The 139,631-nt window shown below is 40.2% G+C and overlaps 2 protein-coding genes across 6 annotated transcripts; both read right to left on the bottom strand.

Moving 5' to 3' along the window:
- Positions 1 to 9,799: 9,799 nt before the first annotated feature.
- On the bottom strand, positions 9,800 to 18,916 carry MMAA (metabolism of cobalamin associated A). 2 transcript variants are annotated; one of them, XM_086747711.1, is made up of 7 exons: positions 17,687 to 18,318; positions 17,002 to 17,124; positions 15,197 to 15,367; positions 14,800 to 14,885; positions 14,063 to 14,212; positions 12,383 to 12,470; positions 9,800 to 10,161 (listed from the first exon to the last, which is right to left on the bottom strand). In XM_086747711.1, exons 1-7 carry the CDS (start codon positions 18,105 to 18,107, stop codon positions 10,094 to 10,096), a joined length of 1,107 nt encoding a protein of 368 aa, XP_086603837.1. In that variant the 5' UTR covers positions 18,108 to 18,318; the 3' UTR covers positions 9,800 to 10,093. The 2 variants fall into 2 exon arrangements, with proteins under 2 accessions (XP_086603837.1, XP_086603836.1); XM_086747710.1 differs by lacking the exon at positions 9,800 to 10,161 and adding an exon at positions 18,780 to 18,916 and having other exon boundaries at positions 12,115 to 12,470; positions 17,687 to 18,163.
- A 21,653-nt stretch (positions 18,917 to 40,569) lies between these two features.
- Positions 40,570 to 98,408, bottom strand: SMAD1 (SMAD family member 1). 4 transcript variants are annotated; one of them, XM_086747153.1, is made up of 8 exons: positions 98,323 to 98,408; positions 91,098 to 91,216; positions 66,744 to 67,367; positions 53,409 to 53,666; positions 50,563 to 50,679; positions 46,455 to 46,676; positions 43,875 to 44,131; positions 40,570 to 41,988 (listed from the first exon to the last, which is right to left on the bottom strand). In XM_086747153.1, exons 3-8 carry the CDS (start codon positions 67,141 to 67,143, stop codon positions 41,845 to 41,847), a joined length of 1,398 nt encoding a protein of 465 aa, XP_086603279.1. In that variant the 5' UTR covers positions 67,144 to 67,367; positions 91,098 to 91,216; positions 98,323 to 98,408; the 3' UTR covers positions 40,570 to 41,844. The 4 variants fall into 4 exon arrangements, with proteins under 4 accessions (XP_086603279.1, XP_086603281.1, XP_086603280.1 ...); XM_086747155.1 differs by lacking the exons at positions 91,098 to 91,216; positions 98,323 to 98,408 and adding an exon at positions 89,335 to 89,401; XM_086747154.1 differs by lacking the exons at positions 91,098 to 91,216; positions 98,323 to 98,408 and adding an exon at positions 89,168 to 89,314.
- Between the last annotated feature and the right edge of the window lie 41,223 nt (positions 98,409 to 139,631).

The following is a 139,631-nucleotide window of genomic DNA, read 5'->3' as shown; positions in this document are numbered from 1 at the left end:
ACAGCATTTACCATGAATCATTTGGCATCAATCACAACAGATTATTTTTATTTCTCTCTTGCTGAAAGTACACTGTTTTTCCTACGTGGGACTGTGTGAGTATGTCTGGCTGACTTGATTACCAGGAAGAATGAAAGCAGGATGCCTGATCAGGTACCAAAACATCACTCAAAACCAGTAACATTTACAGTTCAATCTCTGATCAGTTATTTAAACAACCTCAGTCGTGAAAACTCAACTGTAGTTAAAAAAAAAAAAAAAACAAACCAAAACTCAAAAAATCTGAATTCACTTGAAAATAGTTAAAGAGATGAATTAGTAAAAAGAAAAAAAAAAAAAACAAAACCAAAAAACCACATCACAATTCAGTACAAACAACAAACTAGATAGAGGCAGGGAACATCTATATTGTTTTTTCAAAGCAGTAACTATTGTGACTGGTACCTCTGAGAATTAAACAGAGCAAGCTCTCCAGTGTTTTGACCTCCAGAAGGTCATGTTCACAAGTCAGTGACCGTAAGAGCCAAGCTGGCATTCCCAGTGCCCACAACAATAGATCCAATTACTTCAACCAAGAAGCATTAAAAAGCAAATGCAGCACATAAAGCTCCTATTGCTTTGTTAATTCAAATACACATATCTGTAGATATAAAGATGAGAGAACAGCACCCTTGCCATTTCTGTATGCTATACATGCTGTGGTTTCTTAGCTTTCCTTACACATTTTGTTTTCCACTTCTTTTTCCAGTAGTGTTTGTCTGTTTGGAAACACTTCACCCAAACGCTAACCAAACAGGGCTGAGTAAATTGATTCGAACACTATTTGTTTTGTGCATGCCGGTCTTTCCACCATTATTCACTGCAATTTCTCAGACTTGGCTAAGGGAAAATACCACTTTGTTCTTCTTTCAATTGCAGATGCACAGATCTATGTGCTCAGTCAAAAATTAAACTCAGGCTTCATACTTACAACTCAGTGACTATTTCGAATTTGCTAAGTAACCCAGCAGTTCAAATAATCCATTTAGAGGAAAAATAAGAAACAGAAACCTTCAGTAAGTGCACTGCTGAAGCCAGTACGTTCAATAGCATTTCATAAAAGGTAAATTAAAAAAAAATAATCTACAAGATCCAGCAATACCTACCCGAAATCCCAGCCCCAAGGACATCTGAGGAATGGCTGGGACCAAATCTCAATGAAAACCCCTTCACAAGTATTTAGCACCCTCTCCCATGTCCCACAGGGTGGGGATGGTGTTTGCCTTCCTCCCTGGAAGGCGTGAACACCATCATCAAATCTGGCACCTCTGTGGGCTCCCATGCTTGCATCTCAGCTCCTGTGCTGCCCAGGTATGCTAGCGCTGGCTTTGCTTCACACAGCACAGGGAAACTGCCACCAAAATCCTTTACCACCTCTACATTCTCCCCAGGCAAGCAGAGCTCTGCTCAACGGCTTCAAAGCAGCAGAGGAAAGTGTTTCGGCTACTGCCTGCCAGCCCACAAACACGGACTGATTGCAGTAGAGGAGCTGTACTGATCTGAAAGGCGAGTTGAATGTGCAGTTTAATGTGACTGTTAACAGGGAGGATATTTATGCCTACTTTGTAGATGTCCCTATTCACTTTATTTAAAGTTGTGTTAGAAAATATCTATCAAGCTGTGTTACAAAAATACCTATCAAGAGAATAGTAGACAAAAGCAACTGTGGAAGTGATACTGCCCTGGAAAAATGCCATGTAGCCAATTTTTCAAGGTTGCTAATTATGTATTATTAAGGACATCATACAGTGACCTATTAATACATCTAGAGCCCTTTGTTGCCCTATTATCAATAACAAACGGGAACCTTCTGTACTATTTTGGGAAATGACCTTTCTCCACAGCATAGTGTAGCACGAGCCAGGAACCTCCCAAGCTGTAATTCCAGCTCCACCATTGACTTGCTGTGTGATGAGGAAGAGTCGCTTTAACCTCTCAGGGACCGTTTCTTTTTCTGTGAAGTTGCAGTGACACTCGCCTACCTCTCAGCTCGGTGGAGTGCTTTCACTCAGTTCAAATATTTAAGCAGAGCTTTGAGGATGCAAAATGCCAGATCCGTGTGACACAATGCTGCAGCTGCTTAAGGAAGCAGAAATTCAGCTGCAGCTGGAAGAACACATTGTGCAGAGCTACAAGATTTCCTCTTTACAGGTGAGAACTTATAGCCACTAGCTTTACACTGCAAGTCACCACCTAGTAACATCTAACTTGTCAGTGATTTCAGCTACAGAGTTTCTCAACACAGAAGAAAGAAAGGCTCAGTACTTGTTCCCCCCTGCATGCCAGCAGAATTGAGGGTAATGTTAACAACTCACATAATGGCAAAGCATACACCTAAAATAACAGCATGCAGAGACCATAGGATGAAAATTACTGGGACGAGCAGAACGCACAGTGGATACTCAAGTTTATGCAGTCTGGTACATTTCAAAGGTCAAAAAAAATAGTTGGGTTATAGGAAGTTACAGAGATTAAAAAAATAGAGCAGAGACTGTAACAACACCAGCTCTTTCACTCTCTCTTTCTAAATAAATAAAAGTCATGACTAAATGAAGTCATTCTGAAAACATGAATTATTTAATTTGCTTTGGCGGAATATTCCCAGGCTTAACCCCTTCAAATTGTGGTAAAAGCCAGGAAACAATCTGATCCATTTACAAATTACATGCATAAGCACACAATAAAACTATAGGAAGGCTATACTCCCAATTTTTACCAAAAAAACCAATCACTTAGCTCTTTTCCAAGGGGCAGAGATCAATTTATTTTCAACACCTCGCTTCTTTCCTGCCTCACTACAAAAGAAAAGGCTAGATGCTGATACAGTGTTTGAGAGTTGTCTAATAACTCCCTTTCATAATTTCACCAACAGCTTCCAAATAAAACTTACTTTGTGGCTTGAGATCCATCCCACTGGAGGAAATTCCATTTTAATTCCTTTGTAACGGACAGCACAGCTCAGGTTCCTGAATCTGCATCCCCAATTCTTCAAAGTGAGTTTCACAGCACGGAAGATTTAACCTGAAAGCCACAACACCACATCCACATTTATGTGAGGAAGTTCCCAGGGTAAACACTGTTCTTCCATCACGATGATCCTCAAATGCCCTCAAAAACTCTAGCTATTATTTAAAAGCACTTTGTTTTACAGATAGACAGTAATATATTTGACACAGATGTTTAATCATGACACGATTCAAGCTTTATAATAATTAAATTATAGCAGGTATTAAATCCATGCTTGAATTTATTATTTAATATGTCTCTACTGACAGATTGTTTTTACTGATCTTAATTAACAGTGTCCAGAGACAGCTTATCCATCTTCTCCAGATTGGAATATGGCAAAATTTTAGACCTGGGCTATGGATCCATAGATATACAGAAAACAAAGGACAGGAATATGCATTACTTAGCAAGTGCTTGGGTACAACCGTTAGGAAACAAAGCGGAGCGCTTCCTCTCCAGGGCAGAAAGCTTTGACTTGTGTGGAACACCCTGATGTGAACACACCGGCTCTGATGGTCCCTTTTGCTTCTACAACTTATTCCTGTGAAATTTTGGAATTCATTTTCTTTTACCCAACAACTTCACGACAAAAGTTTAAATTTCCTCAGTAGCCCAGGATCAGTGGGTGAAGACATCAGGCAGCTGCCAAGGAAGCCTTTTACCAGTTTATTAAAGCATACCCTCAGCTGGGACAAACGTATCCCTACTGCAGTTTGACCGGGTGGAGGAGGATGGACCTGGGATGCTGACGGGAGAACCGAAGGGCTGAGCGCTGCTATACAGCACCATCTAAGGGCTCTCTACCGGTACTACAACCGGGTATGGACTGCAGCTGCTACCTGCAAGCCTTCAGGTTCCCGGGCGCTGCCTTTCCAGCAGTGTCGTCGGAAGAAAACCTTCTAAGCAATTGTTTTCTATGTGAATCACTGTCATTGTTTCATCAAGAATCACCTAGAAAATGAAGTTACTGCCATGTTGGCTGAGGAATTATTTTCAGAATAAAAAGATTTACCTTTGTCATTTGCAGCAATTTGTTTCCCCTCCGTTCCAATTTCTTGGTATGCAGACGAGGTGGTTTACTACAAACACTCTAGATCAAACGCAGGAGGAGAGAAAACGTTAAGGCTTTTAGACTCAGAAACGAAAAAGCAAGAGTAGCCTTAATTCTATCCAGCTCATGAAATATTTAAATCTCTATTTCAGCTTTTCAATACAAAGTTATTTTTCTTCATAAGTTATGCAAGTTCTTGTTTGTAAAAGTCTTTTTCTTTTGGAGTGATTTTGTGATGCCATCTATATGAGGAAATGCTGCACTAACCTGAAGATCCACTTAATCCAGCCTTAATCTCAAGCAAGAGCCAATAAAGAAAAAAAAAAAATTATGAAATCAAAACCATTCAAACTGTCCCAAAGAAATGTCCTTGCACTTTAGGTACTCACTAAGGGATACACGTTCAGAATGTTAGATGAGAGCTATCAGGACTAGATTCATTTATCGGATCTGTGCATGCTTCCAGAGCAATGTTTTCTAAGATGAAAGAGTTGGCAGTGGACCAAACAAGATTATTGTAATTATTCTCGTTTCCCTCTGAAATTTCCTGTCTCATTGCATACAAAATTTACTACACCAAAAATGGAAAACTGACTCACCCAATGGGACAAAACTCAGGCTGTCTATATTCTAGGACCACTATTCAATCACAATTAGGCACATGCTCAAATCTTGTCCTTTCCCGATATCAGAGTATGGAGAAACAGCAACATTTCTAATTTGAGCAAGTGTACAGCAAGGAATTGTGTGTGGTGGGAAGGGCTGTGTGGAGCTGTGCCTACAAGTTAAACTGAAAGCCACGTGCATCCTGTAAGACATGAAAGTGGGACTTCCCTATTCAACACATCATAATTGAGAATAACTGATTAATCTTGGTACAGAAATAAAACATCCAGTGGCTTTCAGTTGTGCTAGTGCTGTACAGTGGGCACAGTCTACCTGGTTGTTGCAGATGGGGAAACAATAGTACTAAAGAGTCTCACAGTAAAGACACTTTTTCACTTATAAGAGAATGCCACATTCTAATGGATATCTAAAAGGAAAAGTGAAAGATAATAATATTTTAATTATCTAAAGTTTGAAACATTAATTTTCAAATCTACTGAGGTTCTGTTGCCACTGCACACAGAAAGAATCAGTCAGGTATTCTGCAACACATTGCTTATAAACAACAAAAACATTTTTTGCTTTTACTGAATCTGTTTTTTAAAACTTACTGATTCTGACCTACATTCCCTCCTTCTCCTGTAAATCAGAAGTTAGGAACGTGACTTCAGCTATTTGTTTTGACTCCTGCAGATATCACATATTAGCAGCAGTTGTTCACTGCAGGCAGACAAACCACATTCACAGCTAAAAAAAAAAAAAAAAAAAAAAAAAAAAATCCTGTTTTGGTGAAAAAAATTTGCTCTGTTCAGCAAGTAAGGGAATGGAAAGTCATTCCTCTTTAATCTCAGACAGCAGTCAGGATTTCCAGATAGATCACTTTGTTAAGACTTGTGCAATTAAAAAAAAAAAAAGAAAATAAAATAACCACAGTATTTGCAATGCAGTTTGCTGTTTATTTTACTTGACCTACCTCTGCCAGATACCATACATTTGCTATGCTTTCGACATGACACATATAACAAAAACTGGTTTCCTGTGTGGGCTGCCTTTTTGGGAATGAGTATCTCAGTTGTGCGACTACAGCAATATTAGTCCTTTCCATTAATTTTATGAGACTGGGACAACTGAACAGCAGAGTTTCTCTCTGAACTTCAGAAGAGAAGGGACACCAGAGCACAAGAGGCTTGTGAAACACATGCTGACCTTAATATGTTGACCTGTACTGCTGTTAACAGCTATCAACCACCCCTGAAGTGCATATAGAGGGGAGAAGTCAGTAGTGGAGGTGAGAGGGGGGGAAAGGAGAAAACCAGCAGACTGACAAAGCATTATTTTCCACATAACATCCACAAGCTGGATGTCTCAGGACCATAACATTTTTGGCACAAAAAGTATACAAATATTTAGCTGTTTCTTACTTAGATCTAGAATTTAAAAAGCACCTGGGTAACAGTCTAAGCTCTGACATCATAAAGCACATTGTTGCAATTTGTGATGTCACTAAAGATCCTTTGTGCAGTTAGACGAACAGCTTACAGTTTAGAAGTAAGGTAAAAGAAGCAACTTTTTGCACCTATTTTATAGGCTTTGCCAGATTTGATCAGATTAAAAAAATAAACAAAACCAAACTTGTCTTTATGTCTACATTCAGTGCAGATCCCTAATAATTTTCAAACACATTCAATATCCCTTCTAGCTGTTTGCGAAATCCCTCCTGAAAGATATAAACCAGGAAATTCTTAGTACCCTAGTATCCCTTTCTTCTATGGATCATTTTGCCTACTCCAAAATACTGGGAAAGCTTCTCTAAATAAGAATAATCTTTACTGTGATGGCTGAAGTCTATTTCTCCTGCCATGAAAGGAGACAGCCTGGGAACCAGCTCAGCTCCTTTTCCCCGTAAGCAGCAGGATATATCTTAGCACAGTTAGCTTGTCTCTAGATTTCCCATCCTCCACACTTTCCTAGGATGGCGCCTGTTTTCTTCTAAGACTTGATGAGAGAGAGAAAGAAGACTAAAGGGCAAAGGTAACAAAGGGGTCAAGAGGAGACAGTTTCCCTCAGATGCTGCTAACAGACACTGAACAACAGTTTTGCACGACTTCAGAAATACTTGTCTTCTGCTGGTGAGCTCTGTCCAAGCCTGGGTTCACCAAGGTTACAGGAAAAGAAAAGGTTGTACTTTTGTTGATCAACGCTGCTAAGCAACAAGTCATAAAAACTAACATTACTCTTGTCTTCCGCTGCTTGCAATTAGAAAACTACAAACAGGATCTTTGTGTCATAGATTCAGGGCTGACAGAAACCTTTAACAGCGTGACTTTGTAATGCTACGAGCTACACAGTCAATGAGTTTCTCATTATACGTAACATTACACATCCCCAGCCACTGCAGTCAGCCAGAGAGCAGGTCAGCTCAGTCATCCAAAGTCATAACAGTCTTTGGGTTGTAACAGGTTATAATCTTTAGGTTATAACAGCCACTTTCAATAGAAGAAACAAGGCAAAAACATTGTTAATCTCTGATTAACTTACATTTCAGGATGTTTAAAAGGTGTGTAACTAACCTAAATCTTTTTTACGACACTCTACCAGAAAAAGACATCTAAACATAAGAGAAAATGAAGATATAGTAACTAACATACAGTTTTTAAGGAAAAATACAGGAATCTCATAATGCATTCTGAGAAGCGAGGCTTTTGACTTCCTCATTACAAGTGAACAATCATTTACTCAAAATACAAGGACTTCTAGCTTTTCCCCACTTAAAGTGCAATTACAAACAAAACCACCTAGTTCCAAAGGACAAGTGTCTGCATTAGACTAGTTCCACGCAACATACAAATCCAGAAGACAGAAAAGGGAATTTAGCATTTTTTTGTAAACCTCACACAGCAGACATTGTGGATCACATCAGCTTCTGCAGCTTGCCAGTGAACTAAGATAATTCTTATGCTCTCATGGGAGAAAAAAAAAGAAAAACAGACATTCTTCTTGCTGCTCCAGAATGTACCTTCTCCATAGACTACACCATGAATGTCAGCTCCTCTTTTCCTTGTTTGTTCACCAGCTGAACCATACCTTGGTATGCAGCAGGGAACAGAGTATGTCTATCATACTTCCATTGTAAATATGTACTGTAATCGCTTATGAGTTTTTAGTTTTGAAATTTTCATTCTCAAGCCACAAATTTTGTTAATGTTCTAACATGAGGTGGGCAAGTTATTTTTAATAAACTGTAAGGAATATGACCATGGAGTATCTGAACTAGTTTTTGGAAGAGGAACCCTGTTGCCAGTCAGCCTGTGCACTGTTGATTATCCAAATCGTAAATTGTAGGGGAACACTCTGATTTTTCTTTAAATACATGTTTTATCAACTTCTCTTCAATGATTCTTCAAATGCTGTATGTTTCAGAATAGTGCAGCAGAAATAGTTAGAGAAGCACAAAGCTCTGTAAAAATGTTTCTCACTTTAACTCATGGATGATGTTACTACTTGATTGTGTATCTAAGGGGGGAGCAATAGAGCACTCTGAGTTAGGAAAAGTAAAGAGGAAATAAGTATGTTTACAACAGTAAAAACCAAGTCAATAATAGAATCTTGCCACATTAAGAAAGAAAACTTTAGAAAGGCAATTCCATAAGGCTAAAAAAAAATTTGTATTCTTTAGCTTTGCTCAATCCCCATCCCCAAAAATTTCAGGACCCACAAACTGACAGCCAACACACTGCAGATTTCACAAGTAAAGAAACAATATCTGTGAGGAGATCAGAAAGACTGAACAAGCATGTATAACAGGAAGTAATGCATTTACGAAAGGGCAGATTAGATATCAAGGAAAAGTTTTCTATTACTTAAAGCAGGACATTACAACAGAACAGTAGTCAAGAAGGGGTCACTGGGTCCTGTCACTGAAAACAGAGAGATTTAATATGAAAGGAATAAGTCACAGTAAGAGCACGAACTTGCTAAGAGCATTTTTTCAACCTTAAGTAACATGGCCGTAAATATACACAGGGCTCAGAGTAAAGACTACTGAACTGTAACCCTTATACTCTACTGACCTGTTTCAGAGTCCTGGGTAAACCACTTGATCTCACCACCCTTGTTTCTCCAGCTGCGAAACACCAGCAACATCTATGACACAGGGACCCGGGGAAAAGTTTCACACTTGCACACAACTGCAAGACTTCGTAGGACATGAGTTTGTGTATCTGAAGAGTTTGTTCCTTACCTCTTACATCAATTTGTGTAACAGTTTACCATACCTCTAGCTATAAACTTAATCTTGCTATTATTTTCTCATACTGTTCTGCAGTAGCTGTGGTTTTAAATGTTAACATGAGAGCAACTTAACAACTGTAGAAACTAATATTATGTCAGCCTCCTCCTCAACAAATTTGTTTACCATCTTTTTTCAGAAGCCTGTTTATTTGAATGTTTTATTGCATTTTACCCCACTTAATCCCACAGAGCTAGAAATGATGAGTTGGAAATGCTCTTCCCTATCTTGGGAAATACTCAATTGTTTACTAAATTGTAGCCTACCAGCTAAAGCTATGCAGTCCTTCTGAAGACAATGCATTTCCCCAGTCCACGAGGATATAAAGAAAACTGCACAATTAATTGAACAGTAGTTCACTCTAAAACATGTCACAACAAAATATTACAAGCTATAAAACAAATGATTCTCACATGTGAGATTAAATTCATAGTTTGCATAATACAGTTTTTCAGTTTGGTAGGAGAACCACTGGAAAACAAAGTAGGGGCACTTATCTATCGTGCCATTTCCAAAGACCCTTTTCAGTATGACAGTATGTCTCTGTCTACTGAAGCATGAGGTACAAATGAACGCATAAAGAAAGCAAATCTAACTTTAATTCAACGCTCTACTTTAAGAGGAAAATGCAGTTGAATGAAAAGCAGAACTTGCTTAAGCCGTTGTACTGTCTTCTGCTAAGAGTTCATTAGTAAATTAATGAGACTTTAAAAGAAGCAACAAAACAAGAAAATGATGGCCCATGGCTCGAGCAGATCAACAGATCTGCATCCAGAAAACAAACACCGAAGAAGCGGTAAAACATATTCTACTTGAGCAGCCATTTTACTTCTATTTTCTATTAATTTCTATTTTACTTGCTTGACAGCTCACATACAACAGACAAGGAAAACAGCAGTCCCTGAGGGAAGTAATGACAATAATAAGGGTTTGATCTAACAGATAAGCACAAATTAGATCACCTCAAAAACTGTCACCTGAAACAAATGGACTATCAAAAAGTTGAGAACTCCCCAGTTAAAATGCTGCTGCTCTCATTAATTCATTTTCCATCTGACACTCATTTCTTCTACTAGGCACCACAAAAATACAGTTAATATTTAAAGCTGAAAGGATGTAAGGCTTTGCTTTTGGTGTGGGGCACTTTCTGTCACGTTCAATAGAGACTCTTTAAACAGAAAAGAAACTGTAAGATCTACATTATTTTCACAACTACTCAGAATGGTTATAAAGCCACTGTGCTTCTGCCCCCCTCTACATTCCTTCAGCTACTTCTACGTAACTGATTGCAGCAATCCCAAAGTTTAATGCACTGGAAAGTTTAAGAAACAGGAATAGGGGAATCAGAGCACTGAAGTTCTCACAGTTTATGTGGTGGAAACCAGTAATACTACAGCAGTGCAAAACTTCTTAACAAAGAAATGCCTCATATGTATGTCTCACAAAAACCACAATGCTCTTTGCTAGTATTTCACTGCAAATATACATGGGCATCATTGCTTTTAATTACAAAGTATTTTTACTATGTCTTGCAGTTTGCTTTTTCCTTTCTGGTCATATGTAGTATTTTTAGAATAAAAATATATGGAAAATTATACAGACACCATCATACAATGGAAAAAATAACTGAAATGCTTGCATTGAGGACAGAGGTTTCTTCTGCATTGTTTAATATGTTCCACATTGAGAAACTAAAGGAAACAAGATCCTCAGCATTTTCAACAATCATTTGTCTTTTCTGATAGTTGCCAAATTATACCTATGCAGTAATCAAAATTCTGAAGCACAGAGGTCTAGCAGGAAAAAGTAAACCTTGTTGGGAATACAGTATAAGTGGGATGAGGGGAAGGAAGAGAGAAGAAAAAAAATTACTCTGTTGGGGGAAAAAATATTTTTTAAAAGGGAAAAAAGAAAGAGGATCTAAGTAAACCAATTCATTGCTACCCGGTAAGTCTCTCAAAAATTCAGACTCAGGTTAACAGAACTCAAACACTGTGTAGAACACATACTTCTTAGGAAGCCAAACAGGTGAAACTGAGCTAAAATAAAAATTATAGAAACTGTACCGTTTTTGTATTTGTCCAGAAAATCAAAACTATAAAAATCACAACTTACAATTTTTTTTTTAAGTTAATTCATGTAGGCAACAATAGATTCATGAAATCTCACGTTTTACTGGTTTTGTCAGGTCTCAAAAAAAAAAAAATCAGCATTTTTCCACTTTATTGTTCATATTTAGTAGGTAACAGATGAGCTTTACTTTCTAGATCATGGCTTAGGAAAACACTTCCTCCAGATTTGTTCTCAAGTAAAATTAAAAAAAAAAAAATACTTTTTGTTGTAAGCAGTCATGTCTTCTACAAGAAAAAAAAAAAACAAAACAAACACAACTGTGCATTTTGTTTGAATCCACAAAACTTAGATTAGAAAACGTCAAACCATTACTACTAGAGATCAATTATTCCAGTATGAAGATATTTGCTATTAAAACATCATGGGTGACATTCGTTCTATCTGATGTCTGCATTTAAAAAAAGTCTAACTAAATTTTGCTTTTGTATTAAAACATCTATTTAGAAACTGAGATGGTTAGAATTCCCTTCTCCTGGTGCACAGTGTATAACTAACTATAGCTTCCAAACAGGGACCTAACACCGCTATACTCTATTTATATGGATACAATTTATTTAAAACTAAGGCTGCAGTCAGGTGCTGCCAGGGGGGTCCAATGTTCTTGCTGTCACTCAAGGTGAGGAAAGAAAAAGCAACCCACACTGGCAACAGCTGATGCTATATTAGAATGAAAAGCTGCAGCGTCAACTGTGCTAAGATGGTCCCATAATTGGAATAAAACTGCACCATCACAAACCTTTCTGTCCCACCCTCCCAAAACCAGTCACATTTTGACACGAGCATAAATTTTTGATCCACAGATCTATGGCATGTACAAATACAAGACTTAGAAATGCACTTTTTTCCAATATAGTCTGTAGTAATCTCTGAGTGAGTGTTTGGATTTGTCACGATCTTCGCATATACAGAATTCTATAGTATTTTTTTGCAGAGTACTGGATAGGTATTCCATTAATGTCTGATGTTGTAAAACATTCGAATCCACACATAGAAAAACTGTATTTAATGTTCATGTTTACATAAAGCACTTAACAAGAACAGAGTAGAATATAACACTTAGAGCCCATCCTTGAAGGCTTTCAGTAGTAGGTCAGCTGCCAGCCCAGGAGACAAGACACCACTAAGAACTTTTTCTTCTAGAAGTGGAATCTTATCCTTGACTGCCAAGTGACTCCGGAAATGTTCCAACATATTTTCTTGGATGAGATTCCACATCCACACTTTCTGCTGTTTCCGTCGTTTGGCAATCAACTCACCGCTTGTGAGCATGAGGTCACGAAATTCTGACATTTTATCCCACATATCTGAGATACCTTCTCCAGTTTTGGCAGAGATGCGCATTACCTGTTGGATTCAGAAGAATTTTTAAAGCCAAGTAACTACAGGGCTTGAGGGTTCAATTACTTCACCAGGTAGCTTGCACAAAAATTAACAAATGCATAAGGCAAGCTTACTTCAATGCACTCACTTCATGAAGCTCTCAATGGTTTTGTGTTGCTCGCTTTTTTTTTCTTTTTGCAGAAAACCAGATCTAAACATTGACATTCCACCAACTATAAGTGGGCCCTGAGATCCATAGTATTTGGGATAAACAGGCCTTGTCAACTTGTATAATGAGTAAGAATAATTTTTAATTAGTCCTTTAGCTAAAAGGTACAGTGTTGCCATTTTACTTAAATGCAGAGTTAATTACCTATTATGGTAGATATACTCTGGTAGCTACCCTTTTGCACTTAAAATATTCCAGAAAGGAGGTATTTTGACTATTTTTTGCATTTGCTTTCCAGACTAGGAATTAATTTTGCCAAAAATATTTCAGACATCCAACACGATCTTTTAAATGGAACAGGTTTTGGAGATTTGGGGGGTTTTTTTGTTTATTTTTTTTTAAAAGTCTCTCTCCCTTTCCCCAGTCTAATGGCTAGGATACAGCCCCTACACATCAGTATTTCCTTTCTTCCACTTGTCAGACACTGCCATCACTGAAAGAGAGACAGGTTTCTGATAAACTGCTTAATTCAATTGTCTCAAAACAGTTCTTTGGGTCACGTTTATCAGAGGTGACCTCTCATCACATCAAGAAACAAAAATTAAAACATGATGGCTAAGCTTCAAGCAGCCTAGTTGATATAAACTTAATTAAATGGCTCAATTTTAATAGCAAGGTAGAGCACATTCTCTTTATATATGAGAGTGTGTGTGTGCTTATTTTATATGCGCATATTAAAATTAGTACTGAATCTTTTCCTTAATAAAGTACCATAACTTTTTAATAGACTGAATACTGCATTAAAACTAACAGGCGCACAGAATAAGAATTCCAATCATCTAGACATTGCGTACACAAGTAGATGAGGTTCTTGCCCAAGAACTTTTATTATGTCAGAAATAAAAAAAATAATAATAATAATAAGGCAATAAAGGAAACGCATGAACAAGTTAAAGAACAAAGATAATCATAGGCTTCAGTAATAAAAGAGGGAAAAATAACTTTTGGGGCATTTTAAGATAAGCACAGTTTCCAAAAAGCAAGACAAGTTTGTACCACTACTGACGTTAGTAATAGGTCTGCTAGTGCTGAGACCGTAGCTCAGGACAGAAACCACAGAGAGTAGGACTGGCTTTGCACAGTGTTTCATGTGGTATACCTTCAGATCAGAGGTGAAACAGAAACAGCAGCAATCACCTCTCTAGCACAGTGTAAAACTTATAAAAATCTCAATTCTATTGTTTAAAGAGCCCAGGGAGACCAGTATGGCTAGATGAGACAATAACAATCCTAACTCATTCAGCACTTTTTCTGGGGGGAAAAAAAAAAAACTAAAAAAAAAACTAAACTAAAAAAACACCCCAGAAAACCCAAACACAGCAACAAAAATGAAACAAAACAAAGCCACATCCAAACCTCCCCACAAGCCATAGTGAAGTACACAAACCTTTGGTCTCCAAACCTTTGAACGTTTGCGAAGCAGCTTCATAGCACTAACATATTCAGCTTGTATTCTCCGTGCAGGAACAACTAAATCACCATCAGCTTTATTAATAGCAACTAGGTCTGCCATCTCAATTATACCCCGTTTGATACCCTAAAAGAAACATGGAGAGAAATTAGGAATACTCAGAAGGACTGTGACACGCTGATTTATCACAAAAAGCAGGTCAAAATACTTTGTTTCTGGTGACTCTTACTGACTTTTTTTGTGTATGCACGTGCTAGACATGCAAGAGTAGTACCAATGGCCTCTGTCATTACTAGTTATAACTCTGCTTTGACACAAGAACACTAAATACGGATATCAGAGTTTACATGACAACCTATTTCATGTGTATAGACTTAAGTTTAACCAAAACATGACTAAGTTTGAAAGCCTATTTAGACTGATTTCTGTTTTCCTATAATACAAAGCCACTCCCCAAAATCATACATAACTAGTAAATAGGCTAAAGTAAGTCAGAAAGCATAAAAATTCTACATCCTTATACTTCCAAAATCAATGGGGAATAGCAGATCCTAACTGAGCAATAAATTGATAAGACACTGAAGAGACTTCAATAGTAGCAGTGTAATGTACAAAGCACTACAGATATGGACTTTCTGCACAGATACTGCATCTAGATTTAAGTTTCTCTTTCTAGCCCTAGATAATACCTAGTAAGAGAAACTGAAAAATACCTGTAATTCATCTCCACCCGCAGGTGGTAGCAGTAATATAAACATATCAACCATATCAGCCACAGCAAATTCTGACTGTCCCACACCTGAAAAATTAAATCCAGAGTTCACCATTGATTGCAAACTTTCATTAATGACAGTAATTATGACAGATTCCAGTTTGCACCATGAACAAATCCCACTAACAAACAAAGGTAACAGAAAACACAGTAGTTTCTACAAAACAGTGTTGTTACAAAATGTACAGGACTAGAAAATTGACAGAAGGGGCATTCATTTTCAATCAGTGACCACATAGGAAAGCATGATCAAAATCAAGGATGAAAGTATGCAATTAGTAACACACCTTATTTCGATATAACAAAAGGACAATTAAAAGACAACCCTAAGCACATACCTACTGTTTCCACAAGAACAACATTGTAGCCTCCTCCTTCACACAGCAGAATGGCCTCATTTGTAGTCCTTGTTACCCCTCCCAGTGTTCCTCTGGTTGGAGATGGTCTAATGTATGCATTCATGTCTCTTGACAACTCAGTCATCCGTGTTTTATCACCCAACAGAGAACCTTAAACATTTTATATTAAATTATTTCAAAAATGCAAAACAGCCAAACTTCCCACTCTCCTCCTGCTCGCAATAAATGAGTGAGAAAAGACAAGATCTCTTGGATGAATTCAGTCAAGTAAAACATCCCAGTAACAGTTGCTCAAGATTTTGCTGAGGACTAGGAAGTTACTGCCTAGTTATTCCACCTATCAGAAGCTAGAAAGGCCTGATAAGCAGGCCTTATTGCTACTGAATATGAAGAAATTAGGAAAAAATTTTTTACAATGCGAGTTGTAGAACACTGGAACCGGTTGCCCAGAAAGGTGGTGGAGGCCCCATCCCTGGAAACATTCAAGGCCAGGCTGGATGAGGCTCTGAGCAACCTGATCTAGTTGGGGATGTCCCTGCTCCTTGCAGGGGGGTTGGACTAGATGACCTTTGAAGGTCCCTTCCAACCCTAACCATTCTATGATTCTATGATTCTAACTTGTACTAAGTCAGAATGAATTCTGTAATTCCCAAATGGCTTTTTGAGGGCTATACACAGCAGGCCACACAATTAAACCTTTGCTGTTTCTGTCCAAATGGACAAATGTCTGCCTTATGATTCTGGTATGTCTTGATGGTGGATTTTCCGTTTTTAAGAAAGCTGACATGGACCCCTTCCTTCCTCCTATTCATACAAACTTTAAATCACATTGAGTGAGATCTACGTGCAGGATGCACATGCCAAAAGATGAGAGATGGTCAGCTCTTAACTGGTGCCGTCTTGCTATCATATTTTGCTATTGTATTGCTGCATTTTGAATGTATGCATTCAAGAATATAGTCTGGTTTAGCATCAGGTCATTGCAACGCTGAAGTTTTTTTTCTTTTTAAATAGTTACACATTGCAGCATGTTCTCTAACAGGATAGAAGCTGGAAAAAGGAAGGATGGTCCCTGGCAGCTGCTCATTAGAAAAAGATCAAAACCAAGGTACTATTACTTATGTCAGAGATACCATTAATCAAGCATAGTCAGCCTAGAATTTTCCTACAATTTTTAATCTGAGAGTGACAGATTACAGCCACATAATTTTGAAGAGTTTCAATTTTAGGAAAAAAAAAAAAAAAAAAATCATGCAACAAGTCAGACAAGTAGTCGATGACACTGGATCAGGAGACCTTGAAACTGGTATAGTCAACAGAAATCCAAAATCTCCTATTGAGAAGAACTACTGAATGTTCTAAAATGCAACCTGATCTACAGGTTCAGACTGCAGCATCCTCTAAGTAGTTTTAAATGAGTATATGCTTCCTGCCCAGTGATCAGCATTACCACTGTTGAAATTTAAGCAGAAATGAATGTCCTTCTACCCCTTCATTCACAGGGAAATAAATAAAACTAGAGAGAGAAAACCGCAGCCATCTAAAGCTTCAGATAAAAATGTTGTAAGACAACATTCAAACACTGGAAAAGAGGAAAATAAGGATACTGATACATGTTTCCTGATTTCATACCACATAGGGGAAAAAAACCAAAATTTGATACAACAATCATTTTTAATATTTTATTTTTATAGGCCCCAAATTTTCCTCTATTTGGCCTAAGGAGATACTCCTACAGTTGACAAGGCATCAAAAACCTGACTCAAACTTTAATGCATACTCACCACCACTTGTACTAGAGGAAGGGTCCACAGCCAACACAGACACTTTGTATTTTCTTTCTGTCAGCATCTTCCCAAAGCATTCTATGAAAGTCGATTTCCCGGCACCAGGAGGACCAGACAACCCTAAATAATCATATTAGGAAGGAAAAAACATTTTGTTAATCAAATAAATAATAAATCACATGAACACCATGGACATCTAAGTTGATAACAATTTACACTTTAACACAATATCAAAACAAAGGCAAATGAAAACTATACCACAACTGATACACCCAACTAAGCAGTGGTAATTGACTTGAAATAGACTACTTTGGTTCACCCAACACAGCAGTGTTTGCTTCACCACCCCTCAATCTACCTATACCAACATAACATTGGGTGACATGACAGCTAGGTATGATGTGTAGATAAAAGCTGTATCAATCTGCAAACTACCTAACATTTTAGCTTATAACAGTTATAAAATAACCCCAAATAACACCACTCTAAGAAGGGACAATAATTTCTAGAGCTTAAGCCATAATTCTACTGGATAACAGAAGTGATCTAGATTGGTTACAAACCACAAGAAACTGATGATCCCAGACTATGGACCATGATGTTTAAAGAACAATACCGATAATGAAAGGTGAGGACTGTAATTCTGTCAAAGTAACTACTGGACAGACATAAAAGGACTAACCCACTCTAAAGGCAAGTGGTTTTCCTTGATTTAACTTTTCTTGTTCCCTGTGGTAGGATAATACCTTCTGAAGGAGCACTTGGGCTATTTTCTTCTTCCTACTCTGAGTTGATTCTACAAGCGTAATGGCTTCAGCTAAACAGGCTCTATGACCCTGGATTAGTCCACCGTAAAGTCTGTCTACCAGTCTTTGTTCTCTGCCAGAAAGTCCCTCTATTTGCTGGTCAAGCGCCACTTGTTGACACAGCCGTCTCCTCAAACCATTCGATGAACATAACTGTTTTGTGTGATAGTGGTGCACTGGCGCAAGAGATTCAATGCAGAGGAAATGTGCTCTGGAAGTGAAGCGCAAGTTTGTGAAGTAAGTTGTTCTAGAGAAATAACAGTGAGGGAACCTCAGCAGCAAAGAAGTGATCTTCATCTTGTTTGGAACTAAAAACTACCAGAGGTATTGGTTTACTTCTGTTTGCAGATACCCTAAAGGGAAAGAAAAGCATTTTTACTTCTTTCGAAGCACTTGTAAAACTCTCATTTTATTATCAGACATAATAAACGAAAATATTATTTTTATAAGAAAGTAGATAAATAAAAAGCACTGAGACAGCCTCTAAGAGCACACAGTACCCTAAAAATCCAGGAACAAGCCAACCAAACCAACCCTTATGCTTACTGAAATTGCTGTATATTTTACTTTCACGGCTCCAGGGTTTTTTAAGACTACTACAGGATGAGCTTTTTGAACCTCAATTCCAGACTGGGGGGACGGGGAGAAAGCCGTCAAGGCACAACACCGGGAGCTGAAACCTCACGGAGGGCTGCCCCAAAGCAGCAGCAGGATCACGCACAACCACCAATCTCCCCGGGCCTGCTCCGAACCACCTCAGCACCGCCCAAAGCTTGAAAGACCGACCCATGCCGAGGTCCTCCGAGAGCCCGGCTCCTTTCGGAAGCCCCGGCCAGCCCCAGCCCCGCACCCGCCTCGATCTCCTCAGCCCGGCGGCGACCGTTGGGTGAGGAGGGGGGGAAATCACCGTCACGCCAGTTTCGCGTGGATCGCCCACGGGTGTCGCTCCCCGCCCGCCCCAGCACCTACCGGTTGCTGCCCCCGCCCCGGGGAAGTGACGCCCTCACGCTGAGCCGGAACCCGCTCGGCCATCGGGCCCGGGGCCCACCCCGCCGCGGGCCTCGCCCTCACGGTTAGCGGGAGGCCTGCGCCGAGGCGCCGCCAAGGCCCGCCCACCACCCCTCCCTTCGCGGTGGGGCCTGTTGAGGGAGCAGGGGGCAAGGAGGACGGCGGTGGCGCCGATCGAGTCCGTTTGGACTCGATCGGCGCCACCGCCATCCTCCTTGCCCTTGGCCAGGCATCCCGCCCCTTCTCGCCGCTGGCAGCGGCCCTCGAGTGGCGGCCATAGGCCTGGGGTGGTACCGTGGCAGAATTCCTGACATAAACTGCACCCCGAGAGGGCTGCTGGCCTCGATCTGCACAGGGAGACAAGGCCCAGCATCCACCACCCTGCAAACACGCCCTAAGTATGAGGTTGAAATCTCATGCTGGTTTTCAGAAACGAACTTAAGAAACGAGTCAGTGCAAAAATAAACTCTCTCTGAAGGAATGGTAAAGATTAAGGAAATATACTGTAGGTCCTAGGTCCACAACACAATGGGTGGTCCACAAAGATTGGGTGGCAACCCCATCTCTCTTCAAGTCCTCGCTTTGGAGATAGGATCAAGACTCATTTCTGGTCATCTTAGGAGTACACAAATGTCCACGTTGATGTAATAACTGTTTCTTCACTCTGTCCTTATAAGGAAGGATGTTGCAAATCATATTTTCTCTCATTGAATTTGTGCATGACAATTTACTATGCCCTGATTTCATTTCAGGTATCAGGAAGGGAGAAGTCCTACTAGATTGGCAGTGCAACTGCTGGAGTGTATAAAATAACAAAATTTTTGTTCTTAACTGTTGAACGCACAACTTAATCTCATTCCTATTATTCCAGTCCACAAGATTATCATAGACAAAGAACTGAACAATACACTCTTCAGATTTGAGAAAACATGCAATTTTGTGTCCCTAACAGCATGTGATGAAACCACAGCAGAAAGAGACAAGAATTCCCTTTTCAAAAATAGCCTTGTGTAGTCTTTCTGTTTAATCAGATCTTTACTCCTCAGAGTTAGCAGGTAGCACTATCATCTCTTCCTTAAACAAGTTTTCTAAGGTGCTCTGTTTCCAGTGCTATGCTTAAACCTAGGTAGCACATCCCCACTATTATTTTTACTAACAGCGGCAACAACAAACAAGTAATTCTGCTATGGTTTCATCATAGATCATTGATCCTGCATTTTAGTCCACTTTGTGTGCTTTAATCTTGAATACATTTGTCATTGACCTTGCTGCAAGAACTAGATGAATGGGTACACAAAATTGCATGTTTTGTCAACGCTGGAGAGGAGATTGGATTGTTCGGTTCTCTATGACAATCTTGTGGACCTGAATAATAGGAATGAGATTAAATTGTGCACTCAGCAGTTAAGAACAAAACTTCTCCTGTTTTATACAGCTCATGAGTTGCACTGCCAATCTGATATGACTATGAAAAAGCACGTATGTGTTTTACAGTAGTCTTCCTACAAGAACCATTTTCAAGACCTCGCACACCGGTGAGGCGTGGAAATCCAAATTGTTCAAGTCACCTCGTTTTTTCCCCTTTGACCTCAACTCAGTTATTCAACAGGTTAGCTTTTCTCCAGTCAGAGACTATAGTCCCTGAATGTCAGACATGACAGGAAGACATCCTATTGCATTGTCAATTATACATTCAGTATTCTGGAATAGAGATTACGCAGGTCTCTTAGAACTGTGTGCTCGTCTATGATCTCTGATTTTATGTTACTCTAACCTCATCCAAAATAGGTAAAATATTTCCGTAGAAGCTGGACCATATCTAGAGTCTCCCTAACCTACATTCTTTCTTATTACACAGTGCTCTCACATTTCCCCTATGGTCTTCTAATGTATGTGACCAAAAAAAAAATGGGGTTTTTTTTTGGGTCTTTATCACACATAGCCCAGTGAATTTTGCTCAGACTCACTGATTTTGTGCTTTCTAATCTCCAACATACAGAGTTCTCTTGGCTCATGTGTTACTTTACCCAGTCATTATTAATTCACTTAACATCCTAGCTGAGGTATTCAGGAGGGTACTTTTCACATCAGCCTCTTTGCTTCTCCCTCGGTTTTTTTTTTTTTTTCCTTTTTTCTCTTTTTAATTTTTTTTTTTTTGTGGGAGGGTTGTTTGTGGGTTTTTTTACATTTCAAATTTAAGTTATCTTCCCTTTTGTGTTCTCTCTGCTTCTTTTCCCCAGGGGTGTCAGCAGAATAAAAGTTTGCATCCTATAGTTATTCCGCCACAGTCTGCAAACTTGTCCAGGATTTAAGGAAAATTATCTGTCTCCTTGCTGCAAATCTACCCCAGATGTTAAAGAAAACTGTACTGCTGGTTACTCATGAAATGGCAGTCTGAGCCAATACTAAATCAAACATCCTGTGAAGTGTTACAAAGTATTGTGCCATGGTGTAAGGGTGCAGGGGGGCACAAATCTTCAGACAAAATGTGCAACTGAATCCCAATCATTATAAAATAATATAAAGAGCCTTCTGCAACTTCTCACAGCAGAAACAGTATTACTATTAGTATCTTTGCCAAATTCCACCATGCAAATTTACATTCCGTCTAACTGGCTTCCCCTTGCAGTTTTAGTTGGATTCATTTGTTCCTCCTTTCTCTGGCAGCACTCTCATTTCCTTGCTCTGTTCACCTTCTCTTAAAGAAGTTCCAAAGTAATCTCTGTGCATATTATTATCACATGATATTAAATATGTTCACAGACTTAGCTATAAGCAATGTGCTGCAAAGGCAAATAGAAAAACCAACAATGTCTATGATCTAAATCAAATTACAACAGGACAAATAATTGATGAAGTTAAAAAGCATCCGCTTGAAACCCACCAGCACCTCCCTGAACATACAAAGATGTACTTCTGTTAGGAACTCTCTATTGGTCCCTCCCTCTGTACATTGAAAGGTCTGGCATGCCTACAATCACTACTGGTTAGGGTTACAGAATTTTTAACTTTGCACCACTTACAAGAAGAAATTATGATTTCTTAGAGATGAAATTTTATTTCATCAGTTCTTTCTCCACCCTGTGAGGATGGGAAGGGTGTTTAAGAAGGCTCTGCCACGCTCCCAAATTCCATTCTCCGCTATGCTTTATTGCAAAATTAACTTCTCATTCAGGTATACAAATTCAGTGGTAATTCCTATGCTGACTGCTCACATTGCACTTGTCATGTAGCACCTGCTTGTTTTCACTCCCTCTCTTCCTTCAGCATTTCTCCATTCTGCATAATCTTGTAATAGTCCACCCTGCTCTCTTGCAAATGCATGTTCTTGGCTAGTATAATTGCAACTAGACTAGTTGTTTTATTGCTATTACAATCAGTCCAAGAAAAAAAACAAAACCCCAAGATATTCCTTAAACTACATTAGAAATTCTGACTGACATAGCATAGATCCAAGTCCAGCATCCAAAAACTCTATCAGGGCCCATCCTGCAAACACTATCTGCCTGTCCCACAGCCCCCAGAAACTGGCACTGCAGTGCTTCCCCTTTGTGGCCGTGAACCAGACCCACTGGCTCCCAACGCACCAGAGAAATGAGTGGTCTCCTTCACTGCAACCGACAGCAGCTGACCGGAGCAACAAGCAAGTGGCAATTTGTGGTGAGGGTTAAATCCTACCTGCGTATCTGGTTTAACCAAGTTACAGAATAACTACAGTCCCTGCCACAGTACAAACTGAAACTACAGCGGCAACTGATTGACCGTTTGTCTTTTATTTCAGAGGATGTCCCTCAATTCATTTCAGTTTTCACACAAGCAGAGAAGACTGAACCAATTTCCTCGTTGCAGCACAACACTAAGCAAGGTAACTGTCGATTACGGCCTTATTTTCAGTAAAGAGCACTAGCCTTTTAAGAACAGACTTAGCACTTCAGACAAAATATTCTTTCTGCCTTATCTTAGAAGATAATTGGACACTTGAAATAAAAACAGTAAGAAGCATATTCACAGCTGAAAGTTTGCCCATTTAAATGCAACTTGAGCCCAGGCCTCAGGTTTTGCTTTTGTGACTCAGGCAAGGAAACAGCACAAAAGAAGCAAATCTCCTCAAAGCCTCATTAACAGGTCTACAAACAGGTGTTTGCTGCATACGGGCATTCGAAGGTTTTCCTGCAAAGGCCAGGACTCAGCTCCCTAGCTAGGTCTGGAGACAAAAGCCTTACCACAGCTTTCCAGCTTCAGCAACCTATAAAGAGGGGATGACTCCAACAGCTGAGCAGATTCACTGTACTCGTGCTGGTGAGGAGCTGTAAGGTTGTCAGAGCTGTTAGAGCTGCCTGAGAACCTGGAAAAAGAAATTTGCTCTTTGAACTTTGGCTGAGACCTACAAGAATCTAAAGAAACAAAGAGGAAACTTCATCTTAAACAACTATGGTTTATATTTGTGGAACACTTTTATAAACAAGGGAGCTTAAGTTTCTTCACAAAACCTTGTAGCAGGGACTTCAACATTTTCTTGTTGGTATGGACTATGCTATAATTCCACATTAATGAGAAATTACATGAACCATTACAGGAAAGTTCTACTGTTTATGCACAAGTTTTTTCATTGTTCATGATTAACTGCCTGATATAAGATGACATATAAAGAGGACAGATAAAAAAAAAAATTTCTTATAAACGCAATTATCTTTTCTGTAATTGTTCACATTTCTTAGAAAATAAAAATAAAATTATTATATGGGCAAAAATCCCCAAACTTTATTCATACAGTCTACTGGTTGTAAAAACAAGTTAAATAACGTTCTGCAAGACTGATTCATTGTTAAAATTATAAACCTGGCAGGGCAAGTCACTTGCCAGTAAAATACTAATTTTTTTTCTTTCATTTAAGAAAGAATTTAAAAGCTTGGCTTAAAGAGTATGTTTTTCTCCATGGCCACCAATGACTCACGATATCAAAATATTTCTCATGTAGTTCATTATTGCACAGCTGAAAAGGAAGTCATTAATTGCTGCCTCCTGATTATTTTCAATACAGCAATGAAACCATGGCAAGTATGTTAGTAAACATGAGAAGTATAATACAATCTGACGCTTGACTTTCACAAGGCATCCTCATTCCCAGCTCCTTTTTCTTAAGGAAAGGCTTGATCAGCTGCAATTTCTAAGTTCTGTAGGAGTTGATAAATATGGGAGCAGAGGACTGACACTTTCAAGTGACAAAATACAATCCTCCTTCTCCCCACCCTGGTGTGCTGAAGATTTATTCAGTTAGTATGAAATGAGCACACCAAAAAGAAAATACCTTAGTTCACAAAGAAAAGCATAGACTGGGGCAAGGAATGAATGATGAATGTGTAACTCAGTTTACCATTGCAGACAACTCGAACATTAAGAGTAAAGACATAATCTTTCATTCATTCAAGTTTTTTTCCCTGCATCTCCAACAGCATTGGTACTCAGAGGTTTTTGTCTCAACATCCCTATGCTGAGTGCTTCACAAGCAAGTGAAAGCCACAATTGGTGGAAGTGAGATAGTGGGTAAAGTTGTCCACAGGAACATAACATTGCTGCAAAACATATCAAGACACATTTGTCATTCGAGAATAACACTTACGACCAAGATGAAGAGGACGACCAAGCTCATGATAAACCTGATCATGGGATTCAGGACTGAGGTATAAGAAAACCTAAGTATTTCCAATTCGGACCAAACCTGTGGTATGAACAGGGAAGCCCATTTCCTGCAGTTCACCCTAAACTCTAGACTTAAACATGAGGTTAACGTTTATCATGGAGGAAGTTTATGTTTGTCTGGTATGCATGTATGTGCATGCATGTTGTGTTTGCATGCTTACTCTCCAACATGCCCATAAAAGCAAGACTTGGGCAGTCTTACAACATAAAATTGTTTAGTGATTTAGATGTCCCATTTCTCCAGGCAGCTGCAGCAGATCAGAGTGAAAATGACAGAGGAAAGATTCTGCTAAGATTCAATGTTATATGATCAACTCATCCAGAAGTGTAATCACACAACATCGTAAAAGGCTGGCAAAATAACTCAGGCTTGTTAAAAAAGCATGTTGTATCATACTGTGTATTGTTGCTTTACACCACAAAATAAACACCTTTATGCTACTACACCCTACATTTACAAAGCTTATGCTAATACTACAAAATATTGTGCCATAGAATTAAAATGAAAGAAAAATTTTTAAATAAGACAAAAAGGCAAGCAAAAATCCCCCAAACGCCAAACAACAACAACAACAAAAAAAGTGACAATCATAACTGATGCTGCTGCATGTGGAAAATTAGCATACAGAATATGAAAAGCAGTAAAATATTTGTTTCTAGCACCAGCTAATAGGAGTCTAGAAGGGACATTGGAAATCCTCTGTCCAGAAGTTGGTACTTTTATGTAATTGCTTTCCAAATTAGGCCCATATTTAGAAAATAATTCTATGTTCCAACAACCCCATCTCAATACATCATTATATTATGTTGCCAGAAGCAAAGATGTTTCACCAGCACTGCCCCCCCAACACACACAGTGGCAGTTAAACATTAAACACTAGTTTTCAGAGAACAAGTTATCTGGCACATAGAAATAAAATTGATAAATAATTAATGTTGTCTCTTGCCTTCAGGATCACTTACTTCTTTTAGCCAGAAGGGGAAGCTAGTGCTATGTATTTTTGTCATGCAGCTTGGATGTATTCTGAACACAGAGGAATTCAGTATTACTTCATCATCACAATCATAAATCTACCCTGTTCAGCCATGGCAGGCTTTTAACAACCTGAGGAACTTAAACACATTGAACACATTCAGAGTGCATTCAGTCAGCTTCAGAATGTAAAATATTACTGTCACACCTCTGCCAGCATTAATTCCATCTCAGTTCTGTTTTGAAGATTTACTCACAGAAGATTAGCAGCAAGTGGCTATAACCCTATTTAGGAGTCCTTTACAGTGAGTTTCTGACTTTGCAGCAGAATTTTGCTGTTGCAGCAGTAAGTCAGGATCTCTGTGTAACACAGGGCTTATGTATGAACGTCCTCTTATTTCCCACCTAAACTAGAAACAAAATACAAAGCATAAGTTTCAACCAGCAGTTCTGTTTCTGTGTTGAGACACCTATTCAGGGTATCAGTGTGGGGAACAAACTTAAACTTCATATGAACGGTATGAAGAATTGCCTTGTTGCACAAATCAGTGTTAATGGACTTTATGTTTTACTGTTGAGAATGGAGAAATTTGTAGTATACACCTCAGACGACTCACAGTCATCGCCATCCTTCATCTTTTTCAGACCAGATTCAGCTATATTTATTTGATGTTTTACAATTTTAGGAGAGAAGGAGACAGACTGAGCAACTGAGGCTTTTCTTTCTGATCAACTATTCTATTTCAGGTTCTCAGCATTAAACAAACAGCTGTTTATTTGATTAAAGCTGATCTGTGAGCCATGTTAGATGGCTTTTCTCACAGTGCTGTGGAAAGAAACACCAGCAGTCAGATGTCAAAAGCTGTATGTAGTTCTTTCCAAATGTCCTAGTTTTGTATCTACCTGTGTGTCCCTAATCTGGCCTAGGCTCAGACTTTCTGCCCATTTCTGCTAGCAGCTAGACCAACTTCCAGGAGCGCTCCAGCTCTCAACTCTCTGTTTAGTAGGAGGCAGCCTATTCAAATCATCAATGGATAAACACTACAAAATGAACAGAGGAACACTCAAATACAAGGTTGTGCTACACACATATATACACACGCTCACGCCATTCCTTGTCCTTGTTTGCCACTTGTTCCAGGAGAATATATTCCTAGTGCTATTTCCTTCTCACGTAACAAGACTGATACTAGAACATGATAAACAGATGCTGAGTACTTCAAAGAGGATGTCAGTCACCAATAGCAGAGGTCTGACAGAAGTCCTTACATGCCCATTAGATCTTAAAAATGACCTAAAATGATGAGATAAGCAGAAATTGACTGTGTTGCATTAAAAGTATTCAAGACAGCCTCTGTTGAAGTGTCTTTTCCCCACCACCATTCCTTTCTGCTGCTGGCTTCTTGTGCTTCCTTATTCTAAAAAAAAAAAAAAAAAAAAAAAAAAAAAAAAAAATTGAAATAAGCAGAAACTCAAAGGATTAGAACAGCAGAGTTACTTGAGGAATGAGAAGTTTCTTGAAGGGAAAGGCTCTTGATTTTGTCTCTAAAACATCTTCTCATATTTTATACCAAACACTAGGCTATAAAGATCTTTTTGTTAAACAGCAACATATTTAACAAAAAAAAACCCCAAGAAAATCAGAGCTGAAGTCAGAGCTCTCAGCTCTTAAGCCACATTTCAAAATCACATCAATGATATTTCACCTTTTCTATGCTATTGTTCAACTGAAGGAAAAGTAAGCAGGCATTGAAATCCTCACTTTAGCTGGTGTTCTGGAAAAACAGCATTTCATGAGTTAGTCTCATGATCTGTCCATCTAATTGTGGAAAGCATAAAAATTCTGATGTCATCTCCTTAGAGTGAATCCATTCTTATAACTAAGCCTATGACAAGAATAAAAATGGCATCAACAATCTGTTCTAATGACACTGTTTGTATCACTTCCAATTACAAAAGTAATTGTTCTCTAATGACATTAGTGCCCTGCCATTATAGCTGTCACTGCTTCTCCAGCGTTGCTGCTCTGAGAGCGAAGACTCTGGGTAGGTTCTTGTTAGGAATATTGATATGCTTCATGAAAAAAAATCTTTTCCAGATAGTCTCACATGAGGCATTCACACTCCAGCCGTACCCAGCGAAGGTTTAATGTTATTAGTAGAGCACTCTCTCTCTAGCAGAAAGTGAGGTTTGTCACTAGGATAGCTGTGCAATCACTATTTTTTTAGCTGTAACTTATCTTCACTTTAACTACATAGGCATATGGAACAAGAACGGCGAAAATAGTCTTGCCTGTTTTACATTAAGTCAGTATGTCTCAGTAGGCATGAAAATATGCTCAAGTGACAAAGGGATTGATCCTCAACGTCAGCATCTCTGACAGAATTCAATTCTTAAATGTTCAAAGCAAGCCCTAAACACTCAATCACAGCACAGAGCAGGAAAGCATCCAAGAAGGCAAAGACACCTGTGCAATTCCCAATAGGCATTTTTCTAACCGGTCATTGACAATCTCCAATGACCAATTCTCCAAAACCTATCCAGATAGCTTGTTACAGTATTTTACTTTCTTTAGTGATAGGAATTTCTCCGCCGTGCCCCTAGTACTGAACTAAATTTTATTCTCTGCAAATTAAGCCTGCTATTTCTTGTCCTATTCCCCATGAAATAGAGAAAAGTGATTGAACTCTTCCTCCTCAGAGTAGCTGTCTAAGCACCTTTCAAGAACTTCAGGCTTGTTGCAAAAATGTGAGTACAAGCCAAACAGGTTAACTAGAACCACTAAGGATGCTCCTTCCTATCTAGTCCCTCTAGTCACCCAGTTGTTTATTCTAGTTGCAGAGTCGGATATCACATTTGTCCCTATTAAATAGCTATCTATTTTTTCAGCTACAAAGCTACCTATCTTGGTACCTCAAGGGCTTCAGGAGTCAATGCAAGTAGAAGGAAAGTTGGCCTTCTTAGTTTCTCACTTTTCGGGTCTTTGCTACAATTAATTATAAAAAACAAACAAACAACCCCCCCCCCCCCCCCAAAAAAAAACCAAAAAAGCAAACACAAAATTCTCCCTTCTCCTCCTCCCCAAATTTCTACTTACTTTTAACATCAGAAATTGTCCGTATTTTTGTCCTAGAAATCTGTGTAGCATATGTTTTATCATCTTCAGATTACTGAAGCTAGAGAAACCTGCAGAAGTTCACTAGTCAAAGCCCTTGTTCTACAGGATAGGGACATTCCAGTAGTATATGTAAAATTACTAGATAACTGCACATTTGAAAACCAGTTAACTCTGGTTTGGTTTTGTTAACATCGTATCAAATGTCAAGACAGGTGGTAGAAAGAGCTCCTTTATCTCCTTTTATAGCTTAACTATAAAATACAAAATCCTCCATCAGTTAAGAACAAAGACAGAGGCCACTGACCAGAACTTCAAAGACTTCCAACTAAACAAGTACAACTCTGATCTTTAGCAAGCAGAGGAGAACTGTATCGGGGGCAGGGTCAAACCTCATTTATATGTCAAAAATCCATTCCTCGGACCTTTTCACTCAATTTTAAATCATATTTATTTACCATTATATTTTAGAACAAAACTTTTCATAAATACTGGTAGGAATACAGTGAGCACAGTAAGCTTTGATAGGCAGTTTTCTCACTTCATTCACCCACCATGCACTCAAACACTCTTGGATTACTTAACGACAGACTGCAGTGTCTCAGAAGCTCAGGGCAGCATGAATTTTAGAGAAGGTTATTTCGGAAAAGCTTATGGTTGGCCTTTCTGGAAGAAGACTACAAGTACAGACCTAATGCTAGTTATCTAACCACATACTTTCTTAATTCTTACATTGTAAATGACAAGGACAACATTTTAAAGTATGACCTGTAAAAGAAAACTCTTTGTTCCGTGTGACAGTATGTGTATTTTTTTCCACTGAAATAAGAGCAAAAGGAGAAAAAAAAAAAAAAAAAAAAAAATCTTTTGCCTCCCTTCTTCACTTACATGCAACTGTTGAAGGATCCCTTGCCCCCCCCTTTTTTTTTTTGCTTTGTTTTTTTTTTTTTTGAACAGTGACTCTCAGATGCTTTTTGAATAAATATCACAACACTCACTTAAGAAAGAACAGTAAATACTTACCAAAAAAAGCCCTACCCAAATCCTTTTATTTTAAGACTTCTAAATTTTAAAAGATATCAGAGAAACACAGTCAAAAAAGAAAAGGCAAGAACAACAACAAAATATTTATCCAAGGGAACTATCTTTGCTGATGAGCTTACTCTTTTCTGAATACTAATCTGGACATTCCCCATGATCAATTTCCAGGGGATACAACATTTAAGACTGTGGCTCAATTATGCGTGTAAGAGTCCTGGAATTAGGCCAACTTCTTCCTTTTCTCATTGCTCATCCTCACAAGAGCCTTATGAAAGCCATGATAAGATGATGAATGCATCAGGATTCCCAGGAAAATATGATGGAACTCCACTGTATTTCTAGTGGGGTGACAATCACTAAAGGCAAGTGCAAGAGACAACATTTTGCATAAAATAAATACATGCATACATAACTATAAAACCAAACCACTTGGCTAGGCACTCATCCTACCAAAAAGGCTTGGAAACCACAGACTGGAAGTGCTGTTGTAAAATGCAATTCTGAAATGTATGGAGACAAGTGTTGCAAGACAGAAATGAAGACATTATTTCACTTTACTGAGCTCTCCACTCAATAACTCTGAAGTACTGATGGGGCCTCAAGTAGGCTACAGTGCTCAGTTTCAGGCACCTTACTACAAGAGATGCAAGCAAACCTGGAAAACAAAAGATTTTTTTTTTTAAATTAGGTTTTTGACAAGAGGAGAAGTGGAAAAGTGGGGAAAGGAGTGGGAACATACCTTCCTTCAAGGCATAAGGTGTTATGAAAATGACAGTGAATGGTTTGCTGCATCACCATCAAAAGCAGACCTTTTGCCTATGAGTTTCATTTGTAGAAATGCAAATTTAAGCCAACTCATAGAAGAAACATTCTGACTACAAAGGTGATTACGAATTGGAACAGAGTACATAGGGAAACTGCAAAATACCTTCCACTTGAGTTTTACCTAATCCCTGTACATAGTCCTTCTGTCCATACAGAAGGACATACATACATACATAGCACCTGAAAGCATGGATGATGCAGCCAGCCCATCACCTGACTGACACATACTGCACTTCTGCATATACATAGTACGTACAAGGCTCAAATACACTTCAGATGCAGCCTTCCTAAAAGAATTTCTCTCAAATATTTAAGCACTCAAAGTGTTTTGGGTTTTTTTGTTTGTTTGGGTTTTTTTTTTTTTTTTTTTGTGAGTTGGGGTTTTTTTTTTTTTGTTTTGTTTGTTTGTTTGGTTTGGGTTGGGTTTTTTGTTTGTTTGGTTGGTTGATTTTTTTTGTTTGGGTTTGTTGGGGTTTTTTTTTTGGTTTTTGGGGTTTTTTTTTTTGTTTGTTTGTTTTTGTTTGTTTTTTTTTTTTTTTTGTACTTTCCCTCCCTTCATAGCCCTCAGGCTTTCAGACCTCTCTTTTTAGAGACCAAAATTCATACTTCCTCTGAAGAACACAGCATCTGTTGCACTGTGAGATCTCCTCCTGCTGCTGGGTCAGCTTTAGCCAGAGGGAAACCACATGGAGCAAGTCCCTCCAGATTTTTCCCCTTCCTCCTGTAAGACCTACAGAAGCAGATTTCGTTTGGGGGAGGTGGCAGGGAAGGAAGTGAAGTACATGCCTGTACTCCCCCTCTCCAAATATAGGAACTATCTCACCTCTGTTCAACCAGCCTTCCAGGAAAAACAAACAAAACAAAACAACAAAAAACAAACACAAAACCACCCCAAAACCCACAAGAGATCATCACTTAAGCACATTCGATAAGACAAAATAAAGTGATGCACCCAAGCTCGGTCCTGTCATTAACACTGTGTATTTCCAAATTGTTGTACCACGTGAATATTAGTTCAAACCTAGCCTGGTTTGATTCTACACACTACACATTTCATTTTATCAGTTTCTCAACTTTACTTTCTTAACACTTAATTGTTACCACTTTGAGAGGTGCCACAGTGCATCTAAAAAGTATAAGCACCTATGGAGCAAAAGAACTCCAGAAGACCTGGGCCCCGTACAACTGCTGTGCCAGTTAGCAGCTACTGGGTACTGTAAAAATGGGACTGAGCTCCATTTTTCAGGTACCCTACTATTTTGATAGTCAGAGAAAAAACATACATAGCTCACAAAAAATGCTGCTAGAGAAGAGCAACAAGCAGAGTCAGACTCATTTGTTGTCTGTTATCCTCAGAGCTGCACTCCTTTGAAAAGTGACAGGGTGCAACTGCCATACACAATAAATCCATATTGAGCAAAGGAAATCACTATTTTCTATTCTCCCCTATGCCTTAAAAAAAATAGTCTTATGGGATTTGCCTTCTCTAAAAAAGGGAATTTTAAATTTAATTAGAATCACAGAATTTGTAACTTAGCAGTGAAAGAGCAATGCCAGGTTAACCATGTCAGACTTGCAGTCTGAAAGCTACACTGCCAACAATCCACAAACAATAAACAGGATACTTTACAAAAATTAACATAGGTTGTTTTTCCAGGTATACACCAAACATGTTCTCATGGTACCACATTAACTTGTACTGTACTTTCTTTCATTAGCCAACCCCTTCACTATGCTCTAAAAAAAAAAAAAAAAAAAAAAAAAAAAAAAAAATCTGTAAGAGCTCAGAGGACGAAAGGTTTTGGAAAGAGGGAGGAAACTACAAGGAATGAGAGGTAGGAACTTCACAATGAGTGTTCTGGTTCTGCATTTGAAAAACCAAACCAGACACAGACTATAATCCCTAGATTGTACATGTGAAGATATGGAAATTGAGAGTGTCTAATTATTATATCCTCTTTAGGCATATATAATCAGTCTGTTGTTATATTACGTGGGGTTTGGTTTTTTTTTTGTTTGGTTGGTTGGGGTTTTTTTTTGAGAAAATTAAGCCACCTTTTACTGACACTTAAGCCAGAACTTAAAAGTACATTGTAATCCATCTCTCACAACTATGTCTTTAATAATGTATACTACCTCTCTGGTTTTTGCTACTTGTTGTCATCAGAAACCTCAGATGATCAGAGAAACCCCAACCTTGCTCCTAGTGCTGTAGGTCCAGCCCAGTTCCTGTGTAAATAACAACCTTCACTCATGCAGGCTTTCACTCACAACTGCTGTACGTGAAATTTTTGTGTCTCAGACTGATTTTAGAAAAAGATTTAAATGTGTACGGCAACATCTGGTATGTATGCACTCATCCAGCATGTGGAAGCCAGTTACAACCACGTTTTCCAAACTTGCGTGGCACTGCAAGGTTACCATATGGAGATGACTAACAGTCTCATTTGGATTAGCTGAAAGCTACAGTCAGACCTCTAACAAGGGCCGTTTCCTATTATGGGACAGGCATGTCACATTTTTCCAGGCATGCCATATACAGTTGTGGAGATAATGAATTTTGACTGGGCTTCTTGTATACACCACCTGTGTGAGGCCACGGTGATTTCCAGTGCAAGGAGACACAGCAGTTTTTTACAAAACACATGGAGTTTTCTCACATAGTATGGAGAAAAACAAAGGGAAGGCCACATACTCTGCTTATGCTTTTATCCACCTTACCACGGAAGGAGAAACAGTTCAAGAGCACCCAGACAACTCTGAAACAACAGTGAAAATAAACACCACACACAATGAGATCACTCACGCCACAATCAGGCGACCCTTTCCCCCTCTCTAGTCCAACGCGATGCTCACATGCAAGACAGCCTCCATGCGTGTGCAGCTGTGAAGTCCCAAGGTCTGGCCAATGTGTTTGGGATTGTTCCGTGTAATGGCACAGCCATACCCCAGTCACCCACCCACAGCTGCTAGCACAGAAAGCAGCATTCCCTCTACTTTCTGAAGTGACAGTAAGAAAACCTGGCGCAAACACACTCCCTTGGTACTTCCTCAGCCTTCCTGTACCTGCTCTTCACCAGCTCAGCTTCCCAGCTACAACAGTGTCACCACTGCTGCTCCTCTCGCTCCTCCCTGATGAGGTTAGTTGCCAACGCAGTGCTGGCTTGAGTTTGTTTCTTAGGGTGACGGGGGCAGAGAAGGGAAAGAAATTAGACTAAGAACAGCCTTCTGTTCTCTTCTTCTCCCTAACCAGTTTTGCTCATTATAAAAGCAACACCATATGCATGTGCAACTGAGGAAGGGGTGGAGGGAGCAGGGAATATCAGAGGCCACTGCGCTGTATCTGCCTCTGAAAGACTATCAGAAAATCAACTGCTGTTGCGCAGCCCCAACATCCCAGCTTACGTTAAAAAAAAAAAATTAAATTCACCAAGTTAAATGAACCCTCCCTCGTTACTGTACACACACCTTTTTTGCTTTACTTCTGTTGATAACTCACAATATGGATTAATCTGGGTTTGTATGGTGCTAATAGATGCCATGAGCCAGAACAAGTGGCCTCTTACTGAAAATATGCTCTGGTGGATCAGGCTCCTCAAACTAGAGGTTCCTACCTCAAGGTAACTGCTTAAATTGCCACATATGCCCATGCTCACATTAAGACACCACAGTGCTTTTCTAGAAACTATTTTGAAGGCGATCAATTCCTAGAAGTTTTAATGTTTTAATATTTTAAGAATGCAAATAGCTGCTTTCTTTCAATGTATGCTCATCAAATTCAAAGTAAGTCCTATTGCTGTATGTCGTAGTTCAGCCCCGATCGGGACCAGACTACGCAGTCTGTCTCTCGCTCCCCCCACCCTCCGAGAGAATAGGAGGAGATGATATAAGAAAAACAGCTCAAGGTTTGAGATAAGGACAGGGAGAAATCCTTAAAGTTACCGTCACGGGCAAAACAGACTCGACTTGGGGAAAACTATTCATTTATTTCTAAAATTAGCAGGAGAATGAGACAGGGAACAAGATAACCTCCCCCCACCCCTCCCTCTTCCCGGCTTAACATTATCTCTACTACCTTCCCCTCCCGAGCGGCATGGGGGGGGAAAAGGGAATGGGGGTCGCGGTCAGTTCATCATGCGTTGTTTTACGGCGCTGTATCATCGTCAGGGGAAGAACAACTCGCATTCCTCCTCTGCTCCAGCGTGGGGTCCCTCCCACGGGCCACAGTCCTTCATGAAACTGCTCCGGCGTGGGTCATCTCTTCCACGGGGTGCAGTCTCTCCAGAACAGCTGCCCCAGCGGGCCCTCCATGGGCCACAGCCTCCTTCAGGCATCCACCTGCTCCAGCGTGGGGTCCTCCACGGGCTGCAGGTGGATCTCTGCCCCTCCGTGGACCTCCATGGGCTGCAGGGGGACAACCCGCTCCACCATGGTCTTCACCACGAGTTGCAGAGGAATCTTGGCCAGGAGCCATGTTACTCCTCCCCCTCCTTCTTCACTGACCTTGGCGTCTGCAGCCGTTCCTCACAACAGGCTGGCAGATGCCTCTCAGGATCCTTTTTACATCTTATTCACTTCTCATCTCCTCTCCACTTCTTGCAGCCAGGCCGGGCGAGTTGGGCCCAGTCGGCTGCCCGGCGGGAGGCCAGAGGGTGAGGCCTCCAAGGCCCATGAGGCTCACGCCTCCCCCTCTCTGCCCCCCGCTCAGCTTCTTCACATCTTCTCTTCCCCCTTTTTTTTTTTTTATTTTCCTGTTTTCCCCTTCTTAAATACGTTATTGCAGAGGCGTTATCACGGGACATTCTGCTACCAATTGGCTTGGCCTTGGCCAGCAGCGGGTCCGCCCTAGGCCCAGCCGAGTCCACTGAACAAAGGGGAGCAACTTCTAGCAGTTTCCTACAGAAGCTACCACCTTAGGCCCCCCCTCACTAACAAAACCAGAACACTGTATCTGTTCAAATTTGCTCCTGTGACTTGAGGAAAAGCCAGGAACACTTAGGGCAATGACATGATTCCTGAAAGAACAAGAGCAATACAGCGGGTCAGAAAACAGACTGGCCACAACGTTCAGAATGCATTCCGAATTAGTGCCAAATCAATCGTTACCAGTAGGGGCACAAAGAAACCCCACACCCAAATTAAAACCTACCCCATGAAAGAGTATTTACAAAGCTACTCTCCTGGCACAAGATAAAAATCCAGCTCCTGGAACCATAAGTCTTCAGAGCATGCACATCAAGGTAGCTTCTTTCTGTACTGCTTTAGAAAACAGCATGGCTCAAATCCAACAGACACAGGTATCAAGCCGTGTTTGAGAGGTTTGTAAAGTTTGTTTGTAGTCAAACCATTGCCCGAGTCATGTTGAAAATGAAGCCATGCTTGGATCTAGTTTTTAAACAGTGCTGTTGCCAGCACTATGGCCTATGGTGATTTTGACTTGAGGAGACTGGTCCACAAGCCTGAAGAAATATCTGATGGGACAGCAGCCATCTCCCAGTCTCCACATATATATCTGAAAACACTCAGGATTACCAATCCCAAAAGCATCAACAGAAGGCAGAAGTGAAGGGCTCAGAGACGAGACAGACCCTGCTCTCTTGCCAAGAACCAAATGCTCTGGGAAAACACCAAATCTTACTGCAGCACTACACACACCGAGTCTCATTCTTCTGCTTGTACTAAGCTGGACTCAGTAATCTGAAGGAACAGAAAACCAAGAACTTCAAAGTCATCACAGAAGGAAGGGTAAGGGAACTGGAAGTTAGGGACACCATTTTTACATGTTTTTACATGTTACAGGGATACTGAGGAAAGAAAAAAGTTGCAGTAGAAAAATTACAATATTCTTTACAAAGGCAAACTGTGCTGTTCCCACCACTTCTAAGCAAGTGACCTGTCCACTTAAACCAAACTCTCTGAGCAAGGAAAGCCTGTTTGGCATGTGCAGTCCCCTCTCTGATATAATTATAGCTCATTCTACATTTAGTACTTAGTTGTAAGTGGCAGGTTTTTATTACTGCTATGAGAGATCTTAAGTTCTGTCTACAAACTGAAGCACATGAAGGTGCTTACTTCTTCAAAATTTGCCTATGGCGGCTTCCTATGAGCTTTATGATGTCTCTGATGAGCTGGCAGGAGATCATGAAGAGATGATATAGATCTTTCAATTCATACCTTAGCAGCAGGATGAAAAGGGGAAATCACAAACCAATTCCTATGACAAAACTAGGAACCTGCACCCATCAGAATAAAAATTCTTAACATTCCTGAAAGATGACTGAATCAAATTCCAGACTTTTGGACTCTTTGTAAAAAAGTTGGCTGTCTCTCCATTGCAACTGTTTCATGAAAACCAATTCACCATACACCCTATCAGACATAGCTGTTGCAGCTGAAGAGATCATCATCTCCCACAGCTGGACAAATGAAATAGGAGCCACCTTGTCAGCCACCTCCACCAAACCAAACACAAGTGGGAAATCAGAGCCCTCTGCCTCAGCAGCTCACAGCACATGAACTTACACAAACAAACTGGTGACAGTTTGCCACACCACACAGATGTGTGACCCGCAGTGGTACAGGAACAGGCACAGCACCTCATGAGGATGGAAGCCCCTGAGAGCAAGGACCACTTTGGCCAGCCCACACATATCAGCGGCCCCTTCAAATGAGAGCCAGGTCCCAGCTACACAGCTTTGTTGTCCCGCAGAGGCTTCCCCTCCGAGCAAGTCACCAAGGTAAGTGCAGAGTACAAGAGCTTCATTCTACAAACCACACAAGTTATTTATTCTGGAGCCTGCTGGGGGAGAGAGAGACAGATGATGAGAACAAATGCAAGGCTTACTTGTGAAGCTGAATGCAGCAGTCAGAGGATAAAACTGTTAAATACAAAGCCCGAGCACCCTGGCTGGCAATTTCTGTCATTTCAGCCAGATGCAAACCAAGTGACATACTACTGTAGAGAGAAGAGAATCTCAATAACTGTAAAAACCTTTAAAACAATAATTCCAAAAGTGAAATCCAATAGTGTGAACCTGTCTTACTTCACCTTCCTCGTCCAAAAAGCATTTGAGACAGCAGGGATTGATAAAGTGGTGCCAGTGAAACACATGTATCTTTATGGGCGACTTCCAGTGCCTATAGCAACCTGTAATTCCTTACCTGCCTTTCACAAGCATACTGTAGAGGGGTTTTTGTCTGACTGAAACATACAGTGTCCAGCAGATAAGAGAAAAGAGTCAGACAAAAAGCTATTTTTGCAAAGAGTTCACAAAAATAAGGCAAGTCGTCAAGAACACAGGAGTCAAGGAGAGGGGCTTAGGAAACAGAGAGGACAGAGCATTCCCTAAAAGAATAACATGACAAGGGTGTCTCTTCATGGAGCTGTTTAAGTCAAGGACAGAAGGGGATAGAGTAAAATAAGAGCCATTTTCACTTCTCTCATACACAGAATTACAAATGTATTTGAAGAAAATGAACTGTGAGATGATGCATGTAAAAATATATTGCTCTACCATGACTGGTGATGGCAGAGTTATGTTTTATATTTAGGCATGCATCCAGAAAAAGGTGACTGCCAGTTCACGGTTATGAATCATGAATCTCAAGAGCAGAATGAGGCTTCAGTGTGCTGAACAGAACAAACCAGCAACAATTAATAGAGACCAACATAACACAGCTAACTTCCAAGGTGTCGATCAAAGGTTTCAAGTGTGGCAAGACAAAAGAAAAATCAAGGAGGTAGGCACACCAAGAAAGGGCCATATAAATTTCAGACATCTCTGCACTGATTTATTGTCTTCAAATGACAGTAGTCACAGAACTGCATTCTTTGAGGCTACAAAAGACAACTGCAGTTGTGAAAACATAACTATAGTAGCAACAGATGTGATTTAGTAAGGGAATGGCTTTATCAAACTAGATAGCAATACCAGGTTAGTGAGCATTAGATGATCAGGCTCATGATTCTGATACAGGGTGTGTTAAAACACAAATTACTTCTCTCCATCCCCTCCTAAAACCACATAAGTAAACCATAACTACCTCTCTTGACTTTCATCAATTTTAAAGATTCACCAGAGCCTTTTAAATGGTTAAAAAGTCATCTCCACCTGGGGAAAATTATTTTCTTTCCAGCACTTAAAAGCCAAAGCATAGATTTAAAAATACATTCAGCTCCACTGAAGTATTTGTCTCTGTATCTACTGTTCACTGCTCTTCCTCAATTATTTTTCTAGAATAGTTATCCATACCTTTGCAGTTTCTCCTAACAGGGACTGTCTTGGCTTTTCACCTTGAAGTAGTGTCTTCTGTGTTTAACTCTGGTGTTTAGAAGACTAGACTCAAGAAACTATACGGAAATAAAAACAAATAGGCAGCAGGGACTCACCTGGTTACAGAATTGACACTGTAGGCTCTCTCTGAGTTTCTAGCTTTCATCATTCTCTGTTTTGTAAGCAGTCAGTAAGAAACTATTTTCCTTCTGTCTTCTCCTTTGCCTTTTCCAGCTTTCTGACTCCAGCTATCCAAAGTGGGGTAAATCAGTATGAAAGCTTCTCAAAAATGCTCCAAAAAATCTTCACAAGAACCTCAGGCTAGCAGTTGCCTCCTCCAAGGTAACTTCTGTCCCACCTCCTATTTTTCTGGCTATTAGTCTCAGGTGCTACTCCAATACACTCAGCTTATTTAATAAAGTGCAGCTGGGATACTCTGTGCCATCACACAAAGGTACACTTTTTCCTTACACCTAATGGTCTCCTCACCACAAACAAAAAGCTGGATAACAAATAGATAAAATATTATGTACATTACACTTCAACAGTATCAACAGCACAGTAAAATTCACAACAGAAGGAATTTACAAAAACTGGGACACTGCAGAAGTATTACCACTGAAAGTTTGAGACAGTGCAGAGGTAGTATTTTCTGATTTTAATCTCTGTTTAGGAAAAACAGAGAGGCATTACAGCACAAAATGTACAAGACACTAACATTCAAAACCAGTCACAACACAAAAACTGTCTTTTCTTACTCCAAAGGTATTTCAAAGTTTACCAAAACTTTGCATCATCCAAATATGAAAACATCCAAATAGAAACACTCTTAAGACTCGCATGATAGATGGTTACAGCACTGAAAAATAAGTAAAATTTAAAGATTACCAAAAAGAATGCTGTTTGCTGTTCAGTCACTGTCTCTCTTTTTTTTTTCCATCTTCAGCCTCTGCTATGTTAACTGCCAGCTGTTCCAAATCAGTTTCTTTCCTTCTGTTGAAATACAGCATTGTGACTTTTTTTTTTTAAAGACCAACATTCTATGTCAAGCTATGACTGCTTCTTCATGAAAAAACGTGTATTAAACTGGATTTAAAAAAAAAATATTTTTGGAACTTACGAATACAGATAAGTCACTAACCAAGTTCTCCTAAACAGGGAACTTGAATATTGTGGATTTTTATCCTCCTTAGAAGAGGGAGAAGGTTAGTTTTAAATACATATACTGAACCAAGGAATGGAATTAACAAAAAAAAAAAAAAAAGAAAAAAAGGGATTGCACTCTCCAAAAAGGGCTGTTACTTATTACTGTGACATACACATGCATACATCTGGCTGAACACACATTCATCTTTGTTGCGCAGCTTTCCCTCACACTCCTGTTATCACTCCATGGTTCATTATAGCCAGGCACAGGCACTGGTGAGAGAATCCTTCTCTCACCTCTCCCCAGAGAAGAGGTGTGGGGAAAGGAGCATAAGGCTCTTCACCACAACCACGGCAAGGAGCAGCAAGAGCCCACTGATGGTGCAATCTCAGCAAAATTTCTTCTCATACAGACATTGTATGTTGAAATCTCACAGAAATTTAGCTAAGTGGCTAGGATACTTCAGTGTTACTGCATCCATTCTAATCTTGCCTGGTTAAGAACTCTTTCTCTCTAGAGTACTTATTTATCTCATATACTGAGTTTAGTAGGGTTACTAACCTGTACTAACCACAAATGTCTAAGCTCAGTGTATCTTCATTTCTAGTTCTTCCTCCTCCAAGACTGTATCTTTATCTGGTTTGTTAAGAGTCTACTAAGAAGTGGACAAGACAAGGTTTTAATCAAATGTAAGCAGTAACAACAGGTTTTATTTAAAACTTCCAGTAAAGAGGACCTACTAGTTTTGGAATAAAGGTACTTAAAGTATTACAGCTTATGTGAATATAAAAGATCAAAGAGAAGAAAATAAACCAAGCAGTAAAAAAAAAAAAAAAAGTAAAAATTAAAAATATATATATTTTTAAGTTTGAAATAGACCCACACAGGGATTTTTAAGTCCTCCAAACAATTAACAGTTACTAAGTATGGCAAAACAAGATTCTCTTACAAAATTAAAAGTCTACTTCTGTTACATAAAATGTATAAAACTGCTCAATAGCTAAAGAGCACTCTGTACAATTTTATCTTGAAATACATAGAGCTGCAGCCTTCAAACTGCAGGAATTAATCGTTTTGTCCTCTTCACGGGTAAAAGAATTAACTAGCTGCACAATTGTTTTGGGGGAAAATGAAGAGGCAAAAATAGTCAGAATTAAGAAGATGAAGCCACGATAAAAATGAAATGCACAGCAAAACTCAGACCTCAGTTTAAACTAACAAGCTATGTTTACAATATATTCTACATTTCAGATGTCATTTTCCCCCTCCCACTCCCACCTCCCCCCACTCAAATATTCCTAATTCCTTTATGGTCTAAATCTAATTAATTTCTAAACTTTCAAATACACCATACATACATTTAGCAAAAAAAACATACCTAACATTCTTACAGCAGTATGGTCAGGACACAATTTTAAAGATTATTACACAGTTATTGAGATTAAACCATATTACTTTTTTTTTTTTCTTTTAAAGAGACTAGCAACCATCAACTTAGACAAATGGTTTCAAAATGTACTGCAGAGAGCCTGCAAAAAGCAGACTTCACCACCATCAGCTCTTAGCTCCAAAGGACGCAGGGGAAAATAGCAAACGCTAAACATAAGAAGAAAGAATCTCAGAGTGGCAGCTACAGGAAGATCCTTTGGGAACTCGGTCCAACAGATTGTAGATTTGGCTCAGTCGTCTCCGTTGCTCTAAGCCCTGCAAATCAACTTTGCAATAGTAGATTACAATGTAAACTAAAATTCTTGATACCAACAGTATGTCAAACAAGTTGGTGGGTTTTTTTTTTCTGAATCCAACAGTTGGTCACAGAAGTCAAGTATTTTCATGGCTCTTATTCAGCTGTTGCCACTTCAGGAGAAAAAAAAAAAAGTGTGTCTGACTCATACATCCTTCAAGTACATGCAAGGCTCAATTGCTTCCAAAATGCAGGAGCTTGGGACCTTTTAAGACACTGAAGAAATAGGATTATGAGGAGAGCCCATCTGAGTAAGTACTTTATCCAGCCACTGAAGGGGACCATGAAGATGTATCTCTATCCAGCATGGAGTGCTCGTTACATCTTGACGATGATATTCAGCTCCCCAACCCTGCAAACAGAATCGTAAGTGGGGAAAAAAAAATTTTAAAAAAATATCTTATTCTATAATATCAAATACATGAGACGCATACTTTAATCATCATCTTTCTTACCAAAATACTCTATCTTTCAACAGTCATTATCAGCAGGGTAGCATAACACCCTTGATGCACCAACTAGTATCACATTTCAACAAACAAATCTGAAGTAAAAAAAAAAAATGAAGGAACTGTTATTTTGAGATCTCTTGACCTCTTGGAATGGAAGTCTTAAAATTCTTAAAGACTTAACCTGTGGCAGTGCAAAAGTTCCCCATACCTCACTGCCAGCTGCATGATGTCCCAGTAAAGCCTCTGAAGAGGGGGATAATCATATCTTCTCTGACAAGACCAAAAATAGAAGAAACTAGGGGGAAATGCTGCTAAACAGATCAACAAATTAAAAAATGAGGTCATAGACTGACATTATGGAAGTGATGAGGCACTCGTCTAACAAGAACCAAAGCATCATTCACAGGATGGACACAATAAACTTAGCAGTAAGTCAGAAACATTCCTCTCTGGAGAAGGAGGGCATGGTCATTCCCTAGCAGGCTATTTCTCAAGTTAAAACAAGATAGGTTTTGTTTCAGCTCACACCCAATTCGGTTACAGTAATTACCAAAGATAGAAGCAGATTTTAAACAGCATTCAAAGTAATTTTGTAAATGAACCATTTCGGGGGCAGGTCTGGAGACACCTGCAGGTACAGTTTGCTCTGCTCTATATTAACCCTCAATGAAGGGACTATCCAGCTCCCAACACAGGTGGCAGCAGCTCTGAACCCTGTGCAGTGCCACATCCAGTACGCAGGAGGTCCTGTGCAACTGTTCAGGCAACACTGCTGTACAACTCTATAGGATGCAGACCTATAACCAACCTATTCCATTTTAGGAACCCCTGTCCTAACACCTCTGAAAGTTTCTATCTGCATTTCAGCATATTACAATTGTCATTACTTTCATACATGTGACCAGCCCTTTTCATAGAATCATAGTACACGTGTTATATCAGTACACATGTTGATACCCACAGCCACATCACACATCTTGACCTTGCATGCCCCCCTAGAATAGAAAGGTATGTGTATTATTCTAAATAATTACTGCAGCTCCTAATTTGGGAGCTGCTGGCCGAGACAGATTTAGAGAATTATGCTATCTACGCTCCCACAGCTGCTGTAATGACTTACACTGCAGTCCCAGCTCAGCTCTCCAAAAATACCACCCAGGAACAGAAGCATGAAGTTCAGCTGGGCCTTTTATAGAGCAGGAGATGGCATGGATCGTAACAATGGGCAAAAAAAAGGAGCAAAAGCTGATGTTACATAATGAGTTGGGGGCTTTTCCACTTTTAGGCCAAGTAGTTAATGACTCAATTATTTTCAAAACTTACTTGTACTGTACCTTGCCATATGCCACATAATTTAAAAAGACAAGCCCCATAATTCCAGAGTAATTATGCAAATAATTCTATATACACACACACTATCTAGGCACACATTAAACACAAAAATTCAACTGAAACACAAAAGAATTACAAGAGGCAATTCAATGAAATTAGAATAGTTAACAGACATGATAGAAATGCTTCACAAGTGACTACAGACTTACATGAAGAAAGACCTTCTGAAAGTCACCTCAAGCTTTCAAAGTATGGGCATCAGACGGACTTTTGTCCACAAAGACAACTTTGTTTTATTAAGATCTGTCTTACACTTAATGAGCATTATTCCACACTTTAAATTCAATAGTTATTAACAGGTCGATGGAAGGAGGCACTGGACCTTTCAAAAATGACATTAAGAAAAAATTATTTTGTAGGCAGAATAAATAATCTCAAACAAACTTCCACATACCTTTACAAAACTCATACGGAGAGTGCACATCTTCGTAAGCTCATACACTGTCTCAAAGCCATGGTTCACTGACTGAGCCAAAAGCTGAGCAAACTCTTGATTATTGAAAATCTTCAAACTGCAGCCACTGGGGATTTTGCAGACCGTGGTGGGATGGAACCCGTGATGGTAGTTGCAGTTCCGACTTTGCACAAAAATACTGCTGTCGCTAAGACATTCAGCATACACTTCCCCACCAACATAATAGAGATGAACACCTAGGAGGAGAAGGTTGACATATGGGGTTAGAAGCATTCACACTGTATATCTATTTTTCATGCTCTGTCTCCACAGACATACGTTTCTGCTTAAAGAGATAAACACTAATTGCATATCAGATCACCAAGCGACTGTCTTCAAACTTGATGTTTTCTTTTCTCTTTCATCAGCAGGTGATTTGAAAGGAGGGTGTGTATGTATCTATAAGGGAAATTGCTAATTCCTGCATTTAACACGTATATTCAACAACAATAAACTAGCAAGTACTACAGTAGTTTTGATGTAGTATATTGGACGGATAGACCACATGAATATTTTTGCCGTCATTATATTTATGTAAAACAATAATTGGGAATACAAGAGAAGAAAGCAGGAACCTACTGCATAATTTGTAGATACTAAAGCAACCCCAAGCTGGATTCTCTGGAAAGAACCTGAACACTATTTTGGCTAGGATGAGTTTTTTCAGCTTGCCTTAATTCCAGAAAGCTGGAAAAATAAGGTGGCCCTTATACAGCCTCAAGTTGTGCCAGGGGAGGTTTAGATTGGATATTAGGAAAAATTTCTTCACTGAAAGGCTTATCAAGCATTGGAACAGGCTGCCCAGGGAAGTGGTTGAGTCACCATCTCTAGAGGTGTTTAAAAGACGTGCAGACGTGGCACTTGGGGACATGGCTTACTGGTGGACTTGGCAGTGTGAGGTTAACGGTTGGACTCAATGATCTTAAAGGTCTTTTCCAAGTCAAATGATTCTATGATTCTATGTTCCTCAGATGTATCTGTCAAATGAGGGTACACACCAATTTCAGAGTCCTTTCCCCTTCTACTGCCTGCTCCCTCACCTGCCACTGACAGCAGCAAGTCCCAGAAGAGCAACATACAGGGAACCTTTGTGGAGATTTGCTGTCAGCAGGACTCCATTCCAACAGCTTTGAGAAAGCAAGATAATTTGCCTCTTGTGTTTGAAAATGGATTATTTGCTGCTTAAACCTTTCCCCTCTCACAATGTCACAAGTCAGAAGTGAACACACAAGAGTTTAAAAGCTAAACTGAAGTTAAGTCAGAAAGCCTCGACTGTGCTCTGTCACATAATATTTTGCCACTGACTACGCATGTACCTGTGTGGGTACATATATACTCCCACCTGATCTGCAAAAATATTTATGGCTACACCTTCAAGTCTGGGATTTACTCCTCCTTCCTCAAAGACTAACAGTTCTACATCACCATCAGTTGTACATATTTACATATTCAACAGCAACCTTCCACACTCTGCTCCGGTGCACATGCAGTTAAGTGCTTCAGCAGAACTCTGCTTGCAGCTGGGTTACTTTTAACAGGAAAATGAATGAGGTGTTAAATAAATATCCTGATACTTAGTAAGCGGGATGGGGAGGAAAAGAAGGAAGAAGTATTAGGACTTGAGTGGCACAGCACAGGTGCGATGGACTGCTGAGAGCTGCACAAGCCCTCATGTAGAGAAAAGCTCTCCAGATTGAGGGCTCAGACTGGAAGACTTGATAATTCTCTTCAGTTTCAATTCTTTCCTCTTCTAAGGAGGAGGAAGATATTTCATTAATTAGCACTTAAAACATGCACCCCGCTGCCTGGGTATGCTGAGCTCTCAACTGCCTCAGAAAATTCAGAGCTTACTGATAATGTAAACACCTAAAAAATTTACCTGGCAGGAATGCCCCATTGCAGGGGGCAATGTCAGTATTGCCTGTCATTTGCATTGTAGGCGAGTTCTCAGAAAGAGAGGACTCCATTAAGTCAGACAAAAAACAGAAGCTTTTCTCTTTTGCAGGACACTGTCACAGCCATAGAAGAGAAGCACAAAATTCCAACTGAAAGAATGACCAGACTGTGCCAAATGAATTTGGAAAAAACTGTTTTAACAGGTTGTCTCTCTAAATACATGTTAGGATAGCTAATATATGTCGGAACTAAGGCTAGCTAAAAATTTGGTGCCAAGAACTATAATTTTGGTTTCCATATACACCAGTAATCAAGATAAATCAAGACATCTCATTAGACAACCTGCCTTAAACTCTCATTCTAATTAAGATTATGATAGCCCTCAGACAATTAAAAATCGATTAAGGGTAAAAGCTTCCTGTAATTACACACCAGGTAAGAACAATACTTTGCTTGTAAGACCTGGCCAGAAAATTATGCATTTACCAACACAAGCACTTATCCCATATACTTGGGAAGGCTAGCCTGCTCTTGAGGTAAGTGGTCGAGGTTTTCAAGTGTAAGGGAAACATACACACCCCTCCTACTGTGCCCAAAAAACAGATGCAAAGATCCAAAACTCACCTTTGCCAATATGCCGCCTAGTGTTCTCAATGGTGGAGTTGCGGTTAACATTCGAGAGCAGCCCCAGGCAAAATCTGTTCTTGTTGTTTGAAGGATCAGTGAAGCCATCCACCAGGATGCTGGTGGAAGAAGCATGGAACGCCTCCCCAACACGATTATTCAGCTCATAGTAGACAATGGAGCACCAGTGCTTCGGCTCTTCATAAGCAACTGCCTGAACATCTGTAAAGCAACAATGGAAATGGCACTGTCTAATGGCACTGGAATACAGGTTTGACATGTAAAGATTTATAAACCTGCAGATTTTGGCTGAAGATCACTGAAAGATGAGCTGGATAAGCATTTGCAGCTAAATGAAGGCTCTTCTATCTTCAGTTATTTTTGAACTTTTCATAGCCACAGACATACAACAGAACAATCTCACCTCAACTTTACTTGCACAAGACTCATAAGAGACAAAGGTTGACAGAAAAGTGCAGGAAGCTCCCAGGCACCTACCAAGCAGTGCCCAACATCCCTGCCACATTTTCTACGACACACTATGGTGTGGGCCCAGACAGCAGAGAAACATTGCAATTATACAGCTCAGCTTTTCAATTTAGTAAATGAACTTGCTCTTTAGTTCATTCTACTCAGCTACCAAATTACAAGTCACCTCTGTGCTTACTGCAAAGTGACAGGGAGAAACAGCATCACAGAATTGCACGAGACCGTTTGTAACTTTGGATACCGAGAAGGCTATAGCAAGGCTGCTTAAATACACAGTCAGAAGATTAATCTTTCAGCATTCAGGGTGTGTACAAATCTTTCTCCTGGGCTTCTTGGGGAAGGGTAGGAGATTTCAAAAACTAAGACAGACTGATGTCTGTCCGCAGAAAATGCATGAAGCACATCTTCAATATGAAAATGTACTGCCTGGGATCAGAGGCTGAACAAGGGCACAATGCACAGGATCTTAACAATTATGCTGGGCTGCAGAGCAGATGAAATGGAGGAAGATATTATTTAAAGAGAACCTTTTATTCATCAAGTGCTGCCAAATGCAAAACCTGCAACTGTTCATCACCAAAATAATTACTTATTGAGTAATAGCAAGGAGTTCTCAGAATCTAGTTTTCCAGACTCTGTAACAAGCAGCTCCTCCTCAGCAACTCCTGACTGAAGCTGGGAATTGTGCAGAATGCCAACAGGAAATTCCTGGTTCACAACTTCTACCCATCAAGCTCTAAAAACACACTGCAGTCTTAAGGTAACACTTGTGACTGTGCATGGGGAACAATTTCTCCAGATGATACTGAAGATCTTTACCAAAAAGAGTTTCCCAGAGAGTGTCCAACAATAACATAGGCTTCTTCAGCTATCTCCACCTGGTGCGTGTTCTTTCAAGTGCCAAGTACAGCTACAAATTATTAAATTGCTTCCAAATAAAAGGAGGCTAGTGAAGGGTCATGGTTGCTTTATGTGGTTTCTTTTAAATGAAGGAAACTATTTCACTGCTAAGCCTAGCACAGTTGGACTTGCTGATAAGATACCAACTTTGCAGATTAAAGCTCCAACTACAGGTCAAAGTGCTAAAAAGAAAATCAGACTGGTATTAGGGGAAACTTGTTTCTCTGGCCAGAGGTTTCCTTCTCCCAGTCCCAAGTCTTTACTGAAATCAACCAACTAAGACCAGTGTTTTGTATTTTCCTTTGTTCACAGATCATACCACTATGAATTTTCTGACATGGGCAAAACAAAAAAAAAAGTCCCCCTAAAAACAGCAGTACATGGCAGATACAAAAGGTGACAAGTAATTAAAAGCAGGGTAACACACCCCACATCACTGTGGAAAACTTCTGAGCATAGTGTCTACTGCTGGCCAATAACTTGCTTAAAACACTGGTAAACAGTAGTTGATCTTTCCTGATACTCTAGCATTTTCCATCCTTTCACATCACTGCAAAAAAAAAAAACCAAAAAAAAACCCAAACAACAATAACAAATTACTAAAAATCAGTCATTAGTTATTAGTAAGAGGTTACTACACTTTTAATTCCCATGAAGATGCCAGCAATCATCAAAGCTGCAGCTTTGCCCCAGTTCTCAAAGTCAGGAAGAAATCTTGCCAGCTGGCCATTCTTACAGAATGAATCATATCTCTCTCACACAGATCTCATACTAACTTCCTTACATTTGCTTTAAGTCATGCAGAGCAGGTGCGTTTAGTCTCTCTATTCCCAGCATGGGCCAACAATGGAAATTACCCAACTTCATTGACAGGATGCAGCTTGTTAAATGAAATCTCTTAAGACTAACAAATCACCATGAAGAACACAGTTCTAAAAAGTTCGCAATAAAAATGGTGCAGTAAGTTCACAGTAAAAACTCTTCTTTAAAAAAAAAAAAATCTGCTGCAGGGTGTAAGAGTAGAGCACTTAGAGCATACATATATGAATAACAAACATGTAAAGACATGTAAAGGGTTTTTTTGTTTGTTTTGGTTTGGTTTGGTTTTTTTAAATTAAGTGACAGAGATGAAGATCCATTGTACCAAACTAGTAGGAAAGAAAAATAGTAATAGACACAATTTTTATTTTGAAATTATTCAATGTTAAAAAGCAAGAAGAAAAATGTAAACTTTTTCTCTTTATCAACTCTCATATAACAGAGGAATTCTACAGTACTTGTGTTATTTTGTGAGAGGGACAAACATGCAAAGGTCTGCAGTTAGGCATAAACATTGATAAACGTACTTTGGGGCAGCAAGGACTACACATACACACAGAGTGTACTGGAGCAGCGAAAAGCGGAAATGCTACAGATAGCGTTTATCACATGCAAAACTCATTCCACACAGAGTAAACAGGTTAGCACAAAAGCTATCCAAATTGTCCTAAGAGGGCAAATATACTTCCTGAAACCAGACATTAAGCCTAGCAACAAAATAAGCACAAAAAAAAAAAAAGTCTAACAACAGTTAAATTGTTCATATGCTTGTGATCTTGACAATCATTCTGGCACAGCATCCAGCTTGCTGCTCTCTCTTGGCATGGGCCACAACTCTGTAAGCTTATGTGCTCTCTAAAGGGGCTATTTCTCACAATGTGATGAATGTACTAAATCCTTTACTCAGCAGTCACGGCTGGCTGCAAAGGCTTTAAAAAGCAATGTGTAAAAAGATGTCTGTGTCATAGTACATAAAGTAATAGCTTCTTTTTTTTTAATACAGATTTTGAAGTCTGTAGCAATGCCACACCTCAGGAGACAGCTCCAAATTCTGAACCCAGTGCTATCACTGCATGACTCAAAGATGCAACAAAAATGGAGAAAGAGAGAGTGGAACAACAAAAAAGTGGAAAAAAAAAACCCATAAACATCCTTATGGCCAGGAGAAGGGTAAATTATTAAAAGCAGAGCACACTCTTTAAGGACTGAAGTTTAGAATTCAGGACAAAAACATAGTAAGAAAAGACAATTTTACGAGATGCACAGTCCCAAAGGAAAAAAATACAGATATTCCAGTGTACCATGTAAAATGTTCCTGGGCGTTTATATAACTGACAGTATTAGCATCCATCCTCTGATCAAGTCTTTGCTTAGAGAGTTATACTTGACCTATCTATTGTGATCCACAATTCAGAAGGCTTTATATAGCATTAACTGCATTGTTCCAATAAATCAATGTAATCATAAGAGAGAAAGAGACTCCTTTTCTTGCACACGTGTAATTTCAGCATTGCACACAGAAGTGTGCAGCATCACAGGAATTCTTTCTGTTTGGTGAATTGTGGAAGTTCCAGGTACAAAACATAAAATGACATTGGTTGCTGAGCTGGTTGGGAGTAAGAAAGTCATAAACTCCATACATTTTACATTTCTTAAGAGTCATGTGATAGCTTCTTGTCCTAACAAATATTCACATTTATAAATTTTTATCTCCAGATTTACTATTTTGTCCCTTACAACAACAGGAAAAATATACATGGCTGGCTTTTTTTCTTTTCTACAGCTAAAAGTTTCCATAAACAATATCTATCCAGAATCAAAACTCAATTATTAAAAGTAAGTTCTGAAAGTTCTTCACTCTTAAGAAGCAAAGCAGAAGGCAAGAAGGAAATGTTTTTACCTCCTCTGTGTATGTCCGGGGGAATTGCAGGTGCCATCATGTTGGTATCCATTGGCTGGGAGGTATCGTGTGTCATCTGGTCTTCCGGAGGCAAGTAAGCAGGAGGGGGAGTATCAGCTAAAGATAGAAAAGGCAGAGATACACAAGTCCGATCCTCTCTTTAAAGTATATATACATACCCACATAAACAGTTTTGGCCTGGAAATGCTTCCAGCCTGACTCAGCTATAAACTTCCACCCACCAGAAATCTGAGAAAGCCATCATGGATCTTGAGTCAGGAAAGCACAGAAGTACTGTGCAACTGCAATGCAAACAAGTCACTTCCCCCCCCGCCCCCCCCCCATCAACCCACAAAAGAAAGCTCAGTGATGTTTCCAACCCACGTTTTTTGCAGGTTGAAAGTGCCATATAGATATTAAGGCACAAAGAGGTCTCAGGACCAGGTCAGAAGTAGATATCAAATATGGTAAATGTGAACAGAAGTCAGAGCAGAAAACTTTCAAGTCGAACTTTCCTGTTTCTAACGTGATTCTATCAGCAAAGCACGCAAACATCCCAGATATATCCAGGACCTTATTATTGTCATTGTGAAGTATTAGCTCTATTTCCCTAGATTGGGAACAGCAGAAAGTGTTCAGGAACCCCAATTCTACAGAAGTAGTCATCTGGGTCTGGAATTTATCTGTCAGTGTCTCTTACTGGCTGTACTGCCCCGCTCAGGACTGAATCACCAGCATAAATGTAGCCCAATGGCCGTACGCACTGACACACTGCTTTCACCCTGTGTGCAGCATCTGTTTGAAGCAACCCAGCCAGATACTAGCGTTGCTATTCAACTGCCTATTTCACTTCTGAGAAAGCTTCCCAAATGATTTCTTAGAAGCTGCAGGAAGTTGCCAATGTCACCATTTCCCAATACACCAGAGGACACTCTCCTCCACATCAACTGCACAGAGGTACATGCAAAAAGAGAAACTCTTGCCTGATCCCTGCAAGCTTTTGCTGCAAAAGCCAAGATTAGATTTATCTAATGAATATGGCTGCTGCTCATCTCACATTTACTTCCATTACTGAGAGCACGGATTGCAAGCTACCGCAGCAAACGACCACATGGGCTTCCAAAACCCTGAAAACCAAATTAGCATTAGCAAGAGGCAGGAGAATCATACCACTGCTATCTAAGTTTTGGGTTTTTGTGCAGTGGAGTTATTGTTTGTTTTGGTGGTGGTGTTTGTTTTTTTTTTTTTCTTTTTTAAGGAAACACACGTTAATGAAATCTATTAACTACTTATTGTTCAGGAGATATTCTTTTGAGAGCTGGCAGGTCCATTACTAACTCCCTTACTTGGATACCCTCAGTTGGACAAGAGAGAGCAGCAGAGAAAGACAGAGATGACAACAGGACTGCATTAAAAGCTTAACAGTCTGCACTGGAGTTTAACTCTTGAGTTTTCCTAAGCCTTAAATGCTCGTGTGCGTGCAAACATGATGTTAGCGAAGCACAGATAGGGGAACACAATTCTAAGGTCACAGGCAACAAATCAGCCAGTATCCAGAAAGTTTTCAAGATCTCTGGATAACTACTTTGCTCCTTTTTTTTTTTTTTTTATTTTCTAAAAGTCAGCCTCTTTCCCCATTAGCGCAAGACGAATAACTAACTGTCCAGAGCTAAACTTCAAGGACATCAGTATCGTGACCTCTCCTCTAATTCAATTTCTTCACTGCAGCTGCTGACTTGTCCTTCCAGGCATGCAGACAGAACAGACCCCTCAAAGATCAAGTCAACTTCCATAAGCCAGCATTCAGGAAGACCTTCTTAGAGAAGCCTTTATCTCTGCTGGAAGAGCCCCAACCACACCAGTCATCTTTTTTTTTTTTTTCCAAAGGAAGGAAAGACAGCTGGTTTTGCAGTAGCTTTTCATATTTTTTAGAACAGCCAATACAAACTCTTTGCTTCCGTCCTGCCTCTGCAAATTCAGTAGTCTTCACTCACAAGAGAAAAATTTTAAAGAGAAACAACTATCAGCAGCAGAAATGTATGGATGTTAATTTCATGTAACAGAAAACAGATTTTCGCAAGTCTACCGCTTTGTTTACACACGCCCTCCCTCAGCCCCTAAAGAAAACATGCAAACAGAACATCAGTAAGCATTTATACGGAATCTTTCTCCCAATATTTAGATCAAGAAATCTGTCACAGACTGCTTCTGCAGTATTTTTATCCATCTGCATGTAAAGACCAAAGGAGAGACAGCTTCACAGCATTTTCTATGGACATCAGTCAACAAAGAAAGGTTACTTCTTTGACCTTAGGAAGTAAAACAGCCTGAAGATTTCTTTTCAGGGCCTTAAGGAACTGTTTTTCAGCTGAAAACATTTCTTGAAATTACATCATTATGTGAAGAAATTTTATCATAAACCAGTAGTACCATGATCCCCTTGAGAAACATCCTTCTTCTGCAGAACTAAAGCCTTGTGCTGAATTTATGATGATCTCTGTCCTAAGCAAGGATGATCTGTAGCATTACACTTCTTGTGCATTAAGCACGATGCTTTGTGGGCTAAACTGTTGAACTGGTGCCCAAAACTTTTTTAATCCCTTCCTCGACTCCAAAAGAGTTTTATGTAACGTTTTAACTGTGATTGAAAGAGGCACAATATGAAAACCCTTAGTATTATTACTAGAAAAAAGGATTAAATAGTCTTTATTACCTCACATCTCTCAGCTCACTGTTGAACACAAGTGTTGGCTGATAATTTGGTATTATTAAGTAAAAAAAACTCATGATACCGGTGACATCCATCCACCTTCTCCCTTCAGAAAGGGAACAGAAGTTGACCGTACCTGGCATCTGGAAAGGACTTCCCGGGTCTGAGCTGGCTGGAGAATGCGGGTAGGTGCTACTGCTGCTTCCAGGCGAGTTTGGATAGCTGCTGTTGGGCGAGTGGGGGAACGGGTGACTGTTGGGTTGCTGAAAAGAGTCCGGGAAAGTAGCATTGTGCGGCATGTGGGGCTCATTTTGTCCCAGGTTGCGGAACTGGGCCAGGAGGCTGTGCTGAGGGTTGTACTCACTGTGCCTTGGAACCAGCACTGGAGGAAGCACTGGAAAGAGAGAAAGAGGGAAAAGCTACAGCATTAGACTCAGTTCTGAAGGACTAGGCTATACAGGGAAAAAAAACAGTATTCTTCCTCCCCAGGGCAAATTCACATCTGTCTTAAAAACAAGGTAGGCAAATCTAGGAGCACATGTCTAAGCAAGAACTCTTTTCCTTATATCCAGTTAGTGCATAGCTTGAATTCATAGTGATCACGCTAGCTGCCTGGTTTGCCTGATGGGAGCTTGTTTTCACAGAGGGCCAGGGAAGAAGAGCCAAGAACAAACCAAAATTCTAAGTTTTCATTTTATTAACACAAAGAAATGCTGAGAAGTAGGGTGTTACAATGCTGACATGCAGTTTGTTTTGCTGCTCTTGTGATCCTGCTAATCATGTAACGCCTGTAACCCAAAACCTTGCTAATAAGGACAGATATTTTTTTTTCTGAAGACAATAATAATATGCCTTGAACTCAGCCTAGTCCCAACAGTTGTAGTTTTATTTTTAACCTGGACTATGTTCTTAAAAGTTAGTATTAAAACAGTTATTAACTCTTCACATCAGTTTACAAAATGTGCAATTCAAACAAAATTACGTAGTTCAAAAAAACCAACTGCGCAGCAATTGAACTCCAACTATATGCTACTACGGGGTCAGAGAAACACACATCAGAAACTACTTGTCTCACTATACTCACAAAGCCTCCTCACCAGCAGGAAACAAAGGTCTCTTTTTGACTGAGAATATGAACATGATACCAGATACACTAAGACAAAAGAATCAGCTCTTTTTCCCAGTGCCTTAGCTTCTATCTTTGAACACCTCACAGCAAAGTCCAAGCTACTCAAAGGATTAAAAGCTCGTTTTGTTATTGATTGAGATTTTTGGGTGATGGGGAGGGAAAAGAAGAGGGAACAGCAAGGACATGGAGATTGTGCACAAAGTAGTGGAAATGAAATAAAAAAAAAAAAAGCTATTCCTCTCCACATCCATCCCCCTTCACCTCCATTTCCCAGCTCCATGGCTGTACAGGACTGGAAGAAACTCCCCTGGACAGCCGGCCTTGAAGGGAGGGTGCCAAAAAAACCTGCAAAAGCAAGCCAGGCTACTACCCTCTCCTCGAGACTCCTGCCCTGTCTCCAATACCTGGTAGGAACACAGAAGAGGAACAGAAGCATGCATACATGACAAGCCTATACAGATATAACTATCACTCAGATTAAGAAAGGTGTTTCAGAGACAGCTGCTTCACCAAAAGGCTGAATGACAAACTAATTGGAAAAACAAAACAAAAACAAAACAAACAAAACAACCAAACACAACAAAAAACCAAAACAAAAAACAAACCAACCAAACAAAAAACAACAACCAAAAAAACCACATTTTCTTGCCAAGTCAAACAGGTTCTTCCAAGACACTGGGGCATCTTTATTCTTCCAGCGCTCTGCTTATACAGAGGCATTCAGATAGTTATGTGAGTGTCCTGGAGTTCGAGAGTACCAAAACACAACTTCATGCATAGATCAGGCCTGAGGTCTAGGTCCATGTTTAAGACTGATTCAAAAGGATGCCACACACAAAACTCTCTCTATTCTAAAGCAAGTCATAGATTAACTAGGGAGGCGGGGAGGCAGATTTCCCTTGCTCTTTTTTTTTTTTTGCATACGCCTAAAAGAGAGATTAAGCCACTGGATTTTTGCCTGCCAGTGGCACTAATGCATGAAAAGTTTAAGCCCAGAAATCTTCACTGAACATACACTGAACTCCCTTCGCCCTCTAATGAAATTAATGCTGGCTGTTACAGTCAGAAGTAGGTTTTAAAGATTTAATCTGATGTCTCACTTTCTCAGAGCAGCTCCATTGAGATTCCAACAGATATCAAATATTTGAGGCAGATGTCACCCCTAAGTAGATTTGTTTATATGTGAAAATTTTAACCAATTCCACTTTATAAGGAATAGATGAAGTTCCTAGTTATGGCATTTTCTGAAATGAAACACATCCACCTGCCATTCTGAGGAAGCTCTCAATTGTAAAACACCCCAGGAGAAGCTGCATCTCCCTCGGCTGTGCAGACTGTCCCTTGCTTCTACTGCAGTCACTCTCACACATCTCTGGAAAAAGTCATTAAAAAAAAAAAGTTACTCAACGTTCAGGTGGACATCATAAATCCTCTCATTCACAACGTGGTAGATGTCAAACCCAATCTCTCTGAATATGATATATAATATCTCTCAGAATTAAGTTTGTTCTGTTAAACCTAGCAGTTCTTTTGCAGTGAGGTCAAGCACTATTTAACCGTCAGAGTCAACATTTGCTGGGCTAATAAATTACCAGTGAAAAAAGTAACAATGAGATCATGTGTTAAAAAGTATTTTCCCTTTCCTGTCTTTAAGATTCTTCCTTACTTTTCTGAGCATTAAAAACACAGCTTTCCTATCTCTTCCTTTCCTACGGATGAAGGTCAAATCATTAACTTTTCTGAAGTTAATTTGTGCAGAAAGTACATCACCTGCCTTTCCCATCCCCTACCTCACATTAAACAATGACACACATGACATCACAGGAAGCCACACGATTTATAGCATTTTAAAATAGCATGAGAACAGGATATTTTCTGTACATTTTCTGTAATTAAAATAAAGTGGTGCCAGATTTTCCCAAGGTATATACACGTTTTCTCCTGTTGGGCAGAACCACTGTTGAAGTTCAGAAGGACTCAAAATAAGAACAAAGCTCCTCTTCCCATCTCTCTGTCATGCAAACCTACACATCCTGTCAACCTTCAACCTCAAATGACTGAATGCCAACTTCTTCAAAATACACATGGAAAATGGGGAAGAAGGGGAAAGAATACAACTGATATTGATACAGCACAAATAGCCTCAAAAATACTACTGCAGAATTTACCTTGAGTGCTGCCCCTAATTCACATCCTCCCTAAATACACACAGTCTTAAATGAGGAGGAAGAAGCCCTGAAAGGCCACGTCAGGTTGGACAGAGGCTACAGTGCTCCAATTACTCCAGCTGCAGGCCAGTCACTCTCTGCCATAACCTGATCTCTTTGCAGCTCAGACTTATTTTTCAGGCTAGCTGCTCCCACCGGAGTCACAGAGGAGTTAATCTGAATGCTGCTCACTCAGGAACGAAGACAAGAGCAGGGATCAAGCCCTTGGCAAGTATAGAAGGATGCCAGGATTTCAGAACGTAAAGGGGGACACCTCTCACCCCTGTGCAAGGCGCTGAGCTTCTGTCAGAAGCCATACGGAATAACAAATTACTGAGGCTCTGTACAGCAGGGGAGGAGGCTGATCTCTGTTGCAGCTGCCAGCTCCAGGAAGAGGTATAATTGAAGGGGAGAAAGCATGAGAGAGTTATTCCGTGCTAAGCCAGCACACCTGTTGCTATAAAATAATGAAGCAATGCACATCTTTGCTGTGCAGATCTCCTCAGGACACTGCTTTAACAGTTTGCAGACAGAACTTCTCCCTTCCTCTTTACTTTCTTCATCAGAAGGGAACATACATACAAAAAAAATATAAGATTTTTTTTTAATTATCATTGTTTCTATTCAGTAGGGATGCATATATTTAAAGGAAACATACTATTAAATACACTGTTGTCTTGAAAAGCTACTGGAAGAGATTTGCAAATTCAACTTCATTAATATGGTTAAAACCAGTTAGTGGAATAGGACCACAAATCATCTGACAGCTTGATTTCTGCACTTACTCAAATACCAGATTAAAAGCTTTTATGGGCTACACCACAGCTAAATTTTGCTCCGAGATTTTGTGTGGATGTGGACCTGTAGTTGAGAGTTAATATATGACTACTAGCAGTAATGCTACTACAGTAATGGTTGAAGAAGAAGATAAACCACCTGGAAGCCAGACCCTGTATCTGTCAAGACAGCCTGGGAATCGGGTAGCTTGTTTTTACTATGCAAATAATACCCAAAGTATGCCCGCACCAAACAAGTGGAGCTGTATTAAAGAAATTACAGCTACAGAGCAATTTCACCCACAGGGCTATTTCATCTAAGAGCCAAGAACGAAAAAAAATATAGAAGATAGACCAAAGACAACCCGGCTGTTCAGATAAGTGTTCCAACTAACTACACCAAGAAAGAAATGCTTTTATGAAAATGTAATGGTGGCCTTTGAAGAAAGCTACTGATCTCTACTCTTCGTATCTCCAGCACGTCATTCTGTTCTTCAGAAAACGAACAGGTGTGCAGTGCTAGAGTAAAGATTTCCTTGGCTTTCTTTTTTTTGTTCTGTTTTCACATTCCAGAGATAATGATTTTAACAAATATAGAAAGTCTCCAATTTATGAATATAACTTTTTTTTTTAAGTTTCTCTACTAAAAAAAAAAAAGCAAACCCCTAATCCAATCCAAAGGACCTGATGTACTTTCCAAGAAGCATATGCAGATAAGCTACAGTTATCTTACACAAGCCCCGATGACAGCTAGTTTCCCTCAAGGGCTCATTTTTTTTGTCTATCCCTCCTTGCATGTTACATGACAATTTGGGTAGGAGCTCTCTTTCCATATCTGGAAATTGAAAGACCAAGTAATGAAATACAACAAGGGGCCACATATAAGCAACCAGACTTTGATCATCTTTCCTTGCCAAAGTAGATTCTGCCTCTTCTGTGAGCTTTATAAAATACAAAAAGATAAAAATAAAGGAAAAGAACAACTGCTGCTGCACTGTCTCCTCTTAAAAAAAAACATGACAGCTTGGTCACTGTATGTTCTGTAGCAGGGTTTGTACAGGCTTATACCACAACAGGGCCCTCAGCCCTAATGAAGACCTGAGGGCACTATCATTAGACAGTGCACTTTAATTTCCAAGCATCATATAGCTGTATTTTCATATAAATTTATGCAAAGCCACTTATGTTTTACCAGAAAAATAGAACTGCGGGTTGGGAAGGAGGGAAATCCTCACGCAACAGTTCATGCTGTCTGGAAATGGGTATGAAAACATGAGGCAGGGGGAGGAACTTGCAGCTTGTACTCCACACTCTACATAAAAAATCCTGCAAAGATGAAGTTGTAAGAAAAACAAAAAGTTAGAAGAAGGAAAAAAAAAAAAAAAAAAAAAAACCCAATTTGTTAAACTAACAAATTTCAACCCTCCTAAAGACTCCTAGCTTCACTTCCTGAGGTTGGCTGTGGCATCCTGGTGAGCAGTCCAGTCCCACAGTGGGAACAGAGCAGGTATCAGTGTATGCTCAGCTGAACGTGCTTCGTTTTGCTTGCTGTCTGTAGCTCTAGAGTCACTGAAGCACGCTGACTGAAAGGTCTTGCCAAGATCTCTCTTGCAAATAATAAAATACCAAGTAGAAAGCAAAGTTTTAATGTCATTAGGTTTTCCTGTGTTGCCTAAAACAAGACCTGGCAAAATTGAATATTCTTTGACCAGAGGACAAGTTCTCACATAGAAAGACACTTACATGTCTATACTTAGGATAGAGTTTACTCTTGGCTAAAAAAAAAAATAAAATTAATAAAAAATTAATAGTGTTGTGGCAAAAGCAATCTCTGAGGATCTAGCTACTTTATGCTGTTCCAATACCACCTGGCTGAAGCAAGGCTGTGCTATTGGCTGTGGTAGCGCAGCTTTGCTTCACTGTTTTCTCAAAAGCAGAAATGCCAGCCTTTTAGACTTTTGCTCCAAACCTATGTTCTAGTAATTGCAAGTGAAAATGCTCAATAATAGCTATTCAGGAGCCTGTTTTGGGCAACAGACGGAGAAACATGCCAGACTTTTTACTCCAGGAGAAAGCTGAGAGCTGTCCTGCATTCTCAACTCTTAATTCTATTTTGCAGTTTCAGTAGACCCCATGGCTTGATTGTCATTTTACATAGTTACAACAGAAGTCTGTATTTAAAAAAAGAAAAGGCAAAAAAAAAAAGCGGGGGGGGGCAAAACAGTTGTTGCTTTACTGACTTTACTTTTACATCAGACATCTGGTCTAAATGCATTTGGCAAGTAATATTAGTACATTTCCTGCATTACAATATTCAGCGAACATTAGATTTTATTTGCGGATGCTCTGATAAGCTAACATTTTTATTAAACTGACATTTGTAAAGGCCAATTTCAGAATTTAGTACTAATTGTATGCACATTAGTGAAGGAGTTCTTGTAAGCGGATTTGAGGGAGAAGCAGTCCTGATTCAGGAGGAAGTTACAGTGTGATAGTGTGTATTAACTCAGACAGTTACACAGACCAGAGTTCAAATTACCTGTACGAAAGCCACAGTCGCCATCCTACTGAGGAAGGTTAAAACTTGGAAGTCTGGTTTTTTAAGTCAGAAGAAACATCTGAATCTGGTTATTTGAAAGAAGAGGGGTGGGACGACACAAACAGATCCTTCTTGACAACTTTAATCCCTTTATTGCAGCTCATTTTTCTGACACGTGGTGAGCTTAGACAAGGAAAACTCTGCTTTAGACCATTCCCTCCTTTCTGCCTCCCTATTTCAATTCCTCTACCCCAGGTGGGTTCTCGTGGGGAATTTTAGAACTGAATTCTGCAAAACTGAAATGAAGAAAGTTTTATACTACTTGCCAAGCAAACTGACAGTTGCTTGCTATTTTGGGGAGCCATCCTATAATTGTGCCCACCTGTTGTAGCTATTTTTAAAGTTACGCCCAACAGCAGCGTTACACAGCAATAGGGCAAAACTCGGCAACGACACTCTCTGCTCCCTCAGCCCCAGCCTACAGAGATACAGAAATCCTGCTATGAAAATCAGGCAGGAACAAGGATTTTTCTAACTTGGTCTTACATATTAACTCCAAAGGGACACACTGGTTTTCCCCTCCCTTATGTCGCCCTGTTCTCCCAGATGCTGGGCAGTGGGAGGCATCAAGCAAGCCTTGGGACCCCAAAACACCCAGCCAGGCAAGCTCGTGGTCCCAAAGGGAGTCACTGCTTACTCCCAGCTTTTCTCTCCCAGCTCTAAATTTGGTCTGGAGAGACTCACAGCACCTGCCACTATGACGGTCGCAGGAGCTGCGTTTGAACCCTGCCGCTTGCTGAAAGCGGCATCAGCCATCCGACAGGCAACTCGCTGCAACAGGCTGCATCAGGATTGATGCACCAGGAGAAGATGCTGTGAGCAGGTTTTAAAGGATCGTCTTAATTTACGCTGTCTAGAAACAGTTTGGGAATATTAATTTTATATGTAGTGATCCTAGGCCAGCTGAGTGCAGGGGTCAAGACAGGGATGACTAACTGACTCATTTCATTTTTCTGTAAAGTACCTAGAGAGAGGTCACAAGCATGACTAGACCAATATACACAACTAACACATCTGTGTTAGTTCAAATGGCATTAAAAAGCTCCTCTAAACATGTCTCATTTTTCTTTCACGGAGGACCAGAGCTGCAGCACTGCACAGGGGAGCATTCAAGGAGCATTTACTTCCAGGATTGTGTCAGTCTAAACCTGCCTTATCCAGGACTTCCACCATTTCAAGTTTCTTTCTGCACCCTTGCAGTAGGTGTGCAGCCTTATGGAGACTGACTCAGAGCAAACAGCAGAGGAGATCAAAGACAAATAAAACAATCAGGTTAAAGTCACAGGCAAGGAGTCCACGCTGGGAGCAAAAACAGCACGACACACCTACCAGTCTCCTCAGAGCCTGGGGATCTGGCCTGTTCTTTCGGCAAAGAGCAGCTGTACATTTAGGTAAAATGTTTCTTGCCAAAAACAAGCTTGCTGAAGCAGACATCCACTTTGAACTCACAATTATAACAGAAAGGAACATCATGATCTTTAGGCAAAATTGAAAATTCAACAGTTCTGACAGTGTACTTGTCTGTGTCACAAAAAAGCAACCACTGCTCATCCATCCCCTGATTTGGGGGGAACACGGGCACCATCAGCTTCATAAAAGCTCCTTGGTAGAGCAGACTGCAGCCAGCTCTCCAAAGCGAAGCTTAACAGAGGAAAATCCTCCAGCCTTTATCATCCACACTCTATTGGTAATTGCAAATAACCTGAACCAGTGTAGTTATTTTCTGACTCCAAGGGGCTGTGCTAACGGGCTGACCCACACAACTACAATTTTTCACAGAACAGATCGGCTGCTTCTGGACTGACTGGTTGTAGAACCCTCTGGCATTGCATGCTTCAAGCACAGCAAAGCATCAGTAAGCACCTCTAGAAATTAGTATCAAAAAGTTAACAACTGCATTTCCCAAGGCAGGTTTAAGCTCATCGAGACCAACGAAGAGTAGGTTTCTCCCAAGCCTGACCCCTGAGGAGGTATCAGCAGATTCTGGACACTCAGGAGACAGCATTCACTTGCAGGGCGAGGGGCAGCCATTTACATAAACACTCTGTACCTTCAACCACTTCCATACATGAAGCATAAAAGTGAAGTTAATTCCTCTTTTGCCTCCTTTGTAACATGTTATAAATTCAAATCCTCTTTAACTTAGCAGGCTGATGAGCAAGGACAGTTAGTAGAGGCAAACCAACACAATTCTGCATCAAATGGAACCGAGAGCTAGTGTTCACTGGTACTTTAAGAAAATGAAATATTCAGTTTCTTCATCTTCCTTCCTTCCCTTTAGCTAAGGCAAAAGAACTGAACCTCCTCCCCTAAAGCCACATTAGAGGTGTGATTTACTTTTTTTTTTTTTAATAATAGCAGTGTCAATTTAAGCACCTCTTCAGCCTCCCTGCTCCCTATCCCATTCCTTTTGTTTTGCTGTTAGAGCAAATAGGATCTAGGCTTAAAAACATATATTCTCCCCCCCCCCCGCCCCCCGGCAAATTCTGGATGACATCTTTCACCTGATCCCCTTGACATAACTGAGGACACAGGCGAGCAACAGAGGCTGTATCTCCACAGAAACCAAAGTAATGAAAGAAGGGAAGGAAGTGTCTCGGGAGACCCTTCCAAACGTAATTTCACATTCTCCAGCAAGTCATTTGTGGCATTTTCAGAGAGAGATAAGGAACATCATGTTTGCTTTTTCCTCACAGCCTCTACATATGCTCTAATTATTTCTCAAGTCTTGATCATACTTAAGGATAGCCCCAAATCAGGTATGAGCCTGATTTCCAGATATCTCTAAACCAGAAAAATAAAACTGAGGAGAAAAAGGCAGATTCAGCCAAGTAAGCACACCAGTTCAGCTGAGCATGCCAGTTTTTAAAAAGGCATCAAATTCAGACCTTGCCCTCCTTAATTAAAAGCTTTGCTTTGCCTTGCTAAGGGAGAAATTTGACAGCCATTAACTACCCTGCACCAGAAATAATTCTGCACACAACAGACGTAAGAAATAGCAGCAGTGAGCTACTGTAACTCATCTAAAGAAGATAGTTCTTCCTGGCAGTTGAGTACAAGGTTGTACTCCCATACTCAGCAACAAAACAGCCTCTACTTTCTCCTCTCATTTCCCACCACCTCCACTCCTTCCCACATGTTGTTCGCAGGGCTGTGTTGGTACAGATGTTCCGGCAGCCACGCCATGAGCCCTGGTGCTGCTCTGATCAACCTGGAAGATAACACAGCAGGAGAGGGAAAAAGTGACCGTGATCTGGTTCAGCACAAGGCCACACAAACAGCTGTGCTGGCACACCACAGCGAGCAGGAGCTGTTTATGCACCCTGCCACAGATGACAGCCTCCGCTGCCTGGGGGCCAGGTTGCTGATACCAGGCTGACCCCGTGTCACACAGTCATAGAATCATAGGATGGTTAGAGTTGGAAGGGACCTTCAAAGGTCATCTAGTCCAACCCCCCTGCAGTCGCAGGAAGGCCACTCTTCCTCACCTCCACGCTGCCTTGCCCCCTCCTGACTCCACAGCGACTGAACTGAGGGCACCAAACTTGCCAGGCTAACTGTGCCAAGAAGTAGTTTTCTGTATGTTCAGTTTTCTTGACCAACTCGCTGCAGGATCAGATGGGTACCCATGCCTGCACAGAGCCTCTAGGTCAGGTTTACCACCACATCACACCCACATGCCTGCCAGATGCCACGTACAGGCAGCAGCACAGTCTGCGCTCAGGGACACCTGGGAGGATCCCTGTTTGAGACTGCTGATAGTTTTCCACCTCCTCTTGACTGTTTACAACCGGTTGCTATCTGGCCTGGCTAACAGAAAAATCTCATTTGGATTCAGGTGTAGCTCTGTAGCTGGCAGACACACCACAGCGTGTCAACTCTCATGTTTTCCAAGCTTATAACTTCAAGCTAAACAGCAAGGATGGAATAAGGTACCAAGGTAGAAAATCCATGCATCCATCTGGCACTGTGAAAACTGAGACTCATTCATAGCACTAATTTCCCAACACAGAGCATTACCTGATTTTACATATTTGAGGATTTACCGCTAATCCTTTCCTCAAAACTTACACAACACTGAAACAAGTCACAGAACAACCAGCAGAAGAGTGAACATACAGATGCCATCCCACTCACACACCATATGCTTCAGCTCTCTGGTAACTGGATATGCACAAAGCAGTTACAGACCACACTGTTGAGGAGAGCCAGAATTTCATGATGTACCTTGCAAACAAAATGCGCGTCATACACAATCTGAGTTTCCAATTTTGTTTTGTCAAGAGAAAGTACATTTCTAACCCTCCTGGCCGTGATGATAGCCTTGGAAACACAAACCTTGATATCTCCTTCACAGACTGTTGGAAACAGTGACTCATACACAAATTCCCACTACCCATTAGTCTCAAAGCGTAAGCACTTACGCAGCAATAATGGTGTTTTAACGTCCTGGCAAAAATGGGAAAAACTGGTTAGCAGAATTCAGGAGTGACTGTCAGGAAATGAAGATAAAGACAATGCTTGGAGGACAGCAAGAACAAGGAAGGGACAGGAAAAAAAGAAGTCATAATTATGAAGCACAGCTCTCCAATACAATCGGGAGTTCAGCTACCACCCGTTTCCAAAAGCCACGTTTTTCCCCATGCATCTCCATGCAATATCACTCAAAACAACAGCAGATATGCGGCTGACTAAATACAAACCCCTCCTCCTTCACGTACCCAGGCAGAGACCTCAGTAAAAGCACACGGGGGTTCAACCCCACTCTCGCACTTGGCAAGCTGCTAGAAGTTCAAGACGTAACGTCAGCATCCATATAACTTTGTACCTCCAGAACCTGATTTAACAGAGCATCTCAGCAGAAGTGAATGCTAGATCCTGGTCAGCAGCTACCTCTTGTGAAAGACCAAACGCTTCTGTCAGCCACGTCAAACTGACCACAGCTCTAATGTCCGCAAGAAAACTGCCCAGCTGCCTATTAAGCAGTTGACCGAGAATATCTAGTTTTTCCTGAAGGGTACTCTCTGGAAAAAAAGGGGTTTTTTTTTCCCCAGAAAAAATTCTGTAGCTACATGAATGTAGAGATTTTTGTCTCATCCAAAACAATTAAAGAGTAACCCAGAATTCAGACTTACAGTTAAGAAATTTTTATTCCATTTCCCAAATACAAAATTCATAAGATAACTCAACACCCAAACCCCAGCTTTCCAACCACTTAAACTACTTAGCAGCACTCAGCTGAAATGTACGTTTTAGTTAGACATCTTTGGAAAGTTTTATTCTATTTTTATCTTGCATATCTCATTGTACTGACAGTACATTTACAAATATCTATTTTAAAATATGACATAAATGGTCCAAATGATAATGTTCTCAAACTCAGTAATTGTTTCCAAGATTAAAGCAAAATGAGTTAGAACATGTCGTTTGACATTACAGTAACAGTAAGAGCCCAACTGTTGCTCAATCTGATGGAAACAGATCTCTTTCAGGAATCTTAATTTTCAGTATTTTGGAATACTGAATGCAAGCAACTAGTGCAGACATACGCAGACAGCTAGCAGTACAAGGACATGACTTTTACTATCACACTTCTGCTAAACATGGAATTGTTCAGAATGTTAACATTTTTTATTTTATTTTTTTTAAGAACTGTTTTTCCATTGCAGAGTTCCTTTGTTCAAGCTTCTGCTGCATAAATACATACATGGGTATTACCTCTGCCATTCACATGATTTCCAAGTTAATACTAACACACCAAAGGGAAATATTTAACATTTAGATATGCGCTATGTGTTGTGGATGCAAGACAAATGCAATTTCCATCCACAGAAAAACAATCTTTCAACAATCTGATTTCCACTGTAGTTCTTAAGCTGTCCATGCCACTCTGCTCAGATGACTTCACAGTTTATGACATGCCCAACACAGATGGACTTCCCAAATTCAATCAGGGAAGTCCACTCACACCTGCAGTGAATTTGTGCACATGTCCCTGTACAATCTCGCAAGTAGCTAGAAAGTAGTGTAGATACATCCAAGCATATTTCATCTCAGTCCCAGGAAGTATTCCCGGCAACAAGCTTGCATAAGTAAAATTAAGCAGAGATTTATCAAAAAGAGGTCTTTGAAGAAGAGACAGAGAGAATGGGTTGCGCCTTAAAAAAAAGAAGTAGGTTAAGTGGGTAACAGGTAAGGAAACTGTGCTTACAGAATAGCTGACAGTAAAACTTCACATACAACCAAATATTGCTGTCAAATGCTGTCAATTGCTTTAAGTTGAGGGGATTATATTCTGTGGGATGAAGAAACAAGTGACAGAAGTGAAATAATAATTTGGAAATAATAATAATACCATGACCACAGTATGTCAGAATAGTTTTCATGAAGACTGCAATAATCCTGTACATTAGCTTGCAATGTTTCATACAGATTCACTCACCTGCACAGTTCAGTAAAAAACAGAATAATTGATGGATAGTGGTCACCAACAAAACCAGGTGATACCAGGCTGAGCAGCTTGAGGCACATACAAAGACTATGCCTCTGTAAGGTGATAAAACATTTACACAAGTGAAGCATTGGCCATGTGAAAGGGAGAACTGCTAACTAATGCTTACATACAGATAGATTGCAGAGGAAGAATCTGACATGTGCAAACAGCCACTTCTGCTTATTTAAGCTGATGACTCACATGATTAATTGCCATACCTTGCATTGTTCAGATAAGGTGTAAAGGTACAAACAAGGAAGAACCTACCAGGACTCTCTACCCGCTTGTAGTGGTAGGGATTGATGCAAACCTCCTTCTGCTTTGAACCAAAGGGAAACTCACAACATTCCAGTGGTTTCAGTTCGTGATGGCTCTGCAGGTCAGGCCAGCGCCACACTCTACAGTAAATTACATGTGGTAGCCCTTTCCGGTGCGAAACCTGAAGCCTGCCATCCAAGGAACGAGGAATTGTCACACAGTTGCTGGGCTGACCAGGACAGCTTAATGCTTTTTCCAGCTCCTCCATAGCACCTTTTTTCTTCTTCAGTTTTTTCACTAATGCATCAACAGCTTTCTCTGCCCATTTTTCTTCTTCATCCCCCTGCTTCCAACCCAGCAGCCTTTTCACTGCTGGGCTGGTGAAGGAGAATAAACTTGTCACGTTCATGGTGACCCCACTGTGGCAATACCACAGAACCAAGCAGAAGAGACTGTCCTGTTCTTCCGCCACTACCAGGGTACAGCAGATTGTGTCAGTAGTCAAAAGCAGCCTGTATCAAATAATTCTGGTCCTTTCTCCTTTTCAGTCCTCCAGTTCCAGGAAGGCAGCGCAGACATCCCCCCTTGATGGATGCGACCTTCTCATTACTCCAAACCCTTCCGGCCAAGAACCTGCAAGAGAATATCAGAGGGAGAGGAAAAAAAGGATTTTACTTTTTAAATTAACATACAGCAATTAAAAACATCCCCTGTAACTCGCAAGAGTGGTGTGATCAAAAACCAGCCAACAACAAAAAAAAACCAAAGTGCTGACAGTTTCCAGAACTGGACTCAAGGCGCATCTGATGAAGACTTTTAAGCAGGGCCTGCTACTGAACCCTGTATATCCCTCTTCCCGAAACAGCCCTGAATAAATGAGGTGATCACCCTGGAAAATAATGACACAGCATAAACAAAATCAAAATAAGTTTGGGACAGGGTGTTAGCGGGAGGAGAAGACAAGGGGTAGAGGTAGGTGGTAGGACAATTCCCATCAGCTCAGTTTCCTCATTCAATTTGCTGTGTGGCCTCAGTGATTTTTGTGCCACACAGCAAGGGGTTCAGCAACTGCATTTGCCAGCTTCAAACAATACTTCTGCTCAGTGCCCAAGCATGACCTCAGTTAGTACAGTGAGTAGCTTGATAGAAAAAAGCCAAAACACAAAACACGGCTGTATTCACACACATACTCCACAAAAGGGCAAGGGTCCTATGTCAGAGATGTAGTTCATATTAAATCTAGCCTAAAGAGTCCCTCAAATTTAATCTTTCACTATTAAGTGTGAAAGGTGCTCCTCTCTGCCTATCAGCTGTTGTAACCTTAAGCACCAAAATGTCCCAAGGAACTAGTGCAAGATCACCAGAGCTTTTTAAATTTTATTTTAGAGAGCAGCTGGAAGCAATATGCTCCAACAGCATTGTGCTACCCAGCCCTTTCCAAACTGCAGCTCAAAAAAACCCACTGCACTAGACTTGTGCATGCCACAATCCGAAACAAAACCAGCTCAGCTTCACCTCCAACTTACTTTGGGGAACAAACCAAAAAAAGAAAGGAAACTAGAAAGATCCTTGCCCTCACTCATCTCACATGCGAAAGAAAACTCCATCTCTCCACCCCACCAAAAAGCCCTCACAGCTCATACACAGACTCTGAGGGAAAGGTACCACGAACTTACTTCACCGATCACATCCTGACCCTTCCCGTTGTGATGCCTGCCTGTTGTACTCAAGGACACATTGAAGGAGTAGGAAGGAGGAGGAAGCCCTGATAAGAGGATTTTAGACAGCACAGTGGTCCTCCGGTTGGGAGATATGGAACAGGGATGAAGCGATGGGTGAAGTCGGGGAGGAACTCCAAAGACAAAGACGACTCTGCTGTGAGCAGCAACTTTTGTACTTGCCTGGACTGGGAGAAGGTAAAAGGCTCTGCCGGGGAAGCAGGAGACACTCTGCACTGGCAAGGACGGGAAAGCGAGACACAGCACTAAACTACTTATTTTCAAACAGAGCATGAAGACAGACAGGAAACGTATCCTGGACTGGATACTGACAGGTTGCAGAGGAAGGGGGAAGGGGAAAAGGATATGAATGTTTTTCTTGCCATCAGAAAGAGTCAAAAATCCCCAAAACAGCCGACAATCTATACACACACGAAATGGACAATGTCAGCCCACACATGTCAGGGTTTCACAGTCATACCAAGACAAGATTGCAGATCTTAAAATTGTAAATGCTATGCCACCCCTTGTCTATCATGCATTGTAATGGTTTCATATTGTACTCCTATACTGGAAGTACTTTAAGCTGAAAACCATCCACTTGATTCAAATTAATTTGTCACTAAAATAATTATCTAATTGCAAAGGTTCAGTTTTATTAGGCTGAATGCATAAACTACATTTATGTGAATAATGATTACAGACTAAGACACAGCCCATGTCTACCTGCGCTTCATACTGGCGCTTCCCATTCCTTTTATGCCAAGAATTGTATTTGAAATAATAATGTCAACACAATGGAAGATTTGCATGAGCCTGGGGCAAATTTAAGAATTTATTTTGTTACCTGAGCACGTGCTATACTGTTAAGTGAAACTCCATTACTGTCACTGACTGTACCCCATGTATACTTTATCCTTACACGCACTGTAAAGTGCTCTATTAAAGTGCTGTGCTACTTTAAGAACCATATTACCAGGACTCCAGCACATGTGCTTCAAATGTGTTTTTAAGTAACAGTTATTGGCAACTCATGTATAGTCTATATCTCAATCAATATTCTAAGTATCTTTTTTCTGTATCATTCAAACAAAGATACAAGTTCCACACACAAAAGTTACAAGTTCCAGTGCTATACCACCAAGTAATCAAGTTAAGCTTTCTAATTCACATCCATTCAAATTAAACAAAAAATATTTAAAAGCCTTGAGTTGAAGTTCTACGATAAAAGAAAGTACAGTCTCCCGATCCAAACTTCTTTCAACATTGATAATGAACACAGACATGGTTTTACCTAGGCTTGACCCATTTCCACTAAGCTACTTTAAAGATAAGTGACCAACCTACTTGCTATGACGGGGAAAAAAAAAAAAAAAAAAAAAAAAAAAAAAAAAAAAAAAAGAAAAAGTAAAAGTCCCACCTATAAGTCCCACCTATAAAGACTGTAGGTTTATACCACAGTCTGAAAATACAACCCTGACATGAACTAGTACAGAAGCTCTGCGAAGACTAAGATACCATTCAGATGTAGCCCCAAGTAGTCAGGCTATAGGAACAGGATTTCCAAAGCTTTTGGATCAAATCCTGCAACATACACGTCCCGCTCTCCCAGTCACACACTCCAAAATATACTTCACCATCATAATCAAAGGTATTATCTTAACACCTGGCACGTCTGTACCAACAACTGCAACAAGAAGTAGGCTGGGAGCAGGAACAGCAGGATTAGGTACCATACTTGCAGATATGCTTGGAAGCAATGCAGCGCGGCAGGACCCAGCCAGCCACCAGCCTCCAGCCCAGGGACTGCTGCTGAAATCCCGCCTGCCTGAACAAAGTCTAAGCACACTCCAAGCCCTGAACAAGCCACAGGATAAAGTAAAGGGGAAACCCACAGGCTGCTGTACATTACTCACATTAATCTTAAAAAAAAAAAAAAAAAAAAAAAAAAAAAGGCAGTGTAGGTGGAGTTTTTAATTTCCAAGAAGCAGAGAGTGCGTCCGCGGCGCTGAGACCTTGCCAGTACATTCCGTTTCCCCTTCTGCCACTCTTGGTTTTTACAGTGCATCATTTCCTGTATTACTTTTGCACAAAGTGGTCTTATCAGCTGGAAGTGCAAAATAAAGATTAAACCACAAGTCAGCAGATGACACAGTCCATGTCTTTCTTCCCCAAATACACGTGCCCTTCTGGGAAAGCGGGAGTTAGTATTTCCAGAAGCTGAGTGACCACCAGCCCTTGAAGGGTATGTTTATTCACAAAGTACAGGTGAAATAGAAACTTAGGCCAACAACAGGACACTCTCCAGAATGCAGCCTGGAATCAGTTCAAAGGAAATTGAGTTGCTACCCACTTATCAGCCACCCTTTACACATGAAAACCCATACACTTTTTATTATGCATTCTGTCTGCTGATGGATGAGTTGAAATCAACAAACTACTTTAAATCCCAATGCTGCTTTTATTTGTCTTCCTTCACTGCTGCTGTCTTTTGTGTAATCTTTGGACTAATATACAAACCTACATGCAGTTTGCAAGAAGCACCTAAGAAAAAAAAAAAAGTGAGCATTATATATATAGCTGTTTAGCCAGCCTTGTATTTAAACAAACTTAATTAGTCAAAATATCTAAGAGTGAAGTTCTATCTTTCTAGCCCTCAAAGAAGAGATATTTTTACTGTCAGCAACACTAAGCAGAGAGTAAAATATTCAGTGAGAGTGTTTTCAAATTCCCACAGGAGAACCCATAGGAAACTGTCCCACTTTGCATAAATGACTGTTTTTTGGTGGGTGGAGAAAGGGTTAGGACAATTAAGCTATCTTCTTCTGGGTGAGAGAAGTGAAACAACTCCTAGCCCAAGTTTCAGGCAAACAAGAAGCTCTAACTCTTCTACTAATTTCATTATTTGTATTGCAGGCTCAGCAATGCAGGCAAAAAGGATCCTATTAAATATTTTTAACATACGCTTGGCATAGTTAAGACATAAAAAGGGGCAGGACCACAGTGAAGGGAATCTATGTAACTGTTAATGGATAAAACTGTCTAGTCTTTGACTACATTTTAAAAATTCAATTTATCTTATTTTATACAATGTACCTCCTCACAGTGTCCATTACTTATTGACAATATAAAGAAATAACAAACAGAGAGATTCTAATTTGGTTCTTTAGAAATATGTAATAATTTACCTTTTTCTGAAAGACACATCTTTTCAGCAGCTCAGGTACTCAGTACCATATTTAGATCTTTTTTTTAAAAAAAAAAGAAAAAAGATCAGATTTTGGCACAGAAGCCAGGGAGCTGTCACTTTATTCCTGCAAGAACTATTTCCATGTATTACTAAAAGCATGCAGTCTAAGTAGCTGTAATGCTAGAATGTGTTACAACAGATTGTGCATTAACTTCCTCTGGCTCCCTATTCTTGGAGCAAGCAGAAAAAAGTTTTGATTTCTTTCTTCAAGTAATGCCACTTGTAAAACAAAAAGTCTAGAGTCTTCTGCTGAATTATTCTGTTTTTAATCAAAGAGTTTTTTCTTTGCACCTTCTTATGGTAGGGGATCTTCATCATCTTGGAAAAATGCATGGAAACCCAGTAGAAGCCTCAGTGGCGTTACAATACACATGCCAAAAGAAAGTTTAATTTCAAAGTGTTGTAGGACTCATTAGAGAGTTTATATAGAACCTGAGTTGGCTTCCCTTATATTTCTGAAAAGGATAAGAAAAAAAAAATTAACTCTTTTATTATGTCTTCTTGGCATGGTAAAAAGAATTCAAGAAAACACTTAAATATGTAATCCTGTGTTAATTTGATACGTATCATATTGTTCTAGGAAAGAGGAGCACACTGGTGTTGAAAATACTTCAGTATACTTAATAGGAATAGGCAGCTTTTTTCCTGATCTCCGCATTAAACTCCCTTACTAAGACCCAGCAAGGGCAAGGAGCCTGTTCTGCAAAGAACCCTCTGTTTTGAATCCTGAGAGGCAGCCCAAAGCTTCTGGTCTGTGAAACCTCCTCCAGGACCACTGCTTATGCTTATGCTATTTGGCTGAAGGATTGCCCTTCCAAAAAAATCTCCCATGTATCATTGTTCAGCCCACAAAGAAAATCCTTTGAGATACCTACGTGCACCTTTTAGTTCAGCAGGTGGTGGACAGCAAGGGCGTCACATGAAGAGCAGGCACTGACTGCACCCCGGCTAATTTTAACAGAAGCCCATACAGTTTCTTGTACGGAATATCTAGCTGTTCTCAACAAGGCAGTAATATTTGCCTTTAGAAGAAGGACTAGCACAACTTCTAACTTAAATTTGATAAGCAAAATCAAATCCACAAGTTCTGCGTGTGACCTGAGAACCAAAGAGCAAATTCACTACTCACTCAAAATGAGACAGTAGGGCCAATGTATGCTTTACTGATGGAGGGGAAGAGGGGAACAGTGACCCGAACAAAACGCCCTCTGCTCAGTTCCCCCAGAGCATGAAGAAATAACCTTATACTATCAATATCTGTCAGCTCCTTCCCAATGCTCACCACAGTTCAAAACCAGTACACAGTGTCCAGCCAGTTTCTACAACGCACCACAGCTTTTCCTCCACTCGCCTACCCACTCAGCTTCTGGCAGACAAGGCACTGATCCTTGCCCTTGAAGTCTTGCTTATCACGACTACAAGAGTAAAACAATAGCAAATTCCTACAGGTTTTCCGGATTTGTACTCCAATTTCTCAAATTGAAGTTACTAGATTTGAAAGACTTACGGTAACTTTACCGTTGCTTCTCCAGGGAAAATACACAGTTTCCACACACATTAGAAATATAATTCTGTATTATAATCCAACTAAAAAGGCGTAAAAGTCTTTGTAAGCAAATACATAATTGTGAGAAAAGAATACAAAGGCGCTTTCCCAGTTTTAACAGATATGCATCAACAATTAAATTTGTCCTTTTTCTGATTAACAACACTTCTTCCCAATGCCTTTGAAACTGTTTTGACATATTAAAAACTCCACTCCTGAGAATAAATTTGAACACCACATCTTGCAAGAGAGTCTTATCTACACCTTCATTAAAGCACAGCTCCTCCCTGTTCACAAGAAACACTAACACATACAGCCTTTTAAATTATCACTAGATCCTCAAATCGTGCAGTTTTCACCAGAGTTGAGAAACAATGGTAAATTTCTACTTTGCACTGCTGAATTTTACTCATTCCTGTGTTCAGACGCACGTGAGACTCCACGAAGTCACAAATTGCCAGCTCCTCCTTTAATGCCTGCCACTCTCCTCACCATGCTGATTTGGCTTGCCAAGACTACAGAAAAAAAACCTAACGCTAAGTTTGCCAAGTTACTTGGTCAGGAAGCCGGCTAAGCCTGGTTCACACCAGGGCTAGTACAAACAAGCAGGACACATCAAAACTTACACTCACGTGTGGACAAATCCCTTCTGGTGTCGGCAAGCAATTGGACTGAATTGGATGTGTTATCAAAACGCAACTTAATATTTTGACTGAATCATCAAATTACAGTTCCTTCCTGACTTCAGTCAAAACTGGTATAGATGGGATTACAAAACTATAAACTTCACTACAATAACCTATAAGATGAATACAATGCTGTGAACCACAAAACTTCCCAGAATGGTGTTCATGAGTTATTTTTTTTTCCTAAACGCTATCAAAGAGGAGACTCTTCATTTTTCACACTAGCTCCAAGCTGAAGGCCTCTTAAAAAAAATCCTCAAATTAAGACCAAACATTCAAAAGAAAAACAAACATCCAAACAAACAGTTGTCAAAAGACAGAATGAATTACTAGCCATCATAACATCATTTCATTATGCATCTTTGGGGCAGGTTTATCCACTTAACTTGTGCTGTGGGGTATTTAAATTCCACACTTTGTCCCACCAGGCACTAGGAGCACTCCAGAGTACAGGAGCAGGCAAGGAGCTCAGTCAGCATCGTTAGATGACACAGGCCAAGTCCTGTAGACCAGTCTGGAGAACATGGGATATCCACAAAGATGCCCCGACTAGTCTAGCTATTAAAGTAAGCTGGAAATTCTTTTCTAAAAGGTCAAAAAGCTGGAGAAAAGCAGGGTTTTTTTTTTCCTTTCATCACAAAACTCCTGAATAACTCCCTTTTTCCACAAAGATCATTCCCTTTCCTGACTTTTTGAACTGTCTTTAGAAAACAGGTGTTGTTTACAACAATAACAAACACACATCTGTGTGGGTGTGTTAATATACACAAAGGCAGGATAACTGAAACCTCCTCCTATATTTAGATCTGTCTGGTCAGCTCTAATTGCATAATTTAATCAAAACCCTCTCCAACGGAAACACATCCATATTCATCACAGGCATCAAAGGAAACATCTTTACAAACTATATCCTTTTACAAACCAACACATGGTCCCACGCCACTTGTCCAATTGTTGAATTTCTCCTTTGGGAAGGGCATGGAATTTTATTTCTTTTTATCAGCTGAAAAAAGCATTTCCCTCCAATTCATCAGCACAGGGCGGGAGGAACTTCCTTCACAGGTGAGATGGGGAAATCTACTGACATGTCACTTTCAGGGATTTTTTTTTTTTTTTAAGTAGTTAAAACATATTTCCAGCATAAAAGAAAACGTTTAAAAACAAAAAGAAAAATGGCCATCACCACTCAGGCATCAACATCTTCGAGTAAAGTTCATAAAATGCAAAATGTGTTTTGTCTTTCACAGAACAGCACAGTCTAGCCCAGACTGCACGGATTCAGAAAGGGGTTCGTCAGCCCCAGCCAGAGCAGTGCTACTAGGCAGTATTTTTAAAAAGGGAACCCCACCAAATGCACTCCAGTTACGCTCAGCTTATGCAAGCCATTGCTCCTACAAATGATTCATTTTACCAAGAGCATGCACCAATACAGTTACATCAGCTGCATTAAACCACTTCTTAAGACTGTGACCCAGACCTCATTTATCAGATGAAGTAAAGATGTTAAATTACAGCTCAAGATCCCCAGCTTTAAAGCAGAATGTTTCACCAAACCAAGAGACAACAAAAACTGAGAGAGAAAAATTACTTATGCACTAATAAAAGTGTTATTAGGTCAAGCCTCAGCAAAGCAGAATAAACTGATGAAAATTAAACCAAAAAAAAGGAACATTGTTAAAAATAATAAATCTTTTCACAGATTAATCCTCTACCTACCATTTATATACTTCAAATAACAATAGCCTCTTCAGTTTGCCAATATTGAAGACACTTCAAAGCATGAGATGCACACTTTACTTTTTAAAAAAAGTATTCCTCTAGCTTTCCTCTTTTTTGCTTTATTTGCAAAAACTAAGGAGATATTTTTTGTCTTTAAATGACCTTTAAAACACCATATCTTCATCATGTCTTTAAAATGTCAAGTGGCAGAGTGAAAAATCTATGTTAAATTTTGTGAGGTGTTCTGCAATTCACAACTACCACCCAGGACAGAGGAAGCATTTAAAGATGACCCAGCTTTCCAAGCCAAGTTTATACACCTAGAAACAAACATCAAGATTTGCCAGATTTCCACTGTCCAATGAAAAATTGTTTAATTACAGCATGCCATTAGTGGCCTTCTGAAAACCAGGACTGGACTTCAGATGACATGAAACCCAGTCTGCTCTTGGTCCCTGGGATGGTGAGCAGCAGCTGCGCTGTAACATCGCAGCAGAAACTCCTTAGCAGTATCTAAGGATAGCCTTAGCCACCTGAATTCACCAGACCCTTTACAAATCGAAGGAGCCAAGATCACAGTCTTCAGAGATGCCCCTCCAGCTTCCACACAAGAAAATGAGACTCTTGAAAGATTATGATTTACAGGCAAATACAAATTTATAGGGAACCTCCCGAGATCAGGTCAAGGAAACTTTGGTTTCGCATTTAAGATACACCAGCAAACTCAGATCTTGGTTGATCAAGGCCTTTACTGGCATGGAGGGTATAAGTCTGAGCTTGCCTACACTAAAAACTTGAACTGCCTTCAACTACACCCCAATGTAATCCTAGAACAGGGTCAATTTCACCAATATCAAACACTATACTTGTGGAAGAATAAAGCTGCTGACACACAACTATGAAGGCATTTACATGGTCCCTTACCTTTACAAACATTTTCATCCAGACAATTACTCAGTGGAACCAAAGGTACAATTCTTGGTTCAACTGAAGACCAGGCATTAGGAGCAGGAGCTTTCCCCTGAACCAGTAGGCACAACTGGAAAAAAACAGCTATCGTACGTCATTGTGGTTGGAGACAACAACCTTCCAGATGACAGCTGTTTCACCAATGCAGTCTAAAGCTCCATTCTCAAGAGCGTTTTAATCCAAAGAAGTCTACTGACTGCAACTGAATTTGCTATCAGTGCGATTTTTTTCCTGCCATACCTAAGCCTCTAAAACCTTGTCAGCGGAAGGAGTACTGTCACAGAGAGTGCTGGGCTGCTGCTCAGGAGATATAACTCCTATTTCCTTTGGGCTTCTCCTGCTAACAAGTGAAGGACAAAATTCTTGAAAGCTACTGATTGAGACAGACACACATATTAGATAACGAAAGCCGGAGAGGTGACCACCAACACAAAACGTTTGCTGACAAGACAGGACCAAGCCAGCTCTGTGAGAACATATACTATTATGCCAATCAACACCCCCACACCATGGAGGAAGAGGGCACCACTGCCAGCTTGCACTGAGCAAGAACCAGGGACCACTGCAGGCAGGGGCCAGGGGGCAAAGGCACCGGGGTCGAGACCAGGGCACGAGCCAACGCTACCACACTCATGGCAGCCAATAAAAGTGCCTCCTAACTACTGCTGACAGAGAACAGCCAAGCACAGACCCAGAAGTCACAGACACTCCTTTGCCCTTCTAAAAGCATAAAACAAGGGCGCACTCACATGTGAGGAGTTAGAGAGATCCAAAAAAAACTGTGGGATGAGGCAAAAGCAGCTGTCACAGCTCTGTGCCAGAACATCTGCAGAATCTCACGTCAGACTGTTCTCTCATATTCCTGAGATCAAGGCTTTGGAGGGTTTTGTACAAAGGCTTCAACCCACAGATAGGAACTGATAGTTCATACAGCACTTGGGAACTGCATAGCTTGAAAGGAAGTGGGAGACATCCTCCTACATTGCTTACTGGGAATACGGAAGTTTTACAACATGAGAAAACGGCTGTAATCTACCTATCTGATCCCCTGGTTATCTGTAAGCTTTTTATGATTTTTGAAGCGGAATCAACCCACATAAAGAACTACTCCATATCCTTTCCTTATCTGCAAGCTTTTTTTATTAACAGAGCCTGTAAGATTCTGCATACGGAATAAAGGCAACTCATCATTCATTCCACCGTAATTTTCCAAGACCAGTTTAAAGTTTCAAAATGCAGGTTTGTAACCTTACAGCTGGGACACCAAAACACAGTATTTCCCAAACACCACATGCTCTGCAGGGTCAGCAGCAGGCTAGCTAAAACAGTCATAATGCTTCCCAAATTTTCCGCTGCTGCCTGCTACTGTCTGTCACAAGTCAGGGGATGCAAGAAGCTGGGCAAAGGTGTGATGGAAATCTGCCTACATTCAGAAATACAAGACTCCAGCCAAAGCAGCCTGCTGCCAGTGCTCCTAGTTCTCAAACTGCAAGAGATGCATCGGGTCTAACCATGAGCAAGAGTCATAACTGATAAGCTAGTGGGGAGAAGGGCAAAGGGAACAGTTACCCAGTAAATAGCCCTGCAGTGTTTATGCTAGTTATGGGAGGTGATGTTTTCTACACAGAAAAAAAAATTTCAAATAAGCCTGTAGCCAAGCCAGAGGGAAAAACAAATAAACAAAAAAAATTACAGTCGCGTTCCCAAGAGTCTGGATTGGATAGTTCCTTGGCATAGCAGAAGGCTTACAAGGGAACTCAGTAAGAACCTTGATGCAGCACTGCCACTAGGGAAGATATTTAAAGTTCATATTTTAAATTTGTAGAGAGAGTCTAATTCATTGAAGTTAAGAAATGTATTACAAAGATGCAATGTTTGAAGATGTTAAATAGCTATCGGTAACAAGAAAAAGTAAGGGTTTTAAACCCGTTTACCATATACACCGTTAAAACAAGTGCTTTCTAAATTTATTTTGAGAAAAGCGGATTGAAGTGACTCATGCAGTGGTGCAGAACCCAGGAAAGCTACAAGCAGTGCACTGGCTTACAGCACGTATCAGCCTCAGGTGCCTCAACTGTCTTCAGTAGCAGTGATTTCTGGTAACACCAGCCTGCTCTTACAAAAGAGATTTTAACAGATTTAATATTTATCTTTTCTCTAATTTATTGATAATGCCGCTAACAGTACCTTGTCTGCCAATTGTTTCAAGTTATTTCATCCTCTAAAGAAGAAAAGAAAGTTTCTACTACTAAGAAGTTAAACTTGGAGGACATTCTTTTCCCCATGAGGAAAAAACATTTGTCCTGTCTCATACAGAACATGCACTAGATGTGCTCTGCCTATACGGTTGCATTAAACTAGAAAAACACTTCTAATATAGCTTGCAGCTGATACTAGCAAAACAGCACTTGACCAGAAAAGCTTGTTTAAGTGTTCCTCCCCGTCCATCCTCTCTCACCCACCACAAAATACACTGTATCATTAATCATTGCCATGTTGCTGCCAATATAACTACACTGGGGGTTTTGTGACTGACGTAACTGTTGGCAGCCTAACCTCACCACGCTAATCACCAGCATAAGTATCTGGGAAAAAAAAACCTGTAAATTAGACCTTTCCTTGGCAAGCATATTGAGGAAGTCTTCATCTGGGAGTACTACGGCACTCATTTATAACCGGCTACCTCAGGCCAGCAAGGTCACAGGTCCACAAGCAGGCAGGCAGCTCTAACGGCTTCCTCCCACCCAAAGAGAAAAGGTTTCCCTTTACTCCCTTGTGCCAGCTTTGGTACTGAAACATAATTTTCCCTCTGCTTACAGTCTGTCAGCCAATTCACCTTCCTAAGCTGGCAAAAACAACAACAAATGTTCTGCAGAACAGCTGAATCAACTCAGAGCAGGATGAGCACCAAGGTCACCCAGCCAGCATACGCTAAGAAATCTGCGGCTGGGGTTGAGAGGAGCCACGCTGTTAAAGAGTCCTCTCCAGCTCGTGGATCTGCGACCCCTCTAATTTTTAATATCCAGGACAAAGACTAGCTAACACTCAGACATGAGTACTTCAGTCAATTTGCAAAATCTTGGCTCATCCCTGGAGCAATGAGCCCTAGCTGGCTCTGAATAACCAAGCGCTCTAGCAAGCACTTCAACCCCGCTCTGCTAGCACTGCCTGCTGCTCCAGGTAACCAGACAGCAAACGTCAGAAAACAGAAGAGTGGTTTCATGTACACCTATCCAAAAATACCACACTCTACACAGTTTTACACTGACAGTATTTATAAAATATTTCCCAGATGAAATCTAATATGACATATTACAGAAACTATTATTACGTTATCTTAAGTTTTTAAGCTAATAAAGACAAAGACTTTTCCTTTGGCTACTACATTCAAATTGAAGTAGTTAACACTGACACGAGCTACCACGGACAATAAAGAGCCCGTTATTAAGTATGCCAGACTGTAGAGCCAGCAGTGGGCAAAAATGCAGAACAGGAAACTCTAATAGCAGATGGTAACCTGTATGTAAGTCAGGTTTTCTGAGATATTCAGCAAGGTCAAAACTCACATTTTTCAAATTAGCATAGTTTATCACTGCATTCACCAGGTAATTAGCTGAACAGAGATGAAGACATAACCAACGTCTGGTTTATCTATGTTCTCAGTGATAAAAAGGCAGAAGTGAGTGACGACAAGAGGAAAGACCAAGAGACTGTGTGAAAGGAGATGAAACTCTGGTCCTGAACATTGGAGATTTATGGTGAGACCTCAGTAAAGCCACTCGAATTAAGTCTGTCTTGCTCATCTCCCTCTTCCCTCTCCGTGCAGGGAAGCACACACTTTAGATGTGTCTGACATTCCTGAGAGACTATGCATTTGAAATTAAACCAAATGTAATCACATTATGCATTTAATCCCTCAAGCCATCACGTACTTGTTGTCAAGTCTGTGAGAAGGTCTAGGTAAATTTGCCCTTTGGACACAACCCTGGGCAACCTCGGTGACCACGCTTGAGCATACGGTTCGGACCAGATGACCTCCAGAGGTCCCTTCCAACCTCAGCCATCCTGTGATTCTGTAAAGTTCTCAAAACAACCACTTGCTAATCATTTGAAAACAAGAATTTGGTCCACAGAAAAACAACTGGTTCAGGGAAAGTGGATAGCATTTTGCTTGCCTCAGCACAAATACAAAAATCACATCAAGTGCTACTAGACGGAGGTAGGGACCAAGCTCTATTTGCCATGCATAGGCAGAGTCACTAGAGACCTGCTTTTTAAAGGAATACTACATTTTCACCAGGAAGTCAGACTCAATGGATTGAGTGCTATTAATCAAAACTCATATTTCAGAGGGTAGAAGATTTGTCCAGAAGTCTATAAATAAGTCTCTTACAAATTATTATGAAAATCTCAATCAGATCACTTTGTTTCCCTGATTTTTCACCACTTCACCAAGTCCTATTTAAAATGGCCTGTGACCTTACTGTACTTCTCTTAAGAATTTCAAATACAAACCAGGGGTAGCAGAAGGCAGAGAAAAATATGAGAAGTAATCCCTCTCCAAACTTTACACAACTTTTAGAATATTTTCAAAGCATCCAGAAGTCTTCAGAGTTGCCTCAACTCATCCTTCCTTCACTGCTTGTACCCTTGAAGTTTGGCTTCATGTATGGCTCTGTTCCATTAAAAATGCAAGTCCCCATCACCGTCACCTTGCTTCACATACAGCCCTGGTAAGAGTCACCTTTTCACCCCTTTTTTTACTGCTTGTGAGCTACTGCAATATTCTATTCTGATCTACAGAGGTTCCCATACCATGCTCATCACTATAGCACCAGATTAACCCTTATATTCACATGCGGTTTGTCTCCCAGCCTACCTGCGAAGGCAAGATGGATTCTTCTAATATACATGGAGTAAGGTCTGCACAACAGAAAAAAAAATAATCAGACAACTTCTAGTTTTACTAACCTGAAGAAAGTCTTCCCTAGGTCAAAATAAAACCAAATCAAGCCAAAATTGCCTTCCCCAAGGTAAATTTCAGTCAGGAAACCACAACAGTGGCAAAAATATGTCAAATTTCACAACAGAGCATTTAGATATCAAGAGAAAGATCCTTCATCAAATAGAACTGTTTTTTACTGATGAGCCAGTTGTAGTAACTTTTCAGGACCTGTGGGCAGAATCTACACTCCTAAGAGAGTGTTAGTGGCCTAACTTGAAAGTAACTTTCTTGTTTCGTACAACACAGATCAGAAACTCTTGGAAAAAAGACAACTGGCCAACAGTGAGCAAAGGTGTTCTGCCAACTTTTTTGTCCTACCAAAACACTAGCAGTTTGTTTTGCAACATCTTGGGAGGGCTAGAAATAAAAGGACAAAGAGTTAAAAACCAACAAACAACAAAACACCCTACCCATACACTTCTGCTATTTTTCAGCTTTATAATTTACAGGGAGAGACACCTCAGAGAATTAAATCATCAAGTGAAACAGCAGGAGATGCCAGTTCCATACCACCTTCCACCCTCTCTCACGCACACACACACACACACTTCCAAATTTGTCTCAGAGAAAATTTTTTGAGCCCTGTCTCCACTGACTCAGGTAATACAGCTAGTTACAAGCCACATATTTTGTCCCTCAGCACGACAGCTGAATGAAAGTCCTAACTAGTAAGATACACGTAAGACAGCAAGGACATTTGATTAATTCCTCCCACGTCAATATTCAAATGAAACTTAACAGACACAAAGGTGAAATATATTGGCAGAATAAAGTAAAATATGCAACTCATTAACGGCACTCTCACCAAACAGCAGATGTTTCCTCCTCCTATCACCCTCAGAAACACATTTAAGTGGAAGCCACAATTTGTTGCAACATGATTCTCCAGTTATTTACTTCATCTTTAACCAAAACTGATTTTATGCTTTTAAGCATTTAAGTAGCATTTAAGTATTTATATATAAATAATTATTACATACACACACCTTGCTAAATTTACAGGCTCTTCTCAACTATATATAGGTTTAGTCTACCTTTATGTGATCCAAATAATTTAACTTTGAACAGCAGTGTACATTATTTTAGGTATTCATACATGCACATACAGCATATCTGTCAAGTGTGAATAACCCTACACATAGCAGTGCAATAAAGTAACTTTAAGAGTCTCATGCCCTGGCTTCATCACACTACCACAGACAAACGCTGCTATTATTGTTGATGCCTTAAAATGCTTGAAATCAGAAGTCTGAAATTATTTTTAAGAAAAATATCCTCAGTTAATTAGTCTTTCCTGTAAACACAGAAGAATGAGATACTAATTCCCAATATTGAACAAAGTGAGGAAGAAAAGCAAGCAAAAGTATGATCAGCTGTGGTCACTGCATGCCCAGAGTAATCTGAACACAAAGGATTCTCTGAATTCATAGCAAACTTTTTGACCTGCTGTAAGTGTCAAGTGTTAGCTCTGTGTGCACGTGTTTTTTTGCTTTCATCTATCTAGACAAGTTTTTAAACACGTACATCAGTCTTGCAACCTCAGTAGAAGAAACTCTGTAACGCTGTAAATCCTGAAATCCAACTTCTACTCACACACAAAAAGCTGTATTAAGAGGATACATTTTCAGCTTCTCCTCAAATTATAGTTCCAAGTACTGAAAAAAGTCCATCAGTCAATGCTGGAGGGCAGACGTGATTCTTCCACCCATGCTGGGGACAGAAGCAAGGAGACAGTGAAAATTCTCGTGATTCTGTCTATAATCACTTCAGCACTGTAAAAAAATTTTAATGGGTATCTTATTTCCAAGTTACCCAATATTGGATTGATAGTCCATGGATCACTTTGATGTGGATTGCCATTTAAATTATTTTAATGACAAAAACTTGCAAGTTAAATACTTCTGAATACCATTAAGTGCTATAATTCAGACTGTCTATACTGACTTATTCAGACAGTCTCATCTGCTACCATGTTGGGAAGAGTGTTCCCTTTATAAGCACAGAAATATGAAATAATACTTCAGAAATCACTGGTGAACCACATTAATGATTTGCTTACATGCCAACTCAACATAATAGTTGCCTTTGGATGATACTGCTTTGAACAGTGCCTAAATATAATGTCTTATATAAAGGCATGTTTAAAAATAATTTGTTTTCCTCCTTGTACTCTAGACTTTGCCTGTGCATGCTAGGGAAAGGGTGGAGGAAGAAAAAAATGAGAAAGACTGTGACATCTATTCTAGTATCACTGTCCAAAGTGGATACCCTATAGTGAAATAAAAGTGACATATAGTCCAGAACAACTACAGAGCTATGTTAGAACGACCAAATTGTGCAAGTGTCCAGAATGGCTGTACTGGTCAGGTTCCCTTCATTGGTAAGTTCGGAGAGAAAATAAAGCTTCAACTCTTATCCAAACTTAGCTTTTACACAGTCTCCCAAGACACAGCACTCGCAAGAACAGTACAACTGAGTAAAGTAATCCATACTTGCAGCAGTGATGTAGTGACAGCTCAGCCCAGCAGCTGTGTCACACACCGTACGGCTATCAGGGGGCAGCGCTGGTCACACAGCTGTGCAACATTTCCACCACAGCAATCCCAGTGCCATCGTACCTGATACACATCCTTCCTCCTTCCCCAAAATAAATCTAAAAAAAAAAATAAATAAATAAATAAATAAATAAAAAAAAAAAGGACACATCTACACAACTCAGCAGAGTTTAGCCGTACATGCACTGAATACTTGACCTCACACAGGCTAATTAGAAGTAGTGTGCTTGGTCTTTGTTCCTATTCAACTGTGCGGCACTTCCAAAGCCAACACATGCAGGCAGAAAACTGAAGCAGGGAGAGATACTGTACAATCTGGATTCATTCTGGAAAATGCTTTACATTCCTTGAAATTACCTTGTTTATTTTATTAAATGTTTGGCTTCTCTATCCTGTTAAGAAAAAAAAAAAAACCAAAGACGCCCCCCACTCAAATACACACAAAACCGAAAAGCTTCTGTAATGCAAATTAACATTTGTCCGAGGAGCAGGATAGGGATCTTTGTGGCAGCCATTAGCAGCCAAGAGTGTCCTTCTCCTCACCCCTGAATCCACCCTCTGCAAAGCCCTTCACAAAAGGCCCAATCTAACATTTTATCTGGTTCTTTTGAATCTTGAAGAATAGCGACATTCTAATGGCAATAGTTATACTTCGCCTTCAGGGATACAACTCTATCAATTAAAAAGTATCAATTTAAAATAACTTCTTTCCCATCCCAAGGGAAAACCTCTGTTCTAACATGAAAATCCTCTAAGCTGTTCTAAGTTAGGCCATCATAGCTTGAGCAAAACAGCAAGGGAAGTGCAAGATGCCTGCACAAATCAGCCTTTAAGTCACCAGCATTTCAAGCCTCGCTTGCCAATTTGGTGTTTATGTTTTAAACTTGTATTTTCCGCTCAGTAAACTTCAAAGATAAACTTCTAGGAACTGCATATCATCTCTATTAAGACTTGTACACATTCAATTTTTTGAGAGACTGCTATACACAGAAGAAAGGCTAGTGGAAGAATGCTAGTTTGCAGCTACTAGAGGTAGGTGAGGCAGAACAGACCTTTCCCCACTCTGAAAGCACAGCTGGGCGAGATTGTCATCAAAACCTACACCAATTTTTTTTTTAAAAAGACCTTAAAATAAAAAAAAAAAAATAGTAGAATCACCTCATTAACCGTAAAGCAATTTGTGAAATCTGATTTTCTTTTTCACAGATTTTATGGCTCTCTCTTCAACAAGGTAGCTTCATTTATTCATCTGTGTTCACACAGCAGAAGAGAGCTCCATATCCACATTTTATAAGACACTGCACCCATAAGGAAGCTTTAATCTTTTTAACTGCCTCTCAGACGGCACCTTAGCTAAAGCACATGCCTTTGAGATGCAACTGAACCTGGAGACTAACGGACCTTTCACCAGTAGTGATCATTTGTTTTCTCTGCTCCTCCTGTATCCCTTAAAATTCTTTTTCTAGTTACATTTGTGACTAAAAATAAGATATATTTCTTTCTTGGCTGGGAGAAGCTCAGGAGATGCAGTGCAGAGTTCACACCAACTCAGATGTGAGGACTTTGTTTAACCACTACTACATGCAAAACTCTCAGATCACCAAGCAGCACACTGACTAGCGGAGTGGGGGGTGGGGGGAAGAGAGTTTTAGCAGTGTTTTCCCAAAACACTTCATAGTGATTTTATTAGCAGGAACAGTAAGATCTAAGATGTTTAGTATATAATAAACGTTTTACTATCTGTGGCATGCTACTTTGAGCAGAAATATGAATTTGAAGCCATAGAAGAGTAGAGTGACCTATGCCAACCCATATTTAAAATTACAGTGTCTGTTCTAAAATAAGTTTGGTCATATAGTTTAAGACATGACTGAGATGCTCTGTCTTATACAAGAACTCAGATCCGTAGGAACATTTCAACAGGAAGTTGCAAACTTCAGTAGGATAAAAATACTAGGAGGGGGGAAAAAAGCCCACACAATTAGCGTGTTTGCCTGTTTGTCTCTTTGGTATCTGACAGCACAGTCTGCAGGCAAAGTCTAGCTGATTCTGAGGCTGGAGAAAGGATATATAAAATTCAGAGACACTCACTCACAACCACTTCCCCCCACACACACCTCCATGCTGCACATGCCTTCATCTATTTCAGTTGCTAATGACTGCAAGAAAGAGGTTAAGAGTCAACCTAAATTGGTTCAGTATTTATTCTGCACAGGGCCACAAGCTTTAATTTTGACTGCTCTTTGCATAACCTAAATAATAAACACGGTGCTCTCTTTATTTGATTCTTAAACCACCCGTATCTGAAGCACAGTGGGACATGTCACAGACACTTGCTTCACTGCCCTCATAATATGGTTTAATTATGATGACTGAACTAACAGGCTCACATCATAGACTTTTACAGGTTGACCCTGTGTCATCCTGATGTATCATTTTGCACCAGTTCAGTGCTGTAAATCAATTTAAGATCTCCAGCAGGTTGAAAAGGCTGGTAATGATGCTTTCTCTGCAGTCTCTGGGGACTCCACATTATACACAACTTACATTATTTATAAAGCTGAGATGATGCCTCCATTAGGCTTGTAAGACTCAAATGAGCTTTTATTTTACACACACAACTTGGCCTTCATAGAGCAGAACACTCTGACAGAACACTGGCTATATGTAGCATGCAGCGCATTCATGCTTCAATTTAAAAAACAAAACAAAACAAAACAAAACCAAACAAACACAACCCCTTCATTTTTAAAATTTAAACATTTTTATCAAGCTAAGAAACTCATAATTTAATCTGAATAATTTCCAGTACTCAGAAACACAAATAGCACTTTTATTAACCTTTGTATTGCTTTTCTTTACATCCATCTCTTTACTTTGTGTTCAAACTACAGAGGAAAAGCAAACACTAAACTCATCAGCTTTCGAACATTTGATTTGATAGTTAATATTTATACAGAAAGATTTCCATCTGTTTATTCAGTTACTTTTCTTAAATGTATTGGATCATCACATCTTCAAGGGTACACAAAAAGGCAAGCTGCACAGGACAGAGTAGGAAAAAATGTATTTGATTACATACCCAATGGTTGATGGGGTCAAAACTGAAGCAAGGACAAATCCCTACCCTTCGGGTAACCTGATCACGCCTTGAACTGATCCTCTCTGGTAGCTGTGGAAGGCTTCTGGATCACCCAAATCAAGGGAAATTTCTCTCAAGCGCCTACTTACAATCTCAAGTAAATTGCAAGATTTCATCCCTGAGACCACAGCAAGAACTTCAAAAAGGGCTGGGCATCTTTCATTTTCATACTGATGCTCTTCCAGTCACAGTAACAAAGCAAGCACTCAAAACTTGTACTAAAATCCAACAAGAACCTCTAAAAAGCTTCGTAACACTGTTTTCTGATGCAATAGGAAAATAAAATGAGTATTAATCAGTTGCAACTAACAAGCTCATCTCCCATAATTCAGCAGAGTAATTACTGACAAGAAAAAAAATAAGTCAACACTAACACCTCAGGTTCCCTCACACAATTTGCTCCTATTGTTTGATAGGACAAGGTGCAGACAGTTAGCTACACGAAGACCAGCAGAATTACGGACACACACCTCCAAAGAAAACCGGTCTCTGTGGGCTGGGTTAGCTTCAGTTTTTAGTCTCATTCTCAAGTGCTGCTTAAAAACACACATAACTGTTAGTGGGAGAAAAATCAAACAGTTATCTCTTTCTGATTTCTCTGTATGCAAAAGAGATCTGAACCATCAGCTATGACATGGTTGAAATACAGCTTTTTCTTACGCACATTAGTTTCAAGATGCCACATCTTTAAACATTGACATCCATTAAATACCGACATGCTTCACGCAATGATCTTTTCCATTTGCTTGCATCTGAAATACACATTTACTTTCACTCCTCCCCACCTGGATCTAACAACACTGCTCCTTCCCTAAATAAAACTGCTAGCTTTTTTACATGCTGTGAGCATCATTTTTTTTTCCTAAAATACAGCAAAATAATGATTTTCCAGAATAAGCTCTAATTGTTTAGATACCATAAAAGCAAACTGTAAGGTCAGACAACGTATCTTCTTCAGATTAATCTACTAACAAAAGAGCAAGCACAGCAACCCTTCCTCACTCAGAACTCCCACTGACTTCTGTTTATAAAAAGACAAAAAGTCAGGATTTGGCCCAGACCCTTTCGATGCATGACTGAATACTTCCACACCAGTACATTCTAATAAGCTTTAAAGATCCATATTCAGGATAAAATTATTTGGCTGTAGAGCCCAAGTATATGAAGAAACTACAGCGAGAAGGGGAAAATCTCAGGCATCCAAACCTTCTAACAAGGAGAAAAAAAAAAAAAATTAAGTGAACTTTCCTTGACCTCTAAGCACAGATTTGTCATTAAAGGGGGGAAAAAAAAAAAAATAAAGGAGGGGAAGGGGGCTGCGGAAAGAAAGAAGAAAGGGAGAGGAAGAGGGGGAACTCAAAAACATTAAACGGACAGGGGTGCGGATCGGCCGAGGTAGGAAGCGAAAGGCTTCTCCCCCAAAAAAACAAAGGCGGGCCCTTGCCCCGTCCGGCTGGGGCTCCGCCGCGTCCCCCCGCGGGGCGCACAATGGGCCCGGGGCCGGCGCAGGGTTCGCCGAGGAGGAGGGCGGCTTCCCGGCGGGGAAGGAAGGGCTCTCCCACCGCCGGGCCCGCCGCGGCACCTACCCACAAACTTCCAACCGGGAGCGGCCGGCGGGGAAGCAGCGCCGGGTCTCCCCCGGGCTGCCGGAGGGACGCCATCATGCCGGGGAGGAGAAGAACAGGAGGAGGAAGACGAGAGCCGAGCTGCGCTCCCTTCGCGGCGCGGAGGAGCCGCTGCCCCCCGGCCCGGGAGGAACCACCCGGGGGAGCGGGAAGGAGGAGGGAGGCACGGCCGCCCGGCGGGGGCAGCGGAGAGAGGCGAGGGGACGCGAAGTTGTTACCGGCTGCCGGGCGGTGAGGGGCGGGGGGGGCCGGGGCCGCCCCGCGCTGCCTCCGCGCCTGGATTGATCTGGTCTCGCTGGCGTCAGGCAGGCGGAGCCGCCCGGCCGCCGCTCGCCCCGCTGCCAGCGCGTTGCGCACCGGCACACGCACACACTCACTCACGCACCGGGCCGGCAAGGGATCCTCTCCAAATTACCGCCCCCGCCGCGCGCGGCCGGGGCCGCCGGGCCCCGCTAGGAGCGCTGCGCCCGCCGCCGAGCGAGCGGCCGCCCCGCGGGCGCGGCCCTGCCAGCGGGAGCGCGGCCAGGCGCTGGGGTGGCCGTATTCACCCCCGTCCCGCTGCGTTAGCCCCAAGGGCCCAGCCTGGGTCCTTGGGGCCGGCGGAGGCTTAAACGGCGCTTATGTACCCGCTGGAGCGCGGCTGAGGCAGTCCGGCAGCTGGGGCTCTAAGGAAAGCTCCAGCAGCGAAGACTGGCAGCGAAAGTCAATTCCTGCAACGCTCTGATGGAGCGGGATTGCATCCCACCTCTTGCTCTGACCCCAACGTAGCCTATTCTTAATAGTGAAGTAATCGCTAGAATACCTTCCATAACTGACCACTCTCTGTCCCCAGGTCCTTCATCTGTGCGCCTCATCCTGGTCCTAGGTACTGTTGCAGTTACTCCTCATTTATGCAAGTAAACCTATGAAAAGTGCACAAGACTTCTTGTGCAGTCAGATAGAGCAGTGAAGTCTCACCCCTCCAGCCCTCACCCCCATAGCCCTCGAAAAGGAACTTGAACTCTATCTGAATCTGCCAGAGTCTGCTCAAAAGTGGATCTAGCTGCAAGTTCGCAGCCCGCTTGAGGGACAGTAAGTCTCTCTTGCCTGCTACATTTACAGGAATCTTAACAGTACTCAGATGGGCGTAGCGCAAGGAGGATTGAACTGAAACTGATTCTTTAACAAATACTTTCGCTTTTACACAGTCATCATTCCTGGAAGGAGATATGAAGTAAGAAGTGCAAGATGTTTCTACATGGCACAATATTACGATGCACCTATATTGGCGTAATTGCATCTGTGTACTTATGCCAGTAAATTTTCACGCATATATGAAGTTCTGGGTAGGGTATTAACCTCATTCTAAAACTCAGCAAGACTGAGGCCCAGAGAAGTTAAGGCCCTGGGACTTCTACCAGATGAACAGCAGTCCCGGAGTTACCCACCTGCCCACCCAGGTGCATTACGAGCCTGAAGACACACAACTGGAATGGCTTGCCCAGGGTCACAGAAGGAGCATGATAGCATCAGTAAAAATACAGTTTTATGGCTGTGAGGTTATCAGCACTTCTTTCTAACTTCATAATCTAAAATTAATCCATTTCTTTGTCACATAAATGCTACATAAATTGCAAACAGGGAAACTGTACTACCTTGTTAGGTAGCATGCTACAACAGAAGCATAAAGAGGAACTCCTACACAGAATGATGCCATAATGTTGATGGGGGAAGCCTGGAATAAAATTAGTGTTTTACTGCTGAAGTTTTGAAGCTTAAATGATTCAAGATGAGTGCACTTTGGTAATGAGCTTTAACTTGTATTTTGCGGTTGTACTGTACACAATTACAGCTAGCAAGTAAACTTTTCTTTTTACGTGCAGTCACGCACAGATACAGTGCAGCACTGGGCTGCAGATGTATCTGGCAAAGGTTTATCTCAAGACAAACTAAAATGTCTTTAAATTTTGTCAGTGTAATGAAGGTATTTGCAAGCAAGGTACAGAAGAAACATGAGACTGCTACTGGTTTTTGTACTGTGGGAGTGCTTAAATCAGGGCCAAGTGTCCCGGGTCAAGAGTGGTGGATGCAGCATTCGTGTCTGCCCCAAGAGCTTGGCAGTCTCGGTGATCCAGTCTCACACAGAGAAATACATGGAAAAGGCCTTACGTATGCCCGAGGTCTGCTCTGCTCTGCTCTGCAGGCTGACTTGGCAGGACTGCAGCGGGCAGCAAGCTCCATCCGCTGGATCCTCATTGCTCCAGTATCAATTCAGTGCATGATTCACACTAAACAGATATGACAGGAAGGTAATTAGGGAAGCACTGCAGTTTGTCAGGTGTCTTGTTAGAACCACGTTTTTACTGCTTTTGTTGTTGTTAGGGTTGACTGGTTGGTTCGCTTCGGCATGAGAGAATTAAATTATTTTCTGCTTACATTGAGGCTTGGGGAGGATCACATTAATATGCTCCTTTACCTAAAAAGGGCTATAAAATAGCCTAGTATGGCCTTTTGCTGCTGTTTAATAACAGAAGAGAGCTGGTTAGAACTGCCTCCAGACAGATCAGTTGTGTGAGAAGACCAGAGAGCAAGCAGAAACAGCGTGCCATGGTCAAACATGCCACGAGGCTTCCCTGGCTGGGCTTCTTTGGTACACAGCTGAGTCAAAACTTCAAGTCTGCCGCCCACTTTAGGATGTTCAACTCATAGCTAGCTGTCCAAACCCAGTACTCTGTGTGTGGGTAGCATCAGCCGTGTCTTACTTGTACATTCACCACTTCTAACTCCATTGGCTACTTTTAATATGCCCTAATTAGACATCATTAGCATCTGCCTAGCTTTTCTGAATAACGTGAAGAAACTGAAAAAAGGAGAGCAGAGGGGCACGTACACCTGGGTATCTGGCTTGATGCTATTCCTGTAACAGCTCTTCTCCTCTGCATTGGGCTGTATAACTGTGCTGTCTCAAGGGGCGACAGAGAACTCTTTTTTTTTCCTTCTTTTTACTCTGCAACTACATGATCATTCAGACTGGTGCAAGGAAAACAGGCCATGAGACTGGGGCAATGAAGAAAGAAAAGAACCTTCCCTTCTGTAAACAGCCTGACTTCTCATCAGATTAGGTGTACGATCCAATGACACCATAGAACACAACAGAATCATGGAATAGAACAGTTTGGGTTGGAAGGGACCTTTAAAGGTCATCTAGTCCAAGCCCCAACCATCAGTCATAAAGCCTGCAAGGCACTTTCATAGATAAACTTCTAATAACATTCTCAAAGGAAAGTGTAATCTCCTATACACTTTTTAACATCTCACCAAGCACCTGCCTAATCACCTTTAAAATCTGTGTCTCAGAAACAGCTTATCAGAAGGCAGAGTGCTAAAAGATAATGATTATGCTGCATATTTTACACTATTACATTGTGTAACAAATATTTAAGAAATAGTACCTCTAATACTGCTAGTGCTACTATTAGCTTTCAATCTGCCTCTAAAATCAGAGTTTATATGCAGATTATGATTTAGTATTTCTTGTTAACCTCAGCCAGGCTTCCTGTGGCTTATTCAAGAGGTTGCAGGGATAGAGAGTGCCTCCTGGAGACAGTTTAGCTCCAAACTCGGTAACTTTGCATCACCTTTACGTATAACAGCTTTCTGCCAGAAAGTAGAGTTTCACAGATAATTAAATTGTATCAAACACATAATTTATTATTTACATTAAAATCACTGGAGTACTTTTCTTTTTAGCCATTATGGTGTTGCCCTAGCGTGGGAAAATACCAACAGTATTTCCAGAGAGAAGAGAAAGAAAAATAATAGCTTTCTAAGGATACTTGCTTTCATTATTTTCTTCTTTCCTGGGCTGGCTGGTAAAATTTATCAACCCCTATCCTTCATGGCTTGTCTGCTTCGTCTTTGAATAGGTGAGGTATTAAACAAACCTCCCACCTCAGCATTATTAAAATAGGATATGCAGACTGTTTAGCAACTACACAAATCTGTTTGGGAAAGACGCCTCAGGCAGAAGACAGCATGTGGGAGAAGGTAAGGAGTATTTTTAGGAGGTCATTATAACTGTGCAGAGCTGCTTATGGCTTTCCAAACCTATCTGGATACAAGGACCCGTCTAGCCACAGTAGCACAGAGTTCATAGCTGATTTCCACTATCAAGAAAGGCACTTGGGTTTGAGCTAGTTCAAATGCTTCAGTCCTCCACGGCAGCAGAAGTGGTACAGTGGCATGGGCTGCCTGAACTGTGGCCTCCAGAAGCAGACTGAATGGGGCAGCAAAATGATAGCAGCAGCAAAGCAGCTCACCTGACACCCGTCCCCATTAAAGAGGGCCCAGTGGCCCTCCTGCCCACCCTCTTTACTGCCCACCTGTACTGCCAAGCGCTCTGCTGGCAGCTGTGGGCAGCTGCAGTAACAGGGCTGCTCTTCTTACCCTCCACCTCTCTCCCTTCCTGCTCCCCAGCAGCAGAAGTGCAGCAGCCTCAGCAGCCCCAAGCACCTGCCCAAGGCTGATGGAGTGGGGCTGAGCACAAAGGGCCATCGTCAGCACTTTCACGGGGATGCAGAATTATCAGGGTGGTGGCACCTTGAGCTGTTTAGGGAGGCTGGTGCTTGGGGAAAGTGTTCTGGTGCCATCCTCGCAAAAGTGATTTCTGCATCCCCCAGTGAAAGCCAAAGTAAGCTGTTTTATGCCAGAAGTTGATCTATCCTCATCCTTGAGTGCTAAGATTCAGTTTTCCCTCACTGAAGAAAAGCTTTGAGCTGGCACTGTGTATGTTACAAACAAACAAAGAGGGACTAAGTTGTGAAAGGCCCTGAAGACAGAAGTTGTGACATGAGGGTTCTCTATACTCCTGCTTCGGTGTGTCCAGCCACTTACTAGAATGAACCCTTCATGAGTTTGTCTCGGTAGAGTCAAATGTCTGCTTGGGACTTGCCTTAGTTTCCTGACTCACTCTCATATGCAAAAGAATAAAGAATTTATTTCACCATTAGAAATTCTTCCTAAACTGGCCCACCATGATTAAGTGGGATTTATAGAGAATAAATGCACAACTGATAGTTTTACAAAGTTATTACAAGTATTTCTCTCTGTTACATTAAATAAGGCTTCTGCCATAAATCTATCTGCAGATACCAGAAAGATCTTTGATCAGATTGAATGGTTGTTCATGTTTTCCACCCTTGAGATGACAGGATTCAGACCAAAATTCATTACTTTCTTAAGATTAATGTACCCAGCTAAAGCTGCCAAGATCCTTATTAAAAGTTATGAATCCAAAAGGTTTCGGCCGAAACAAAGTACTAAGGAGGGCACTCCCTTATCTCTTTTATTGGTTGTTTATAGACTCTGACGTAAGGACTTTGCTCCAGCAATATTACATTGCTGGTAAAGAAGGGAGATTGCGCTCTGTTCTGACAGCTAATCACATGCTGCCATGAAGCACACTGCCCGCTGTACTGCACCGGTATTGTGCTTTCTAGAGAATGAAACTCTCCCTTTGGATCTTGCCTGCATCCACGCAGAAGGTTTTGAAGGTCATTTCACTTTCTCCTAACTATCACCTCAGCAAGAGATAATGGACTTCATGTAGCCAAACATTATTGGTTCTTTTAAAATTAAATTTCTCTTCAGTCACTCAGCTTAAAAAGATTTGCATAACTGGAATAACCCAGCTTTATTACTGGTTTCTTGGAAGACACCGCTAAGATTATTCTTATCTCCCATTTTAATTACTGTTTTCAAGTTCTTACAGTCCTTGTCCCAGTTACATCTTGTTGCAAAAACCACCAGAGAATGATACATTAAAATTTATTCAGACAGGTGGCAGATAGAAAATTAAAGCTAATAACTCTATGAGAAAAGAAATCAAAGGTGGTTTGGCAATCCTGAGCTCTTACTACTTGGTCACTTGGTTGCACTGGCCATACAACCAGCACTAAAGGCTGGTGCCCTGCGAGTGGCTGTGTGTCACAGCTTGCTACGCAGGGCGAGGGAGTGCCACAGTTGGGCAATTGCACTAGCACCCACGGGCTGAAGAGGCCTGGGGATAGGACTGGATTGCAGCGATGGATGAAGGCTGGGCAAACCATGGTAACTGTCTGGATACAGGGCTCTATCTCCTTCTTTACACCCAAAGAAGAGACAATTGTACTACACCATTGGAAGATTGACAAAATCACACATACTGCACCTAAATACATGCCTTTACTTCCATGTTTTGTTGATATTTTGTGACAAAATACTCAGCCCATTTTATATAATGATTAAAAACATAAAAGAAAAAGGAACCATATCTTATTTTTATTCCCCATATAAATGGTACTTACCTTGAGTAATTTAGAAACCACTTTTCAATTTTTCTAAACTGGTGCAAGTCACATTGCCCGAGTTCAGTGTCACTTTTGGCTGCATAAGTCAGTAGTAAAACAGTCCCACCCTTCCTCCTCCACAACGGCTGCTCATCCCTAACCCCATGTCACCCACCCACTTTGTGCTGGCACAGTTGTTGGTGCAGCTGCGAACTGAACAGGCCTAGGGAACTGATCTGGCTGGGGAAAACAAATGTTTCAGGGGCCAAGCTCATTTTTAATTTGGATCAGCTCCCTGATCTGGTTTGTTGTGTGGTTGTCCAAATCCTCGTGCTGATCTTGTGCAGGGTCAGGACTGAGGTGGGGGAAAGGACGAAACTTATCTTTTTGATAGTGTTGTTGGCTGCAGCCAGTTTAAAGTGGTTATGAAACTGTGGTAGACTTAGTGAGCTTTTTTTTTTAACCAAGGAAAAATACTTTCATTTTGAGCACAACTGCAAACATGGTTTTAGAAGAACTACACTAAGCATAGGAGCAGGGCTCACTGGTGAATACAGAAGACTAGGAGAAAGTGTGATAGGAGTGAGGAATTCAGTGAGCTGGTGTGATCACTGCATATTAGAAAAGGCAGCTGTTGGACACTGCATTATATGGTAAAAAGCAAAAAACCTGTTGCCCTTCTGCTGTTCATGAACCAACAGAGGCCAAAGAATCACAAGGATCCCACCAAAAAATTATTAATTTACTCTTCAAAAGGCAGAATTGTGCTCAGCTGGCTTAAAGAAGACAATACCTGTGCACTGAGTATGCCTGCATTCCCATGTTTTTTTCATTCCTGTATTCTCCAATTCCAGGGTTTCCTTTGCTCTTTCCTTAAGATGTGGAAGAAACTGAACTCTGGAGAGTAAGTAAATCAGTATTTCATTAGTCAGCCCAAGGCAATGGGTTCTTGGTGAGTTCTGAATAACAGACAGCCCTGACAATAAATGTACATATACAGTATTAGTTTTCATTTGCACTTTCAGGAGGAAATTACCTTGTAGGTTTGAAACATCCTGGTAGTCGCACAAAGTGTGGAAAAAGGCTGCCCACATGACAAGAGCATTTAGACCAATTTTAAGCTCCACTATTTTCTTGCTTGACCAAAAATAGCCAAATTTTTGACAAATCAGTTTGAGCAGCTTTGAAAGCAACCCCTCTACACTTCATACACTATTTCATAAATCACATCTGTAAATCCTCACTATAAGTAAAAATTGGAAAAAAAAAAAAGCTAAACACTTAAAAGTTGCAACCAATCAAAACTAGTGTTGCTGGTATAATCTTAGTTAAGTATTTGGGTACATGCTGGTACCTGTCTTTAACTGCGTGCTCATACATGTTCTTCCTAAAGACCCCTGTCTCATTCAGCAAACAGAACAAATAGTGGTCAAATAATGGAGAATGATTTTGTTTTCTCCTCAGGTTCATGCTGCAGCTAGCCATTGTGAAAACTGTTTTTGCAATATTTAGTTGCAAAACTGAGACTGGCTTACAGCTCATAGCTCATATCTTGACACAAAATTCATCTTTCCTTTCCCTGCCAAATTTAATCGCTCTTCCTGAGTGGACAGGAGCACTAGAGTCTCTCAAAAAAAAATGTTCTCTAATATTTTCAGCCCTGGTAAATCAAATTGTTATTCTTTAGCCTGTTTTTAGAAATACTTGAATTGTGTTGCTGACATTTTCTACCCACATTCTGCCTGAAGCACACATTGAGGACAATTAATGTTTGATGAAATTCTAAACACATAAAATCAATATACTCTCAATGTAGGAAGTACTGGGCAACCTGAATTACAAGTGATGATCTCAGCCCACTAATAATATAGGATCAAAGCATGCTATGCATATCCAGAGATTCTGCTGTTGTTAAAGATGTCAGAGAGAAAGGAAAGAACTATATGGCTTACCAACACTTAGGAAAACAGTTTTCTAAATACCACAGGCTCTTTAAAATGGGAGAGGAAAAAAAAAAGAAAAATTAAGGCACCCATTTGTCTTTTCAGACAACTCAGTATAAAGTAGTTTTCAGTGTAAAGCATTTTATCTGGGTGTCTAAAAGTATCTTTACAGGCATGGATCTGTACAGTGTGGACATCGCCACAGAAGGCCGCCAGAAAACTGCAAATAGCAAGAGATGGCAATGCTGCCTTACTCTAGCTGAAAACCTGCAATCTGAAAGTGGCCTTACAGCCAAGGCACAGTTGGTCCAGCTTCTGCAAAGTCCAGTCGCACAGTATGTGACCCCTACGGGCTGGGGAACCCTACAGCTACCCCACCCTGCTCATGTGCCTAAGGACCAGCCCCTAGAAAATAGCACTGATAGACTCTATCACCCCGGTTAAGCAAAGCATACACTTGTCAGAGAGCAACCAGATGGAGAATTACAACAATTTATGGCCTGCAGTTAGACAGGCTTGCACTGTGATCTCATCAAATCTTGAACAAAATAGGTCAAGCTTGGTCAGTGTGCAGATGAGATACACTCTAGGGAAAACACAGATACTGTTAAGAAACAGTTTAGGGTTCAGATATAGGATTCAGCTGACAAAACTGCTAAGGCACTTTCCCAATTTTTGGCTAGGTTCCCAGATGTCTGAGGTACCCAAAACAGGTCCCTGGTTTCTCGTGTAGAAGAGGCACTGTACTGCTGGAACCATATTTCTCATTTTTCAGATGAGAAATAAAATTACAGTCATGCCTTGTGATTAATTAAATAAATCATTCTCGTCTTTGCTTGTGGATATGGCATTTTCAGAGGCAATATACATGGGGAAAGAGAGCTTGTTTGGTTTCTATGATTCTGGTACAACCTGCTAGCCCTCTCTCTGCAAAATCCCATTTTAAAGCTTTTCAATACCAGGGCACTAAAAGAAAGAAATTTAAATTCCTTTAAGACTGCAAACATCATGAGAACGTTCTAGCATGACATATGTAAAATAAAGCAAATTATATAATCTGTCACTTTACAGATACATTCCTTTTACTTGACATTCACATTTCCCATCCCACTTACCAGCCTTTACCTCAACTCAGTTCCCCAGATGCTGTTCTAAGGTCATTCCATCCTTATGTTGATTTTAAGTTCCTTGGTTCAAATCCTGTATCTTTCTCCTTGCCTGCAAAACACAGTATGCATACAGAATTTTATGTGTAGTTATCATGCTCCAAAAAAACATGCAATTTTTAATCTCCAAATAATTAAAGACAATGAAAGCTATGCTTCTTGGCAAATTAAGTAGTTAGAATGTAACTAATCAAACTGAGATTTATCCAGGATACCAAAATAATACCACTGGCTCAAGAGGAACGTGCTCACGAGGGTTCTGGTAATTGCAAATGGTCAGGGATCTGCTCTCCTGTCTCTCTTACAGTATAATGCCTCCTGCATGCTGTGTGGTGCAGGATGCTGCAGAGTGAACACTAAGGCCAAAATGAGGTTATAAACATCGCATTCTCTCTATGATTGTATTGCTCAGACGTATCAGTCTATCAGTCCACAAAATAATTAATTTCTAAATTTTTTTTTAGGCTGAAAAACATCCACATATTACGTGCTTTGTTTTGATTTTTGTTTTTCTTTGCCTTGTGGTCATTCATCTTTGACGAAAGTGAATCAGAGAAGCAATGCCTGCCTTATCGTTGATTTGTGGTGTATAATCCTGTTAAAGACAGATCACTGGTCTCTTCCTTACTACAGTGCCATTTATAAGAGACAATTATCCCTGCATGGTGCAGTTGTCATGATCTAGTGATTGTAAATGCTTGTTATCAGTGCGGAGCCAGCTAAATGCTGTGTGTTTCTCTTTAAAGCTGATTTGATTTTCCAGAGCTGTCTGTCATCCTTGATGTTTTCTCTAGTGCAGCTCTGTTCTCAATCTACACACAAGTGAGGTCCTTTTGATGTGAAGCATGTGGGGCAGAATCTGGTACTGCTTCCACCTATTCCAGGCAAGGACTATCATCCAGAAAAAGGAACAGCAGCACGTTGACACTGGGAAATCCCCAGCCATTGCACTGCATTGAAAGGAAGCCCTACTAACCAGCAGTGAAAATGTGCAAATGCCAGAATAAAGGGCAAGGGGGCTCTGAATACAGTGGCATTGTCTACAAAAAAAAAAAAGGAAATGTACCAAAACACTCTAGTTGGTTTTAAAATTAGCTGGAGAAGATGCAAAGAAGTCTAAGTCTTAATGACCTCAGTTCTACAATATGCCACTAATTAGCTCTACAATGAATAACTGGGAACAAAATAAGGAGTGACAGACTAGGTCAGACAGCGGTTTGCCAAGACCTTGTCTTGTCTTTCCTACTGAGGCCTGAACATGATGATTCTTGATTGTCTACACTATCTTTTAATAGTAATCAGGACTGGAATTTCATTGTGTTATACACTATGCAAACATATACTGAAATACTGCACTTGCTTTTTGACGGTGTAAAGCATGGGAAGAGCAGCTCCTCCCCAGCTGATATTTGTGCAGCCCCTTCTGATGGGCATGCACATGCCGTCATTTTTTCCCTGCCAACCATCTCCCTGCCTCCTGCAGTCCTAATCCAGTAAGGCCCACATTTGTTTCTCCTCGGCCTCTTTCTGCAGCTTACATTGCCTATGCTCTATGATTATTTTTCTCCTCCGTGTATTTACCTCCCTGGTCTCACTCCCAACATTTTATTCTCTCTCTCTCCCCTTCCCACATAATTAAGATCTCATTGATTGTTTCAAAGGAGTGTCTTATTTACCCCATTTACATTTTAAATGTGTAAAAAACTGAAAATGCAATGGCTTTGAGTTCCCTATTCTTCCACTGAACATGGAAAATGTGACCTTAACCTAACAATACACTGCCTGTGTGTTGAGTGTGCCGGAGGACCCAAAATACCTGTTGGGGGGTGCCTGCCTTACTCTGGTGGATCTTACCAGAAGCAGATAACCATCAGAGTGCAGCAGTAATGCTCCACTCACACCCCTTCGACACTACCGTGAGAAACAGAAATGGCTGAAAGTAGCCCTAAGCCTGTTGGGGAACCCACTGCTCCTGAGAGCGACAGCCTGGTCCCTTGCAGAACTACAACGGCATGCATGTCAAGAGGCAAAGAACATTATTCTCTGCATTTTTTTCCTGCAAGTTAACTATTTCTTCTTAGGGTGATACATGTATATACAGCTTGGAGAAGAAAGATTTCTGGAAGCCTTGAATATTGTATCACTCCCAAATGCCTCACTCCTCCTTAAAATCTGTCAGGCTTCCTCAGACCCCAGAGGGTCTGTACTTTGAGGATTCCTGTAGATGTTATACATTTCTGTACCCAGAGCAATTGCACAGACCAGTCCAGCTTAACATATGTCATAAGCAGTCAGTCAACCCTGAGGAACCGCTCCGAAACACCATCAGTTTGCAGAGAAGACTGTTGCGTACAGCTCCCACAGTACCAAGCTATCCAGAGTTGTTTTGTATCCTTCTTGCTAGGATTTGCCATTTGAGTGCAGCTTGGAGGGGTGTGAGTCTTTTTTTTCCTTTTAAAACTCATCAGCCCAGTGGCTACCGAAACCACAAATGCTGCAGAAAGGACATTGGAAGCACTGTAAGTTACTACATCACTGGAGATCTGGCAAATGTTAGATCAATGTCCTCACATTAATAAAATGAATGGCTAAACGTCACGAATCTAGACCACTCCACCAGCATATATTATCAAGAAGAAAGTACCCTGCAGGTATGCAGGTGTTGTTTATGCAGGGGTGGGGCACAGCTCAGCAACGTTTAGAAAAGGAGGCCAAGGCTTTTAAAGGGACCGTGCTCCTCTTACCAGTAAAACAACAAAACCCATTAGTTAATAAGTCATTTTTTTTTTCCCATTAAAGGGCTTACCATCAGTACAAATGCTGCAGTTCTCTTCGCATCATTAGTGTTTATTTCATCCACGATAAGTACTGTAACCACCAGGTACACATTTACCTAGCAGCGGGTAGCTAGGAGGACTTCAGCCCCTTCATCAGGCTGGGCCAGTGGAGTGTGCGTTACATTGCTTTCCTCCCATCCGCGTTTAGATTAGCGCTGTGTTCCCCCTGCTCGCATTTTATTAATGGTTAGAACAAATGCCAGCTTAATTCTCACCTATTGTTCATGCATCTAGAGGCGTACATGCAGGAAACACGTTGGTGACAGAATTTTCTTCCTCTTTACTGTAAGGGAAGCGATGCGGCCTTCTAGCATTAACATGTATGAAGGTAGACCCAGTTATGCCCTGCTCCCAGCAGATCTTGTGAACCCAGAGCCTTGCTTTCAGCAAGACAGACATGATAAAATCTTTCCTCTTTCTTCAATAACATGACTAATAAATGTAGAAATTCACTTCTCCTCTCTCCCTTTGCCACTATCTGTCTTATCTCCGGTTCTTCCTTAGACATAATTTCAAACATGAAAGACATGTCTATACTATGAACAGGCAACCTTAATTCTGGCAGGAGATCCATGGCACATTGCAGTTTAGTGCTAGAGAGCTGAAGCTTAAGATCTGGCATCTACAAAACATGGTAACTGGAATTTCTGCTGCTGACTCTCTGCTTGCCTAGTGAGATACTGCGCCTGGGGTTAGCATGCTCTGTCTTGTGAAGGCAACATCACAGGCTCCACTTCAAATTTCTCTCCAAAGCAGGTGCACAGCTAAAAAAACGTGGCAAGCATTTATGAAATGGGTTTGCCATTAAACACCATGTCCAACAAGAAAGGAGGACAATCCTGAAGCCTTCCTGGAATTTTGGCAGCATTTCTGAGAGATCATCTGCAAATTACTAGAGATGGGTATTACATGTATGCTGTAGGCAATAGATAAGAGTGATTTTAAGGGGCAGTGTATATTGACCAAGTAACACCTCTAAGAATAGAAAACAACCACGGGCAAAAGCAGTAGAGACAAACTAATAAAACTGAGGAGGACCTAGAGAGTGTCTTAAAGTATATCTAATAGCAGAAAAATACTAGTTTAAACAACAAAGTCCAAAGAATGCAAAAGGCTACAACCATACTAGACCCACTTGGTTAACTTGCTAGTTTATTGTATCCCAAGATCACAGTAACTTGAGTATCCAGATACTCCCAGACTCCTGGATGTGCATCCCAGCTACGTTACAGCTTCATATCAGTGAGGCACATGCATTCATCAGGCTCCCATTTTGTCTTTCACTACGAGGAGAGAAACACAGGCATGTTAGCTGAGGGAACTATAGCATGCTTTGGTCAGGTCCCTGGTCTAGAAAGCTGGGAGACCAAGAGCATGATTGTCATTCATGCCATTTTTACTTCAGCAACTTTTATTTCCTATTTGCTGAACACCATATTCCCATTCTAATTCAGTGGGAATCAATGAGAATTGTTCCAGTGACTTTTATAGAGATCAGATCCTTTACAATTGATGGATATCTCAAATTTAGAGCTATGCTATCTTTTTTCAAGATAACTTGGAGCTTTCTCAGGGGTGAAATTTTTCATTTAAAAAAAACCCAAACTTTAGTTTTGTGTTTTGATGACCCAAACCAAAATAACCATACTCCTTGAATTATAAAAGATAACAGTCTACTTGTATTTTGGCCCTAGATCTGAATTTTGGAAAAGCAAGTGCTTTTTTTTTTTCCTTTTTCCTGAGACCATGTGTTTTTCCTATGACTTTTTCTTTTAATTTCCAGTGCAAGTGGCTACAAGGAAAAAAAAACTTCTTTTGTGCTGCCTTATATGCAAACACTGAACCTTTGTGTGTATGGAGGAAAACCTGCAGGCAAAATTGGTAAGTAGCAGAAATAAAATAGCTGTTTCCAAAACCAGGCATGAACACCACAATACTATGTGTTGTGATACAGGTCATAGACTCATAGAATCATAGAACGGTTTGGGTTGGAAGGGACATTTAAAGGCCATCTAGTCCAAGCCCCCAGCAAGGAGCAGGGACATCTAGGTCAGGTTGCTCAGAGCCTCATCCAACCTGGCCTTGAATATTTCCAGGGATGGGGCATCTACTCCTCGCTCTACTCCAAGAGTCAATAAGATCATTTGCTGGTATACTGTCCTAATGAGATAGATTCATTTGGCATTGCACCATTTGTATGTGGGGTAATCTTTTGTAGGTATATATAAACAACATATTTTGTGCAGATGACAATTTGCTCCTTACTCATGCTCCAAGCTGTCCTGAAGCCCTTCAGCTTGATTAGCATGGTGCTGAGCTGAAACTAGGAAGAGCTGCTAAAAGCTGCTCTATAACTTTATTGGCTGGTTGACAGAAAAAAAGGAATATGCCCACAATGTACCATGCCATGTTTGGAGCCTTCCCATCTAAGGCCAGCTGCTTGTTCTTTTTCAACATCCACTGATATTTGAAAAAAAGTGGAAAGAGTCCTGCTAAACTCAGAGGGATGCAGAAGACGCTTTAAGAGTTCTGAATGACCTTCAGTAACCTAGAATATTTTAAAATATACTTCAAAAAATTAAAACTAATGTTCTCCTTTATAGGAAAGGCAGTTGTCCAAGCTAATTGAGGTCAGTTATTAGTTTAAAAATGGCTTTTAAAACTGCATGGTTACCTAACCCACTTCAAATTTTAAAGCATTAGGAAACCATGTTACCCTACTGTGAATGACCACTAGCTAATGCCAATTGACTATAAAGCAGCACTTTATTTTGTACTATCTGCTTATATTACACAGAGTTCAACCTGTGGTTCTGCCAAGTCTGGGGTCATAGCAGACTGGGAATTTTGTAAAAGTTTTAGACAGATCAAAGGAAGGAGAAAAAAAAAGACATGAGCATTCACAATTTGGCTAGTGACAGAAGCAAACTAGAACTTTTTTTTTCTGTTGATTGCATTGCCCTTCTGAGTAGAAAGAAAAAGATGAAGGTAGAAAAGAAACTATTTTTGCAAACTCTCATAGATGTAAGATATCATAAAGCCTTGAAATTCTGTTGTCTTCAGTCTTTTTTAACCTACTGTTGCTTTTGTCTGTGAATTAAGACTACTCTCCTTGCCCAGGAAAAGCAAATAGTGGGATCTGAATGCTTTACTACTTTATGCTAGAAGAGGCCACAGATGGGGAAGCAGTTTGATCAATGTGGGAGGGATCAGCCCAAAATAACAGTAAGATACATTATACCATCAAAAAATGGCATGTCTGGAAGGAAAGTTTTGAGCATAAATTAATACTGACCTTAGCCAGAATAACTTGCTCTCTTCAACATCTGCAGCTGTGTAGTTACTAGGGAGTTATCTGGCTTCATATGCTTTTTCACAGCTGTCTACTAAATCAGAGATAGAAATACAAAAATGTATCACAAAGGGACATTATATGGATTTGTGACACTCCCTGAGGGACTTGAGGTCTTTAAAGTAACAAAGATATTACAATGTGACAGAGGTATAATATTCTCTTTGTGACAGGTATCATATTGGTCTAACATTGTGCCTGTTCCATTGTGCAACGGAAAAGCTGTATCTATTTTCCTCTGATGAGCTCTCTGAAACTTCCAAACATGGGTAAACAGAACTACAGTATATGAGACAATAAGTTTGGCATACATGCATGAAACTTCATACTTCTGGGATGAGCAAAATGAATAAACTCAATTCATATTAATTGCCTTTACAACACCATGTGTGAGTGAAAACAACAGTGGGAACAGATTGAGAGAGGACAGAGAGACTCTCACAGTTTAGCTCATAGAGTATTTTCAACATTCTTCATAATTTTCAACATCACTAGTGACTTCCAAAGACTAAACTGTGAAGCTTTAACAGAAATGGGCATTACAGGGTTATTCAACAGGAGTGACAATGTTTTCCAGCATACAGCATGTGAGTTAGTGAAATGAGTGGTATGTTGTATTTCCCCTGCCTGCATCATCTCAGGTTATGTTATGCTCCAGTCGTAATGACAAGGTGATGAAATTGCATAGGTGTAACATGCCTTTATTTCAGCAGCATGCATGACAAAAAGTACTAAAGTCCCTAAAATATAACAGTCTTGCATAATACAGTTCTAAATCTTCAGGTGTCAGTGGGATATTCGTATGTTTATTGCCCCATGCTTGCAAAATACAGGAGTTGTTCTTAACTTATGTTCTGAGCTTGTATAAAAAAAACTCAACCAAATAAAAGTGCCATAGCTTTTGCCCTCATTTTGAACAGGTGAACTTTTAATTTCTAAAAATTGTGCATTCTTTTATAGCTTTATAATAGGTTTAGGTTTTTAAAAAGAGGTAAAATTTCAAATGGGCAGTGCAAATTGATGCAATTTTAATGCACTAAGAGATTTAAAAACACAAAGACATAAATACATAACCAAAATCAAGCAAACATATTCCTGCACAGACAAACAAAAAAAGTCAACTTGAATTTATAGTCATTAGGTAAGGTGAAGAAAGTCTGTGTGATTCCTTCTGGAAGGCCACCAATATAAGTTGTACCTTACAGCAAGCAAATAACATTTTCATACAGGAAGAAGAATAGAGAAGGGGATTGTAGACACAAGCTAAACAAAAGTACTGGTGACAGATGTGAAAGGTAACAGAGATACTCCTTACATGGCAGAAAATTATTTTCTATTGAATTTATTTTCTGCTGGATTAGCATAATGGAACAGCTCAGACAAATGTCAGCACTAGTGCAAAAAAAGGGCTGCAGCAGCAAAATTGGTTTAGATGACTGAAAAAAGGGCCACTGCTTTGGATACTGCCTGATAAGGTAGAAGGCCACCATTCAGAAGCAATGGTGGTCTCAGTCATGTGTCAAACATTTTGATTCAGAGTGATCTGGCAAAAGCTCAGGAGGATGTTTCTTGGCCCGCACTGTAACGTCTGAATGGACAGTCTAGGGCACTGGAAAATACAGGCAGGCACGCACACTGCTTCTGAGAACATATAAAACTTCAGTCAGGACCAGACCACTCTGTGGGGCAATGAAACAATCAGAAGCTGGTACAAATAGGATCCTGTACGCCACAGCATCCTGGCACCTTCCCTGGCAAGTGGTGGTCAGCACTGCTCCACGGGCATAGCCTCCCAAAAATAAGCCTTTCAAAAAGGCTACTGTATAGAGCTGGTGTCCTCAGTTCCACAGAGGAGAGGGAGTGGAAGTGCTTGGCAGCAGATATTATGGCACAGCTAAATTCTCTAGAGCAGACAGAGCCCAAAGGAATCTAACAGCTTTGTTGAAGGAAACCAGCAAGCTGTCTTGACTGAGGATATGCTTTCTAAATAGCTTTAATACCATGCAGTATTATTTTCATCATTATCATGAGTAATGTGGTAATATAAGCCTACTTCTTGATAGTTCTTCCTTTAGTTAAAAAGTTATTCTCTTCTTGCTTCTTTTAAGATAGCGGACCTTGCCCAAAGATGGTCTGTTCCTAAAAGCATTTTATAGCACTTTAAAAATCTGTGTACGTGGCCAGCCTGGCTTAAGCTGATGTTAAGGATGAGGTCTGCTCGTAGAATTAATACTTTGGATTTGGGCTTACTTCACCTAAATTTTTATTGACTTGTGATAACTTCTTGCATCTCATTTGGTGATATCTATAGCTCTGACTCTCATAAAATACATCTTTAAATTACCCTGAACTCATCTAGTCTTTGATTCCAAGGGTTAATTTGAAAACACATACATTCAACTAATGCAGCAGATTCCTTAGAGCAAGGGAACACAGAAGCATGATTACTGCAGGAAAAAAAAAACCTACAAATCTAAAGTGAATTGTACTTATCCTAAATACTTGTAAACAAGGTTACGGCTGCCATGAGGTTTCCCTGAACATAGTGTTCGGTGGCAGGCTTAGTGTACCACTGCTTCTCCTCACACCCACCATGTCACTGCTTACTCTGTCTTTCTGACTGCAGCCCACCAGGACATCCCTTGCAGGTTACAGCCACACAGAGATTTCTTTCAGGGGCCCAGCTGTTATCCCATTCCTCCTCCCACCCCACCACCTCATTCCTACCCTCTGCTGCCTCCTCAGTCATGTCCTGACAACTCTTTGTGGGGTAGCTTATTGGGGCTATTTTTAAGAAAAAGTATGATTGTGTACTCACTTTTGTAGCAGATGTGTGGGCTACGTTCACATCACCAGTCCGGCTTTTCCATTTTTTCCTCTACGCTCCTTAGTCTTGTGTAATATAAAATTCAAGCTTTTAAACGTCAGCCATTACAGCCAACACTAAAACACATCCAACAACTTCTTAATATCTACAAAGTTCTTTCAAGTAAATCCAGCATTTCTTGAGAAGTTAAATCTGGTTGTTTTGTGATTATTTGGAACTAAAACCAGACAGTCTGGGTAACTGGAACTTAAAAATGCAAAATCACAGCGAATCCAGTTTAGTTTTTGGCATCATATTGTGTTTGTCTCAGCAGTAATAACAGTTACTCTGTTTTAAAACAAATATCTAGCAAACAAATAGATCAGACGTATTTCAAAAAGCAAAAGTCAGTGTATTTTTTCCACTTGTTTGACAAGGTGATTCATTTACACGCTGCTTACTATATCACGAGGTGATTTTAATAGGAGGAGAAATCTGGGATTGCCTGAGATGGATAACTGGGTCAAGTTACTCCACGGAAGAAGTCAGCGAACAAAACATGAAACAGAAATCTGCTGCCTTTCCCCTTTGAGCTTCATGCAAATATGCTCTGAAAACTTGCTATGTCTCATTTTCTAGGACTTAACCACAGTACCAGGCCTCCAGGGATGTACTTTCACTAACACCTTAAGCAGTCACTGCTGCTTAAAAAAAAACCTCAGCCTTTTCCTCCACTCCCATACTCCACTCCTTCCTGCCCACTTGCCACTCATCTGTAAAGCTGATCTTGGTTAACGCTAAACAATGGTTTTGTTGGTTTGGCTTTGATGCCTGGCACAGTTCATCAGCTGGCTGTGCAAATGCTGGTGCTGGCATAAGGAGGGAGGTGGTGGGGAAGCAAAAAACAAGAGCCAGGTGGGACTGCAGCAGAGTTACCTCTGGGTGCGCCAGAAGATGCAGCTGAGCCAATTTAATAGCTTCCCGCTGCCAAAAACATCACTCCCACACCCTCCTTCCCCTCTCCTCTACACCTGTCTGCAGCTGTGGAGCCAGCTCCTTCTTCCTTGTGCAGCCCTGAAGCCCAAGTGACCTTGCAGTGAGCCAGCTCGGCTCATTAAACCACAGGACAACTGTTGTTGTATTTTAACTGTGTGGGAGCTGGGATGGCTCACTGAAGGATCGGAGGAGCTGCAGAGCCAGTGCAAGAGGAGTGTAAGGAGAGCACAGCCAGCTGCAGGAGGGCTGGTTCAGGGGGCGGACAGAAGAACCATCCCCTTTCAGCAGCAATGACCTGTTAGTTTGGCTCAACTGGATCTTCTAACTTCACCCTTGCACTATTTTGGGCAGCAGTACTGGCTTATGTCAGCTAAAAGTGTTGTGAAGCAACATCCTATGTCTCATTTCAGCCATGCAGGTAAGCAAGACTTCAATGAGCAATTCATATACCTACAGTTAAGAATATGCTGATATACATTTTGCATTAAAGCCCTATCTCAGGAGCCACATATAATTTTACAGGAAGCCCAACAAATGGCCTTTAGAGAGGTTCACTGATCTGCATTTCAAAAATGTGGACCATTATGCTGGTAGTAGTTCTCTCCTGAATGATAGCTTTAAGCACTTGTTATTGATTTAAATTTTGAACTGGTTTGTTTTGATTCAAAACATCATTACACCTACAACTTCATTTGTGTTGAGTTACTGTCCAAGCCTTCACATAAATTACTTCATCAGCTCGCCAGAGGTCCGAGGCTGTGGTTCCCTGCGCAGATGCTGCCGGCTGCAGGAACTCCCAGCATCCCTCTTCTGTTTGTCCTGATCTCATGCTGCTGCATCCTGTCTCTTCAGCTTTGCCACTTTGTGGGGCTACACTGCAATGTGGATAACCACTCAGACACAATAAAAATATTCCAGCTGCCCCCTTCTATTTTTTGGGGGGGGAGGTAGTGCCCCAGGCTGTAGTTTCAGCAGTAGTACTGGCTTATTGTATAGCCAAACACTGTAATTTCCCCCTTGCACACACAGTTTATACCTGCCCACATTTCACTTACAGCACCCTTTCCCTTGCGTCAGTGTGCACAGCTGTGCTGGGAATTGGAATAAAGGACCTATCAAGCTGTAACGTAGTCTGGGAAAGAAAAAGAACTAAAGGCACTTAATTCCCTTCTCTGGATCACAGCAGAGGTACACAGATAGTGTGATATGCTGATATGGCCATGGTTAAATATATTTGTAGGTGTTTTGCTTGCAGAGATCCCCGCTGTTCCTTTCACTTCCCCAGTGGCATATTCCCATCCTTGAGCTTCTTCCTGCATTGTGCTAGAAATCATGCAATTTGATTTCTATCCTGAAGTCTATAATAGCAGATAGTGCTAAGAAACAGAAATTCTCCATTCACTTTGTTATTTATGCAGCCATTTTGTATTTTTAAGCAAACCAAGGTTTAAAAAACAGTTCCAGAACTCAGCCAAACAGTCACAAAATAATCAATGGCATCTGAATCTGTAGTGACTTTCTTAAGAAGACGATCCAGTATGGAAAAGAAAAGCTAGTGAGCAAGAGTTAAGCACCCTCCTACACTACCAACAGGCACAACAGCCTGTCCTGGGTGCCCCAGGCATTATTGGCTTTGGCAGAGCAGACCGTGCCACATCCGAACCAGTTAAACTGGCTCCAGAAGTACTGCAGGAGCCCAAAGGCAGGTAGTTGTTCATCTGACTGGGATGGATACAGAAGTTGCAAATAGTGTCAGAGGTTTTTTCCCATCACTGTTGTAATTTTTGAGTGCCAGGGTCGCTGGGCTGACAAGTACAACTGGAAAGTACACGAGTTCTGGAGACCATAATTCTGCTATGTCCAAATATTACACGCCTGGTGAAATCTGCACAGTGGCAGGTTCTGCATAGCACTTCTCTGTCTGCAGCGAGGATGACAGTCGGTGTACTCTGACAATGAGTTGGCCAACAGTGTTTTGACAGTGCATGTTAGGTGAAGGGATTGCAGTTATCTCATAAATGCTGCTGGCTTTGTTGCGTCTATGATCGTTTTCCTGATGATGAAATAGGGTTCCTAGTCTGATAAGGAAGAGGTGGGGCATATAATTAACCAACCAAGTAGCTGGGAGCAAGTCCTAGGATATTTGTGTAATGGTTCCTTGGGTGGACTGTACTTGTTTGAGAGAGACAATTTCTGCTCTTTATTAAACAAACAGTAAGGATAATTTACATGTCAACACCGTTAACTATATGAGCAGTAGGGAGGAGATAAAGTCACAGATCTGCTCAATTAACTGTAAGCAATGTCTCATTTTGGTGCCACAGCTAAATGATATTTGGGACATACCCCAATTTTTGTGGTTTCTAGAGCTGGCCGGGTCCACCGGAGAAAGGGGAAACTTCTAGCAGCTTCTTGCAGAAGCTGCCACTGCAGCCCCCTGCTGCTACACAAAGCCAGCAGACCTCACAAGAAAGAAATTCAGTGGAACTCAAAACATATTCAAGCCAAATCAAGATGCTCAGGCAAGCAAAGTAGCAACACAACTCCTGTGAATAGAGCTCATTTTGTAAGTGGGACTTAAAAAGTGGTCAGCTTGTCTCTGGACTCCACTGCTGTCAGAACAGCTTTGCTGTGTTAAACCTTCCAAAAATATTCAATACCTTTGTGGAAATGAACCTCACAAGATGGGATCAGAGGATCCAGCAGCTCACAGCTCACCACTGCTGCTCACCTAGTCTCCCTGCTCTTCTCCCAGCAGTGTGATTACTCTGTTTACCTGCCTCTGTCCTCAGAGCTTGTCAGACCCGTTTCCTGAGCAGGTTCAAATCACTAATCTAGGAGGAAAGTGATCCAGGATAAAAAAAAAGGAGGTGTCTAGTCTTTTACTGGGCAAGTGATCTGAATAAGGAGCATAAGAGCATACAACATATATCAGAAATTATTCAAAGGCGGAGGCAGAACACACAGCTGACAGTGATGGAAGTAGGGAGTTAGTTTTCAATAATTATCTCTTTACTATGCAAAGCCCATTAAGATTCAAGATTCCTTCCTTTCCTTTATATCGCCTGTCCCAAACTAGTACTAGCACTAGTTTTGGCTTTAGTGCAATAATACAGTGGGTATTTTATCAGTTGTTGGTGAGTGAACTTAAACATGGTCTAGATTTCTGATACTGACAAGGCAAACTTCATTAGCATGTTCATGGAATTAAAGAATTAGGTTGGAGCTAGCTAACATGTTCTCAAAAATTCATCTTTTATCCACATCTAGACAAGCACATCTAAAGACTGAGAGATTTCAAAGGCTTATATACTGATTTTACCAATAAACAGGTAATAATCCACTGAATCATGCTTTTGCATTTTCAGGTACAGTCAATGAGAAAGATGGTATTAGCAAGAGATCAGTGACAGTCGGAAAAGCAATTTGCAAATTCAAAAGAAACGGATGTCAGTAAGAAGGAAAGATTTAGAGGAATTTGCAAATATTCTAATCTAGCCACAGTCGAAGAGTAGTTTAGGACCCTAAATTATACAGATTCACAGAACTGTGTGGATTTTGCAGAAACGTTGGCATAAAGTACTCCTCTGCTCCTGCCACTGACTGTTGTTCCCACACCACAGTAGCCTATGCCACTGAGGCAGGTGGCACATTTAATCTATTTTAAATAACGCAAATGCAGGTCTTGTAAGGTATGCCAAAAAGCTGCATCTGTTCACCAAGCTGCCTCACAAGAATGGAGGTGTATTTCCTAACCACTTTGTATCACAAAAGACAGCCTTGTAAGAAAGACAAAGTCATCACTATTGCTGGACAGCAGGTCACAGTGGTGCATTGCTTACATGAAAGGTTTTATGTCGAAGTACTTTAAGATGACCAAATATAATTTCTGGGCAAGCAAAGAAACAGAAAATTGCTTCTTCCATCCCTAGCTAGGCAGAAAGCTGTTCCACTTTTTTAGTTAAGCTAGCTACTGACCAGTGTTTTCTGTACTTCCAGCCTTGCTTCCCAAAACAGTCTTCATCTACTGCTGGAACTAAGAGAAAAAAAAAGGAGTTCAAGGACGATACAACCTTTAGATAACAATCAGTTCAGCTTTGGAAAGTCTTCCAACTCCTGTTTGTTCTTTAAAAATATTGCTCACATTTTCAGTGCTTTTATAATCTTTATTTGTTCTGTTCATGTTTATTCATACTTCTGCTTTCTTGCCTGCCCCAACCGAAGTGTCCCAGTTCTCTTGCGAAGAAACCATGCACACTTGCTGTTCTCCCTGCCCCAAATCTCTGCATGTAAAAGTATATAGCAAAGTATGTGCAGGCATCATCCAGGCAAAACTCTTCAAATCCTACTGCCCATGTTACAGCAGAGGCCCCTTGCACCTCTAGCTGGTTCTCTGCACTCCTCAGAGCCTCATCAAAGCACTGCCTCCAGGGCCTTCCCCTCATTTCCCTAATACCTGCATCTTCTGCTTGCAAAGGCACCTCCTGAGACAACTGCCTCTTGCCCTACAGCCTTGCCCATCATAGCTCCCTTCCACAGCTGCCATGCCCAAACTGGTGAGCCTGGGTTCTGGCAGAAGAGAAAACACTGCTGGGCCTCCAGCACCATGGCGGCAGCGTGGCTTACCCTGGGCCAGGAGAGGGAAGAGCACAGAGGTGGAAGAGGCAGTTTCTTCCCAGTCCATTAGCACTGCTGTGTGCCCAGAAGGCAGGTTGGCCCCCAGTGCAGCCCTTATTCCCATTCATCACCTTTCCAGCCACCCTGAGGGGCCTGGTAGAAACTCTTCGAAAAACTGCCAGAAAGAAGGAAATTTTGGGGTGAGGGGTAGGGAGTTCGAGAATGAGAGAGAGGAAAAGAGAATGAAAAAGACAGAGGCTGAACAGAATATTCGTGGCCTTCCTGCCTCCTTGTCCGGGAAGCCACTCCTTCCCCCCTGTCCAATGTGAGCACCTCCTGGCATCACAGGCAGAGTAACAACAGAGCTCTGTGTTTACTATTTCAACATCATATTTGATATTTGTCACCATTTTCTCTGACTCTAGCCACTTGAAAGCAAAGGCTTCTTCCGTGAGCCATGTTACACCCCAATTTCAACTTACTGTGCTATCTACTGTCATACTGTCTCCAGTCAGGTGCCTTTCCCTCTTCTCTTTTCCCACTTCTCTTTTCTCCTCTCCTAGGATATGCATATTATTTTGTCTCCCTCTTTAAAACTTCTTCAAATATTAGGCAGATCTCCCTCGGGAGGTGATACCCTTAACCAACTGAAGTGCAAGACTGAAATACACATAAGATCAGTGTCCTGCTGGGAATATGCAGTGTTGTCCTTAGCGAGACAGTGGCCTGGCACTAAGCTGTTTATGAGATTTGTATTGCTTTGTCATAATCCTTTTCCTCTTCCTGGCAGAGGAATATCCTCTGAAAAAGGCCACAGTCAGTATCAGAAAACCAAAATGGGAATATTACTTTCAGTTACTACAGAGTTCTCACTGAGCTAGCAAAATAATAATTCTGTGTTGGGTAAGTTAAATGGAAATCATCCACCTGGAAAAATCAATTGCTTCTGAAAACTCAAGAGAAATACTCCTTCATTTTAACATAAAATGTTATCCACTGAACACATCTTTGATATAAACTGACTAAATTTAAGGGAGTCAGCCCCTATATTTCTTCACAGGTTGGAGGAGAGATGCTACCACAAGATTTGAGACTATAAAGGTGAATGTCAGGAAATGTATTAGTAATTAATCTCCCTTCCTTTTCTCTCACATTACAATCTACCTCCGTTCTTCTGTGTCAGCTATCTTTGTCATGCTCCCAGCAAACTTCTCCCTTGGTTATATTTATATGTTCCTGTAGAACATTAACAAAATGTCACACTTTTCCCAAGAACACTGTTAACAGTTAATTACTCATGATAACTACTAAAGGGTTGAAGTGTTTGCTTTAAGAGGCTCTACAAATACACATTTTAAATGCTGCAGGATAAGCTAGTTGCAATGAGAAGTTTGTAGTTTGTTTTGTTTCTTTTAAAAACAATTCTACAGTTTGGATGCTGTGGTATGCAATACCAACGATAGATTTAGCCTGGTGAACATGAAAAACTTGAAGAGATTATTCCCATTTCCTCTACAAATCTATTTTTAATGCGAAGAACTATCGATATAATTCTTGTTAAAAATAATGGATATTAACTTAAAAAAAAAATCTTTGTAAGTCCAAGTGGATAGTATATGCCCCTATTTTTCTAGCTCTATGTGCAATATTTTTTCACCCCATGACTACAACTAGCCTTGCTAGAAATCAGAAAATTCCTTTGCATCCTGCAGAAAGTTATCTTCATAGGGCAACATTTTGCTACTTTTCTTCTGTGAGTCACCAGTCTCATCCTACAAGACATCAGTCACATTGATATAAAAACTGTGAGTAAGACAAGCTTGGCTGTCCCTCCTATTAAAGTGAAAAAAACCCCACAGCAAAATTGTCAGCCTCTTACTGTTACAGTTCAGAAGGTATTCCCAAGTCTAAGCCCATTGATATTCTAAAAAGTTAATAGTTTATAATGATTTGCCTGTAATACAAACAAACTCTAACCATTTTTTAACATAAGGAGAATTGTGCCTGCCTTCCTAAATTAATCAAGACTCACAGACAACCTCAGCAGATGTTATTCCTGTTTATAAATGCAGCAACTGAATTTAAGAGACCAAATGATTTGCCCACAGTTATTCATTCAATCAGTGGCAGAGCTGGTGTTGGAAAATAAAACCTTCCTGGGTCCCAAAACCATGTCCTAATTACAAATCATGATGATGTACCTATGTACACTATTCATGAATGTTATAACCATGCAGATGTAGGAAGTGACTTTAATCTGACAGCGAAAGAAATGGAAGCCAACCTTTCTCCAGGGAGTTTTCAAATCACAGAAGCTTCCTGGTAAAACTCTGAATCTCTCATATTTCAAGGAAAATGCTGTATGCTGCTGTAATAAATCAAGAAAAATTAACACAAACAGCATTTCCAATGACACAGAAATACGGTGAACACAAACTTTAATCTGATCACCAGGCTATAAACTGGTGCAATGAAAACGGATCGGAGCCAAGAACCTGCCAGCCATCAGTAGAACTGACAGTAGTTTACCCTGAAGGATCTATGTAGATTTGCATTTGCAATGTATCTCCAGAGAAATTAGATGCAAAAGACTTTTATTTTTTGGCTACTTCAGTGCTTTCTGAAAGGGCAAACCAATTGCTTCTTTGCTGCTTCTGCCACTCATTACTTAGTTTAAGATAGATAGACTACATAAAAATAACAGAGCACAAGGCAAGAAGTATGTATCTGAAAATATGGGTAGGACTGCTAGCACTCAAGAGGAGTGCTGGATGCTGTCTCTGTCTGCACTATGATGTGAGGTCTGATACGTCATTCCTTAGAGAGGCAGCTGCTTGTTAGAACCGAATATTCATATTAAATCCCACCACAAACCTCCTCTCAGCTGATGGGGTTGGTGATGGCATCTCCATGCTGCTTCTTAACCAGCTTCTGAAGTGGCCACTGTTGAACAATGTAAGCTGCTCCTATTCCTAGGCCCTGTGCAAATATTAGGGAGTAGCTGAAAGAAAAATCAGCACTCAGCTGGATGACTATCTTGAGTGATAAAATTAAATTTGACATTTTTGTAGAACTTGAAAATTCTTTGCAAAAAGATGACTATTAAAACTCATCTGTTCTTGCAACAGAGACCAGAAGCTAATAAGCAATAAGGACAGATGACATTTTAAGTAAAGACATAAAAGAAGAAAAGAAAACCAACTTTTTTTCCTCAGTGAAAAGCAAGCACTTGTATTTTTCCTCTTCAGTTTAGTTGCAAAACCTTTGTTCTGACATTCTGAGAGAGCCAGAGGTAATCAGGTGTGTTAAATTTATTTTCTTTCTGCTTTTTTCTTCATTTGTTATACCTCTGTCAGGTATTTGGCTCCCTCTCTGAAAAAGTTCTGATCTTTTTGGTCTATGATTCAGAAATGTCTCTGTAATAACCTCTTGAATTCCTTCTATTTCCACTATGCTTTACAATATAATAAAGCAAGGTTTGCAGCAAGAGGTAATGTCTGTTATCAGAACCAGTGTTAGAGATGGGAAAAACACCCAAGCTTTCTAATAGAAAAGAGAGGATTCCTTTTTGATGTCGACATGATCTAAACTGAGCAAAGGCTCCCAGGTGAGTATCAATGAGCTAAAGAAGGAGTTTAAATATGTTTGTTTATTGAGAAGATTTGAATTACATTTTATTGTAGAAAGTTTGTATTTAAGCAAGTATTCACAAAAGCATTAAGTAGTGTGAACTTTACCAACACTTTTTGTTAAACGCTTAATCCACACCCACATCAAAACAAAGACAGAAGGCTGAGCTCTTTGCATATGAGAAGGTGACTTTTCACACATAACCTTAACAGTAAACTTTTTGCTTTTTTTCAGGGAAACACAAAGCTCCAAGATAATAAAGTTTTCTCAATTTACATATCTTCCAAGAAGTGGAAATTACAAAACTGCAGACAATAAACATTGGCTATCAGTCTAGGGAAAAAGGTGCAAAGGGAAAACTCAGAAATGGGTTTGTTTAAAAGCTACAGCAAGCAGAAAGGACCTTGAGGTATGAACGCTTTTGTTTTGCTAATCTACCTAATGTTCTAGTGACCAAAGGAAAAAAAAAAATCCTTGAAGGAATGATTTTTACTTTGTACTAGTATGAATTAAGTAGCTGCTTCTTAAAAAAAAAACCCAATACTTGGTTTGTATTTAAACAAGTCTTCCTGAAGACCTGTTTTCTCAAACAAGTCTTTATATGGGAAAAACAACCGTTGATTTTGTAGTCATCATGTGAGTAACTTCTATTAAAGTCAGCAGGGCCTTGCCTACTGGGAGATTTTTTGAACCCGTAACTCTTAATCAGTATAGCTGTCAGCTGTAGAGCCTGAGGAAGCTGTCATACAGACAATATTCAAATGTAGTTGTGTTTTTCCCACAGCGCTGTTGAAAGGAAGCCCTTTTGTTAGCAAAGCCTGAGAGACATTTAGTATCCTGAAATGGAAACAAATAGAGTGAAGAAGGGTCTGCTAACTCGATAAACACTTTGCAAGTGCAATGTGTCCCCAGAGCTGAAACTACACACCACCAACGATTTTTAAATCTCTTTCACAAATATGGGTTAGAAGTGTTAAGAATTTGTGGGAAAGTTTTTCTTCAGTGTAGACCACGGCTTGATGTTTATTCATACGCTGTACTAAGCAAATGAGAAACTAAGCACTTCGTAAATGCTGCATCGTTTTGACTACTTGATCCACTCTACTAACAGAGCAGTTTGGCATAATTGCTGGCATACATAATATTTTCAAATGACATTTCTCCAAACAAGCCAGAGCCTGAGCTAACAGCAGTGAAAGGTGAAGAGAAGCTGCCTACGTATTCTGCTGAATACTAGATTATTAAACGCTTCAGACAATTAAGATTTATAGTTGATAGTGTCCACAACATATATGCATTCCTCTACCTTCTGTACTTCCAGTTCCACAGCATGTTCTGGTACTTATCTTCAGCTGCTACTTTAGATGTGAGAAGCTAATTTCTCTGCTATACCCTTTCTCTGCCATTTGACCACAACTGTTTTGAAACAGGCCCCAAACCTCTTCAGTGCTGCCTCTACAGGTAGTTTTGATTTAACATTGGTAGTACCACTCAGCTCGTGCTCCTGCCTCTGAGTCACGTCAGGCAGTTCCTAGTGGAGTTGCTTCAGCTCCATGCTGCTGTGTAACTTGGCTTCTAAGACAGGCAGGAGTACGCCTAGGGTTGCCTTGCTGATGGGAAAAATACTTTATCAAGAGTGAATGGCAGAAAACTATGAACAGCACTTTAAAGGAATCCAAGAGACAACAAAGCATGGCCAGTAACAAAGGTCTAGGGCTTTCAGCAACTCTTCAGTATTACACTGATGCCAGGATATTGTCACAGGATTAAGATGGAGAGCCTAAATTTTCAAACATGTCTATTTTGTTTTGGCATCTCAGTGTTTGGCTATCAAATTCCCAACAATTAGCTGCCACCACAATTAAAGACCACCTTTTGTAGAAGCAATCAGGCAAGCAAAGATACAGTGACAGCAAGGAGACTGATGGCAAGAGGGACCCTCAGAGCAGGACAGCCGGTCAATATACATTTAGAGGCTACAGATGTGCCAGGTTAGAGGGAAAACTACAGCTGAGTTTCAGCTGTGAGCAGCCTGTAGTGGCATGAGCAGCAACGTGGAGTTGGTCAGAGTGCCCACAGGGAAGAGTTGTACTGACACAGAAGAAAGATATCTGTCTGTAAAAAGAAGCTTGCATAGCACAAACTATGAGCTGTTCTTAATGTGTCTGTTTATACCTGGTTTCAGAATAAAAGCTCAGAATTGGAAGTATTTTCCCTATTGCCAGAAAGAAGCACATTTCATTTTCATCCTAAATCTTCCAAAGGTGCAATGTTGACAAAACTTGCCAACACTGCTGCATAAATCAGGTTTGAAACCTTAATTCTTTTTCCATAGTAAGAGAAAATCCAGCTTTCCTATCCTGTAATGCTGTTTGGAACAAGAAAATTTTGTAATTGGTAATACCGTAATACCATGCATAATGTAATTTCAGGTCCTTTGAATGTTTGGCCTATACTGCTTAGGTCAGCCAGGTCGTTGCTATCAGTGCTGTCTGCTCTGCCTGGCCAAACTGCATCTTGTGTTACTGAGATGCTCCTTCCTGCTACCTATTAGGGAGCTTGCTGTAGCCTCATGTGCTGGTTGACAGCATCACAGATTGTCTTCCCTGCAATCTCATAGCATATCGCTATGTTTTTCTTTCCAGAACTAAGTTTCTGACAGAGAACTGCAAATAACCTGTTAACTCCCAGAAAAATCTGTGACCAGTCTGCCACCTCAGTGATTTTTTTTTTTTAATCATGCCATATTTTCAAGGTTGTCTTCATAAGGAAAAAGACTAGAAACATTCTAAAATCTCTTTCCTCTTCCAGGTCTCACAAATTGAAGACGATGGGCAGCCACAGGCTTTGGTAAATGCTAGCCTCTACTTCCAGCTGATACTTAATCTTCCTACTCTGGCTACTAGTAAAGGTAGTAACTGTGATTAAAGTTATCATGATTTTGCTGTCAGACTGAAAAAGCTCCCACAGCAGCTCATCCAGATTGCAGATCAATATAATCTAATCAATAACATATGGAAAAGATACCTATATGCCTAAAAGACGACTAGGATTGTCAGCTTTCTAGAGATGTGTTCCAGACTGCATTTTTTGTTTTTCAAATTAGAGTTTAAGGTCATGCTAAGTAGCTATTTCTCTCAAATACAGTAAGCATGTCACTGATGGTGACACTTAGCCTGCTGCAAAGGCACTATCAGCACCCCTGTATACCACTTACAGCATGTACTTACCCTCTCTGTTATCTGTAGATCCATTGTCTAAGTGACTGTTATGATTTGAGTACAACAGAGGAATCAATTTGATGCATACAGTGTGAGTATTCCTCAGATGAGCAGCTACTTGCTTGAATTTTGATGCCTCCTGCTTCAACAATAATAAATCTCTCCTCTCCTTGTAGTTACTAAGCTAAAGGCACAGTCTGAGAAGAAAAGCTTTTTTTTTGGTTTTACAACAATGGTAGAATTCTGGTTTTAGGCTGAACCACTGTCCTCATGTCAGCTGTGATTATTTTGTGACAAGGCCCATTACAGAGAAGGTGAAGGTTAGGCCTGTTGCATTAATACATAAGATATTTTTCCTTTATCATTAAACATTTTGGAAAGCTGAGGAGTCCCTGAACTTCTTAGGAATTACTAATAAATTTTCTCTTTACTCTTTGTCCTAAAGGAAACAAAATCATTATGATCACAGTGTCTCTGCACGTATCTTTCTCCCAACCTGAATAACTTTTGCATCGATGGGGCAAGTGCAGCTAGATTTGAGAAAGCATAGAGGTCTCAAGGCAATTATATTCCTATTAAGTTTTATGCAGAAATGGAATGCACAAAGTACAAAGACCTTGAAAATATCTCTGTAGGTATGCCTATCAGTTATGTATTAGGGAAAGTCTGAAGCACAAAATTATGAAACATCTTGGAATCCACAGGGTCCTCCTTTTTGGATTTTGTTCTGAGACTGTGCCTCAGCTATGAGAAAAACAAACCTCAGTCAGATCTTGCATTTCTTTGGACTCTATGTCAAATAACAACAAGATGCAAACCAACAGGAAAACAGCATTCAGCTAAATACATCCCCAGACCAGCCCATCTCATTCCAGCACTTGGCCTGAATAACATAGTCATTATTTTCCTGTGTTTTGACCTTGAATAGTCAGGTTTATCTTGGTGGGTTCCCTTTGGCCTTGGCACACTAGCTTTCTGAATTGATTTCCAAATCCAGTATGCGATTACTCTGTTTGTACTGGCACATCACATCCTGACTTATCATCTGAACGGGGCAACATTGGTGAACTATTTAGAATGCTTTAGTACACTGCTGCAAGGGTCACCTGAATTTCCAGCTTGTTTTGAACAAGATGGAAGACTAGCTCAGAGGATTAACAAGTGCATATCACTGTCTCTTTGCTTATTCTTATTGGCTTTATCCTAAGCATTTGCTCCAAATGCTCCAATGTAGTTAGGCTGCATGCATTAGTCTGTCTTAATGTGAGTAGTTCTTATGTTCAGGTATTCTAACTATGTTCCAAATTACTTTCTAGGTCTTTATCAGCCTCTAATTTTAGCATCACTGTCCAGAGTTTGTGTCATAAGACATACCTGTTGCTTTCTGCAGCTTCTACGTTGAGATAGCCTCCTATTTTTCTGTTAACATTTAAAAAAACCCCATAATTCATATACTGAAATTATACACTGTGGAAATACCTGGAGTTTTTATAATGTGAGATAATATTTTTAGCTTTAAGCAAAGACTTTTGCTCAAATCACATTGTCAGTGTAGTATGTACAAGGTGACCTTTTGCTTACTGAACATACAACCTGAGATACATAATGGATACATGCTAGGAAAAAAAATAGTGTCGCTGTGTATCATGGTGGAGACAAAGAGAGAAGCACCTTTTCAGAATGTCACTGTTTTTAAATTACCTAGCCTTTGAGCCAGTATTTGTTGTCAGCATAAAGCAATTGGGAATGTCCATTAATATTCCTCTTCTTTTCAAAATCTAGTTTATACAAGCAAGTGGGAGCTTTTAATCAGATAAGCCAACAAACATGGACAAAGCATGGACACCGCTGCAGGACTGCATGGGAAAAGTGAATAGTGCAGCTACTCTGTAATGGTTTTGATGGTGTAAGCCTGGAATGACTCCCCATTGTGACATTTTTATTCCACAAAATCATAGATTTATTTTGGAAGACAGTACACATATGCACAATTACCCTGAATAGCTATTGTGGCCAACAACGCTAGGTGGGCAAGCATGGAGTGTGATTTTCAGAGCCGTATGCAGTTTTATTGTTGTCTGAGTCACTTCAAAATCTGTGGGAAGATTGTGGTTTAAATCTCTCAACTCTCAACACAAAAGCTCAAGTCTGTAGCTAGAGCATTATGAAGTGTTTTCATTTATGTTAGCAGGATTTTATTTCAGCTTATTTAAACATGTAAAAGCCCTTCTTAAAACCTATTAGTTTTAAATGCAGATTAAAACCAGGAGAAAATAAACTGAAAAACGTTCATAGATTCTCCTTTTCCTATTTTGAGTAGCTAAAGAATTAACTGAACTTTGATAAACTTCAGTTAACATTTTATGCTGAAAACAAAAGTGATTGTGTCTGTGTATGTATAAAACAGTAAGGAGTTTCAAGATAACTTAATATTTCTGACAACTTTTTAAAGCAGTTCTGTGACTAGGCCTAGAGCCTAGAACAATTTTCAGCCAGGGAGCCACAGAACTGCAGGAACTCATGGAATTCAAGACGTCTCTGGACTGCTTCCAGAGGGTCACAGAGAGATAAGGAAGAAAAAACAGCAAATGAAAGTTTGCTATCCAGATAGCTGCACAGCCATAAGAAATGTTTTGTGAATCTGCAAACAGGGAGGCTGATCTAAGCTGTTATCAACGGTTAGAGAGGAGCCATCTGTGCCTGTACAAAGTCCATGTACAGAAACATCTAGAGGAGTTTGCAAAGTCACTGTTCTGTGTTAGCCTTGAATCCTGTCAGTATCCATTGAAGTATCAATATTGTTAAAGAGCTTGTCACTACTACAGTTATCAGTTTTAGTTGGGACATAACAAATTTTGTGTGTTACTGCTTATTCAGTGAAATGAACATGCTAGACAAGAACCTAAGGGGTTTATTCTTTATAACTTGGAACACCATGTAGGCAACAAGTTTTAAAAGCTACATGATTAAATCAAGAGTGAAGGGATAAAACAAACAGAAAAATGCCTGTTATAAACAACCTATATGTTCATGTTGTTCTATATTTATATTCTTCTCAGTGGCCACAGCTGTATTTACAGCAGAATTTCTGTGACTAACAAACAAGTTTCATCTCTTTCATAAATATGTACATATATATGTCTTGACTGGTTTTGAAAAAATGAGATAAACAGAAAAAATAGTAGTAGATGCAAATACAACAGCTAGATATAAACGCCTCTGTAGCTGGGTACATACTCAAAGGTACTGAACTTTAACTTTAAAACACTGTAGAATGGTTACATTTTTTTTCATTACTCATGGCACATAACTAAACCTCAGCAGTTAAGGTTAAACCTGTGATAGCCAAGCAGATATCCCAGTATTTTTAGATGCATAAATGAATTTTTAAAAATTTCAACAAGCTCCTATAAACAAGCTAAAAAAAAAAAAAGAGAGAGAGAGCTATCAGAAGAGTGAAGCAGATTTTGCCCAGGATTAACCACTTAGAAAGGCTAAGAGTGAAAAGCATATTAATTCTAATGTAGCTGAGAACTCCGTCTCCTGTTCAGCCAATTATTTAAAAAGCCCATATGAGATTTACTAATGAGATTTAAAATGCTTGCCTTTATACTCAGATTCATATTGTTTTCTGAATTGGCATCTCTTGTAATGAGCGGGTTGGTTTAAAAAAGAAGCAAAACAAACAGTTCACCCAGTCTTCATGGACGCACGTCCTGTCTGCAGCTTACCTTTCACTGAATTGAATGAATTGCAGAATAATCCAAACCTTATTTGTGCATTTATTGAAAGTGAGCTGTGGTATCAGAAACACATATCTAGAGACAGAAATAGCTGTCAAGTCATTTAGCTCTGTCGTGCAGAACTCGTATATATGTACATAGATAGTCATTTTTTAACTGATAAACATTCTTTGAAACTGCTTGTTTCAAAGTCGGGATAAGAAGAGACAGTCCTGTTAATACCTCAACACTTCGGTTTCCAACCAGTTAAAAAAGCCACTAGACTTTGTTTCCAGTTTTATGAAACCACAGAAATAGAATAACAATTGCTAGTAATATATTATACAAAAATCTCTCTTTAAGCCACCTTGTGATATTTCAGTCACTATAGAACTTAGACGCTGTTTTAAGAAAATTCCTAGCTATTTTGCTTATGAAGAAAATCAACATAATATGAAATAGTCCTCTGTATTTTCGGTTGTTTCCAGACTTGCCAATGTAGCTATATCCTCGGTGTATTTCTTTTTATGCAATAAACACTTCAGATCTTTATTTTATGGCAAGCATAATGTTGTTGTTAAGCAATTATGTAAAAATTAACATTAATAAAGGATACTGATAACTAGGAAGAAATAAGAAATTGTGTGTACTACTGCCTCGAGCCATCCTAGGCTGACTATTGGCTCTAAATCTCAAAAATGACACTACCAGTGTTAGTATTTTTACAAGTTCTGTTATCCATAGATTATCTGGATAGAGTTGGAAGCCACTAAAAGAAGAACTAGAAAGAAATGTTATTACATCTTGTACAGCTCATCAGCCTTTACTACTGCCTATATCTCTTGACATGCAGAGCACTGGAAAAGGTAGTCCCTTTGATGAAAACTGAGAGCTTATGTACATGGCATGTCTACAACAGATAAACTGACAAAAGATATACTACTCTATTTAGAAGAAAAAAAAATGCAAGAGGTAGTACCTAGGCTGGCAAAGTAAGTTTTACAACCACGCATAACATACACATACATCTATGATACACCTAAAAAGTTATTGCAATTACTGACATTATGTTTGCAAGATAAAGAAACTCAGTGGAAAAATCAGTATCTAAGAGATGCAGACTAAGTACCAAAAAACAAAAAGAAAAAAGAGAAAAAATGTAGATTAAAAAAAAAGAGTGCATTTCAATTCTGGGACTATATGAAAATAGCAGCCTTTAGGGTGTTAAATTAGATGTTTAACAAATACAGTCTTCACTGAGAGTTTAGCAAGAATTTACAGGAGATGTTTATGGGCTGTAATGGCCATGGCACCCACCCCACAGAGTTAAATGTGCAAGTCCATATGGAAAAGGTGGTATGCTAACCAAAATGTGTGGGTTTTGTGGTCTTTTTAGGACTTGATACAGCAACAGTGGTCTTAAGCAGGGGCCTGGACAAATGCTCCCTGTGAGCACAGGGTATGCTCAGACTGTCACCAAAGTAACCTGATTAGGTCCAGAAATAGCTTTTGTTCTCCACTGACGCTACCCAGGGTAGGGTATTCTGAGCCATTCTGATGGGCTAACTACCTGCTTTCTAGGAGCTGTAAATGCTAAGCTAGAAGAAACGCTGTTAGGAAGTTTATGTATGCGCCTCTTCTGAGTGACATGTACGTACAGCAAATGCTGGCTTAACAAAAGTGCTCCTTGTGTCATGAATTCCAGTTATTTGTCTCAGTCACTCACTAAAGTAAGCTTTTGATTTCTTCCTGTTAGTCAAGACTGACTTATTGCAAGATAGTTACTTGTATTACAGAATTCCTTCAAGACATACTTTTACAGTAATTTGTAAGAGCAGCAGCATACAGTAAGGAATGCAGTAGCCCACACTGCTATAGTTTACAGTGTGTCCATTAGCCAGTATATATAGTAATATACTTTCCAGTTAGCTCAAATATTGTCGTTTTCTCAAAAGACAATCTACTCCGAGCACAAGAATAGACTTCATCTCTAGCCATGTTCAAATCCCAATAATTATCACACTTGAAGAATGGGAAAGCAAGGAAATTGTCCATTTTGTTAAGGAGATCTGAAAGGAGTGTCATAAATGCAGTGGTAAACAAGCAAATTCTGAAGAAAAAGATTTGACTGATATCCTTGATGGTGCCATATTTAGTAAGCAACACTACCACTAATTCCTTTCACCTAACCAGTAGGCCTCAATTATAAAGATTAAAGCACTTAGCACTGTCCTAAACTCCAGTTACATCTCTATCCTAACATATTCTGTCCTCTGATGCTAGAAAAAAATGTTGAATTACCATGCATTCATGTCAAATGCATTACCATGCATTCATGTCAAAAAGTCTCAACTTTCTTAAAACTTAACCTTTAAGAGACACCTTCTAGAGATAAGAGATAATTTCAGAGATACTTACTGGGCTTCAGCAGCGGTGCTGTCGTTCCATGCACAACCATAAAAAGTGCTGAGACTCGCGTCCTGATCACTCCTCTGAAAGTAAAGCAAATAAATAGCCACTAGCATTTGCATTCTGATGAGCTCAACTGCTTACACATAGCAGTCCGCCTCTTCTGACACTTCTGGGACTGACACAGATGATGAGTCAAAGTGCTTTCAAATAGTAGCTTTATGCTCATGGAGTCTGTTTTTCAGATTCTATTTTCCCTTAAGAGTAGGTATTTTAAAAATACTTGCATCTCTTCTACTTTTAAAAGACCATCAGGAAAGCCTGCCAGCAATTTACTGTGAGGACAGAAGGGAGAGGAATTCAATTGTTCATATGAGATTATCACCAGCTATCATACACTCAGTGTGCTGTAAAGTATAAGGTTGGAAACAAATTTGTGTTACTTTATCACAGAACTTAAACTCAATTGCTTAACGGTATGGACACACTGATGTAGCTGCTGAACAGAAGACCATGATTTGAAATGTGCTTATTAGACTTGTATATACAAGCAATTCAGGACAATAGGAGCAAAAACCTGCTTACTGTACAGCTACTTGGTACTACCTGTATCTATGCTTACAGAAGAGAAGGTTGACAGACCAGTAAAAGTGTGTCTGTGTACATTATTCATGTACATTTATCTGTCAGCAGATATAGCTAAAATCCTCTCAATAACCACTTTCAATATTGATTAAGATAGTGTGCATGTTTTACCATAACTGGAGACAATCTTTCATGTATTCAATAAGCAACACTTGATAACTCACTGGTGAATTACTAGGTAAATCAGTCACGGGTATTCAAAAGAGGGAACAAAATTTTGGCTACCTTTAAGTTACTTTATAAGCATCATAGGAATCTTACTTCTAAACTGTAACTGCCACGGCACTGCAACTCTATATTGACAAGTTTCCTGTTACATTCACTAGACTGTATTTATTTGGCTGTGCTAAAGGAAACTAATGGTTAAAGTACTCAAGTCTCTTTGTGGCTGAGGGAAAGCATCAGAACTCAACACTTCACAGATTTCTGGGAAGCTAATAAGATGTGTGGCTGATGCTGCATGCCAAGAAGTGGGCAAATGGCTGCAGAAAATCATTTCAAGTCACTTCAGGATCTTTGGTGAGTCATATAAATTTCAGTGTCTGTGTGAGCAAGTCTGTGTGGATTCCATATCACACCTGAAACTACCAGAAGGGATTTTTGCCTGCCTTTCATATTTTTATAGCAAATTTGCAACATCTGCCTGAAAAAAAAAAAACAAACAAATTGAAAAATGCAGACTCAGATAGTGTATCTGAGGATCTCTTATAGCCATAATTTGACAGATCCAGATCCAATTGCACATGCACTATTACTAAAAAATACTGTTCATCTTGCAGCTCATCTGTTGGATGGTGAAGCTATTATCAGTACAGACAAAACTACTATAGTATAAAATTCCTTTTCATTTTCTGACAGAGCAGCTGATGCATCTCTCACCATGCCTTGCCTATTTTAGGCCTAATAAGTGGCTCAAGGCACCTCCCTTTAATAGGGTGAGTGGGCAGAGTAGAAATTGATTTATTTATCAGAGGAAGCACTGAGAGGCATTTTCACCCAGAGATATGAGTTATGGACTCCCATTTTCCTCCTTGTCCTTTTCATTGCTCCATGAAAGGAAAAGAGACCATACCTACCAAGCAGCAAATTATAATGACCATGCTCAGCTCAACAGTTTTTTACTGATAGGTTTGGTTGATAGATTTGATCAGAAGGCAGAACTAGTATTCATTTTATTTCCCTGCTCTGCTTGTCTACCTGCTGAGAGCCAGAGGAGAAATAACACTCAATGACTGTCGTAGCTTTAGTTCAGACCTGAGTTAAAGGCTTAGGTACCCTAACCAAACACAGCGCAAGCCATTTCTGCACTTCATTGCTGTGTTGATATATGGAATAAGCTCCTGTATTGTACATTCCAATAATCTATCCGTGAGTAGGTAATGCTAAAGATTAAGGGCCATGCTGATTCCTATTTTCTGACTAGATACAGATAGAACATAAGCATTTTTGGAAATGAGTGCCATTGCTTTACTGCCATTGAGGATCTCAAACTATTCAGATGGAGAACACAAGTAGCAGCTGTATGCCATCCATAAAAGAAATGGATACAATTCTCACCTTACCTTTGTCTGCTTCCAGTGGACCAGCATTACTTCAGACTTGTCTCTAGCTAGCTGTCACTTGTACTCATCTTAATCAGACAAACCTTTCAATGGTGTGACATGGAGAGGGAGAAGCCTTGGTTTCGCCTGCATATGAAAGCAGGCCTACAAACCACCTTTTTGCTGCAACCCTTTCAACAAATCCCAGTTTATACAGTTAACAGATGGATAGAACTAGCTTTGAGAGTGTCATTATTATGACAGAGCTGTGTTAAGTGCACATTTACAAATTGAATTCTGTAGGACTTTTTAATTCATTGTGAGTTTTTCTTTTTTTTAAACAGTATGTAAAAATTTATACTTGGAATATAAACCACTTTATGGGATCATAATTTCAACAGACCTCCAAAATAAAGTTTTGCTGGTAGACAAGAGAAAGTTTGTCAGGAAGAATAAACATAATCTCAAGCTCAGTGCTACCATTTGTATTGTCAGGGAGCTCCCTGTATCCCTAGAACAGAAAGGCTTAGAACAACGTAGCCTAGGAGTTAGATAGTGGTAAAAAGATTTATTAAGTCATCCTACTTACTACAGCAGTATGCTTTGTTCCGTCTATAGGCTTCTTCCATTCCCCTTAGAAGATAATTTGAACTAAAATAACTCGGAGTAAAAAAAATTACAAGCTTCTATGCTGCAGCTTATCCCATCTGTCTCTAATTTAATCATACTAATTAGCTGCACTATCATAAATATCATATTCTCCTTCTGTCATCACTGTTCACATTCTCCATATTTATCTGCAGATGCCATGAGCACTTATTTGTTCTTGCTATACAGCAAACATTGTTATGTCGGGAACCCCACTGTGATAAAGCTCCTCTTTAACAGACAGTCACCTGAGGGGGAAAAAACAGTGTCCACAGCTTGGTAGCAAGTGGTAACAGGCTATCAGGTGGTAACAAACACTCAAAGATTTTACATCTAACAGTTTGGCATAGGTTAGCAGTTCAAAGTAAAGATTTTCAGGAGCCTAGGATTAATCTTAACTATTTAAAAATCTTCATTAGCATATTAACTACACAGTTTATGTTATTTATTATGCGTAAGGAAATAGTATTTAATTCTTTTTGAGCTAATGTGATTACATATGGTACCATTTGGAACTAGGTAGAAATGAACAGTGCTCCTAACCTCTTGGGAGCACAGACAGGACTTGCCGATCAAAGAGAAAGAAGAGTAAGAGGACTCTTAAAATTTTGCCAGTTTTTTAAATATTTGGGAGTATGTTTAAAAACACAATTAGGTGCCATTGCTTCTGCACAACCATATCTTATACATGTGATTTGTTTGGATACAGCAGTCACAAAATTTAGCTTGAGAAATTTTGCAGTAAAACATTTAACTTCCATTTTTTTGTTTCTCTATTGATATTCCATAAACTATAATCAGGTTGTGCTTTTTAAGGATATCCTTTATTATAAACAGGTAAATAAATAATTGAAATAAAATGCTCAATGTTGCATTTTAAGGTTGTATACAATCCAACTGTAATCCAGGTCATGGATTTAGAAGATACATTTTTCTTATGAAGAAGTACATTTTGCATAATTCAGAAGAGTTTTACACAGAGCTGAATTCTCAGATGGATTAAGATGTGTAAATTCCTCAAAATCAAAGGGAACTGATACCCAGGAGGGCAAAGCAGACAAAACAGCCCATCAGCAACTCAACCACATGAAAGACCACAAAGAAACTCCAAAGCCACCCACGCAGCTGCCTGAGGAGTCTGTCAAGGAATGAGAGGCTCTTGTTCAGCTCATGTTGCTGCTGGAAATGTGTTTGAAGAGCTTGGCAATACATCTGGATTTCACGAGTGGCATACAAAGATGAGAAAAATGAAATGTGATTGAATTATGTGCTGCAGTACGCTAGTGGTGTCACATCTCAGCTAACTAGTATGTAATTTAATTTACAAGATAATGGAACAATCTCCCGCATTGGTAACTTCCAGAGGGGCAGCTGACAAACATATCCACAGTCTAAGTACAAACTTAACTAGACAGTCACCTAAAAGGCAAAGAAGGAAGACAGGATCCTTTTCATAGTATCTTAAACTATGTTTATTTTTTAAAGCTATCTAGAAAGCTATCTGTTCCTGAAAAATGCATATTCAGGCCTTGAACATCAGAGATCTATAAAAGCAGAATAGGTATGGTGAAGAATCAATCCCTTTGTTTCTACACCCTTCAGAAACTGCCGGTACTTACTGGTAGAGTAACAGAATAACACAGCTATTGACTCACTTGTTATTGCTTTCTACATGTCTGTTTTATATAAAGCTGACAGAATACCCCATCTTACTTTCTCTTTCCACCTACAAATGTGAAGACATCTCAAAATTCTTTGCTTTCCTCAGTCAGAAAGAAATATGACAAAAGACTTACATTGTCAAAATAATTTGTCAATAAGCGTTCAAAACAACTCAAATTTTGATCTCTACTACACCAACATAGCTCAGCTAGCTGCACAAAAATATGAAGAGAGTTTTTGATGAGAAAACACTTATTTAAAGTACATTTTAAACAAATTATTTTAAAGGCCTTCAAATTGCTGCAGGGAGTAGAAGGGAGAATGAGGAAAAACCTGGAACACTGAAGACACTTGTCTTCAACGCTTGTTAAATGCTCCCTGTTTCCTTCACTTTGTGAATCTGTAGTAAAATGAACAGGATCTTAAATACACATGGTGAAGGCTGCGAACTCCTTATTCAGTCTCTGTTTAATCTTCCACAACACTTTCTGTTTAAATTTGTGAGTGACTCATAGCAGTGGCTTCAGCCAAGCTTAGCACAGACAGACTTTGTGCGTGCCCACACAAATACTGATGAGTCTATTCCCACTGCTGGCTTGTAAGATTCCCACTACCACTATCCTGAGCTTTTTTGAGGAGAGATTATTCTTTGCATAGGCCTTTGCCAAGGCATCTCATATTCTGGTCATGGGAATAGTCGGAGACAAGAGCCGCTATATATTCGTTTTCATTTATGACCTAATTTAGCAGATTATTTTTTGCATTAGTTCAAATGAATATTTGTCCTGTGAGTTATGCTTTTATAGACCCTTGAATAAGGCCCTTTTATTTACAGTTAAAAAGCTCTCTAGGCAGTACCTTGTATATAAAACAAATTTATGTTGCAAAAACATTCTCAAAATAAGAATCTACTCATGCCATTGCCTATTTTTCCACACAGTTAGGAGACTTCAGTGGCCAGAGCAAAAAGTTCATCAGCTTTGACCATCTGAATTAAAATCTTAAGTCCTCTTTCATATGACAATCCTCTTCCTCAGGCACATGACTAGCTTAAAAATAGTTACTGTATAGTATGTTCTACACTGTATTTGCCCTTCCATCCTTGCAATAATTAGACAGACAGCACACTTGTTCAATGTGTAGATTTCTGCCTAAAAAGCAGGCAGGATGTGATTATCCATTAAGTATAGAAGGTGCAGCCTAGGAGATAATTACTGTGCTAAAATGAACTAAATTTTTAAAGAAAGGGTTCTACCCCACCTCACTTTTCTGGGATGGATTATTTTCTGCTGGTGACATAGTTTTTAGCCAGATCAGTTTTGTCAATTGGCATATTTCCTGACTGCTCAAATGCCAGTGTCAGCCTGAGGGAGGCTGTGGAAATGCACACCTTGGGGCAGGGTAGGATCTCCCTTTTTGGCACTGCCCCTGAGCTTAGGTTAGCGTAAATGATCCTGGCACCACACTTGAAGATGCTAGTGACCTATTAAGTGCATCAGCAGTGGTCAAGTGTAACAGGGCTTAGTTGTACTTCAAGTTTCAAAGCGGTTCAGCAGAGTGCTCTGAAACACTCTTGCATAAAGGCCTAAGAGCCAACTGGTTCCAATTCTTGGCTCTTAGGCTTTTAAATATGCAAGAGTGTTTCATATATGAAATACGCTCTACTGAGGCACCATGGGAAGGTGTATACAGTTTAGGATTGGGATAGGGTTGAATTAATAAAATTTGTCATAAAAATTGAGGTAGGAGTTGGCTGTATTGGAATATCATAATAAGAGCTTTTATATTAATTTGATGTGAACTCTGTGTATCCTTTAGTGGATTTCTACCACATTGAAATTCACCTGAACTGTATCTGAGAACAGGCTACTTCTAGCTCAAGATCTGCCTCATGGTGAAAAGCATACTTGTGAAGCTTGTATTCAGGCAATGAATTAAAGTCAGGTGTTTTCCTGAAGAAACTTGGTGGTGACAGCTCTGACTTCAAGTTACACATTTCAGGACTTTTTCTTGGCATTTATGCAGGTAGACTAAGGCTTTCTTTGTCTGTAGGGAGACTACGATTACCTATGGGTCCTATAATGGACCTATAGCTCTGAAGATTTCCCTGTGTTTAGATGCAAGATCTCAAGTAGATAAATTCTGACTTGGTAAAACCTAATTTCTGGTCCTCACTTCACTTTTTTAAAAAAGGCATTTGTTTCTCAAGATTCATTACAGTAGGACTACTGTAATTTTCTCTGTATTTACAAAGTCTCATTTTTTATCCAAGTAACTCTAGTTAACCCTTAGTGAAAATTTTTACTTAAAAATCTTACCCTTTGGTTTTGCAACCAACTTAGGCTGGTCTAATACTTTTGTGCACATAGCTGGAAGACTCCAGATATACCAAGAGGTGCATTTTACAATTGACCATCAAATCAAGATCCTTGAGTGTGCAGTGGCATGCACGAGGTCAGTCTAGACCTTAGGGCTGCAAGTATGACTCATTTATCTTCTGATTATATCATACTTTTTCCTGTTTTCAGGTCTATTTCTACAGCAATCTGATTGATAAATTGATTAAAATTTCAGGGAACTTGGCATTAAATGAGTAAGCTTAAATGCTACATAACGTAACATACCTTACAGTAAGTGACAGTAAGAGAAGTATCTAGAAAATCTTCTGAGTTCCTCCCATTTATTTTATTCTACAATACAGTATTGACTTGTAAAATGAAAGCTGAAAGTGATATTTCTATCACTGCCCAGTGATAGAAATATTTCTTCTGTTCACATTCTGGTATAATCCATCAAACACGAGGACAGAACTGTAATTTAGATGCCTTTCACTGCCAGCTACATTCATGATGGTAACCAAAGTAGCAAATAACTAGACAGTTGCTTTCCTTTTTGAAAAAAAAAATTATCTTACAGATGCTTAAACCTATCCATCTATGCATTTATCTAAACTTTTGATGAAAACTGACAGCTTCTATATTCAAGCATTCTTCAAGCTTCTGAGAAAGCTAGAAGTTCACAAAAATGTTTGGTGCTAATGCTATAACATGAAATAAGCTTTGGGCTTCACATTAGTCATGATGTCTCATCACAACAATGGGGCATAGTGAAAGAAGGAAGTTGTTTCAAATACTAGTTGGGTTCACATCATCCGAATGGCTACCAGATGGGGCCCTGAGCTGCCTGGAGATTCCACCTGGGGGGTTAGAGTTGCCCATGCACTCTGCAGCAGGATGAATGGGCTCTCTGTGTCACCACCACCCTGAGCGTGAAACCCAACTGATCACATCTGGTGAGAGTCTTGAGGTAGGCCACTGGAGTAGACATCAGTAGGGAACCCATGGGCAGAGGGAAAGGCTGACAGCGCTTCCTAAATTGTCCAGGAATTCTTTAACTGTCAATTTTATGTGATTTATTAATTATCTGGGATTAGGCAGTAAGCTTCTGCAGCTAGACAAGGACGTTTTCAGTGGCCGCGTGGATTTTGCTGTCCTACCAGCCAAGGCTGGGGAAGGCTTCAAAAATCCTTTCTCAGTCAGAGGTCAGGAGTTACAATAAAGGGAACATTAAATGAAAAAGATGACTGAAATCTAAATATTTACATTTCCATTAATCAAAATATATAATATAAATACAAAAGCACACCAGATTACTTAGCTGTAATACAGAGAATGTTAACAGTAGTTATAGTATTTTTATTTTTGGTGTATCAGGTTTAGCTGTGTATCATACAGCTAAAATTACAGCGAATCTTCTGCTACTTGAAATATTTGTTCTCAGATTGGCAAATGGATGTTTACCTGTGGTGAATTTAAAAATCAGACATAAATTTATATAGTAGGCTAGATAAAATCCATAAAGCTTACTCTCTGCAATTCATATATTCTATCAGAGTATCTCAAAGCACTTGAAAAAAAGTAGAACTTAAAGATAATATTCACTTGCAGGTTTTGTACGTGAAACCAGCTGTCCTAATAAGCTACTTAATTTAGAAATTAAATCTACTTGTGTATTATTGCACAAGTAATAATTTTAAAAAATTTTAAAAATACTTTTAAATGGAAAATGTGATAATTTTTTAGTTTGTAGAACTGTATGCAGTGGGTTGTTTTGTTTTTGTTAAATATCGCATTAGCTATTTGCTATTTTGCTTCTTAATATGTATCTTGTGTATTTATATTAGTGAAGTCTGGTCAAGAAGTATATCTTGTACAGAGAAAAGGAGATAGTATGATTTGAAATAGTTCTTAGTGAGATCGAGAAAAAAATCTCTCTTACAAGAGATTGTTGAAAGAATTCTGTCTCTCTCACTGATGACTTTTAATTTTCTTGCAGTGACTATCATTGCACAATTGAGCTGGACACTATATCCCTTGTGTTCTGGCCCAGTGGATTTCATGTATGTAAGCAGGATACAACTGGTCTCCCACTAGGAAAGGCGACATCTTGTAGCACTATGTAATTGTGGCTGCGCAGTTGGGCTCCGTCTGTCAAAAGTCTTAGGCACATCAGGACATGAGGTTTTCGTGGTTTTGCTTGCCAGGGTGGAATTACTCCCATTTTGAGTGGCAGATATAGGACACCACAGACTCTCTTAGAAAGCAAGAGGAAACAGCACTAGCTAATGCTTCATAATTTTTTATTATTTACTGAAAATGCTGAAGTATGTATCTGCATACTTTTCAGGCTGAGCTTGTAAAATTCTCACCCTCACTTATGCACAAAGTATTGCTGCGTTGCTTAAGAGACATGACTCCCAGAATACTGGTACTGGCTTTATCTTGTAGCAGTTTTGGTTTATCTTGAAAGCACACATCATGGAAGAAAGCACATCTGGGTTATGTTTTCATGCCTTTATTAGCAACCATTAGGAAGAAACTAACCTGTTAAATTAAAACTTTCATTTTGATGTTATGACATGGTGCCAAGGAGAAGAGCTCTAAAAATGGCACTCTCATATGGTTGATTATGTAGTGTGTGGTTGTATTGTTTTTACTAAACAAATAATGAATTCACAAGTTTTGTGCTCCTAGAAGTGCCATTCCTTGAACAAGATACAAAGCTTGAGTCTAGTACACATGATTAATGGAAGATGAATAGAGAAATACTGATCTGGATAACTGTATTCAATTTTCTCACTTCTTTTGTAGTTTTCCCGTAGTTTTCCTCTGCACTGATAACCAGTAACCATGATTAAACCCAGAAGTAGCTGCCTTTTAACATTAACTGTGAAGACAATTCATGTATACGTACTGATTTATCCTGGGTACCATCTGCACTGAAACGTGAACATGAAAGTGTCTGACTCTTGTGGTATGTCAAACCCAAATGAAACAAGAAAGCACTTAAATCATGCAAGAGGTTGAGGTTTTCAATCTGATTTTCAAACTAAACCATTTAGATTTACTTCAGAAACTAATTCAATCTTCTAGACCCTTACTGGAAAAAAACTGAACCCATGATCTTTATGCTTGAAAGAACTTTGCTTCTCTTTCAGCAATACCAGACTTTCACTGATTTAACTTCCTATTTGGACTGTCCTTTATTATACAAACTAAGAGGGAGACTGGCAGTAAGCAATCTTCCAAACAGACAAATTACTCCAGGTTCTGTGTCAGACACTTTGATGTTAGACACTCCTGTCAAGGAGCACGGGGAACTACAGTCCAGTCAGTCTCACCTCTGTGCCTGGCAAGGTCATGGAGCAGATCCTCCTTGAAACTGTGCTAAGGCACATGGAATATAAGGAGGTGATTGGTGACAGCCAGCACAGCTTCACTAAGGGCAAATTGTGCCTGGCCAATTTGGAGACCTTCTACGATGACGTTGCAGCATTGGTAGATAAAGGAAGAGTGACTGATGTCATCTACCTGAACTTGTGCAAAGCATTTGACGCTGTCCCGCACAACATTCTTGTCTCTAAACTGGAAAGTCATGGATTTGATGGATGAACCACTTGGTAGATAAGGAACTGGCTGGATCATTGCACTCAAAGAGTTGCAGTCAATGGCTCAACGTCCAAGTGGAGACCAGTGATGAGAGGTGTTCCTCAGGGGTTGGTATTGGGACTGGCCCGGTTTAAAATCTTTGTTGGTGACATGGACTGTGGGATAGAGCGCACCCTCAGCAAGTTTGCTGATGACACCAAGCTGCATGGTGCAGTCGACACGCTGGAGGGGAGGGGATGCCATCCAGAGGGACCTTGACAGGTTGGAGAGGTGGGTCCATGCAAACCTCATGAAGTTCAACAAGGCCAAGTGCAAGGTCCTGCACATGGGTTAGGGCAATCCCAACCACAAATATAGGCTGGGCAGAGAATGGACTGCGAGCAGCCCTGAGGAGAAGGACTTGGGGGTACTCTGGATGAGAAGCTCAACATGACCCAGCAATGTGCACTTGGAGCCCAGAAAGCCAACCGCATCCTGGGCTGCATCAAAAGAAGTGTGGCCAGCAGGTTGAGGGAGGCGATTCTGACCCTCTACTCTGCTCTCATGAGACCCCACCTGGAGTACTACGTCCAGCTTTGGAGCCTCGAGCATCAGAAGGATGTGGACCTGTTGGAGCAAGTCCAGAGGAGGACCACAAAGATGATCAGAAGGGTGGAGCACCTCTCCTATGAAGACAAGCTGAGCGAAGCGAAGCGAAGCGAAGCGAAGCGAAGCGAAGCGAAGAGAAGAGAAGAGAAGAGAAGAGAAGAGAAGAGAAGAGAAGAGAAGAGAAGAGAAGAGAAGAGAAGAGAAGAGAAGAGAAGAGAAGAGAAGGCTCTGGGGAGACCTTATTGTGGCCTTTCAGTACTTAAAGGGAGCTTATAAGAAAGATGAGGAGAAACTCTTTATGAGGGCCTCTTGCTATAGGACAAGGGGTAGTTAAAGGGGTTTTAAACTAGCAGGAGGTAGATTTAGACTAGACATAAAGAAGAAATTTTTTACAATGAGGGTGGTGAAACACTGGCACAGGTTGCCCAGAGAGGTGGTAGATGCTCCATCCATGGAAACATTCAAGGCCAGGTTGGATGAGGCTCTGAGCAACCTGGTCTAGTGGAAGATGTCCCTGGTCCTTGCAGGGGTGGTTGGACTGGATGATTTTTAAAGGTCCCTTCCAACCCAAACTGTTCTATGATTCTATGATTCATCACATGGTTCTCGCAAGATATTCACCACTTTATGAAGCATTGACTCAAAAATGTTGAAATCAAGGAGGAAAAAAAAATCCCTTTCAAGGACTGCTGTATACTACAATTCAGCTTTGAGATATCAAATGAAGCATGGTAGTAAATCCTGAAGTGGGAGTGAAGAATAAAAAGGCAGCCTGATTAGCATCTCTGAAAGGCTTCTACTCCTTCACTGTTTTCTTCACAGAAAACAGTTTTATTTCTATTTGCCATTCAATTCACTCTTCTTGTGCCTGATTTTTTTAAGTAAAGCTAAATAAGAAAATCATCAAAGCAAGTGCTTTTTGTAAAAGTAAAAGCTGTGCATTTATGCGGAAACATCGTCTCTTTTTGACAAAGAGTTTTTATAAGTTTTCCTTACCTCCTGCACTATGGGGAAACAAACTTCCATTCACTTTGTGCAAACTGTAATAATCTGTACTCTTGTTTTACTATACTCTGTGCCTATTGCTGCAATTACAGAAATTTCACATTCCCTGAATAATTATTTTGTAGTTAAAAAAGACACATATGTGCTTCTGAATATTTTGCAGTCTGAGAGAGAGGAAAGTTACTCACAGGCTTGTCAGTTTAGGGGCTGATGCTTTCACTCAGTGCTGCACTGCACAGAACAATACTGATCTGTTCTAGGATTTACAGGCTACACAGGCATAGACTGGACACAAACTCTGAGAAAAAATACTTGGACAACTGAAGTTATATGAGGAATCAAACATATTTTCCTACTATCTATCTCATACTATGGAATGGAGATGTTTATTTTGCTGGCTGATGTTCATCCACTAAAAATATCAACTGACAGAAACTTTATAAAGTGAGATATATTTGTATGAAGGTTGAGAGTGAGCTGAATAATTCAGTGATTAATATAGTGCTCAGGGACCACATGGCTTATTTCTATCATAAGGGACATTGCGCATGAATTTTGTAGAATTGTGCAGGTCTTGAAATGGGGCAGGGGAACAATCTTGATGTCTCTCAAAGGAAAGGTGTGGTTCACAGCTAGGAGAAAGAGACTTGATAGAAACAGAACATAAAAAATGTTCATGAAATGTGTCAAGGCAAGCACTGTAGGCTCCATTTAGTAAATCCAGAAGAAACATCCATGTCCCAAAAATTAAAGTTTAAAATGCTTTCTTACAGTGATGGAAGAAGGACACAGTTAAATGTAAGGATGGAAGGATGCAGTTAAATGTAAGAAAGGAAGACAAAATGTCACTGCATGGCAATGAGTCCAGTTCAAATTTTAATAAGCAAGTGAAAATCTCTTCACGTGAGGAGCTTCCACTAATGCCAGTTGTTGCCAATATGAATTTCTACAGATAACCATAGGGATAGATGATATGCAGTCTTCAAGGAGGTATGGTACCTCTTAGGCTGTATCCAAACTGGGGACCCAACTGCACATCCCAGATGGGCAAGTCCTGAGGCTGGTGCAGACCTCAGCACAAATTTGACAAGCTGCTCCAGCTTACAGCTAGAGTAACCTGAAAAGAACTTTCCACAGAACAGCATATCTGGACCACAGATCACTACTCCAGCAACTCAACCACTTCATCTTCATACATACAGACAGCACTGACTAATTCTGCTATGGGATACTGAGAGCCAGAATGCTATGAAGTAGTCAAAGAGGCATGAGGAGCTAGCTCAATTCCTCTAAGAATGGAGACATCAGCGTATCAATGTGGGGGAGCCTGTGTGGGTTAATACTACCCGGGGAGTAGTATTAACTTAATTAAAATTATAAATTATCCCGCATGTACAACAGAGCATTTTTGCTCTGGTAGGCAAGACGTACGGAGATTTTTCCTAATGTATTCAAAAGGTTAATCTGCATCATTCACATGCTAACCTGTTTGCTTTTGCTTGTTTTTATTAATTTCTTTTAAAAATCAAAGTATTCTGAACAAGCAAAAAAAGTAGCTTCACAGGAGAAAGCAACAATGAACTGTCTACTAATCAGAAGAAAAACTAAATTCAAGGGCAAAAATTCTGCAGGAATCCAGGA

This window comes from Chlamydotis macqueenii, chromosome 4, assembly GCF_036417535.1.
Source record: "Chlamydotis macqueenii isolate bChlMac1 chromosome 4, bChlMac1.mat, whole genome shotgun sequence".
NCBI classification, from domain to species: domain Eukaryota; kingdom Metazoa; phylum Chordata; class Aves; order Otidiformes; family Otididae; genus Chlamydotis; species Chlamydotis macqueenii.
This window is presented reverse-complemented; position numbering and strand designations above follow the sequence as displayed.

Coding starts and splice junctions, on each gene's coding strand:
- SMAD1 (XM_086747153.1), bottom strand. CDS start 67,143: ATGAACGTGACAAGTTTATTCTCCTTCACCAGCCCAGCAGTGAAAAGG. Junction 53,667..66,743: donor CAAGCGGGTAGAGAGTCCTG/GTAGGTTCTTCC, acceptor CTCTCTTTCCAG/TGCTTCCTCCAGTGCTGGTT. Junction 46,677..50,562: donor CCCGGACATACACAGAGGAG/GTAAAAACATTT, acceptor GTTGCTTTACAG/ATGTTCAGGCAGTTGCTTAT.
- MMAA (XM_086747710.1), bottom strand. CDS start 18,107: ATGAAGATCACTTCTTTGCTGCTGAGGTTCCCTCACTGTTATTTCTCT. Junction 17,125..17,686: donor ACCACTTGCCTTTAGAGTGG/GTTAGTCCTTTT, acceptor ATGATTATTTAG/GGTTGTCTGGTCCTCCTGGT. Junction 12,471..14,062: donor CAAAGGTTTGGAGACCAAAG/GTTTGTGTACTT, acceptor TGAATCCAACAG/GTAATGCGCATCTCTGCCAA.